The 144,179-nt window shown below is 36.7% G+C and overlaps 1 protein-coding gene across 2 annotated transcripts; it reads right to left on the bottom strand.

Annotated features, from left to right (window-relative positions):
* Window positions 1–39,339: 39,339 nt before the first annotated feature.
* LOC145678475 (GON-4-like protein) lies at window positions 39,340–142,654 on the bottom strand. Of its 2 annotated transcripts, none has more exons than XM_081748655.1 (16): window positions 142,450–142,654; window positions 133,170–133,336; window positions 126,311–126,458; window positions 118,068–118,198; window positions 111,846–111,987; window positions 102,916–103,050; window positions 97,235–97,400; window positions 94,536–94,607; window positions 84,528–84,700; window positions 76,964–77,239; window positions 73,354–73,490; window positions 69,177–69,203; window positions 68,608–68,772; window positions 65,120–65,315; window positions 50,293–50,448; window positions 39,340–40,806 (listed from the first exon to the last, which is right to left on the bottom strand). In XM_081748655.1, the coding sequence occupies exons 2-16, from the start codon at window positions 133,280–133,282 to the stop codon at window positions 39,700–39,702; spliced, it is 3,144 nt and encodes a 1,047-aa protein (XP_081604781.1). In that variant the 5' UTR covers window positions 133,283–133,336; window positions 142,450–142,654; the 3' UTR covers window positions 39,340–39,699. The 2 variants fall into 2 exon arrangements, with proteins under 2 accessions (XP_081604781.1, XP_081604782.1); XM_081748656.1 differs by having other exon boundaries at window positions 142,517–142,639.
* Between the last annotated feature and the right edge of the window lie 1,525 nt (window positions 142,655–144,179).

The raw sequence follows: 144,179 nt of genomic DNA, 5'->3' as shown, positions 1-144,179 counted from the left end.
AGTTCAGAGAGAGTGTGGGGCAATGAAAACTTTAGCCACGACCAACTGACCCACCACCCATCGTGACCCATGACCCACCGTGACCCACTCTGTCCCACCACCCACCATGAACCACTGTCACACACTGTGACTCAAGACCCACCGAAACCCATTGTCATCAACTCTGACCCATGAATCATGCCCTCTTCTCTACTGACTAAAGAGTTTAAACTTGTAATAAAACAAGGCTATGAAATTATCACTCATTGGATTTTGAATTTCTACGATCAATCACTCAAGCACAGCTCTATTACAATAGCGGTGGATCTGACCTTTCTAATATAAATAAAATAGAGTTTGCTTGAGTGTCTGTCTCTCTATCTGTGTGCGGCCCGTGGACCAGACGAGTGGACGAAAGTTTTCAAAATTTGGTCGCGGGTAGCTTGGTCAAGGCCACAGATCAAGACGAAGAGTTTTTTTTTCAACCGGGACCGGCCTGGGAACCAGACAAGTTGGCCGAGAGTTACCAAATTTTGGACACGGATACCTTGGTTCAGGTCCCAGACCAAGGTGAAGCGTTTTTGACTAAATTCGAACCAGGGGGGTCTCAGGAGGGCGTTAACCCAGACATGTAAAAGTAGTAGAAAATGACCGATATTAGTGTCGATTTCATAGTTTTCGCGGTCGCTGAGATCAATGGTGATACTTTCATTAGCGATGATTTTCTAATTCAGCCACCATTGTATGTGGGCCGGGAGTCACCGGGGTGGAGAATTGCGAGACATGTAAAAATAATAGAAAATGACCGATATTAGTCTCAAATCAATAGTTTTCACTGTCGCTGAGATGAATGGTGATACTCACACAGGCGTTGACTTCCAAATACTGCCCCCATCGGCTGCTGGCCAGAGGCATGTTTTTTTTTCAAAATTGGAACCAGAGGATCATAGGGGCTTTTATCGGAATATGTAAAAGTAGTAGAAAATGGCAGATTCTAGTGTCACATTCATAGTTTTCGCGGTATCGGCTGGAGGCCAGAGGCGATTTTTTCACAATTCGAACCAAGGGGGTCTAAGGGGGCGTTTACCGGGACATGTAAAAGTAGTAGAAAATGACCAATATTTGTGTCCAATCCATATTTATCGGGATTGCTCAGATGTATAGTGACAACCCCGATAGTGTTTACGTTCAAATTCAGCCCCCATCGGCCTTCCCAATGAAAACACATGTATATATATTATTTTGTTTTCCATGTAGTTAACATTAATGTCATAGTAGATTAAATGATAAAATTCGAATTAGTAATTCTGTTTTCCATTGCTCCATACATACACTGGAGCAAATCCCGGGGGGATGAAGCGGACATGTCCCCTCCAATCTTGGAACTGGGGAGATTGTCCTCCCCAATAATCCGATTTGAAATGTGTTTTTTGGGAGAGAAATTTGATTATTTGTGTCCGATCGCTAGAAAGGAAAGTGAGATGAAATTAATGTCCACTCAGAATAAGCCTCAAATCTGCCCGCCTCCCAATGTTGAAGACAATTCTGCTCCCCTGATCCTCTACAGCATTGTTTCTCGGATACAGAAATATTTTGAACATCGCTATATATGTATATATATATAATATGGGAACGATCTTACCCGTCCCCCCCCCCTAATGTTGAAGACAGATTTGCGCTGTTGCATACATACCTGTCGATTCTCGTTTCTTTTTGTCCATGAACTCAAAATCTTGGACAAGGCTTGCATAAATTTCTCGCCGTGCTTTTTGCTTTTCAATCCTGTCCTTGAAAGAGTCTGTTATCTTATCCCATATGCAAAGTCTACATTCCACAAGTTCAATAACGGTTAAAATATCGAATGGAAAAATTCCTGCCATCTCTAAAAATCTAAGGAAAACTAGAAAGGTAAGAATGCAATAATACACAACCTTTTGATCCAGTCACTGTAGCTAAAATGCAGAACTCTATCAGGGGGTCGATCCCGGTACAAAGGGGAGAGGGAAAACTTGGATACATAGCTTTGGTCTTTGTTTTCAATTGCCATTCTACACATTATTTTTTAAAATGGGAGATTTGGGATAGTTTTGGAAGTGAGAGAAAAAAATCTGTAACAAGTGAAGCATGAAGTCACATCCCTATTGTTGAGATCACAATCAAGAAAATGCCAAGTGAGTAACTTGGCCTTGGAGCTTGGGAAAGAGTGTTTGATTGTGTTGATTTCGTTTCAAAATAATAATTCTACTTTGACTTGTCAAAAAATATTGTATTCAATCACTGCTTATTGAGTGGAACCGGGAAAAATGATCTGCACACAATTGTAATGAAAACAAAAGGAAGTAATAATAATCAGGATTTTTTCCATATGCTTATGTTCACAGTCTATCAAAATTTGAAAATTACGATTAAATTAATTTCCAGAATGCATTGAAATTTAAATGCATTAATAGATTAAAAAATATACCATCAAAGAGTGTGTGTGTGTGTGAGAGAGAGAGAGAGAACAGAGAGAGAAAGAACAAAAATTAAAAATTAGTGGAAAATAATCAAGAACTTGGTTATCTAAATTTTCTATATTCTATTTGGTAATAGCTATTTAGAGGGAAACCAGTACTCTTCAAACATTCCACATTTTATACTTATTTAATAAAGGGAATTAGCTACTCCAAAACAGAGACTGTAAAAAAATAATAAGCTGTTCCGAAGTTGTTTATAGGACAAGATAATAATAATATTGTTATACAATTATAATAGAAAAAAATGGAAACAACAAAATTCCAAAGACAAGAAACGAAACAAAAATATACAGCGCCTTGTCACTCACTCTCTTCATCTAACCCACTGGCCGGCCGACATTTTCGGCCACATGTGCATCCAATCATAAGAAAACATTGCCACCGACAAAATCGGTGTCGGCGATACCGCCGACATTATCTGGGGCTTGGCCGACAGCATCTGCGTGTCGGAGGATCGGCCGATAATATCGGTGGCGTGTGTAAGCTACGATTTGAGTACATTGAAGTCGATTTCACCGCCGACATTATCGATGCTTCCACTGATATTATCGTTGCCGTGTGCAAACGCACTAAGACTTCTCTTTGATCTGTATGTAAACTTTTGTCAGTTGATGCAAAAAATAAGTGAGTTTGTTCTACGCTCTACATTTCGAAACTGATTTTATAAGATGAACAGACTCCCCACACTTGAAAACAACATAGACAGATTTTCTGAATCTTTCGTACGTTGTTAGCTGCAATATTCCTGTACAGGTAATTATTCGCGGAGATGTTTACATAGAATCAAGGAAATCTTTACGATCTATGAAGAGAAAGAAAACAGACTTTGTTCTTATTTGCTGTCAATCCGCATTCCATCGGTTTCTTTTTCTCCGCGGACAATCCTAAGTTCACGCACGTGACCTAGCGAGGGAAGAGAGAGAAAGAAATCTACCTGGTTAGATTCCTATCTGCTGTTCTGCACTGTTGCAAAATGCAGCCAATATCTTAAACAGCTTTTAAATGGAAGAAAATTAATTTTTAATTAGCGCGCTATAATATTACCTTAGAAAGAAAAAGTAAAAGTGAACATGCAATATTAATACTAAAAAACATTTGGCCGAATTTTGAACTCTATAAAATAAATAGTTTTTATAAAATTTTGGAAAGAAATATGCTATGTTATTATATATATTAGGGATGGCCAAAAATTTTCGGATCCGGATCTCGGATCCGAATCTCAGATCCGGATCTCGGATCCGAATCTCAGATCCGGATCTCGGATCCGGATCTCGGATCTGGATCCGAAATTCGAATCTCAGATCTTGATTCGTATCCAAACCTACATCTGAAATTGTGATCTTATAAAATTGAATATCTAAAATTCGTTAAAACTTTTTTCGGATTCACTGATATAGTACGTTGCTGTGCTTTTAAATGTTTCCGTAACACGTTTGTGCTACCTTTGTTCTTTATTTTATTTTAACCTTGCAATATTTACATGTTGCACTTTCTGTCGAAGTCGCTTTAGTAAAATGTTTCCAAGTTTGATTTCTTCCCATTTCAGAGTATAGTGAACTGTCTGAAAACTGATGTAAATGGTAACAAATTCTTCTGTTTAGCTCCTCTTCGAAACTTAATGTTAGCTTCACATTGATAATATTTATTTTATTCTTAGAAAACAAACTTTCTCCTTTTCTCATATACAAATGAAATATCTTTTAGATAAGGCCCTTTTAATCGCAGGAATACTAGACAAAACAAACTCTTTATTAATAGTAGTTTCTGACTCACTAGAGTCCAACCAGAACAAATGTAATAATGAATATATTTCACTTCGAAGGTATATACAACAAAAAATATAGACTGGTTGGCGTGAGAATTTCAGGAGAGCGATATGGTTGTGTTCGTTGTATGACTTTATTACCTAACTTATGGCTTGCCCTTCTGAGGTCGGTCGTTTGTTGAAGGAGTAAATATAAAAGAGATTTCTATTATTTTTTCTTCACCCTCCATGTTTCTTTAAACATACATTGCAGGAGGTAACCAAAACATATCCATGCGTCGTATCATTGAAGCGTTTTGTGTTTTGTATATTAAAGTGTTCAAAAATATTTAACATATTCGCATTTGTTCATGTGATCTCAGGTTCAATTCTCGGTGGGAACATACATGAGAAAATTGAAAGCTGAAACAATATGAAAATAGTATTTAAAAGTCAGGAAATTGATATTAAAACTTTAGCTATATATTGGGACTGTAAGGCTGTAGTTAAATTAACCCACACGTTTCGTGAAGATATATTACGTCGTTATTGTTTTTTCACTATAAGCTACCAGATACATCCTCAGAGGCTACTTTACACTGTAGTAATCAACAGATGAAAACATTGGAAAAGGAATGGAAGGAAGGTCTCCAGAGCCTTAGATCAAGGTACTAACCTAGCATTTGCCCAGTATAACTGAGAAACAACCCTGGAAAATCCTCAGTCAGGATGGCTGGTCTCCGAATTCGAATCCGGTATTATCCAATTGCGAAGCAAGCATCATAACAAGTAGCCTGAGCTCGCTCCGTATTATTATTATTATTATTTAATTAATGTAATGTTTTAAAATTAGTGCAAATTAAACCGTACTTTATTTATTGCTGATGTTATGAAGTCTACATGAGACATCAGTCCGCTATCAAGAAAGAATACTAGAACTGGAATTCAGGAAGCGGGGGTAAAGAGATTAATGAGGATGAGGAAACGATGTACGATGCAAAAACTGAGTAATTATGACTTCGTCACAGATATATTCACTTACATACGTCAATTAATATTTCTCTGATACAGTGCACTCTTACTTTCTATAGTGGCAGGAAAATGGCCCGCTTTTGTAAACGAACACACTAAGCACGTGGGTATAGGCGCAATGTCCGTGCAAAGAAATATAGGTAAAACTAGAAAAAAATAGGGAAAGCGAGGGGCAATGATAAACCGCCCTTCAACTTAAAAAAAACTAAAAATAACTAAACTTAGAGCTACGAAAGACGCGAGACGAATTTTATTGAAAAGATTGTTTTTCCTTAGTGATTAGTTCTTCTAACTATGAACATGAATTAAAGAGAAAACAAGTAGCTAGCTCCGAGTTTCGCAAACTAGTTGAAAAGAACATATTGGATAAAATTTAATAATAAAGAAGGCATTTATGATAATTAAAACAAACTAAATTCTTGGCACGACAGTCCTTTGGTTCCTACCAGCGGCATTACGTTCAAAGTGGGGATGTGTAGTCAACGCATCAACACCCGAAGTCCTTATGCCGGCTTTCTAGACTGGAGTCCACTACCTCTTACTTAAGATAACTCCCCCACGATGCTGGGTCAACATCGAAATTGTTGAGTGCCTCTCCGGAAATTGAACCCATGACCACGGGCACCGAAGGCAGGCTTTCAGTCTTCTATAGACGAAAAGCTATAGTTACCCACATTATCTAATACAGAAATAAGTTCTGATTCTCTAATAGCTGCTGATGGTGATATTCAAGGTTCACCGAAGCATGAACCCAAACCCAAACTGAGATATTGATGTCACTGGAACGCCTGAAAAGTCATTGTGGGTAAGTGAATTGCCCCGGATGTCCGGAATTGTCAGGATGAAGGGCGATGGTGATGTGAAATGCGGGGCTGTCAGAGGTACTACTTATGATAATTGGATTTATAATCTATGTTGCCATAAACCCTCTTCAAGAACATAACTGTTAATCTTAGCTTTGAAAATGTTACATAAGGAGTTTTATTGCTATTATTAGGTTGCATTAGGAATTATCGGATTTATTTTAACGCTTAATTTTTACATCTCTTCTAATTTACGAATATTTAAATCGCAATTATACCCTTAAGGTCAATTAGTGATATTTTAAATCATGAAATGAAATTAAATCTTTAAGATTAACGTCCCGCGGTTATGCCGGTTAGGCTAAAGGAGACGGTGATAATGAGAAATGAGTGAAATGGTGGAATGAAGGAAGTGGGAGGAAACGGGAGAACCCCGAGAATAACCACGAGCACGATGTTTGTCCACCACAAAGTCCTCACGGCGCGTGCTGTGATCGAACCAGGGACCCCAATCACCGGAGGTGAACGCTCTACCACGGAGCCATCGCACCCTTCATTTTAAATCATTTCGAACCAACTTTATATACGGTTAGTCTTACTATATTTGAATAATTGAGACCAGAAGCAGTCTACACGCTAAGTCCAAAAGAATCTTGGCCGACCTCCTGATAAACCACGTCTTTCAGAAGGGTGAATTGTGGCAATCCGATACCCACATGAGGAAATCTTCGGTTCAGTGTGAAAGCTTCCATAAGAACCAGCACTCTAATCAGTGAAATATGCTTTGCTAATTTTTATTCAATGTGAAAGTACCTAACTTTATTGCTAAAAAAATGACATTTATTTCAAACAAGTCGCCATTTCAGTTTTTGTATTTAAACACAACACTCATGAAAAGTCATGTTAAAGCGCGACTTGCCCCTGAAAAAGAATATATATCTGTTTTTAGTTTCTCGTGTTCCCCAAAGTACACCCGGACTTAGTGCAAGTGCCTTCCGCACGCACTACCTAGGTACAAACGGCTACGATCTTGGTACTAGCACTTGTTTCGGTTTCCAGATCTCAAATATTTATCTTTCAGCCTGATTCTATGTATGAATCCGAAATTTCAAATCTAGATAAGGGGCACCAAAATTCATAGTTTATTCTCGGTGCTCATATTGTGATTTATTAAATAATTATTAAATCTAATTGTAAGTTATACATTTGATATTTTGAGCAGACTGAGCAAGATAAATATACGTAAAAACTAGTCAATACTTATCTTAACTGTTTATGTTTTCTTAACTGTCAATGAAATAGGTGTATTGAGGAATTTTAAATATTCGTGTTTTGTACTCCGGTTTCAAATATAAAAATGTATGTATTTCATCTCGGTCCTGCAACCGGGTGGACCTAGATTCGACATTCGAACTCTCCTCCGGATCAAATCAAATTATTTTTTAGTTAGGCAAGCATTTAATCTTTAGTGTAGATTGAATGAGACAAATAGACTTGCCAGTATTCTTCTTAATTTTCTGTTTTCTTCTTCACTGTAGAACTTCGTGAAATTTCTTTCGGCGAATTTTTGATATTCAAGTTTATCACAATTTGGGTGGGATGTGGGTTTGGATAAGAATCAAGATCTGAGATCCGAATTTCGAACCCAGATCCGAATTTCGAACCCAGATCTGAATTTCGAATCCAGATCCGGATCCAGATCCGAGATCCGGATCCAGATCCGAGATTCGAGATCCGGACCCAGATCCGAGATCCGGATCCAGATCCGGATCCGGCCATCCCTAATATATATAACGTTACCCTCGCGTTCCCCCTCAGTTTTACCCCTACTATATATGAGAATTAACATTTCCCTGTATACTTATTATGGACATAACAGAATGGATACTCAGAACAGTTTTGGTTTTCAAACACTAATGCCAAGAAGCAAGCATATCTCCATGAAACAAGCATATCGTTTTGTTTCTTTCTTTCTTTCTTGACTCTTCGATCTAGTCGATCGCCTGAAAGCAAAACATCGCACAGCAAACAAGCTGCTTCGATACGTGCCAACGACAGAACGAAAGTCTTGATTTTAGTACTGAAACTACACTCAAACAAAAAAAAAAAGCAAAATGCCCGCACGCTTCTGTGCCTTGTAACATTGTGTTTAAAAAAAACAGACACAAGGTCAGCTGTCAGACACCTGATAAGACTTTTATACAAATCGTCGTTGTTTGAAGCCTCTTTATTCCTCATAAAAACAATATATCCAGATTCGCGAAAGCCCACAGAGATTGTATTAGAAAGTTAAAAAAATATCTTTATCATTCAGATCATTTATTATATTATTATTATTATTATTATTATTATTAGTAGTAGTAGTAGTAGTAGTAGTAGTAGTAGAATTACCACATAATATTTTTCGTTAGTCCTTACAGCAATTAATACTTAGCAGCAGAAGTAAAAGTGCTTGGGAATGCAGGGGACGCCGTCCCCAACCTCCAAAAAATGTGTACGGCGTCCCCCCAGTTCCTAAGAAATTACAATGGGCAAAGATAGGCATGGGGGACGGCGTGATGTCATGCCGCTACCTACCGTTCCCCTACCTTTTCAGATTCACTTTATCTTTGCTTAGCAGGAAATCGATACAAGAGTTAGTAGGACAGCCACTCTTTATTGATAAAAATCGTAATTTGGCGTTATTAAAAACAATATTTCTGTGTCTAGAGGTAGAAGAGAGGGGACCATGGAAGTTACTATTGCCACGTACAAAAATGAAACCTGTATTCAACACTGACTACGTATAATTCAAGGAATTTTTTTAAAAAAGCAAAATGCTTACACCTTTTCAAAAGTAAAATTAAAATAATTACTAAGAAATACATTCATTGAAAAACTCAGGGGTGGCAAGTCCATCGTTTTAAATCCGCTGCAGAGCGTTCGAGTCCAAATTCAAGTAAAGTTAACGCATGGAAGACCCAGGTTCGATTCCCGGTGGGAGTTCATGTGATTCGGATTCGACGTTAATTAGTAGGTCCACGTTTTATATAGCTTCGCTGCTGAAAGGGACGTTAAGCTCAAAATCAACTCAAGAAAAGTTAAAACAATGAGGATGTTTTCTACTGTTTTGTCGTATGCAATTCTATGTTAAATAAAACTACATACACTATTTGATAATGGAAGCATCGTCAGAAATACAGTATCCAATAAATAAAACTTTTCACGGAGGGTTTATCTGAAGATACATACAAATATTGAAAATAGTTTAAAAAGGTGCATAATGCGGAAATACTATTTTATCGCGTATGAACTTAAGGCTTCTAGAACAGCAAGTTATGACCAGATATTAACACCGCAGAACCAGAATATGATCAAGGGATGGACTAAACCAGCGTTTCCCAACCGGCGTGCCGCGGCACAGTGGTGTGCCGCGAGGAAATCGGAACAAAATTATTAATTCTATAGCAATCAAATTGCAAGACATACAGAAAAAGGTATATTTGTATTTCAAATTACTACTATGAATCTAAAATATAAAGTTTCATACTGTGTTACTTTTCTGTAGAACATCTTTATGTACATTTCTAATTTTGAAAAAAAAGTATTTGTTATCATTGTTATGACCATTATTGCTTCTTTATTGTTGCAGACTATTTCGTAACTTGAAATTTTAAAATATTATTCAATCCTTCCGGCAAAGTAAACATGCATACGAATTACCTATATTTGTGTTTTAAAAGTAAAAGAGATTCGTTTGTTCGTTCGTTATTTAGTGATCCTCCTTCTTAATGAAAGGTTAGATACAGTTTCCGAAAAAAAAGTGTATTTTTAACAACTTGAGCCCTATATCTGATTGTAATTATTTTCTATTTTTAAATTAAAATGAAAAATAAGCATAATGATTTACCACGGGGAAAAAACAGTGGTCTAGCTTTCTTCTCTGTGAGAAGGATGTCAGTAATCAGAAAAAAATACTACAGTATTTTATATTTTCAAATAATAATAATAATAATAATAATAATAATATGTGTGCCGCGAGAATTCAAGTTACCCTGAAGTGTGCCGCAAGTTGAAAAAGGTTGGGAAACGCTGGACTAAACCATAGTTTCCAACTTTACCCAGTGTAAATAAAGTAGGATTGAAACCCACTCTATCCAGTGTACACCTGAGCGTCATGGGGGGGGGCTGTATCCCTATCCCCTATAAAATTCCTCTTGGATCCGCGCCTGTTGAAACCAATTCATATTTCATAACTTCATACACGGCACGATCAAGCACTGAATCTATTGAAATCTTACTACATAAAATAATTATCGAGTGTCTACACTTTTTCTATTAAAGCTCATAGTATATTCTATCATAATATAAATTGTCACTCATGTCAGGGATGCGCACGAGACAAGATTTGTGGCTGTCTCGTCTCGAAAATGTGCTGTAAAAGTGATGTCTCGACTCGAAAAATGTATATTTCTCTATTGGAAGTGCCATGTCTCGACTCGAATTTCGTCAGGAAAATCCTGTCTCGATTCGTCTCGTGCGCATCCCTAAATGTAACTCATGACAAAAATGTTTTGTTTTAAAACAAAATTAAACGGTTGAAGTGGACTCTGCCGAGTAGAAGACATCCAATTTATTAAACCGCGTCGCAACTCACTTGGCAGCACACTTAGGTTACACTCTTCACCTTTTTTCCATGCTATCTAAAGTATCGGCTCATCTTAAATTCGCATTGCCGATTCGGGTTTTCAAACAAGAATTATTATGTTGCAACTTAATTAGGATGTGAAATCCTGACTTAATTAGCATTTAAGAACTTCGAAGTCTGCATTAAAATCATGACAGAAATATAGTTTAATCTCAGTTCTGAATTTTATGTCTACCTTGCATCTAAATACTTGTGCTGTCATTTCTTTCAATGTTGGTAGGAGCCGAAGTTCCAATTGATCCCAATTTTTCGCTTTAATTCCCTCTATTTGTTGATAAAATTTTAGAGAAATATTATTATTAACAAGCAACACTTCTGCAGTGTAACACTCCGATCTTGATAAAATTTGGAAGGTAGATACTATACATGAAATAAACGAATACGTGTTTCTTATTTTCTGCGGAGAAAACGGTTTTAAGGGGCAAGAGACCCCACCCACAATTTTGAAAGTTGACGCCCCAAAGGCAAAAACCAAGGAAACCGAAGTAAACTAAATTTTACACACATATTGCAGATATAAAATGAGGGAACATGTGTTTCGTATTTTCCTGGAAAAAACGGTTAGGTGGGGACCGGATCCCTCCAAAACTTTCATCACGAAATATCGAAAGTGATAGTAGCAATATGACAAATGTGTGTAAAGGACGCAAAGAATTGCAACGAAACTTTGTGTATGAACAACATACCAAAAAATAAAGGCACACGGTTTTTTTTATTTTGTGCTGAGAAACGATTTCAGGGGGCAAAAGCTATCACCCAAAATTTTGAAAGTTAAGGCCCGGAAGGCCAGAGGAAGTGAACCGAACTGAATGAAATTGTGCACAGATATTGTCGACATAAAATGAGGGAATACGTTTTTCTCATTTTCCTAAAAAAAAAAAAAAACGTTTAGGTGGGACACACACACCTCCAGAATTTTGATCATGAAATATCAAAACTGCTAATAACAAAAGTGTTTGAAGAACATGACGAATTGGAACGACACATTGTGTAGGGACAATACGCAAAAAATAAACGAATACGGTTTTTCTTTTATTTTCTGCGGGAAAACGGTTTTAGGGGGCAAAAGCCCCCATCCCAAATTTTGAAATTTGAGGCCCAAAATGCAAGAAGAAGTGCACCGAATTAAATGAAATTGTGCGCAGACATTGTAGACGAAAAACGAGATAATTGGGTTTCGTATTTTCCTGGGAAAAGCGGTTGAGTGAGGCACGGACCTTCTAAACCATTGATTACGGAATATCAAAAGTGCAAATAAGCAAACGCAAAAGTTCCTAAAGAATATGGAGAATTGGAACGAAACTTCGTAAAGGGACTATTTGCAAAACAGTATATGAAACGTGTTTTAATTTTTGCGGAAAAACAGTGTTGGGGCCTAGGTCCCATCCAAAAAAAAAAAAAAAGGAAATATTACCGTAATAGCTCAGAAAGAAGTGCACCCAAGCAAATCAAATTGTGTGTAGACATTATATGTAAAATAAGGGCTCTCGTGTTTCTCAAGTGTTCCTATCCGTTTTGCTTCAAATTTGGCATACCAATAGCAAACTGGAAATAAATCGACACGTGTTTTTCTTTATGCTGAAAAAACATTGCAAGGGTTAAAGGTGCCTCCTGAAATACTATAAAATACGCTATACTGTTTGTGTTTGCTGTTACTTGATCTGCCAAATTTGAAGAAATCGGATGGAGACACGACACTTGTGAAACACGAGAGGCCATATTTTACATATCCAATATCTACATACAATTGCTTTCGCTTCGGTCCACTTCTCCCACAATTCAACGCCTCGGTTCACTCACAGTTTTTTTTTCTTTCAGGAAAATACGAAACACGTATTCCTCACCTTACCTCTACAATATTAGTGGACATTTCATTCACTTCGGTCCACTTCTTCTTGTCTTTTGGGGTCAAATTCCAAAATTGTAGACGGGGGCTTTTGCCAACCAAAACCGTTTTAAACCAAAACTAAAATGTATTCGTTTATTTTTTGCGTATTGCCCATACACGCAGAGCTCCTCCGTGGCAAAGCGGTTAGCGTACGCGCCTTTGGCGTGGGAGACCCGGGTTCGATTCCCGGCGGAAGCTCATGTGGTTCGTATTCCACGTTAATCAGTAGATCAACGTCTCATATAGCCTCGCTGCTGAAAGGGACGCTAAACTAAAATCAACTCAACTCAACCCATACACGCAGTTTGATGCAATTCTTCATGTCCGTTACACACATCTGATATACTGTTACTAGATATTTTGATATTTCGTGATGAAGGGTTTGGAGGGGTCCATACTCCACCTGGCCGTTTTTTCCAGGAAAATAAGGAAACTTATTCCCTAATTTTGTGTCTACAATATCTGTCCAAATTTCATTCACTTCAGTTCACTTGTTCTTACCTTTCGCTCGTCAACTTTCAAAATTTTGGTTTTGGGTTCTTTTGTCCCTAAAACCGTCTTTCCGCAAAAAAGAAAAACATATTCTTTATTTTTTTTTGTCCACACAGAAAGTTTTGTTGCAATTCTTCATGTCTTTTACACACATCTAACATATTGTTACTAGCATTTTTCATTTTTTGTGATCAAAGCTTTGGAGGGGTCGGTGCCCCACCCAACGATTTCTAAAGGAAAATACGAAACCCGTATTCACTCACTTTATGTCTACAATATCTGTGCACAAATTCACTCCCTTCGGTTCACTTCTTTTTGCCTTTCGGGAGTCAACATTCAAAATTTTGTTTGGGAGGTTTTGCCCCCAAAAAACCGTTTTCCCGCAGAACATAAAAAAAACCGTATTCATTTACTTTCTGCGTATTGTCCATACAGAAAGTTATGTTGCAATTCTTTATTTCCTTTACACACATCTGACATACTGTTATTATTACTTTTGATTTTTCGGGATCAAAGTTTTGGAGGGGTCTGTGCACCACCCTACTGTTTTTCCCAGGATAGTACGAAACTCGTACCCTCATTTTACGTCTGCAATATCTGTGCACAATTTCATTCACTTCGGCTCACTTCTTCTTGCCTTTCGGACGTCAACTTTCAAAATTTCGGGTGGAGGCTTTTGCCCTTGAAACCGTTTTTCCGCAGAACAAAAAAAGTATTCATTTTTCTGCGTATTGGTAATACACAAAGTTATGTTGGAATTCTTCAAGTTGTTTGCACACATCTGACATACTGTTGGTAGCACTTTTAATATTTCGTGATCACAGGTTTGGAGGGGTCCATGCAGCACCCAACCCTGTTTTCCAGGAAAATAGAAAACCGTATTCCCTTATTTTACGTCTACAATATCTGTGTAGAAATTCATTCACTTCGGTTCACTTCTTTTTGCCTTTCGGGCGTCAATTTTCAAAATTTTGTGTGGGAGCTTTTGCCCTTAATACCATTTTTCAACAAAACATAAAAGAACCCGTATTGCTTTATTTCTGGCGTATTATCCATACAAAAAGTTTCATTGCAATTCTTCATGTCCCTTATACACTTTCTACATACTGTTATTAGAATTTTAATTTTTTGTGATCAAAGGTTTGGAAGGGTCCGTGCCCCACACGACTATTTTCTCCAGGAAAATATGAAACCCGTATCCTTATTTTATGTCTACAATATATGTTCACATTTGCACTCACTTCGATTCACTTCTGTTTGCCTTTCGAGTTCAACTTTCAAAATTTAGGGTGGGAGCTTTTGCCCCCTAAAACCGTTTTCCCGCAGAACTTAGAAAAACCCGTATTCGTTTACTTTTTGCGTATTGTCCATACACAAAGTTATGTTGCAATTTTTCATGTCCTTGACACACATCTGACATACTAGCACTTTTGATATTTTGTGATCAAACGTTAGGGAGGGTCCGTGCCGCACCCACTCCTTTTTTCCAGGAAAATAGCAAACCCATATTCCCTCATTTTATGTCTACAATGTCCGTGCACAATTTGATTCACTTCGGTTCACTTCTTTTTGCCTTCCCGGGGTCAACTTTCATAATTTTGTGTGAGAGCTTTTGCCCCTAAAACCGTTTTTCCGCAGAAAAACCCTTCTCCATTTTTTTTTTGCGTATTGCCCGTACATAAAGTTTCATTGGAATTCTTCATGTCCTTTACACAAATCTGATATACTGTTACTAGCACTTTTGATATTTCCTGAGCAAATGTTTGTAGTGGTCCGTGCCCCACCTAACAGTTTTTTCAGGAAATACGGAACTAGAATTCCCACATTTTATTTTCACAATATGTGTGCAAGATTTCATTCACTTCGGTTCACTTCTTCTTGCTTTTTCGGCGTCAAATTTCAAACTTTTGGGGTGGGTTCATTTGCCCCCCTAAAACCGTTTTCCTGCAGAACATTAAGAAAACGTATTCTTTCATTTTTTGCGTATTGTTCATACACAAAGTTTCGTTGCAATTCTTCATGTCCTATACACACATTTGACATATTGTTTCAAGACCTTTTATTTTTTGTGGTCAAATGTTTGGAGGGGTCCGTGCCCCATGCGGCCGTTTTTTCCAGGGAAATACGACATTCGTATCCTCATTTTACGTATTCAATATCTGTGAAAATTTTTATTCACTTCGGTTTACTTCTGCTTTTCAGGGGCCGCCGTGGCTCAGTGGTAGAGCATTCACCTCTGGTGCTTGGGGTCCCGGGTTCGATCCCAGCCCCCGCCAAGTGAACTTTGTGATGGACAAACACCGTGTGCGTGGGTTTTCTAGGGGTTCTCCGTTTCCTGCCACTTTCTTCATTCCACCATTTCATTCATTACTCATCATCAACGTCTGTCTCCTTTAGCCTAACTGGCATAACCGTGAGACGTAAAACTCAAAGATTTCATTTTTCTTCTGTCTTTCGGACGTCAACTTCCAAAATTTTGTGTGGGAATTTTTCCCTCTAAAACCGTTTTTCCGCGGAAAATAAAAAAAAAACAATATTCATTTATTTTTTGTCCACACATAAAGTTTCGTTGCAATTCTTCATGTCCTTTACACACATCTCAGATACGGTTACTAGCACTTTTGATATTTCCTGATCAAAGGTTTGGAGGGGTTAGTGCCCTACCGAACCGTTACTTCCAGAAAAATACTAAAACCGTATTCCCCCATTTTATATCTACAATATCTGTGCACAATTTCATTCACTTCGGTTCACTTCCTTTTGCCTTTCGGGCATCAACTTTCAAAATTTTGGGTTTGAGCTTTTTTCCCGTAAAACTGTTTTTTTCACAGAAAATTTAAATAAATGTTTTCCTCTATTTTTTGCGTATTGTCCGTAGACGCAGTTTGATTAAATTCTTCATGTCCTTTACACACATCTGACATGCTGTTACCAGCACATTTGATTTTCCGTGCCACGTTCCATGCCCCACCTAACCGTTTTTTCGAGGAAAATACGAAACTCGTATCCTCATGTTACGTTTGCAATATCTGCGCTTAATTTCGTTCACTTCGGTTCACTTCTTGCCTTTCGGACATCAAGTTTCAAAATTTTGGGTGGGAGCTTTTGCCCCTAAATCCGTTTTTCCGCAGAAAATTTAAAAAGGCCGTATTCCTTTAGTTTTTGCGTATTTTCAATACAAAATGTTCCGTTGCAATTATTCATGTCTTTTACACACTTCTGACATACTGTTACTAGCAGTTTTGATATTTCGTGATAAAAGGTTTGGAGGGGTCCGTGCCCCACCCAACCGTTTTTTCCAGGAAAATACGAAACTCGTATTCCCTCCTTTTACGTCTACAATATCTGTGCACAATTTTATTGAATTTGGTTCAGTTGTTCTTGCCTTTCGGGTGTCAACTTTCACAATATAGAGTGGGGCTTTTGTATTAAAACTTACGTAACTTTATGTAACTTTTTCTTTCTTATGAGATTCTTTTTTTGGGAGGTGAGCAGAAAAATGTTTTCCTCTGATATGTGTCTTTTGCCATTCATCTTTTTTGAACTGCTTAAGTAAGATCATTTTGTAACTTTTGATGTCATCCATCTCCGTCATGATATTATTGTCATTTTTAACAATTTGTTTTATTCCCTTATTTGCAGTCTGCCACACTGATATATTTATTACAAAATTGAGGTTTGGTCCAGCGCCTTTCGAATTCACAACCAACCCAACCGCCGAGCTTTTTTGGGTTGCCTGCTATTGCAGGAAAACGAGAATTGCAGGTTGTAATGCACTTTTGGAGTCGTGTATACATAACAACCACGTTTCAACTCTTTTTAAGATTTTCTATTGAAATAATGGAATTAAAATAAAATATTCAAAATTAGGACTACTAGGACATCGTTTTAAATTTTGAATTTCGTGGCAAATTATTTATAAAGTACGTCGAGGTGCTGTATGGACACATTGCTAGTGTTGGTAACTAATTTATGCCTAAGGACCTACTGCTAATTTTGGTGAATGGTTACACTGATGGCTAGTAGTTACATTTTCCTATCAGCGAGTGCATGGTGGAAAGACTACAAGGTGGTTGCATGCGCATGTCGCTTAGAGCGCTGTCGTGGCTGTGACGTCATCTGGTTTGCAAGAGACAACGGGAAAATGCGCGTGACAAGTGGAAATTCTTTACTTTGTTCTTTTAAATGAAATCGAGAATGCCTAACTGTGCAGTGTACGGCTGTAGTAATTATTACAGAAAAACTAAGGGAATTAATACAAAATACTTTAGATTTCCTCAAAAAGAGGGGGAATGTATCCAGAAATGGATTTTAGCTTGCAGGCGACAGGACAAAATAAACCTAAAATACGGTAAGTTTTACATAAAAGTAATAAATAAATGCAATGCTAAATGAAATTATAAAAAAGCGATTTCATTTTGTAGTTTCTTTTTAGTATTAATAGTATGTAATAATAGTATATAGGGTTATAGTAGCTTGTGTTGATTCTGCATACAAAAATCCAATAGTGCGATTTAAAAAGACGAACTTTGAGGCAAGACCTGGATTCGAAATCATGAGGGAGGGGAACCGACAGAGGTGATCATTTCTATCATTTCCTTCTACATAAGATATTGAGACAAAATTTTCCCCACAGAGGCAGGCATGTAACTCGAGAAGGGAGGCACAATGATCTAGGAGGCTTCCTCGAGTTACGCAAATGGAGAGCATTGAACGCATTAAAGTAGTTCAGGTCCCATTTCATTCTGAAGGTCCGCATTCCCTGTAGCCTCGGTGCTAAAATGGGACGTTGCACTTCAAATTAACTAACGAATGGAAGGTTCGTAATAACGATTAACGGTTACAAAGATATATAACAATGTATTAGATCAAGAGAATAAAGTATCCACCTACCATGTCAGGGCCATTGTCGGGACATTTTACACTCAGATTTTGAAATTTTTGTTCATTTTAATCATAACTTTGGATAATTACATATACATATTTAGGGGCCCCCTACAGAATTACAAAATTAAGAATAACTGCAGTAAATTTAAAAATATGGTAGATTCTCAACCAATCAAGGAAGCACGGTGGCTCAGTGGCAGAAGGCTCACCTCTGGTGCAAGGGATACTGGTCCGCTTCTCGGTCAAGTGAGTTTGTGGTGGACAACATCGTGTCCGTGAGTTTCTCGGGATCCTCCCGCATTCTCATTCCACCAAATTCCACATAATCATTCACTTGCATTTATCTTTTGTCTTCTTTAGTCCACGGGACAGAAAAGAGAAAACTTATCAAGAAAATTAAGAAAAATACGTAGTTTTATGGTTTATATGTTTTCTAGTCTAGCTGTAACACCCCTACATCATCTTCACCTACGCCTAGTACCGGTACTTTGTTTCTTGCTTGAAATAGTCAAGTTGCAATTTCTTTGTTTGAGGTGCTTTGTATATACATATTTATTTCTATACATTTTTAGAACACAATAGTATATGTAACGTTTTATTTCGTACAAATGTTTAATAATACAGTTTGTTATGGCGTAAATTTTGACACTAATACTCAGAGAACTGTCAGTTTCACCAAACCTCTTGTTTAAATACAAATTCTATAAATAAGCGATCAGTGACTTCAAATAAGATGAGTTTTTTTTATAATTCGAAAAATAAAAACGATGTTTAAAATATTAAATACGTGCGTCTCTGCTCAATAAAGTTTTTAACCTCCCCTGAGATTCTGACGAAATATACGTTCGTGCATTTCTGTTTACGAAAACCATGAATTCTCCCTAGAGATATTCTCAAAATTTATATGGGGTTATCAGTAAAGAATTCTCTTTCAAGCAAAATAATAATAATAGTAAATCAAAACCGATCAATGTGTTGCGAAAATATACTTGAGCATACATCTATATATATAAAAGAGAACGCACAAAATCCTTTGTCCGCTCATCACGCTAATACGGCTGAACCGATTTCTTTCATTTTTGGGGGGTTGTTAGGATTTGGACCCTAGATGGTTTTTATCATATCACTTTAATTTTCAATTACCAGTGTCTTGAGATAATTGACCAATCAGGTGTCAATACGTACAAAAAATCCTTTGTCCGCTCATCACGCTAATACGGCTGAACCGATTTCTTTCATTTTTGGGGGGTTGTTAGGATGTGGACCCTAGATGGTTTTTATCATATCACTTTAATTTTCAATTACCAGTGTCTTGAGATAATTGACCATTCAGGTGTCCATACGTACAAATCCTTTGTTATTAGTTCATCATAGGTATAAAAATAAACGTATTTATATGCAACCCGCATGACCCTGTGACTCGGCGGGTTAACATAACTGACAGGCGCTATAAATCACTTGAAAGCGAAAAAGTAAAAATTATCTAAGTAACAAAGTTTATTGCGTTCCGGGATGACCGCAGCGAAGCGGGGCGGGTTGGGGTGACCGCAGCGAAGCGGGGCGGGTTAACATAAATGACAGGCGATATAATGTTAACATTAGTGCAATCTTCTATGGTTTTTATCATATCACTTGAAAGCGAAAAAGTAAAAATTATCTAAGTAACAAAGTTTATTGCGTTCCGGGGTGACCGCAGCGAAGCGGGGTGAACGCTGCTAGTAAATATATAATAATGAAATGCATTAACGACACACTGTGTTATAGATTATTCAGGCCTATACATACTCGAGTGTATTACTTCAGATGTTTAAAAAAGAAAGAAAAAGCAGAAAATATAGTGAGTAATATTGGCTTGTTCAAGCTTCAAAGTTGTTTAATATGAACTGATATTGCTGTTTCTTTTGCTATTGTAAATATCTTCCTTTGAATTCACTTAGCTTAAGCATTGATTACATCACATTTATATAATCATTGTTTGTACTAAAATTTTTACTTCGTTGAAGATCACTATAAGTAGAAGAGAAGTTTACGTGTAAGATACCAGCGAGCAAGCGCTTGTTAAAAGTTCATCTGACTCTCGCTGGCCACGTCTGCGACCAAGATGACGTCATGCGCCAGAGCGACAAGAATGTAGCACTGCATTGCATCCACCTTGTAGTCTTTCCACCATGAGCGAGAGCAGATGTCGCTGCAAGCGCGACGAACTTGATACGTTAATTTTCCATCGTAGTTACCAATCTTGCCGTTAGTCTGTGTGATCTGTGTTCTATTTGCCAGTAACAAATCCCAGGTCCAGACCATAGTTGTTGGTAGGTGTGCAATTTGGTTTTCCGTTGTCCGTAATAACTGCTCGGAGAAGGCGGATGCTGGAAGACGGAGATGAAAGACAAAGTTGGGTGTCATGACAAAAGCTGCTGGTGAATATTAATGTGTAGTCAGGAGGACACGCTAGCTCAGTGGTAGAGCGTTCACCTCCGGTGCTTGGGGTCCCTGGTTCGATCCCAGCTCGCGCCGTGTGGACTTTATGGTGGACAAACACCGTGCTCGTGGGTTTTCTTGGGGTCCTCCCGTTTCCTCCCACTTTCTTCATTCCACCATTTCACTCATTTCTCATTATCACCGTCTCCTTTAGCCTAACCGGCTAAAGATTTCATTTCGTTTTTATTGATGTGTAGTCATGTACTTGCAGACGTCTATGAGCTGCTACATATTTTTCGTAGAACTTTAAGGTTGCTACTGCAATGCCAATGAAGTTTCCGTGACTTTCAATCCCATGCAAATTGCTCAGGCCTCACCCAGATAAATTGATGTATTGGAGGGAAGTTTATAAGTCTCTGCCTAATTACACACAGGGATATATATTCCCACTCCAACTAATTCCGCTAAGTCCGTGCTTAGTATGCTATTTGGAAATATCCGTGTAGATAAGAATAGTATTAGAGTGGTGGGATTGGTTGTGATGTTCTCAAAGATAGTGCAGTATCTGAGTCTGGGAGGAGCGAAAACGTTTGAAGGGGATTACTAGTTGTTCAAGTTGGGAGGTGTATAAGGGTTATATACTGCGCAGTATAACGTGGTAGTTCTGGTATCGATATAGTTGGTTTAACCAGGTTTGAAATATAACACATGCTCGATATAACTAAGGTATTTGTTTATTATAAGAGCGTCGGTGTGGAGATTACAATTGTATAGGAGTTGTAGTTTCGGTAACAATAGTGAGAAGGCGCAGAACATTCGTTGGAGAGATTTTTTCGCCATAACATGTTTCCAGGGGTAAAGGAATAATTCTGGCATCTTCTAATAGTGCTGAAGAGGGTGCAATCTTTGGTTGTCGATATGTAATTTGCTGTGTTGTTGCTTGGAGACATGTGAAATTTGGTGACGCCTTTAGGTAGATGTGAGCAAAATTCCATCACATTGGAGTTTGGCGTCCACTTCATATATTGAATAGACTTGTTGAAAGGACGGTATGTCCATTCCCCAAACCTTGTAGCTGATACAGGACATCAACTTGAAGTACGGTTGGGCTTTGAGTGCTATTGTTTTGAGATGATGTTTGCAATTAAGCTTGGAATCCCAATGAAATCCAAGGTAATGTAGGGTGTATCTGGGTGGTATTCATCGAGATGAACGAAGAATGAATATGTTTTCGGATGAAGAGTATGCAAGTTCTCGCCCAATTAACTGACAGACCATCATCAGAGGTGCAGGCATGTAGTTCTAGGGAGAGCGTCATTGCCCTTCTACTAAGTTAAGCTCGTAATGGACCACTTACTGACAATGCCACCATACAGAGAGCGTATCTTTTGTGGGTTCAGAGGTGGTCTTGAGGTGTGAAGACAACTAATGTCTGGTGCATTTGGGATTATCATAGGGGACCCACTTTTAATCTCCAGTAAGCAAGTGATTAAAGATGGGTGTGTTCATGTGTTGAGTGAGCAAGGGCAAACAGGCTGTCACTCGTTTCTTGTTGGCTGCCGACAATGCATGAAATACTCACTTGCTTAACTTCTATGACTTCGATATCCCGTGCAGGTGCAGTCTGACTGTTTCAGCGGAAACATGGAACTTTCTGCAAGTTCATCGCAGGTTAGACCACTGTTCTCGATGTCTGCTTTGAGAGCCTCATCATCCAACATATGTGGTCGTTCACTGCGACGATCATCTGAAAGGCTCACATCTCCTGGACGGCATTTCTGGAACCAATGTCTGGTGAGGTGCGTTCGTTCACGGTATTCTCCCCAAATGCCTGGAATATAGGGCGACTTGATGCGACAGCTGACATACCTATTTTAAATTCATACAACAAACATAGCAAACAAGCTACTTCAATACCTCCATTTCTCTTCAACACTGGACGAACCTTGACAGTACTGTGTGTGCGCAACGTGCCTGTATTACTGAAGGTCGATGATCAGACTAACTCCCGATCGCTTGCTGGGCTCGTGCGTCGTTTCCTCTCTGTTAGCGCATGATCAATAGAACGTGAAACAACGACAATATCTTTTCAGTTATCTTTACATAGAGGATGTTCCGATTGTTGCAGAATACTAGCATTCGTCCAGTAATTGCAGGAGAAAGTGACAGAAGACCCAGGCAAGGGAATGCGAGGTCTATCTCGGGAAATACGTATTGTACCTTCCACCATGCAGCTGGCTGAGAATCAAGACTTTCGCTTTCACTCCCATAGTTCATGACAGAAAAAATTCAAGCACATTGCCTGATCAAGGCAAAGAAGGTCTTTAACACAATGAAACATTCCGTAGAACCAGGAACAATTTGGTATTCTCTAATGAAAAGAACTCTTGTCAGAACCAGATATAAAACCAATGGAACAACAGATGGCTTGCCTACAATCTATCAGTTCGTTCCTTGTGTTATGCATACTAATGTGATTCATAACACTTTTCCAATGTGATGATATTTGCACGTGTCTCCAGTGAGGATGATGTGATGCCACCACACGTTTTTGAACAGAGACCATAAGCCTTCGGTGGAGAGGATTGCTGCTGGAAGATAACACGTGGCAGCAAGATTCAGTTCAATACCATACCACTGGCAAGACTCAGAAGTAACTATCACATTTTTTTTATGGCGTGTCGCACCCTAATTCCCCTTATTGGAATCCCATTTATTATGTATTATGTGCGGGGCATGTTTGACCAAGCAACCAACCGCACTGCCTATAACACCAAGACCCAACTGATTGACAGGAAGAATGATGGTCGTTATATATGACACATTGGTGTTGTAGGGATCCCATGTCAGAAGATTCTGGACAAAAGGGCGAGTCAGGACGCTGGTGAAAACACCCGAGTCGGAAATACCCCCGTGAAAAACGTCAAGGATCAGATGGGACCAACCGAGCCAAAAGGACTCGGCATCGAAAAGAACTCACGTGTAAAGTACTTCAAATCGATAGCTTGAAATCAAGTATAAATAATGTATGAGGAAAAGATTATACTTTTCCTGGCTTTCCAGAACATTTTCTAAATTTTCTCAGATATGTAATTAACCAGACCTCCCAATGCTGATGTAAAAACTGGAGCAACAAAACGTGACAACGATTACAGGTAATATATATATATACACTAAAATTAAAGAATACTTTCTAATTAAATTCCTGCACATAGCAAGGATTTAAATGTCTTCCCTTAAAATTTAATCTGTAGTTTCACTTACATAATGAAAATTTCATCACATGTGAAAAGACCACAGTGAGACACTAATTGAGAAAAGATGGATGAATACACATTAAACTGGCTACAGTATATTAATCATCATCATCATAGGTATTCTGCCTTTATTGGCAGGTCACTTGCTGCAACTGAGAAGCTTCCATGCTCCACGGTCCTCCGCTAACTTTGTCTTTGCGTATGATCTTTGTTTTTATAACATCCATTAATTGTAGTCTCCTTCGCCCCTCCCTCTCTTTCCCGCCACCATACCCTCTAGGACGTCCCTCATGATACAATCTTTTCTTAGGCAATGTCCCAACAGTTTCTCTTTCTCTTCCTCTTCCTAATAATATCTAAAAGTATTCTTTTCCCACCCACCATTTCTATCACTCCCTCATTCTTTTCCGCTCGACCCAACTAATTCTTTCCATTCTTCTCCACACCCACATTTCGAAGGCTTCCAGTCGATTTTCATCACCTTTACGTAATGTTCACGTTTCCGTCCCATACAGTACAACACTCCACACGAAGCATTTTATGAGTCTTTTTCTCAACTCTTTATTCAAGGTCCCACAAAACAGACTTTTCTTCCTCCTAAAGGCTTCTTTCGCCACTCCTATCCTTGCTTTTATACAAATATTAATAACATTTTAAAAAATATTCCCTAGTAGCAAGAAAACTTTCAGCCAGCTAGCGCGTGCTTGACTTTTGGCTTTCTACGCTTGCACTTGAAACGCATGATTTCATACAATCTGCCTTTTGTTGTACTTTCAAGCGATGACTTAGACCAGGGATGCAAATAACCACTCGCCCGGGGCGAATGGTTCATCGGTGCGGGCGAGTATTTAATATCATACCGAAGGTAAGTAAATGGTTTCTATTGTGAGATGTGGCTAGTAGCTTTTTTATTGAGCGAATAAAATTTTGTTGCTTATTTGCATCCCTGATTTAGACCCTTCGCAGGGGGTCATAGCACCATTGGTCGTTCATTGGCTATTGACTTGTAAAACGCTTGCGTCCAGCTTGAACACTGAATGCAAGGTTGCCTCCATGTAACTTTGTTGTTGGAATCCAGCTTGCGGCATGCTTGCACGTTTTCCCATCAAACTGGATGCAAGGTTGGCCGACTTGGAATTTAAGCTAACAGCAAGCGGTTTGCAAGTTGTCTCTGCTACTATAGTCCGCATCACCCGAACTGGCGTGTGGCATCAGCCAATAAGCTCGCAGTGCGTTGCTACCAAACCTTCAGGGAGGAATCTAATCATTCATAATTGTCCACAAATACGAATAAAAGCAATTATGAATGATTAGATTCCTCCCTGAAGGTTTACCAACAGCGGATGGCAAGCTTATTGGCTGATGCCACACGCCAATTCGGGTAACGCGGACTATAGGGACAGTATTAGGTAATCCATTTGATTTATTTCCTTGTCAATATTGCGCACATCTTTCATTATTTTAGTCTTCTTAGCTTCAAGCTCCTTTATAATGATTATTATTTTACTGAACTTTTTGTTTTTCTCTTCCCCCTGTCCATGGGCGGCCGAAGAAAATTTTCTAAGGAGGGCTGAAATCCCTGGTTGCTACATTACGTTTGGTACTTTTTTTTTTTTTTTGGATTAAGAAAATCTTAAGTAATTAAATACATTGTCGTGAGTCAGGGGGGTTCGGGATCCCTGCGCCCATGCCCTCGTGGCTGATTTGCTGCTTCTGCAAAATGAGTACGAGTATTTCGTGTATAAGGAATCATGGATTTAATTACGAAAAGTTTTTCACGGCCACCAGAAGCTAATCGTACACAAGTCTGAGTGTTACTGCAGTTAGTTATTTTAAATTATCTGCTAGACATTCCGCATCGATTGAAAATCCTTTCAAGATTTGAATTTTCACGAGAGAAAATCAAGACCATTTTAACATCCGTTGAATTATTGCACTTCGAACAAGGACCCAAATTATCTAGCCAAAAGACATGCAAACGCTAAGTAGTTTCAGAATACTGACTCATAATTGTTTTATAATTTGAATTCAAATAAAATTATTTGAACTGTCTCAACTTTATCTGTTATATTGCCATATGATCAAATGTTTTCAACTAGTTGAGCTAATGCGTAACATCAAATCCTGCAGAAACATTAAAATTCAAACGAAAAAGCCGGTCAATTAATAATTTAAAAGTGATTTCTTCAGAAGTTTCAAAAAAAAAAAAAAATTCTGTAGACATTTTCGGTAATTTCGTCGATCCGTTATTGGTTAACATTTCTCGAAGTTAGTACGTGCAGCACAACCATACGTACTTCACAGGAAGAGGATTTTCTTTATTTTCCACAATTCGTATAGCTACATCAACCGAAGGACTAAAAGCTTCTGTTTCACAAAATTTTGCATCACATTTTTCAGCCGATAGTGTTGTAAAGAAATGAACTGAGTGGTGCTTCAGTCAAAACTTAATTGAAGAAAATAGTTTATTTCTGAACTAAATCGTTTTAAAAACAGTAAATTTAGGAATAAGCATTTTATCTTCTTCCAACATAGCTTACAATCTGATAGGTGGAAGAGCTGAGAACTTTAATCCTTCCTGACACATTGAATATACAACAGAAGATAAGGATAAATATCAACGACTCGCTGAGCAACACTACTATTTTCCAGCCAACACAGAACAAAACGTCAATGAAATTATTTCTGAGCCTCTATAGTAAGTATACTCGGCACGACGTACGGAATATCCTTAAATAATATACAGAGCTCTTAGAAATTCAGATACTCCAGTCTGTTACCTCAATTCCGGTCCTAAATGGTCCATGCAAAGTAAGCAACTCTCAGCTTTCTATATCAAGTATTACAGAGTCATTTGGTGACGTCTTGATACAACTTGAAGAAATGCAGAAATTTATACTTTACATTGGAGCCCTCTATTGAAATTTGAATGTTCCTTATTAAGTTGAAGGCTGAAGAATGAAGTTGTCTCTTTGAAGCAGATTTAAAATCAGAAACTGTAGAATGCAATAAAAATGCAATGTCAAACAACGTATGCACACTTGTCCTTTCATAGTACTACAGAATGATTTATATTCATCTTCATTTGAGACACATTATTAAGAGATTTATCTAAACCCGCAACACTTTAGTCATACTAATTCAACAACTGAATTAGTTCACTTCTGAAGTATTGTGACAGCTCATAACTAAAGTGTATGCCATTTTGTTTTCCCGGCAACTGCATTCTCTGGAAACATAAGTTTGAATACTTCGACATCCTTAGCAGCAGTGCGTATTCATGAATGTGTCATTACACTTTTAATATATCATTGTAATTCTGCTTTTTAATGCTATTTTGGGGTACCTCGTGACTAAGCTGTTAGTGTACGCGCCTTTGGCGTGGAACACCCGGGTTAGATTCTCGGCGGAAGCTCATGTTGTAACTTTTAACTATTTTATATTTTGTATTGTATTGTATGTGATTGTGTCTACTGTTGTTCTCACATGTTCGCTTTCTCGGGACCAAGGTGCGTTTGAGTATATCACCAGTTTAACCAGCTGCAAGTCTATGTAGCCTTCACAGAAGAATAGCTCGCAACCAGAGATGCACCTACTCGCTCCATAGTCATGGGAGAAAGATTCGGAACTCAGAAGACCTGCTCCACAAGTGTACTATCCAAATGAAGTTTTGCGCAACGGAATATATATATATATAAACTCGAAAATTTTGAAATTAAAAAAAATCAGGATTCGTGACATCCAACGATGGGTTCCCCGTAAAATTTCCTTTATGTCATTTCCCTTCAGATTTATTTGCACGACGGATAGGAAGACGAACTATTAGGCACTGATTGATCAAGCTGTACTATACCCAAAACAAATAAAATCTTTTATATTCTACTGTACATTTTCTCAAGTACGAAAATACTATCTAAATCTTTACTTGTTCCTAGAAAGCTGTAGGGTATTCTTACAAAATCATTACTGTGTGTTTCAAATGATAAGCGGCATGGCCTTGAGTTGGCTTCACGCGGCGTCCAATTGGCTTTGAGCGGTGTTGACAATTCACGACAAGCAGTCCCGCACGCTGACTTCTTGCGCTACTGCGAATCTTGACATTATCAGAGGCGCTTATTAGAAATATTGTATTAGCACATCAACTGCTCACTTTACGAAGTAGAGAAAAGAATTATGAACACATACGTGAAAACTACATCTTTTTATGTCAACTGGTTCTTATGACGCTTTTAAAGGTTTCCATGTAAAACAATTAGTAAAACGAGCGATGAGCCCCGCGTCTAATTTCCAGTGGATTTTTCTTCAATTTGGAAATAGAACTCAACTTTTATTACAGAATAATCATGGGTGTAACCAGCAGGTTGTTCTAGGGGAACATTACTTTCAGGGGGAGGAAAGCTTTTCACACATTTAAAAGAGAACAAATGATCTCTTTCAGAATATGAAAGCATTTTAACTCACCATACATACTATACACATTTTATATTTTCACGATGCTACCTTATCAAAAGACGGATCTTGACAGTACTGAAGTTGAAAACCGGATTGTAGATGAATCAATAAGCTATTCATAAGAAAACAAATGCTGTTTATAGCAGTCTGTTTATCTGACTTTGTATCTATATGGGTTAAAATAGTAAAGGAAAAAAAAAACTCGAAAACATATCAACTCAGATATTACGAGGGTAAGTCAACTGAAAACCATAAAAGTAGAAATAAAAATCCGCATATGGCGCCAGTGAGCTGTAAGTTGGCATGCCTGTTTACGATAGTATGCCGGATGTCTCCTAGGTGGCAGCAGCCGGCAGATGCACAAACACCGGCGCAACAACAGTTCCAAAATGGCAGCCCCACTAGCCACATGCACCAGCGAGGAGCAGCGTTCTGTGATTCGGTTTTTGCGAAGTGAAGGTGTGAAACCGATTGACATTTTTAGGCAAATGAAGGTTCAGTATGGAGATGCGTGTTTGTCACAGCCACAAATCTATGAATGGTGCCGAAAATTTGCAAATGGTGTTACGTCTGTGGCCGATGCTCCACGCCGCGGCCAGGCTCGGCGCGTAGTGACTCCAGAGACCATTGCAGCCGTTGAAGCCATCGTTTTGGAAAACCGCCGTGTGACAATAAACGAAATTGCAGCATGTTTACACATGAGTCATGGATCGGCACATCATATTGTGAATGATGTTCTCCAGTTTCATAAGGTGTCTGCAAGATGGGTGCCCCGACAACTGACGCCTGAACTGAAACAGCGACGTGTTGATGCGTGCGAAGACCTTTTGTGGCGTGCTGAACGTGACGGTAATGCCTTCCTGTCACGAATCGTCACTGGTGACGAAACATGGGTACATTGCTCGCCAGACCTCGCACCGAGCGATTTCCATCTGTTTGGTCTGCTCAAAGCAATGGGCGGCAGGAAGTTCCACTCCGATGAAGAGGTACGCAACGCGGTGCACGAGTGGTTGCGCCGTCGCCCAAAATACTTTTTTTCTGCAGGTATTCAGGCTCTTCCGAAGCGCTGGCGGACTTGCATTGAACGAGGAGGGGACTATGTTGAAAAGTGACTTACTTTTGTACCCTGTGTGACCAATAAATAATATTTTAAAAAAAATAATTATGGTTTTCATTTGATTATGCAATAATCTAGTAGTGAGTTCATACGGTGTGCTCCCAGTTAGGGAAATCTATATATATAAAAGAGAACGTACAAATCCTTTGTGAACTCATCACGCTAATACGGCTGAACCGATTTCTTTCATTTTTGGGGGGTTGTTAGGATTTGGACCCTAGATGGTTTTTATCATATCACTTTAATTTTTAATTACCAGTGTCTTGAGATAATGGACCATTCAAGTCTCCATAGTTCATCATAGGTAAAAATAAACGTATGTATATGCAACCCGCATGACCACGTGACTCGGCGGGTTAACATAAATGACAGGCGCTTGCAATTTGAAAGCGAAAAAGTAAAAATTATCTAAGTAACAAAGTTTATTGCGTTCCGGGGTGACCGCAGCGAAGCGGGGTGAACGCTGCTAGTGAGAATATAAAGCATATGATTAATTTTAGTTGTTTTAATTAGGTACAGAAACCGCATTGATGATGATTTTTTTTAATTTTCATATTTTATTATAAACGTCCCTCATTTGCATTAACTATTAAATAAGTTTATTACACATATACCAGACGAACCTCATTTTGGAGTTGGAAATAGTTTGGCAAGACGGGGTCCCCTTTTCCCCCGTGGCTACACGCCTTTGGAATCTGATTCATTCATTTATATATAACATCGTAAGAACAAAGTATGGGAAGTTCGTAATATTGTTTTGAAATTTACTTCGGGATAAATTCTTCCTTATTCGACAGAAAAAACGTAGTATGTTTTGTTTATTTTATCCCTTCACGTTTTACTACCTTACATATATGCGACCACTTATTTAATCTTTCCTTCTCCAGTAGATTCAAAAGCACCAGGCGTCTGAATGGTGTCGTAAATTATCGTAACCCAAAACAAACTCGATCATATGGACTTATTTAGGAATCAGACAGATTGTTTTTGTGTGACTTAGACCAAGCGCAAGTGTGTTATTTGTTATGAAAACTGAGAAGGAAACAAAGGGGCTAGTTGTGTAGAAACGTAACTTCTCTTCTAGCACAAACAGAATTCATCAGTGTCTGAGTTACTTTCTTTCGTGGTAGTTCGTTTGTTCTCCAAAATTATAGTTGACAATGTCTTTAAGCAAACCGAGTACAAGTGCGGAGTTTTCTTTTAAAAGAGGGGCTACGAAATCAGGCTCGAAGAATTATTTTTTGTTTACATTTTTAGCCCATGATAATAAATTTAGAAGACTCAGATTCAGACAATGACGAAATATTAACTGACATAGACGATAGTGAAAGTAGTGTTGAAGACGAGTGTTTAGCATATCCACTGGAAAAGTTAATAGGTAAGTAATTTATTGTGTATTCCATCATCTATAGATGTGCAGTTCGGCAAATTGTTTGAACTTCCCCTGCTGGATTTTACAGCAGTATCTCTTCCTCCCCCTATCCCTCTTTTGACCGCATTTGCGGGGTTGCAATGTCGCAGCACCTACTGTGTTTCGTGTCTCTTACTCTCACTCCCAATACTATCACTAATGTGAAACAGATGTCAGGCCTCCACATTTCGCTATAATCGAGCATAATATATATGTATAAAAAACTATATATGTTGAACAGCAATCTTCTAATCACTGACTGAAAGGACAGCGTTTGGAACTGTTTCAACTAAATACTCCACGTGGACTTGACGAGCGGTTGTCAAATGCTAGAAATGAGGGTTCTGGTTGGCCATTTAGTTATCGGGGGTGTTTTCCACAAGTTCTCGCGGACGATGACTTATTTATGGCACTAGCCCCCACACACAGAAGGCGGCATTCTTTATCTACAAACTGCACATGTATAGATGGAATAGAGAATAACTGCTATATATACTTCTAGGATGCACAGTCAAAATTCTTGAGTTTGCTGGAATAGTATATTTACATTGCGAATAATGTTGTCAATGTATGTGTCATAATCTCAACTGGAAGAAGAGCGAGAAGGGAATGGGGAGTCCGTGATCCGGCAACATCACGCACCATTGGCTATTGCCCGTGATGCTTTACATCTGAAACACACAGTACATACGATAGGGAGCAACGATGCGTTTTCTGTATGCTCCTATGGCTAATCGACTGTTTAGTACAGATCGCTACTTGTGACTAAGCATTCTCATTTAGCTTCTACATGCACATATGACATTCTTAATATCTTTTCACAGACTTCACATTACTTTCACATTATATATTTTTCTCGAATCATTTATTGCATTTACATGCACGTGCCTTCTTCGTTTTATATTACTCTTCATAAACAAACTCTAGACTCAATGGCTGTGTATTACAGCTCGCATTTATAGGCAACATTTTTCAATAAAATCTTAATCTAGCACAAAAAAAGGTATACATAAAATTATGAAACCTTAATCTAAGCTAACCTACAACGCATTCACACCTCTCACACACACACAACAAAGTGAAAATTCTTCTTTCGTAAAGACGCTTAGTCAGCGCAAAAGGCCAATGTTTATTTTTGTCAAGCGATTTTTTTCTCTTACGGTATCTCTATGTCTATATGCATACACGCACGATACAAAAAACCAGTTGCCCCTATCGGAATCATAAAGGAAAACAATTTCGCAGCTTTCAGCCAAAGTACAGCTTTGGAATCGACTTTCATATGAATACTTTAGAAAAAAAAATCTAGGTATATTATATAGATTCGACATCAGAGAACGTCACTCCCATCATTTCCCATATTTGTTTACATAAGAGTCGAAATACTAAGTAGCCAAACAATTAAATCATAAAAAATAGGAAAACAATTACGACTGCATATCTTAGATTTGGCTGATTTTACTTTTGTTATTGTTATAGGATGGTCTTTCTTGAACAAAATTACGCTAAAAGGAATCGATCCTTACGTTATATCCATAATTTATTCTATTTCCCCCCTTTTCTGAATAAAATCAAGCCGTCACATATTGTCTACGCAATTAGAAATGAAATGAAATCTTTGAGTTTTACGTCCCACGGTTATGCCGGTTAGGCTAAAGGAGACGGTGATTATGTGAGATGAGTGAAATGGTGGAATGAAGACAGTGGGAGGAAACGGGAGAACCCCGAGAAAACCCACGAGCACGGTGTTTGTCCACCACAAAGTTCACTTGGCGGAGGCTGGGATCGAACCTGGGACCCCAAGCACCAGAGGTGAACGCTCTACCATTGATCTACGCAATTAGGTAGATCTTTTGGGAACACAAGGGATTACTAATGCATGTTTACACTGCTATATTTCATGAAACATACCATTGTGACACTGTGTCTACTCGATGAATTTAAAGGTTAAAAAAAATATTTCCACAACAGGTTTCGAGTTTCCTGACACACTGCTTCACTTTCAAATTCAAAAATCAGAACACTACTTACACTTATCCAGATGGAAGAAATTTACATCAGTTATCCAGATGGAAGAAAATTACACTCCTTGAAATTTAACGTACTATTCGGAATCCGCATATGACATTTTGCATACTGGTCTGAACTGTCATCTTCATATTTGCAGATTTAGCTTTCAATCACTCCAAGAAAGACTTCACAAGACGCAGCATAAATTATATTTTACGATTTGAACGGTTTATGTACTGATAAACGTGACCGTTCTCCAAAAATTTAGTTCAATTTCTTAACACACTAATTTCTATCAGCATTCGCCATGCTGGCAAATCAAAAGAGAAGCTGCCTCATCAAAATTTTCACTGTTCGTTCCGTTCCGTCCAGATTGCAAACTTGTATATCGCAAATTTACGGTTGAATCACTTCCAAACTAATTTCGCATAACTCTGTTTCGTAACAATGTTTTTACCATTTTATTTTCTTGAAGAATCGACGGGCAGTATATAGTTACTGCTCTTCTGGAACTGACGCCATTCAAGACAATAACAATGTGACGTAATAATATGAAGATCGGCTAAAGAGCAAATAACAAGATACTTCAAAGGAAAGCGACCAATTATAGATAATTTCGTAAATCTGTGCTACTGACGTCATACTAGACAAGATTGAAGATGATGAACTTAAAATCGAGTAATTTGGACGAATTTCTATCAAGATTTAAAGATAAAGAAATTTAAAGAATTTTTATGAATGATATTTTAAAGTAAAATTTGAAGAAAATTTCTGGGAGAGCTTTTAAAATGATCTGAGATAGGAAAGGCGTTCTACTGATGAAAATGAAAAGAAATATGTTAAAATTTTTAAGAAATATAAGAAATCAAGGCAGAAGTAAAAATATGTATATTAAATGCAACATAACTCCTAACCTATTCTAAACACTTCCTTAACCTAATCCTACCTCTAATATTATGTAAGCGAAATAAATCTCAATATTATACCACTATAACTTCTACATCTTATCTGACATTGTTATATTATATTATACAGGGTGTACGAAAATTCCCTAACATGATAACTCCATGTTGGGAGGTATCAATGTGGTTCAGATTCGACGTTAAGCTGTAGATCCACGTCTCAATTATAGCCTCTCTGCTGAAAGAATGTTTAATTTGAAATAAAATAAAAATCCTATATTTCCTTAAGAACCCATGTAAACTTCTTCGCTTTGTCCATGAATTCAAACCACGAGTATTGTACGATCTACATCTGAGTACGCACCGCCACAAGAAACCTTTACACTTCTTTTCACAATAACCTAGACTGCCTTCCACAGTCGAAGTCCAAAAAATTGAACCTAGAGCCTTACGCACTTCGGGTCCGTGTACAGAAAAATTTACTTTTCCCTCCATTCTGCCACAGATTAACACACGTAGTCGTACAAGAGAAACAGACCATCTACACACCAGTAAGTAGGCCAGAAATTTTTACTTGGGGGGGGGGTTAAAATAAAAGGGGGGTGCTCTCAGAATAGTGATCTACATTTTTAAACAAACTCAAAGAAAACAGTATATTTTGTTACGCAACTATTGCAATACTACTACTACTACTAACAATACTAATACAAATAATAATATCAGCTCCTAGCAGTAGTAGGTTCAAAAAGGAAGTTCCCACATTTGAGCATTTATTATTAAACTAAGTAATACAGTGAAACCTCTCAAAACGGACATCGGTGGAACACGATTATTTGTCCGTAAATGAGTGTCCCTAAAAGAAAGAGTTCTCTCTCATAACACCACACCACACACATTTATGGCATGGAAGAATAAGAAAGTTTGTCCTCTTATGAAGGTGTCCACTATTGAGAGATGCCCGTTAAGACAGGTTTCACTGTATTAGGAATTAACCACCACTATTTTACCCAGTAATTACATATGAATTGATTAAATACGAATTATTGTAATCATTTTGCAAAATTCTGCCAATATTTTAATTTATTCACTCCCAGCAATTTTTAGTGGGTGATTTTTTTAAATATTAATTGGGAAAAATTCCCTCGTCCTATGCTGAAATCACATTCGTTTAGTAATTAATACAGTACATAATTGCAATTTCATTATTTTAATGTTCTAACCTTGTTGTTAACGTTAATTGTTGATATTATTTGATCTCTTAATCTTCGCTCCTGCCCCTTCCTGGCCACGTTGTTGGCTCTGAATATCTTTCATAAGAAAATTATTCATTGATTTAATTGTTTTCCAGAAATCCAGTTTTTCAATTTACAAATATTTTGAATCTTTCTGTTTTGTCTTTTTTAATGCAGTGTAATTTTAAAAATCCGCTCAATGAATTTACATGAATAAAAATGTACTTTACAAAAAATGGGTTAAATTCCAAAGTTGGGCGTCCTTTTCCAGCAAAATTTTTAAAGTTTACAGGAAAGATATGGATAATTTGATCGTTTGTGTGTTTGATAATATATAAGAGTCTCGAAAAATCTGTTTATTTGTTATATATAAGCGGATATAAACATGGGACTATACGGCGAGCGGAGGGAACTACTTGGCGCAAGGTAACTGAACAGTTGCATTGTGGGAAAGAAACGAGCATTTATGTTATCAACATGGCGAATGTACAAGGGCAATGAACTAACAGTTTTAACATTTGTGAAGCAATACGTTGATAACGGGCAAAATCTTTTAAAAGTTTGTGAAGAGCACGGATTAATGAACCTAATAAATTGCAGGAAGTGTGGAAAGAAGATAACAGCGAAAAAACGTGGCAAAAGCGGACGCCCAACTTCGGAATAAATGCCCAAAAAATTAAGCAAGCGACAAATGCGTTCCTGCGTAACACTAGACTCAGTCTAAAATATATATAATTCTTACTTCGATCGATCTCTTCATTTCTAAAAACGTTTTGACTACACCCTTCTAATTTCCGTCCATTGATATACCATTTCCAGAGTAGCATTTACCAACTGAATCTGGTATAGGCTTATTGTATACTGTACAGTAAGCCTGTATACTGTACTGTACATAGGCTTACTGTATAGTCACATTTTTCCTTATTGAGGAGGAGGTAGGTGAATGACCGCTCAAGACGTTGCCAATTTCAGTCATCTGCATCTGTCCATCAATCTCTCTTCTCGGAAACGACCGCGGAGCCCAGGAGGGTAGGTATGAGCGGGTCTGTTTTGTCAATTGTTTTGATCGAAGCACCGCCCGAAACCATGAGGTTATGTGGTTCTCGAAACCGCACATGAGAACGAGGTGGCTTCGTATTTTGAAGTGAAATAAATAAATAAGAATATTGCCTTCTTTCCTAAACGTTAAACGTTTTTTAACTTGATGTAATAAATAACCTATGATACCGATTGATACAATAGGATTTGGGGCAGTATTCCTTTTCCATCCAGGGGTGTATGTAAAGAAATTGGGGGAAGGGGGTAGATTACTCCCTGCTACACATTGTTTCCAAGCTTCTGCTATTATCATTGCCTCTTTCAATAGCGAGGCTATATGAGACTTGAATCTACATTGTAACGTAAAATCCGAGCCACACGAGCTCCCACAGGAAATAGTGCGTCAAAGGCGCTTACGCTATCTCCATAGACATGATGAAAATCCTCCATAATTTTCTTTTATCGAACACAAAATCATTTAATTCCTTCTTCAAAATGTGCAAGGGTTCTGCCGTTAATATAGGAGCTGTGCCCAAAATGGACACAAGGGAACAGGGCTCCTATTGAAACGATGAATTTTAAAAGCAGCATGGCCACTTCGCTCGAAAATACAAAAAAAGCACAGATTACACCTGAACTAATACCACAACGATACATTTACTGTTTTATTTAAGGTAGTACTGTACATAAAGTTCAAGCTTTTTTTTTTTTTTTTTTTGTTTGTTTGTTTACATGTCGAATTTCACGCCTCCAACTAAACGAGTACCCATATTAAGTATTTTTTGAATAAAAAATCGAAAATTTTAATGCTGGAAATTGTCTCCTTTAGGAGTCGAACTTTTTCGACTAACTGTAATTAGAAGTTTATGAAATGAAATCTTCGAGTTTTACGTCCCACAGTTATGCCGGTTAGGCTAAAGGAGACTGTGATGATGAGTAATGAATGAAATGGTGGAATGAAGAAAGTGGGAGGAAACAAGAGAACCCTGAGGAAACCCACGCACACGGTTTGTCCACCACAAAGTTCACTTGACGGGGGCAGGGATCGAACCCGGGACCCCAAGCACCAGAGGTGAACGTTCTACCACTGAGCCACCGCGGCCCCTTAGAAGTTTATAAGCTGCATCACTCATACCGTGAGAATAATTTTAAAATTAGAATAAACAATATTCTTTTAACTTAACAAGATACATCATCATTACAAATGTATAACAATTAATAAATATTGCATTATAAGTACCAAGTAGAAAATACACTTTGATATAAGTAGATGTATTCCATATTTAAAGATGAATAGTCCGGCTATGCACTAAGTATTGAACTAAAGCATACATTGATCTGCAATTTTATCAGCAATTTTCGTAAATTTATAAGCACTTTCGAAACACCAAAAACCATATTCCAAAATCCATCCATTTGTCTATTAAGCTACCTTCACTTCATGCCAGAAACGAAACTCCGCAATAAAAACGAAACTAGTGGGAATGAAAAAGAATATGCGAGTGTCGAAAATTAATTTACCATTGCATCGTTGATCCAACTGCTTTTTGTGGATAATTTATTAATATGATGTTAAAATGAACAAGAGAAAAACAAAAGATAATGTACACAACTGCGGAACTTGTGTGTTACACATCACTAGTGAAAAATGCAAGTAAGTTTTAAGTTGTCAATTAGAAAACAAGAACCAAACTACATCTGAAATAGTCTTGTTTATGAATACGTAAAAAATAATAATATATTAAAAAAATAAAAAAAAACATAATAATAATAAATGAGCTTAGTTTCACAGCGTGAAACTACGGTAGACTTCCAAGCTATGTGAATTCAATACTCAGACTTGAAAGTATTACATCTATAACTTCTTGTTGCAATAGAAATATAAGATTAAAAACAGAGATTCTACTCCTCAGACGTTGAATTCATAACAAAAAGCTATTACTCGTTCTCTTTTTCAGTTTTTGCTCTAGGATTGGGGGGGGGGGTACATTAAAACCGGAAGTGGTAATTAATGTCTATCAGTTCTGGTTGTAATAATAAAAAAATGAAGTCTGAGATGAAACATATTCTTGGTAGTTAATGTATATAAGAAATCTGCCTGTTCCTAACTACTTCAATTTTATCCATTGTGTGAACCACTTCCGGTTTCTACAGATAGATAAAAATAGAGACAAAATCATTCTTCGCGAGTTGAATCTGTCAAAAAGTTTTTTTTTTTTCTCTCTTTCTGTTTTTGCTCTATGGAAATAAGCATTGAAACCAAAGTACTAGTAAGTTCCAACCAGTTCCGGTTTTGGCAGTGTGTTGCGGATTGTGATTGTGTGTTCTCTTGGGACGCTGAAAAGATTGCTGACATTCGTTTGTCGCTATCTATTACCGGTTTAGTTTTATGGCGATAAACTTTAAAACCGGAAGCGGCTGATTTCTACCACTTCCGATTTGAATATCGTAGAGGGTTAAATGAACATATGGGACCTATTGTTCGGACGCGGATTCGATTACAAAAAACCTTCTCGATGTATTTACAGTTTTTGCTCCGCGAAAATCAATATTGGAACCGGGAATACTAGTGAATTTCAATCTCTCACGGTTTCAGTAGTATTGCAGGTGATTACGATATGGTTTCTTAAGATACTGAACCGATTAAAAAAATGCTTTTAGCTATTTATTACCCTTTTTGTTCTATGGTGATAAACCCAAAATCGGAAATGGCTGATTTCTAACACTTCTAGTTTGAAAGAGGATTAGCGTACAATGTGAAATCTATTCTTAGGACTCTGAATCAATCTACGACTACTTCAGTTTATCGATATCTTTTACCGTTTTTTGCTCTATGGAAATCAATATTGAAACCACAATTAGTAGTAAACTCCAACCACTTCTTGTTTTGGCAGAATGTTGCGGATGATGACGCATTTCCTTGAGACACTGAATCGATTGCATGAAACCGCTTGTTGCTATCTATTACCGTTTTCGTTCTATGGCAGAAATGTTCTTACGGAAATGGTTACTTTCAACCACTTTCGATTTGAATAACAGGTTACTGGAGAAGATGCGACTTGCTTTCGGGACGCTGAGCCGATTGCAAAAAATTACTCCTTGATATCTCTTATCGTTTTTGCTGATAGCTGTCGATAGACAGACGGACGGACAAAACAGTTCTGCAAGACGTACGACACCTATGCAAAGCATAGTTTGGAAGTATAATAAATTTAACTGGAGATTTGGATATTCCTATTTCATAAATATAATAAAATAACTATTTTTCCTCGCGACTGAAAATGCATATCACAACTTCTAAAATACTATGCAAATACTAATTTCTTGAGCAATGTGTTAACACAAAAAGCGAAATTTAATATATATATATATATATATATATATATTTTGATCTTCATATTTAAACCAGTTACAAAGGGGTCAAATTATGTATTATTAGTTTAATACATTTTTGTAAAAACTTACAACAGTACATATTACAAAACTGTAAAATTTATTTTAAAAAAATACAAATGCAGCAGTCTCCGGCTAGATATGACAAAATTATATATTCCATCTCTTCGTACCCAAAAATGCACAAAATAACAAAACGTTACCACAAACCTGTTTCTTAACTATATATCATGATGACAGTAAATCATTATAATGTTTCTCACATTCAAAATATGTTCAGTGGTGGCTGATAGATGTTATTTCATAACGTTCAGTGATATCATGATCTTACCATATAAAATACTATTAAATATTTACAATACTGTTATCAGGTACTCTGCTCAAGGCATTTAAAATACATATATATCTATGTACACACAAAGTAAAAATGCTATTTCACAACTACTTAGGTATGATACTGACTGGTTCACTGAAAGGTCCTCTTCGACATGATTCATCAACACAACATAATGCAAAGTGGTATCTAGAGCCTAATACATATTGAGATATTGTACAACCCATGGGCAAACTTTCAGCTTCCACGTCTCCCACTTTATTCCATATTTTAGCACCACAAAAAACATCATCTTCAAGACTGTAAACTTCGTACGTTCTCACGTCCTTACATGAAACATTTTCCTCAACAGTCCACACAAGTTCAATCCCGAGATCATTCTGAGATACTTTCAGCACTGGTTTCGGTAGTTTATCGTTTATAAAGGGTTGATTTTCAACTTCTAAAACGACCTGATTTTCCACTACTTTTTGCTGATGGGGAATGACGCGAGGTGATTCACCATTAGAACTAATTAATATTGGAAGGCTAGGAGGGATATTTTCTAAGTCTCGAATCCTTTCAGGTGTGGTATGTATAGCTGTCTTAGCTGTAGTAAGATCACTGTCACTAATCATATTATTGTGTTTTTGTGGTGTTAGTGTGTTTTGTTGGTTTGATTTCGAATGATCCAATGAAATTACATTTTCTGAAAGATCTGACACCGGCATTATCATGAATGTACCAGGAACAGGATTTTCTTGGAATGGAAGCTGAATATAAGGTCTTAAAGTTCTTAAAGTATCTGCATGAGCCAGAAACGACTCTAATGTCATTGGAGGTAACGCAATAATTGGCCGGATCATGTCCTGTAAAGAAACGTTCTTCAATGCTCTAGGATTTTCATCTCTGTCTTTCCCACTCTTGTCCGATTCTTGCGATAGGTGTGTACGTAATGCACTACATGTATCTATTTCGTCATTCTGTTGGCCACTTACTCTTAACCTAGGTTTTTTTCTCCGGATTTTGCCTGATTTTCTGAACAGCTTCCGTGGAGGGGAAGACCTTTTTGGTTTAAGAAACTCCAACACCTCTGGCGGACAGTTTTCGTTAAGTTCTATAGGATTACTAGTGTCACTGTTTTGTTCGTCTCCGATGTTCTCCAAACGGGTAACTTGTTTCTTTAATGATTTCCTCCTCCTCTTTCGCCTCGATGAAGCACTGCTGCTAGATTCCTATAAAGAGAAAAAACCTTTAAGATACAAAATTTCTGGTTAACTTTAACTTGGTAATCAGCTTTCAAACCGCATCTGTATCATATAAACTTTGTAAATGCAAATATTGTAAACATTTGCATAAAACGCGGAAGAAAAACAATTCGGAATCATAAGCGGTAGCTATATTATTTTTTTTCTTGCAACGTATGAATAAAGAACTACAAGGATATTTTTCTTGTAATAGTTTCGTTGTCATGGTTGCCCCTAAAACAACAGAAGCTGAGGCATCATACTGATACGGATACCACTTTCAAACTTCTGGTACAACTACACAGGTGATAGCAGCATTTCCGAATTTGTCGGATAAAAACCCATCAACCCTTTGTATAGTCCGCATTCAGAAGGTACATTATGGTAATTGAATATGGTCTTACTCGGGCATACCATTAACTCTCAATGACATGCAGAAAAAGCAATCTGTAACGTGATTAAGAAGACACTTCTTTGGTATTGCAAATGTCCCGACGCATTCCTTACGATGTAACCACGAATAAATATTTGAAATGTGTGAAGTCAAGTCCAGTTTTTTTTTTTTTTTTTTTCACACTACTCTATTGTCAAATAGACTTTATTGCGATCCCTATCAAAAAGACGTCTGATCGAAGCAAACATAACAAAAGCTGTCGATATTTTTGAGTATCTAACATCCTCGTTCTTGCTACTGGAAAAATAGGTTTATAGAAAATATTTGAGTCTCTTTCCCCTTAGGATACGTATTCAAATGGAAGTGTGATGGTAAAAATCAGTGAGGTACTCTACTTTGGGCATACATTTTAAATCACCTTTTAATCAAATTATATGATTAAAAAACCCAGCTTGAGGTGGGTGCATCACGCATGTTTAAAAAAAAGCCATTTCAAACGGGGCAGCCGTTTTCTCAACCCCCACTATGAATTCGACACTAATCTCAGACATTTTATTTTCATTCTCCTCCTCCTCATCCCCTCTACCGACGGTATTAAACTTGAACAGCATTGGGAGCTGCCCTATACATTTCAGTGCCTTCCAAAAACTATGGCCTGCACACTAATATTGGTCGTTTTAGCTTAATTTTGCATGCCATCTCTTTGAACTCCCACCCCTTGGGGTGTCTTACTAAGTTTTTTTTTTTTTTTCTCAGATTGTAAGTTATATCCCTAGCAAGTTTGGCTGAAATTGTTCAAAGCATTCTAGAGATACGCTGGAATATATATTTGCATAAATCCAAATATATATGTGTACGAAAATTCGCAATCCAGCTGATATGAACGTTCGTGTCTAAACTTGGGCTTAAATGTAATCGGAATTGTAACCTAACAACCTGAAGATACTCGAAAATTACACACTTGACACTAATATTGATCATTTAAGACATTTTTTCGCCCCTTCTCACTCATCCTCCCTCCCAATGTCGTTGGGGGCTGAACTTGAACTTTAACGATATCGTAAGCGTGACTCTTTATCTCAATGACGTCTACAACTATGGATTCGACACTAATATCGATCATTTTCGATTACTTTTAGTCACCTCCTGTGTCAATGAAGGCTTTCCATTTTAGCGCTCCTAAGGGAGATAGGAGATCCTATCCCCCACTGGGGGCTAACTTAGACTTAAAGGACAATGAAATTATATATAACATGAAATGAGGAATGTACCAGGAGATATATTAGACAGGTGAAAAAACCTAGTACAGCTTTATACAAAAAGGCTACGAAGTGGTTGAGCTCTCTTGAGGTGAAACAGTTGCATGATCATACTGCTGCATGAGAAAGGGCACAAGTTATAGTTACATACTTTCCCTTCATGAGATATTTGGAAGGTGTTTATGAAAATATAACGCTCCCATTAGATAAAATTAACCTCATCCTACCAAGAGAACAAATGTTTAGAAATAGTCACAGCACAGTACATGATATTCAAGTCATGAGGGAATTGATAGAAAGGTTAATCGAGTATGAATTACTCATGAGTACTACGTTTATTGAGTGTGGAAAAGCTTTCGATTTGGTGAAGATCTCGGTTGTTATACACACTCTTAAGTTGTATCGTAAAACCTTATTTTAAAGTTATAGATATATCTAGAAAAAGTCAGAGCACATATTTATATGCTTTGACTATACAAAGACTATAAGAATAGAGGGGGAAAGGTCGTCATGGTGAACTATTTCTTCCAGGTTGTATTAGAAACTGATGACATCATTCTCTTCGCTAAAGACAGGTTTGCAAGATGTGGTGGAAGAATTTAATTTGAAGAGCAAGAAAATTGGCCTGATAATAAATACGGAAAGCAGAACAACTTCATAAATAAGTGAAGCATTGAAGGTGAAAATACAGAATTAGTAGCGAATACTTAAGTCTACCTGAGACAGAAACATTAAAGCAAAAATGGGTCTTGGGCAGTGGCCCGTACATATTGCAAGAAAAATTATCAACAATGTACGAAAGTAATTCCTGGTTGCATACCAAAGGAAAGAAACAAGATAGGAAAACCAGTGGTGTGATGATTATCAAGACGTAATGCAAAATAATCTTGAAAAGAATTGAAAGGATCGATAAGTGTGGAAGAAAAAGAAAGAAAGAAAGAGAAAGAGAGAGAGAGAGAGAGAGAGAGAGAGTGAGTTGGAGACATCTTCATCAACAGTAGATTAATAATTTGTCTATGATGATTTTATATATATAGGGTGTTAATAAACTAGACTGACAAACTGAAACAGGTGATCCCTCACATCAAAATAAGGAAAAGAGTTCATATGGACCCGTAGTCAAAAGTGCATAGTTTCAGAGCTAAGACTGTAAAAACCCGTGGGAAAATTAACTTTGAGGGCGAATATTTGCAAAACCCATTGAGCTGACGTTGCATGTTTTTGACTTAGACTTGTAATCTGCTCTATACAAAAATGCATGATTCTGAATTGTTCAGTGGCGGCACAACGAATTCCCCCACAGGAAGTGGGGGTCCCGGATATTCTGTTAGGATGGATGGGTCCGATTCATGACAAATGGAACAACGTCTCGCCAAGTAACAAAAAGTCGTTGACAGACCACCAATATTTTGAACAAAATCAAGATGGCGAAGGATTTTTGGTGTGTTGTGCGTGGTTGCAGAATTACACTAGGGACTAAATGTAGTGGATAAAAAGTAATTAAATAAAATCATTACATGCATGACCCACAATCATGACATGTGTGTTGAAGAAGACATTAATAATACGTAACGATTTTGGAAGAATTGATCCAATGAGGATTTGCGAGAAAATCTGAGTATCCCCGGAAAAAAAAAAAAAACAACGAAAATAAGAACAATAGATACAATGTTCTTAATCACAAACTCACTTGGTCGTAGATCTGAAGTGGAATCCGTTGCCATATAGGTGCACACTACCTCTGAGTTACCATGTATCCCTTTTCCCCCCTCCCACGTAGCGAACAACAGATTGTTGACAACGTATGGGAGCTGATGAGACACAAAAGAAAGAGTTGGAAACTTATCCTCTCAGATTTGTTTGAAACAAATTAATGACAGTGTTACCTCTTAGGTTAAAGAAATATGCGGATGATTAAAGAAATATGAAAAGAGTTGAGGCTGCGCGGTGCATGATATTCATCTGTTGTGCCCTATGTGAGTGCACCAATAAACAACGAGTTTTCCATTTACCTGCAATTTGTTTTCGCAGTCCCTGTGATAATCTCATATATTCACACATTAAAGAGGGAAGATGCAGGGAGAGGAATTAATTTCAGCGTAGATTGTGCTAATGTTCCCAAACATATCCATGTGCTTTTGATCAATTCAATGACACTTTCACCATTGTGACTGCCTGGCAATATCATGTGTTCTATTTTCCTATTACTACCTACAATGTGACCCACATGGCCAAGAAATTTTCCACGCTGGTCATTGCAATGAGCAGGTGTCTTTCCAGAAGTGCATATGGGTTTCCTCGCGGTTCTCCCATTGTCTAGCATATTTTCATTCCTTCAACTCTTTTCATATTTCTTTAATCATCCGCCTCCTTGAGACTAAGAGGTAACACTATCTTTAATTTGTTTCAAACAAATCTGAGAGGATAAGTTTCCAACTCTTGTGTCTCATCAGCTCCCATACGTTGTCAACAATCTGTTGTTCGCTACGTGGGAGGGGGGAAAAGGGATACATGGTAACTCAGTGGTAGTGTGCACCTATGTGGCAACGGGTTTCACTTTAGATCTACGACCAAGTGAGTTTGTGATTAAGAACATTGTATCTATTGTTCTTATTTTCGTTTTTTTTCCCGAGGATACTCAGATTTTCTCGCAAATCCTCATTGGATCAAGTCTTCTCCTTTAACACATAGGTCATGATTGTGGGTCATTCATGTAATGATTTTATTTAATTTCTTTTTATCCACTACATTTAGTCCCTAGTGTAGTTATGCAACCACGCACAGCACACCAAAAATCCTTCGCCATCTTGATCTTGTTCAAAATATTGATAGTCTGTCAACGACTTTTTGTTGCTTGGTGAGACGTTGTTCCATCTGTCTTGAATCGGACCATCTGTTCTAACGGAATATCCGGGACCCCCTGCTTCCTGTGGGTAATCCCTTGCGCCGTCAGTGAACAATTCAGAATCATGATATTTGAATAGAGCAGATTACAAGTCTAAGATAAAAACATGCCGCCTTAGCTCAATGGGTAATTCGCCTTCAAAGTTCATTTCCCCATGGGTCTGGACAGTCCCAGCTCTGAAACTACACACATTTGACCACTGGTCTATATGAACTTTTTTCCTTATTTTGATGTGAGAAATCACCTGTTTCAGTTTATCGGTCTAGTTCATTAACACCCTGTATATAAGATAGATACACTATATTCTGTTTTGATATAAAATTTGCATACCGTATGAAACGCATAGCCTCCCCCCTAAAAATATTCCTGAATCCACTAGTGCTGTGAAATATTGTGAAGCATCCAGTTTGGAATGAAGGAATAATAAATGAAGAGAAAAATGTGTATAATATAGAGGGAAAATAATTGACCTATTCCTTCCATTGTTACCGACCAACCCGTCCCATTATTAACTTATTTTTCTCCACTGAACTCACTCAACTTTCAGCCAGGTAACGCTATTACGTAACCCTGCCTGCCAATATGGCGCCCAGCTGGGTACTTCACAGTTACCTATACGTTCTTTAATTTTTCTTTTCTGTTTCTTCCCTTTCGTATCTTATGAAGCGTTTAGCAAAAATGCTCAAATCTATTTTTCAGTGCGTATAACTATTTTCACTATTTTATGGAAATTCATTATACATAAAATATATATACACACTAACCAGCCAAAAAATTATCGCCACACGCTATTTTGAACGAGCCCGTTGGGCTGACTTAAGAGGCACAAACACAGTAGAACCGCTCGCCTGACGGCGACAGGAATCTTGCTTGATCAATTAGTGTGAGGTTGTGAGTAGAATGGGGAAGGCCGGTGATATATCTCAGAGTTTGATAGGAGGGTCATTTCATGTGAAATGAACCAAGCCCTAAACCTTATGGTGCCAGATTTCGATGAAACTTCGTGTACATGTAAGCCTCTACGAGAGATGATCATGCACCAAATTGTAGTCCTGTACCCCTTGTAGTTTCAGAGCACAGGGTGGAAAAATATGGACAAATTTGATGTTTTTTGTGGAATCTTGTTATCTTCAATTGGTCATATCTCCCGTAAATATTGAGCTAGAGAGAAAAATAATATACCATTTTGAAGAGGAAAGAATAGGCTACAACATATGTCATATCAGGAACATTTATTTGAAAATCAAATATCATTTTGAACCAGTGATAGCTCAGAAACTGCCCCCTTTGATTTCCTTGACATTGGGTACCGGCATAGGTTCGGCATAAGTGTGCCAAATGTCAACTTGGACCAAGAATGGGCCTGGAGTTTACAATGATTTTCGTGTGACCATGTCGGAAGACACACCTGGGGTGCCAATCTCTTCAGCTTCTTTTTCTGAATTGGTGACGCACCAAGTACCTGAAAGCTCTGGTTCAATACGTCAATTGTTATGTCAGGTGATGTGAAAAGCTGATCAGGATTTGCACTAAGAGACTGCCTATCAGACTATTCTTGGTCAGCACTTGCCTGTATGTCAGCTGCTCTGGAACAGCGCCTACTTAGATCCTTCCTGCATTTGTTGCATACCTTGCTCAAGATCTGTGCTTTAAGTTGTGGAGCCAGTTCTGCCATCCACGCTTGCACCGGGAGAAGTCCAACCCTCACTTTACTGCTATGACTGCCAAATGGACTGGCACAGTAGAGGCGTGGCAATGCTGACATAGTGGAATCACCTAAGCAGCAATGCAGCTTTTGAATGCACAAAGTTACAGGTAATGCTGCACCTGGATCACGGGACTATCCACTACTAACACTCGGAAATGTGCTGTATAATCACTGTGATCTCACTAGCTATGCCTGAACACTATATAGACACTTCTAGCTAGACTTGTTGTCCAATCTACAGCTAAGAGCTTACTGGCATGCAGTATGGCCTAGAACTTTCTACAATGTTCCAGATGATTCGAGAACCTTCCAGAATGCTCACATATTTCGGTTAATGCAATGTACTACGATTGATGATGGAATGTTCCAAAGATCCCCACAGGCTTACTGAATTACAGATTGCACCAGAAAAACATTATCGTTAGGTCAGTTACACCTTACTTCACAAGTACTGACAAATTGGCAAGTTGCCACATTGGTACACCAGGTCTCTCTCCCGACATGGTCACATGAACATCATTGTAGACTCCAGTCCCATTCTTGGCCCAAGTTGACATATGGCACACTTATACCGGGCATATGGGGCTATCTTGGTATCCAATTTTGAGGAAATCAAATGGGCAGTTTCTGAGATATCACTGATCCAAAATTTTCCCGATTTCCCGAAAATATTTTATTTTTAAATAAATATTCCCCACATATCTTGTAGCATATTCTTTCCACTTCAAAATGGTATTTTTTTTTCTCTTCCTCAATATTTATGGGAGATATGACCAATTGAAGCTAACAAGGTTCTACAAAACCATCAAATTTGTCCATTTTTTTACCAACCTGTACTCTGAAACTAGAGGGGGTACAGGGCTAAAATTTGGTGTGTGATCATCTCTTAGAGTGGCCTACATGTATACTAAGTTTCATCAAATTTTGAGACGACGAGGTTTTTTCCCTGAAAATTTTGTTGATTTCACACGGAATTGCTGTCAGACGGCTGGGAACGAACATCTTGGAAACAATGCGACTTGTGGAGTATTCGAGAGCTGCTGTGGCTAGTGTCTTCCAGAGGTGGAAAAAGAACATTGAACCATTACCACAGCACTAAATACGAGGTATCCACACCTGATTAAAGATATCGGACGTCGTAGACTGTCGAGGCTGGTACAATAAAATAGGACGCAAACTGTGGCACAATTTACAGCAGACTTTAACATTCATTAACAATGGACAAAGCACGAGTGAGTACACATTTCACCACACATTGTTAGATATGGGCTTCCGCAGCCGACGTCGTAATGTACCAATGTTAAACGCAGCTTCATCCATAACAACTGGAATGACACGTGTACATCGTCATAAACCGTAGAACAATGGCACAACGATGTATCATGAAACTGAATTCATGGCATGCCAGGCCCGGGTTAGAATCCGTCGTCTTCCAAGGGAACAACTGCTCGATTCGTGCATAGTAGGATGACGCAGGCTGGTGGTGGCTCCATTATGATTTAAGGATAATGAGTAGTGTGTGTGGAAGGTTCAATGACGGCTCCTATGTCGGCTGATCATTACTGATCACCAACACCCCTTTCATGTCAGCCTTTTTTTTTTTTTATTTCAACTGCGAATGGCATCCTTTAGCAAGACAACGCTCCCCGTCATACGGCCAATGTCGCGCTACAGTGATGAATTTAAACTACTGGAATGGTTCCTGATCTTAACCCAAATGAACAATATCTTTGATATGTCATTGAACGTTAGATCCGAGCTCATCGCTGAATTTACACAAATGAAGTTACTTGTATGTGCAGATGTAGTGCATCATGCATTCAGCCATCTACTAAGGTCCCTTTGCTTATATCAAACTGCATTGCTCCTGTTCTGGGAACTAGCGGTGGACATACCAGATATTAGGTAGGGGGACACAATGTTCTGGCTGGGCAGTGCGAAGCCAATGGCAAAAATTCTTTGGGTTAGCCAAAACAGGAGACTAATCTGTGACAGAATTTAATGTAGGTTGGTAATTCTAACTGAATCGAATTCGCATAGGGCAGGAGCTACCAGCAGAGTTTTAGATATAATTTCACTTTTACTTGGTAACACATTTTTCTTTTTCTTTTTTTATTTTAAATTTACATTTTCAGCATGATTTACAAAATATTATGAAGTTAACATAATACAATTTTTAAGTTTTGATTACAATTGAATATTTAAAACTATAATCAGTAACTAGGAAGAACGAGACCCTTCAGAAATTCCATGCTATGTATAAAAATGAAATTAGATCTTTCAGTTTAACGTCCCACGATTTATGTCCTTTACGATACGAGAGATGATGATTAAGGCAAGTGAATGATGATGGAAGAATTAATAGAATCGGAATGTACAAGGAAATGCGAGTACCCAAAGAAAATTCACAGACACGGTGTTGTCCACCACAAACTTACTCGGCCGGGGGGAAAACCAGGGATCCCACCCACTACAAGCAAGCGCTCTACCACTCAGTCACTGTGCACCCCAGCATGCTAGGTATAAATGGCTAAGAGAATGCACCAATATCTATGAAATCAAGGTTAATTTCAGTGATTCAATAAACAAAAGGAAGAACACTTAGACTACCTTTTGTTAGAAGTTAGTGCAACTATTATTTACTAAAATAGTTAACCAGTAAAGAGTTTGAAAGTGCAATGTTTTAAATATGAGAAGACTAATTTGTATGAATCAGAGCAATTTACGCTTTTTAAAATCTAGTTTTTAATGATCGATGGTAAATACAGAATTAATCATCAATGAGACACTGAGAACCAAACTGGACAAACATGAACTCTTCTTGTGTTTTCGGAATCAGTAAGCTTTGAAAAATAAGGTAAATATCCTTCCAAACCAAATAAAAGATTTACCTCTTATTTGCACTAAGACCTCTTGTTTCATGCAATTTACTTGTTAGTCATCACATACTGTCAAAAAGCTAAAATTTTGTGAGCAAGGCCGTTCTATACTCAATGTCCAAATAATTAAAAAATAAATAAATAATCATCTTACATATTTATGCCACAAAGTTATCCTAGCTAAAGCATCTAAATAATAATAAAAAAAAAAAAAAAACTTACAATAAAAACGATAATAGGATAGATGTTTCGTGATTTAAGCCCTCTGCACTCTGCTCTTGAAAACAATGGAACTCATAATACTTATTTAGACTATGAAATGAACGTACCTGATGTTCTTCCGATGATCCAACACTGCGGTTTATCCCTATAAACTCTCTCCACCTCGCTGGAAGCAATTCACTCGGTTGCTGATTGGGTGGTTTCGCGTCTAGTGGTATTACGTAATGAGTTGTTGGAGGAGCACGCTCATTATCGATATAATACTGTTTAAATAAGATAAAAACAATTATGAAACAATGGTTTAAATCACATATTTAGATATTCACGAAACAATAAAACATGATAACCTGCCTAGTTTTTGGAATTAAAAATTCACCTAAATTTAGTATTTTGCTTGTTGGAACATATTTTCACAAAACATTCTTTGCCCTTGTTGTTTAAGAAAGTCAATAAAACCAAAATGCATATGTTGAGACGGTAACTTACAAAGAAATTTCTTAATCGAAAAACAAAAATACTTAAAAACCTAACAGGAAGCGATATTGTACAGAAGGCTGTTTCGCTTATGTTCGACCAAACGGGATTCCTTCCCCCTGCGCGCAAAATGAACTTGCCGACCTTAGTTAGGGAGTCTGTCTGTGTAATGTGTGAGCTGTAAAACACTGCTTGTGTTTTCTTGCTGGGTCGGAAACCCCGCCCAACGTATCCGCTTTCTGGAGGAGTATGTATCAAAATGAAAATGTTCTCTCTCTAGGCCGAAAATGCACCCAACAACAGTCTTTGCGGAGGATTATGTTGTAGCCCTTTACGATACAAAGTTTAGTGAAGCAGTGGAAGAGCAAGAGTTGTGACATTAGCTTCACTTTAATAAATAAATAAATAAAGTGATCAGCATGTATAAGAATACGGTTTCTCAGCGTTCGGTTCTCTAACAAAGGGGACGAGAACATGGTAGTGCATACATGCCACCACCAGCATGCAGGTAAAACTTTGAAGAATGCCCATGACAAATAATCCCCCGACCTAAATACATATGGTAAATCATCTCAATGTGTGTTTGAAAACTGTCAACCGCACCTTGCGCGAATGACTGAGTCTTGTAAAGGTGTTCAAGGCTAGCGGTCATCACTTTACTAATATCCATCGACGGAAACGCAAGTGTAACGCTCGAAAGCTACACAAGTGGCATCTAGCTAATCTAAGGTGGTGATATGTTACTACATTGGAAAAGGCGTGGATGTACTTCTCCAATTGGGTCTAACCGAGAGCCATCATATAGAGAGAAAAGCTCCAAGCCCTTCACAAAGTGAATCCGAGCGTGCAAACAGGATCTTCCGAAAGGGCTTATACAGAGGTTGTTCAGCCTATGTTTGGCCGATTTCATTCCTTCCCCCTCCCGGGCAGAATGGACTCACCCGACCTGGCTCGTGGCGTCCTGTAGTGTTGTGCAGTGTCTTCCTGGGAACGGAGTTGTTTTTCCGCGCGGACGACAATAACGCACAAAACATGACCATTGTTGTGAGTGTTGTGTTAAATTTGTTTCCAAGTGTGTGGGTTTCCGCTCTGTGACCAAAATGTCGCCCAAACTAAGCCGGTTTTGGGAAGGCTATGTTGCGGCTGTTTATGACGCCTACTTTAGTGTTTCTGTCATTAGAAAACAGTGCAAGAAGAATGGTTGTAATATCGGTTTAAGTGGAATAAAAAATGTTATTAAAAAGTACAAGGGCAACGAAGCTCCACCATTTGGATCACCAATGAAGTTGCCTAGGAAGCGGGAATGCACAAAGGCCACCTCCACCATGCAGAGGAAACTTCGCAAAATGGCAATGCAAGAAAATCCACCAACACAAAGGTGTACGGTTAATCGTCTTGACATGTTTTGGGGACTGTGAACCGGACGTTATACCATCAATTCAAGCTGGAAAGTCATGAAAGCTCGCGGCCATCTTCTCACGGATGGCCACCAAAAGGAACGAAAGTGTAACGCCCGGAAGCTGTACGAACGGCATCTGGCAACGCTCGACGAAGCATGGATTTACCTTTCCGACTGCGGCAAACCAAGAGCCATCATGTACCGAGAGAAAGGTGCCAAGAACTTCAGAAGGTGGGCCCGTGTCTATAAGGAATCCTTCCCAAAAGGGTTCATGGTCGTTACTGGCTACTGTTACAGTGGTAAACTGAAGATTCGTAGGGTGGCGAAGAACTGCAAAATAAATTCGCAGTATTTTCAGGAGCAGATCATGCGGCCGATCTACGAGCATGAGATTCCAACAATGTATGGAAATGACGCCAATCTGGTGCACATTCACATGGACAAGGCCTCATCATATACCTCACGATCGTCCCTCGCATTCTACATGGAGATGGAGGAGGCAAGTAGTATACAGGTGATACCTTTCGATGAGGTACCTGTTAAATCTCCAGATGCAAGTTCTATGGACTATTGTGGATTTGGATTGCTGAAGCGGGCTTTGGGAAAACGGCGTGTGACAACTGTGGAAGGACTTTGGAAAGCTGTGCAAAGGGAATGGGACAAGATTCCCCTCCCAGTTCTTCAGAGAAGCCTATTACAGTAGAAATTACGCTGTCGGGCTATTGTTAGGAACCAAGGGAAACACATCGAGCACTTACGGACCTGGTGCCATGGATTCTTCTAAATTTTTAGGTTAAGTCGAAATTGGCCAAATGTAGACTAAACAACCTCTGTAATGGTTGCCGGCCACTGTTACCGAGGCAAACTGAAGATCTGCACGGTGAAGAACTGTAAAAGTCAACTTATAGTACTACTAGGAAAATATTCTGAGCCGATCTACGAGCAGGAGGTACTAGAAATGTACGGAAATGAAATCAACATGGTCCGAATCCATCAATACAAAACTTCACATACCTCATGACTGTCTCTCAAAATGAGATGGAGATGGTTACTGGAATATAGGCCATACCTTCCAACGAAATACCTGTGAAGCCCCCAGACGCAAGTCCAATGAACTTTTCCGGCTCTGCACTGCTTAAAAAGGCTTTAGGCAAAAGGTGTGTCACAACTGTGAGTGGATTATGGAAAGCTGTAAAAGACGGACGGAACAAGATTTCCTCTATTGTTCTTCAATGGAGCCTTCTGCAACTGACACCAAGTTACCGGGCACTCGTTCAAAACCAGAGAAGGCAATCGAGCATTGTCGCAATGGATTTCCATACCAATATAATAAGTATAATTTGATCACATATACACAGAACAATCTCCGTAAATTGCTCTTATCCAATGTTGGCAAATGCAATAACTAATTGGTGATGGTTCTCAATGAAGCTTTGACACTCATTCTTCGAAATTTACGTTCCCCAATAAATCTGATGGTTATGAAGATTTATGCTCTTTGTGGAAAATACTTGCAAGTGATCACAAGTAACAAACGTATCTACATTCCGAAATGTATAGTAGATTGTCTACATCTATCTTCTTCGGTCGAAGGGAGAAATTTATAGTAGTCTTTCTGCAGTAATTAACATAATGAATTTCCGACTGAGTGTTCCCACTGGGAGACAGAACCCAGGACCGTTCCCACCAAAGCCGATCGATGAGAAAAGTTTCACTATATTTATTAAATGAAGAGTAATAAACAATAATTGGAATTACTGCACTAGTAAACATATTACCATATCCTAATTTTTTATTAAAAATTTACTTATTTTCTTACTGTCCATTTTTCAACCATTTGGGAGTAACAGCTGCAAATAAAGATTCTACTACATTTACAAATTACCTTTCGTGCTTTTCATCTTGTATCACCTTCTCTGTTACTACTACTCGTAAACCACAATTAAGCGTCATTCACTTTTATACCTAATGACAAAATACATGTCTTAATTTAGGAGTTTTAACTCGTAACATGGTATAAACGAATTGTGGAATCAGTTACAATTTACAAATACGATTTGCATAAATGTGTTACGTACAGTAGTTTTGTAGTGTACTGTTTTTAAAATCTGAATTATTTAGATAATTTATTATGAAAATCACATACAACACCAGAAGATGGTTCGGGCGTTTGAATTAGGAATGTCATTATCATCTTGGAAATAACGAATGACACAGGAACAATAAAGCTGCTGTTGTGACCAATAGTGTCTCTGAGGTTGTAGGTGGATGAGTATCGTCAAACTGTGCCAAAACTAACCTTTACTGGGAAGCGTAGGGTATGGTCTTTTTCCGAGCTTGTTTTTCCTACGTACAGCGAAAGTATCAGGAAAATGGATTCAAGCTCAGGTTAACTATTGAAAAACCTGCAGCCCGTTAAAAAAAATTCAGGAGCCCATGGCGACAAAGTCATCGCGAAAAAGCAATCAGGAAGAGGGCTTCACGAAAAGTGACACTTGCAATTTTGCAGAAGATTCACCAATTGGCCAGCCAGGAAAATCCGCCGACCCAACGTACCATAAGCCACTGATTAAATTTAGTATCTTCAATTGTAAACATAGTCAGAAGAGCTCCGGCTGAAATGTGTCCGTAAGGCTCGCGTATAACACCTGCTCCCGCGTCACATTGCAGAACGAAACCCTAACTACAGAAAACTGTACGGAAAACATTTGGTTGTGTTCAAGTAGTCAGTAGTCACAGTGGATGAAGCATACATCCATCTCACTACTGCTGGTCACATTCGACCGCTGACATATGATAATGATGTCAACAACAACTGCGGATTTATTCGCCACTGACGGGCAAATTTCACGCGTGGGTTTACAGTTGTTATGAGATTTAGTTATATCGGGAAGTTGCTAATTCACAGGGTTGATAAACACGTGCAAGTGAATGCAACATACTTCCAGGAATATCTTATGACACCTATTTTTCGGATCGACTTCTCACAATTGTAGAGTGCGGATAGCAACCAGATGAACATCCATATGAATAAGGCTAGGAAGTGATACTGCCAGAACATCTCTGTGTTTATCAGCAAGTGGAACGGGAATTACGAATTTGTGTCATACCGATAGACTTATGAGGTTTGGCTTGAAAACAAGTCTCCAACATGGGCATATATGTACCCTCGCTGGTCTCCAGAAAGCTTGCAGAGACAAGTGGAAACAAATTCCCTTGCCCATGCTTTGCCGGAGTTTGCTCTACTGGAAATTTCGACGTCGGGAGATAGTTCATAATCTTGGAGATCCAATAGAGTAACATCGGTGGTGGGGTCGAGACAAGGCGAGTGCCCTTTAAGATTGGTCCAATATAAATCGAACAATCTTCTGTATTTGGTTCTCTCAGCTCTTATAACTTAACACACTTTTAAGAATGTGAAAGTAGCTACATAAAGTGAACAAGCAGCAAACAGTAACTAGAAACAAACAGAAAAATTACTCATTACTGTAGCACATGTGAATTACAACTATCATGTTTCAAGAACTTCACTTTGGGAAGAACGAAAAAGGGTATAAGCCGACTCTGATATTGTACAATCTTAAAATTCATTGATCATCTTATGAGTTTTACACGCATTACAATTTAGCACAAAAAGAGGTAGGATAGGAGGCTTGGTTTTAGCACAATGTACCATTCTTAAAAATTCACCGGTCATGAAGAATAGCAAAAAATGACTAGGCATAGTTTGCAACAAACTTTTGTGAGAATGGCGTAAAATTCACTTTAAAATCTCACATCATAGCACTATTTTAAAGGTAAAAACAGTTTTCTCCTTCTATAATATAGGATATGGAAGTGAATCGGGCGATTTAATAAAATGTTATTACAAGTAAATTAATTCCTTTTGGTTTTAACGAATATGAACAGAATATAGAAGTGTTGCAATGTAACTCACCGAAAAAGAGAAATTTACTATTCAAAAATATCATTTTTCATATGAGCACCATTCCACTGTACACACTCAGTAAGTCTCCTGTTAACGTCACTTATCTAAATACTCTTGACAGTGGTTTGTTAATACACACACTCATGAATCTTTGCAGCATTTCTAGAGGAATTCTTTCAACTTCTTCCTGAATGCGATGCTTCAGTTATTGAATTGTGTGGTTTGAAGACTTGGGATTTCAGATAGTCCCAGAGAACAGCATGATTGCATAATGTATTCGAAATACTCACTGAGCTATTATTTAAATCGTCGCCGTTCTTGAAAACGATTTTCACAACAAAAGTACGTTGTTATTCAGCTCTTTACTGCATTGTGACTAAATGCTTTTCAGTAAGACAGCAGTAGTGGTTCCACCATTACTAAACTACATCCTAAAAAAAACTCTTGTAAAATCGCCCGATTCACTAGCGCACTTTGTATAAATAAGTTACCAGATATTGAATAGAAGACAACAACATATACACAATGGACTATGGAGACTAATATGGCGTCCAACCTGATGTCCTCATTTACCGCTCTTTCTTTTTCTTTCCCTAAGGCAAAAGTGAAAGTAGTTGACTTGTAAAGTGCTATAATGTTTTTCGCAATTTCTGATTATTGTAAGTAATTTTTGAGCACCGAGGCTACATGAGACGGGACCTACTGTTTAATGTAGGCTTCCAACCACTACTTAAGTTTGTATCCGAGGCAAATACCTCCAACGGGAAACAAACCGGAACTAAATATACAAAGCACGCGCATTCGCCACTCGGCTACGGATGGATACATTAAAATTAACCTAACATACGATATATTGTTTCCTTATTCTACATTGTATATTTGTATATATACAAACATACAATGTGTCGTTGTAAGTCTGGACCAGAATGTGTGTGTATTACATATATTAAAAAGCAGAATGTGCTATGAATTAGCAAGTCTATAGAATCAGAATTGGGGCTGAAGAGAAACATAAGGATGTGGTGAGCACTGTTGGGATCCACAAAGATTACGGGCAGATCGCTGCCCAACAAGACAGGGACAGTTCTGTATGAACTGTCAGCTCACCAGAAACTGAGTTCGTAGTAAGGTATGGCGCGAAAAAGAAAGATTCACTGATAATAAGAATGCAACAGAACTTACAAAACAAGAAAAGAAGACTGCAATGAAGCAGATATCGTCGCTGCGCCTCGAAGAACCGCTATGTGACATGTTTGTCGAAAATGAGTTATGTCGTGCAAATAAACCAGAAAGCTGTCAGGCAGTGTCCCTTATAATGTCATAAGTTAATATTCAATTGTTTTGCCACAACAATGAAAAATTATAGATTGAAATTAAAGGCTTCTGGTTCTCATCACGCACGCACTGATTAATGTATACAAATCCTCTACGTGCTTATAAAGGTGCAAAAGGTGCTACGTAAACACAAAAATAGTAATATAATACTGTTGAAGCAAGCTACAACAATGTCCAGTGCATAATATATGCAGAACCAATTTTATTACATTTTTTAAGTGTTTCCGTGTATTTGGCAAAATTTTAAGAGTTTGGGATGTTTTTTGCTTCTCCTGAAAAGTTGTAATTTTAACACATAGCGGCTCTTCGAGGCGTAGCAACGATATACTTGAATGTACGGATATAACATTTCTAAAAAACAAGAAAATGAAATTTGTCCTTTCTATAATAAAGGATAAAATTAAGAAGATAAATTTCTTAGAAAATGATAACTAAATTTAAGGAATATGTACTTCTTAACTCGGCATTTTGCCCCTAACATTTGTACATCCAAATTTATGGCGGTCATCTTGGGTTGTCTTATTATCTTATAATGTAGAGAATATTGTAGCCCTATACATCAACTAAGACTGCCTCAGTGAACGACTAATTCGACGACAAAACGAATGATTCAATCAGTTTCACGTATCTGTAGCAGAACAATGACAAAAATTACGGGAAAGAATTCCCTGGTGATTTTCCCCAATTTTCCATTTTTTAATTTTAATTTTTATTTTTTTTTATTATTTTATTATTTTAAATTTTCCCTATGTAATTAGCCAGAAAGACTTTCCCACGTTCAGGAAAAATTAAGACCAGAAAACATAACAATGATGACACGTAAGTAATATATCTTTTCTCCCTAATCAACTACAAAAATGAATAATATAAAAACAAATATGACGTATTTTATTACGAAATTACAGAATATTTAGCTGCACAAAGCACGGAATTAAACATCTAAAAAGAAACTTGATCTGTAGCGCTAGTCAAGTCACAAGAAAACATCACCTGAGATACTCACGAAAAAGGGTGTATGTAGGTATAATAAAATTTTTTTAAAAAACTGGGTGTTCTATATTAACCACACATCTACAGAAAAAAAAAATAGTATTAGGTAATTCATTTCACTTCTTCAAACGCTTCATTTCCTCATCAATATTGGGCATATCTTCCACTATCTGGGTATTTTAGCCTACTTAGTTTCAAGCTCGCTCAGAATGTCTCTCTTTTTCTGTGTTCAGATTCTCTTTGCTTCTTTTTCTCTTCTCGTTGTTGGATTTTTGATTCTGCAAAATGAGTACACACATTTGCTGCATAATGAATCACCGATTTGCTTATTGATTGTTTCTCACGGCCACCAGAAGACGCTACTGCATCGTAAACAAGTCTACGTGCTACTAGTTTTTTTTTTTTTTTTTTTTTTTAAATAATCTGCTATGTACTCCGCATTGATTGAAAATCTTCTTTCTAGATTTAGATTTTTACGAAAGAAAATAAATATTTTAACAACGTCTGTAAATCATTGCATTCTGAAGTATCCAAATTATTTAACCAACACTTATCATAACATTTGAAAAATGGTCAAACCCTTGAATCAGTTTTCATCATTCAATGTAACACGTGATAATGAACCGACACCAAGAAGGAACCTATCTGCTTCCCTATTTCCAAAACCCAAGAATTTTGGCGAAAAACAAGGTAATGGAACAGCAACATATGAACATGACGGGGGCCTCATTTACGATTTTATTACTACAATAAATGTATGAGGATGTTAACATCAAACAGAAATTGCACATCATGAATTGAAGTCGCAAATTCTAACCGTCTCTTTCTATTTTCTTTCATTTGACAGCAAATTGCTAAATAAGTCCAGTCGTTGTTAGGTATTTTTAGAGGAGTACTAGCAGGGGTTTTTCTATGGCGGCACACTCTCTCTCTAACCCAGAACCGGTTTTGTGCCAACTCTAAGAAACTGCATTCTAGTTGAAAATTATTTTTACACGTCTTGTCTGAAATAATGTTGTTTTATAATACTTTGAACATTTCATATTGGCACTGAAAAAGCATACTACAAAAGAGATTAAAAAGAAAAAAAGAAAAAGAAAAAAAAAGGAACTTTAATTGAACTCACGTACCATAAATATTGCTAGCAAATTTTTGTGTCAGTTTGATTGTCAAAATAATATTAAAATGAGAATGATGATATTACCAATAAAACATATGAGACGCATCATCATAAATATATCATTATAAATGAATGATCATTAATGGAAAATGATTAAATATGTACCAATAAATGTGTAACAACAAATACTGCATTATAAGCACAAAGTGGAAGGTACACCTTGGCATCTATAGACGTATCCCATATTTAAAGATCAAGAGTCCGATGAAATTAGTCCGGATATCTGCTGAGTATTAACTCAACTTTATCACCAATTTTCGTAAACTCATAAACGCTTCCCAAATAAACCTCTTTGTGAATTAAAATATATTACAATGAAAACAAGGAATCTCAAATACTCGTAACTGTATTCAAAATTCTTTCACTTGCTCGACCGTTAACTCCGATAGAATCGAAATTAGTGGGAGAACGAAAACAGAAAAAGGTTGTGATTGTGTGCGCATCGAACATGAATTACCATTCTATTGTTGATCTAACTGCAATTCATGGATGATTCACCAATATAACATTCCACTGCGCAAGCGAAAGTAAACGGTTATGTGAACAACTACAGAGCACAAGTTGTGAATAACTACAGAGCATAATTTGTTATACAGCATTAGTGGAAACCACAAATAAATTTCTATGTTTGGAGTTGGCAATTAAAAACAAACACTCAACCACATTTGAAATCCTCTTAGCCTTTTCATTTTAAATGTTTATAAAATTTTATTTAGCAAACTGGAATTCCCTGAGTCTTAGCAGAGGTCCCTGACTTTTCCTCATCTTATCAAATTCCTTGACTTTCACCTGTTTTCTAGGTCTGTCGCCACCTTGCTGCAGTATAGCCTGAAAATAATACTAAATGAGTTTTCGGAATATTCTTAAGACCCGGAAGTAGGTGGTTTCTGTCTTTCGTCTTTGGACGGTAAGACAACATTCTATTAATGAATGTGGAGGAAACTGAAATTACCCTACTGACATCGATCATAGCTCCTGATTTTAATACGCTACATCCCAATAGACAGCGCAGTGAAGAAATTCACACATGAAGTCACGGCAACAGAGAATGTTTCTTACCGAGCACCGGACGACCACACACTGCATTATCAAACATCTGGAGGTGTACTGGTGTTTTGGTAACGAGTTCTACGAAAAGTATTCGACGCCTATCGAAAGGACATACGTCAATGTCCAAAGCGTCACTACGATCTTGCGAAGGAAGAAATGTCGGTATAAGTTGCGGTTTCAATACTGACAGAGGGTAACCCTGACCGAAGGATAGGATTTTGTAACTAGGGCTTACAGCAGATAGCACGTAGCCTCTGTTTGCACATACCTTTATGTGACAGGTAGGGCTAACCGTCAGTGTCCACTGTTGGGTAGACCCGAATAGTAGTTGGACAGCTACAATATACAGTCAAAGTAACAGTGTGTTTTGACATAAAGAACTATGAAAATCATTAGTTCCATCTCCACTGGTAACTGACGTCAGACGGTATCATAAATCATTTATTTCAGTAAAGGACCTTAATGTATTAAATATTAAGCACTCTATAGCAGTGGCATAGCCAGAGTGGTTGACCTGACTGAAGCTCCAACCTTTGTATACTGATATCGAATATAGATTCTGCTAACATACAGTATATTCCATTTGTGGTCCCCGATGTAAAGTCTTTTTCTACAATCTAATATAAATAAAATAGAGTTTGTGTGTGTGTCTGTGTGCGGCTTGGGAACCAGACGAGTCGACCGAGTTACCAAATTTTGGTCACGGGTACCTTGGTCCAAGCGCCAGACCAAGACGAAGAGTCAGTTTTTTTTAAAAAAAAATCGAACCAGGAGGGTCTCAGGGGGAGCGTTTACCGGGACATATAAAAGTAGCAAAAAAAATGACCGATATTAGTGTCAAATCCATAGTTTTCGCGGTCGCTGAGATGAATGGTGATACTCCCCCACGCGTTGACTTCCAAATACAGCCCCCATCGGCTGGGGACCAGAGGCGTCTTTTTTTTTTTTTTTTTTTTTTTTTTAATTCGAACCAGGGAGTTTCAGGAAGCGTTTACCGCGATATGTAAAAGTATTAGAAAATGGCCGATATTTTTTTCCTTTCGTTGTTCAGTTTGTTTACATAGATATTTTATCTGACCCATGAGAAGAATGGGCATTTCAGCTAGTATATATACATAGAGTTCTAGCCGCATTAAAAACATACTTCCAAGAAGCTCTGTCTTTAACCCTACATAAGTTTCAGCAAAGCTATATTCAGTATTCCAAATCTTTTTGCGCTCTTGAAGTGTTTCTTTTTTATTTTCGAAAAATAAAAAATGATACAAAATCTTTGTTTTACGTCCCACGGTTATGCCGTGTACGCTAAAGGAGACGGTGATGATGAGAAATTAATGAAATGGTGAAGTGAAGAAAGTGGGAAGAAATGGGAGAATCCCGAGAAAACCAAACCACACGGTTTAGTTATTTTTGAGTGAACGATGTTATTTGCGTAAATTTTGAAATATGAATCATTTTTGTACTGAGAACTAGAAGTAAGTTGAATGAATCTTCGACAATGTTGCAACTGCATTGTGATGAACTATCAGTGGTTTACTCTTAGCGTGGAGGAGGTAGAAGCAAAAATACTTAAGCAGCAAAAAGAACGAGTGGAAGGAACAGTTAAGCAAAGTACAGGAGTAATCTGTTATTCTGACCATAGGAGGGGAAAAGGATGGCTCGGCTAAGAATTGTCTAAGGCCGGAAGATATCTAAATCCGTCACTAATAAAGATCAGTTGGTTTTCAACGAACCAATCCTAAACCTAATTATTCAATTATTTCGATTTACTGCTCTGCCTATGGTTAATTCCAGACAAGAATTAAGACTGTTTCTTCTCGAAAAGGCGTTGTAAAAGTAGTCTCGTCTAGGACAGTGAATGTCCTTTTATTGGAAAACCTGTGTGGCCTCGCATTTCATCATGAACATTATGTCTCGTGGGCAACTCTAGAGCCCACCAATATCTTCTTCGCGTCGGCGCTTATATATATAATACCATTAGTCCAGACTTACAACAGCTATGTAATGGTAAATACAAGTTTCTAATGGTGGAAAATATTACATCCGCTTTATGCATAAACTACATTCAAACATAACAAATACCAAGTCTACTTACCTTCCTCATTATAAAAATTTATTATAAAATGCCAGAGCCTCGTCTGTGGAAACAGGGTGCACCACGTGAAGGTGAGGATGGCAAATGGGATAGGAGAGGCTTTAAGAGACACATCACTATCCCTTGCACCCCTTGCTATATATAGATCTCCGACGATATACAGATACTTATCAATTAAGTATAAGACAGAAATTAAAGTAGCACCTCCCACAGCCTGTGTCGACAATTACAGTTCACCGTGAGTTACATAACATGAACGTACGAGGTTATATTGCAGGGGCGAAATCGCTGGTAAGGGATACTAACGCTTTAGCACGACGTCAATGATGCCACGAACATGAAACATAGACCACTGATAACTTGAAACCTGTGATATGGTCGAATGAATTACCACTTACCTTATTTCAAACCACGGGCTGTGTTTGTGTGTGATGGACGCCCAAGAAGCGTATGAACTGCAATTTCTCCGCCCAACCATGAAACATGGCGGTAGCTCTGTGATGCTGTGAGCCGTAATATCTTGGTTTTCAGTGGGACCTACTCTGACGTTTACCGGTCGTGTCACATCTATGATTATATCCCTATTTTTGGGTACCATGTGTATGCTATGATTCAGATGTTACTTCCGAGGAATAATGTCACATTAGACGATGAAAATGCACACACATTCACACAACTAGGGCTGCTGTGATGTAAATTGAGGAACAACAGCATGAGGTTGAAAAATTCCCCTGGCCCGCCCAATCTCCAGATCTGAACATCATCCATTTTAAAATCACGAATCTGCGCACATTACTGCCTCCATCCTCGCTCGTGGAACTGAGTGACGTACTGCAAGCGGAATGATGTAATATTCCACCGGTTACTATTCACGACCTGTATGACTTAATTCCACGTCGCACCAGAGCTGCCCTGAGAGCGAAAAGTGGTCCAACGCCATATTATCTGGTAAAGTTCACTTTCTTCAGGTTTCCACTAAATTGATGAGTATCTGTATATTACACATACACAGTATTATCACAGAAAAACTAACTACTATTTTCATATATCGAACTTCTGTTAGTTTTAGACTTCCAAACTACGCTATGTGAAAGTGTCGAAAGTATTATAGAACAGCTTTGTCCGTGCATCCGTCTACCAACAGGTATCAGAACAAAAACGTAAGAAATATAGAGATGCTGCTTTTTGCAATCCACTCAGCGGCAACGATAGGTTCAATCTCCTTCGTTCAAGACAGAGCTTAGTTACAAGTGCTGCCTACACACGAAGCGGAACCACTTCTGGCATACAGTAAGAGCTTCATTGGCGACTTAATGGATCGAATAGGATCAGTTTATTCCTTCCATTAATGTTTCGTAAACAACAACTGCAGAGTGGTTGCTCTCGTCGAAGAAATACATATTAGAACTGATAGTAAGTTGATTATGAGCACTCATCTTGTTATACAGTATCTATCTATTACTTAAACATGATCAAATGTATGATTTGATCAATTGCAGGCAGCTGACTGTTACGGAAAAATAAGAAGAATCATTATTAAGGTTTTGAACTACGGAATTCATTCATTTCAACATTTCCCCAGCAAATTCGAGTTTAGTTGATTTTGAGTTAACGTCCCTTTTCAGCAGCGAGGCTATATGAGACGTGGACCTACTGATTAACGTGGAATCCGAACCACATGAGCTCCCGCCGGGAATCGAACCCGGGTCTCCCGCGTCAAAGGCGCGTACGCTAACCGCTTAGCCACGGAGGAGCTCCCAGCAAATTCGAAGCACACACAATAACGATTTGTCAATTTCCAATACTTTCAAGCCAAAGAGCGTTGAAACAACTAATAAAAATTGTGCTTTTTGTACACAGTATATAAATTGACGTTCTCTTTCTGTTGTGTGTACAGAGAAATGTGGAAATCACAAATTTCATCTGAACTCTTAATTATCTGTAGAAGACCGCAAGCTACTTCCACAAAGAGCGTTCACGAGTTCCTCACCTATTTTTTTCATATTTTTCAATATATTGCATAATTCAAAGTGAACAATGTTATAATTTCTTTGCAAAATTTTCAGGGGATTTATACGCAGAAAAAATATATTCTCTGAATTTTACAGTATTTTGAAAAACATGAGAAACAGACAGGAACTCTTTAATTTTTTAAAAGTACACTTGAAATAATTCACGAAATAAGCAATCGTTCAGTAACATTGTTTTACGTTTTCACAATATTGCATTTGTAAGGATGATTAGCAACAAAAGTTTACCTTCATCACAGATTCGAGTTTGTGCAGTATTTCAAATTCAGACATCTAGAACCCGCAAAAATTTCCCACTATCTTCAAAATTAAACTTTATTAAAGTAAAACCTATATGAAGTATTTGTACTAACGGTCTGTCTCAATGAGTGTTAAAGACTGGACTCACTATATACAAAATTTAACACATGTTGTCACTTCCTTTATTTTAAACAACGAAATTTATAACATACTTACCTTAATAGGATTTGGTACAACATATTTTTTGGATTTCATGTTACGAATGTGCCATAAGATGTGCTTCATTGTTTTGCATGGCATCATCAGCGACTGAATAAACTTAACTGCACCTGCATATCGAGATTTTCCTATTTTCAACTCACGATTACTTCTTACAAGTGGCACAAACTGTTCTAGACCCAAAGCTATTAATCTATATGGATAAGAAAAAACAAATATTAATTGAGTTTTCTGCTCATTAACAATAAGCAGACACCTGTTATCACTATTCTACAATTACAATTACACTACAATCTCATACAACGATGAGTCAAGTTCCTAGAGTTTGTGGATACAAAATTCATTCCTCCTTCAATTATATGTTTACAATAAAAATTCTGAGAATTACAGCCCACTGGAACTTATGGTTCTTCTTCAATATTCTGCTCTACGTATTGTAGTTCTATTATAACTACAGAACAACAGACATGGCAGAAAAGAGCACTCTGTTATGTTAGTTCTTCACAATTAAGCTGTCGGTTCAGCAAGAAGTGTTTCAGAGAGTGAAATGCAAGAAAATCAGGTCGTTCAAAATCGGCTACATGCCGGATATGGCAGAACCTGTATTAGGACATTTAAATCCTGAATTTTCTGGCAGACAAGAGGTAATTTGTAACTTAGGGTATTATAAACTTGCATGAAGATCGTCTTGTGGTTTATCGTTAATGGGTAACGATAACAAGAATATTGTACATAAGTGAGCTATCTAATTTAAACTCGAATTGGATGGAAAAAGGTTATCCAAATAGCATGCGTCAGCTTTCATAACTTTAACAACAAAAATATGCACGTCTAACAGTGAAATTATCCTGTTCTGCTAAAGCTTTCAGGTAAATTGTCAAAACAGGTTTTAGTTTTGTCTGGGACAAACCCTTTAATAAAGCACCCCGCTGAACAACGATACATGTAACAAATTGAGTTATTTAGAATTATCAATGGAATTATGCTTTACGGAACATGTCGGATATACATTGAAAGCTCGGTTTAAAATAGTGCAATGGCGGCTCTTTGAAATGTTTAAAAATTCGTAACTTCTACAATTAGTAACCGATGGAAACCAAAGTTTTTCAAATACTTGGTATATTACAATATCTGTATTTAGTATGAAAATCATTACGATCCATCAACATATTACCACGTGGAGGACGTTTGAAATTTGCAAAGAAGTATACCTGTTTCTTGGCGAACTTTTTCGCGGCCTGCCATGCTGCTCAAGACTACAAATTAGCCACTCATCAGATCAGATACTGTTCAACCATTCACAATGTGCTTGCACCTAGTTATATTTTTTCCTATTGTATTCCTGAAATATACCTAGGTACTACAAGTTTTTCTTGTTTTTTCTCGAAATCACTAAATGTAACATATATCGTTGTTCGGCGGGATGCTTCAATTTTCCAAATGTGACAGTTTAAAATACTAACTCCCGCCCGCTCCAGTATCCAAGATGCCCTCGTACTTCACAATTAACTGTTGGAGACAGGAAAATTTAAAATTTATTGTTGTCAGTATTTTCATTGTCTTCCTGTAATACAAACCACGCTCAGCTACCGATACGTAATAATTTTACAATGCAGCAGTAATCGAAGACATAGTTGGTAGCTGATATTGAATATAATGGCCAAGACTACATATATGTCATATTTTTATTTATGTTCTACAGTAAAGATTTTTAAGTTTTGTTTGTTGTGGTTTTATGTGAGATAGGAACAACACGTAACTCATGTACATTATGCTCTGATGAGTCGTGGAGAACTCCTCATAAGTTACTACTGCTGGTTTTAAATATACCCATAGAATGAAATTCCATATAGCTTTGCTTCTCTCTCATCAATAAGAGTTTAATGTAGGAACTGCCCTCGTACATTCAGAAGTGTCGTAATGTGACTGTATCTAGGTGCAATATTCACGCTTATTTAATTTTAGATGTAAGCAATTGGTCTTGCAAAAGCAACTTAATAACAAATTAGTTGTTCCTAACAAATTAACTAAAGTTTAAGTTACGAGTATTGATTGTTGATAATCATCCTGACTTATTAATCAACGTGTAAATCAGAGTCTTACTAATAATTTTCCCTTCATACACCAAAACCGCCTAAATTTGACTGCTAGTACGTCGCCATTTTTATTCATAATTTATTATTATGGTACAAAAAATGATTATCAACCATTCGCTATACAAGCTTGCTCTTGTAATATAATAAGAAAAATACATAGTTGCATAAATATTCTGTACACCTTTAGAACACAATAGCTTTATGAAAATCCTATAAATTCACATCAAATCTCTCAAAATTAACGCGAATCATCCTTGCACTTACAACAATAAAACAACATGCTGACTTATTAACACCAATAATATAGTAAACGGAAAAGAAACCGTCACAAGATCGAAATGATGTTACAATGCTGTCGGTGATAAGCGGTTTGGAAATTGCAATCCCACCACACATGTTCAGGTTATGTAAATAACGTTCAATTGTGACTGATGCGATAGGCTGTTCCTGGTGCTGATTGAGCCCCATATTTACTTTTCCGTATTCGTTTTGTTCCTTGGTGGCAATCCTTTTCAATGTTTAGCGGGCCCTGCCACTGAGGTTTCTCTTCTGTCCCATATTAGTCTTTGTCGATGTTTTGTCATGAATTTTGTAGAGTCGTCACCTTGAACATTGTTCCTCGTGACGCCTAAAACCTTGGATATGCTTGCGTTAACTAACCATATACTTACAATTTGGACACAACTGACATTCAGAGAGATCTCCCATTTTGTATCACCATCGTCTACCCACTTCAACATACACTGCTATTCTATCCCGCTTTACGTACCATAGACTATCACCAAACACATCAATAACACGTGCTGCAGAAGCATCATCAGTGACTACCTCACAGTTACACATCTTGTTGCAAGCTAGAAGTATTTCAACTATTCTGATTAACCACCTGTATAAACACAGCACGTTAACATCTCTCATTTGAAGTTAACAATTGCAACCATAGATTTACCAATTTTCTGTAGATCTAAGGTAAATGTTCACCAACGGTTACGGATGAAAAACGGAAGTCAGTAGCATTAGTTACTACCATCGAATTAGGTGACTGATAACCTGTTAGCTACCACACACAACATACGTAAAGACAAAATAATTTCCGAAGTAATCCTATGTATAGTGTGTTACGTCTTACCGGCTAGCATAAGTCACAACGGTTGCCATTCATGCAGCCGCTATCAAAGTGAATTAGTCAGTATTAGGCGCATGGTTATAACTATTAAAAAACGAACTGTATGATACTTTACTTTTCTATTTAACCCTATAATCGTCTTTTATAACTATAAATTCATTAAAGAAATTTACTACTTGCCGAAAATTAAAAGAAGAAAAACTCGTATGCCTTAATGATTATTAATTAAAAGAAATAAATGCTATTAGCATATTTTTACTTACTGATCTTCCGGTGGAACGAAGTACACCTTTCTAAGACCGTCTGTCCGAAAAGGAATATGTGGCAACAAGAGAGGATACAAGAAAACTTCACTGTTACTTATAACATCCATCAAGTGCTTGGGAAATTTAGGAATGTATAGCACCTTCTTTTCCTTGAGGTAATTCCTTTACAAAAGTAAAAAAATAAAATAAAATAAAAAATTACATATTTTTAGAGAGCGATATATTATAAAATACTACTGTCTGCCTTTTTCTTCTAATTTTCTGCTATCATCTTTTTGAAATTTTAAGCAATGAATTCGTAATCTTTAAAAACAAGGGGAAGAAATACCTTCATAAAACTTATACAGTTTTCCAAGTGGAATTCGTAATCGATGTCTTATACACAAGTGTCTACAGAAATAACTGAAAACTCAAAATGTTAAGTAAATATAAACAGTAAGACAAATCATATTTCGTAAGCATAAAACTGAAGCAGCTGAAAAGCCCACATATTTCAAATCATTGAGAAAAAATTTACTTAAGGTAAAGATATGAAACTACTGAGGAGGGAAAAATTAAAGACTTACGCTTTCGTTGTTTCTTTCAGCCAAAATCTGAAACGAAGGAAAAAAATATCAAACTATTATTTTTTATTTTATTTATTTTTCATTATTGTTGTAGTTAAGTTCTGTACTTATGAGATTGGGTTTAATTTTATAATATATATATATATATATATCAGATTAGATTGTAACATGGAAATAAGAGTAGTTTAAAATAGTATACGTAACAATAACAGCAAATACAGTTGAGATTAAGGACAACAGAACATATTAAAGGGAAGGGGGAATAGTAAAATGAAGTCGGTAAAAATGACGGAAACACATTTTTCTTCTTGCTACTTGCCGTCTATAGACATTAGCTTCTAAATTTGAAGAAAAATTACTTTCTAATTCTTGCCTAGGAATAAAAAAAATAAGAATAGTATAAAAAAGAAAGAAAAAATTGTGACAAGTATTAGGTAGGCTACAAGGTAGTAAACCATTTTCATACCGAGATTATTCTTCTTCTATGGCACTACAGCTGTAAGTCAACAACCACTCTAAACCAAGCTAATGTTAAAAAATGCGCAGTAAATGTTCAGAAAGCATTTATTATGTACCTTTGCCCGCTTCTCAATCACCCTTCTTACAATATGTGTTCTAAATAAAAGCCTGTTTTAGATGACTGTATAAAATATTTCTCTTTTGCCAGGTATGATGCATTCACTGAATTAAATCAATTTCCATTTGCTACTTCTATTCCTTTTTGAGACACAGCCATTTTCGTGTTTACACCAGATATTTACGTATTGATAAGTTCCTAAGATAAATTAAAATGAACTAAAATACGTACACAATGAACCAGATCGGGCTCTTAATACAATAATGTAACTTTACCAGCAATTTTCATTAACTTCCGAAATAAATCTCTGCGAATTATAATACATTACAATGAAAACATGAAAGCTCAAATATGACTAAGCGCATTCCAAATATCTTTCATTTGTATAATAAGCTACCTTCACTTAATGCACGACAGGAAACTCCGATAAACCAGAAAATAGTGGAAACGAAAAAGGAAAAAAGTTGGAATTAGCGAGCGTCGAAAATTAATTTACCATTGCATACTTGATCAAACTGCATTTGTGAGTATTCACCAAGATGCCACTCTCCAATAGAAAAGCAGAAGATAATGCATGCAGCTGCAGAACATAAGTGTATTACATATCGCTAGCGGAAAGCACAGATAATTTTCCAAGTTTTAAGTTACCAAATAAAAACCAAGCACTCAACAACATGTGAAATCGTCTTAAAATTTTCACTTTTAAATATTTTTAAAATCCCATTCTTAGCAAACCGAAATTCTCTGACTTACTAGAAGTCCCTGATTTTTTTAAGGATTTCTCAAATTACCTGACAACTCCCGGTTTGTCGCTACCCTGATTCCAACTTTCTTCATATACCATAATACCAGTCATCCCCTTCTCCATGTGACTTCTTTGTCAGCTAAGGAAATTTTCTTTACTCCTCTTTCTTGTCCCATTCTTACAATATGCCATACCCACTGTAAATGGCTAAGTTTTGTGTATGTTACTATGTCTGCATCTTTGTAGCTATTGTATAGTTGCTTATTTTTTCTGCTTCATATATTTACATTAGTATCTACCTTCTTTTCAAAGCTTCCCAGTATTTTTCTTTCTGCATTGCACGGGATGCGTTTGACAGTGGCAGTTGAAGCTAGTAGATGTGCAAAAAGTGTTGAAATTTTTATTATCAGACGTAAGGTATTGTATTGTAAAGATGAGTGAATCTCTTGTTAAACTGCATTACAATTTTTTAGAATTTTATTTTGATAAAGGCGCAAATACTGCGCAGGCCCGTGAAGAAATTTGTATTGTTTAGTGGCAAGATAAGCTATCAAAAACAACAGCCGAAAGATGGTTCAGTCTCCTTCGTTCAGGAAATTTCGATGTACAAGATACTCCTCGCAATGGGTGACCAATCATAACAAAAGTGTATGACATTCTGGTAAAAGTCATGTAAAACTGGCATGTAAGTAGTCATGACATTGTCAATGAAATAAACATCCATCAGCAAACAGTGTTAAATCATTTAGAAAAAGCTAGCTTAAAAAAGGAGCTCGTCGTCTGGGTACATGGCATGATTTAAAAGCATTTACTCGATAGAGTTTCTATCTGCAAATCTCTATTGAAACCTAACCAACTCGAACCATTTTTCTGAAGCTGTTGATCACAAGTAATAAAAAGTGGATAACCTACGACAATAATGTGAGAAAAAGATAGTTGTCATGGCAGCGAGAGTCTCCACAGTCTGCAGCAAAGTCCACACCAACATCTGGAGAGATTATGCTGTGCTGTACTTTTGATGGATTGGCAGGGCATCGTGCATCAAGAACTGCTGCTGCCGGGCAAAACTAGACGATAAGACTCGGACCTGTATCGTAAGAATTAGTGCAAGTGTACCTAGCAATTATTTAAAAGTTAACAGAAGCTGAAGATACAAAGCTGGTAACTCCAGATCGCATGTATCTTTAACGACCCCTCAGAAATAGAAGTTTGCTGGGGTTGTTAATGCATCCACCATATAGCCCAGACATGGCACCGTCAGACTGTAACTTGTTTTGGTTTCTGCAGAACTCCCTGTACGGTGTTAAGTTAGATTCTGAAGAAAAATGTGAAAACTTTGTCACTTTTTTTTTTCACAAATCACAGAAGTTCTATCGTGACATTGTCGGAAAATGGCAGAAGGTTATCGAACAAAATAGTGCATATGCGATTTTCGTAATGTTATTTTGAAATCACGATAAATGTCTTCTGAATTTTGACCCCCACAGTAGAGTCCAAAGCGAGTTAATCAAAGATACAAGCTTTGTAGTTAAATGTTTTAACTGTTAGGGATTTATTACTTCAATTGCTACATTCAGCAATTAGAAACATTTTTCTAGAAAGGGGCTATACAAATGTATACAAACTTCAACTTTGCCATTCTGTATTTGTTCATTGCATTTAGTTCCAATTAAAATTAGAGGGATCATTTCCTATCTGTAGTAAATATTTTTTTAGATGAACCTGTGTCAAGAATTCAATGCCGCCATTACTACTGATGCTCTATTTAAGTCGTGCTGCATTCGGCCATCGCGCAGCATAGTAGATGGCACTCTATGTTCAGTAGTAACCACTCCTCTTTATGGACTCTTCACAGGTCATCAATGATGGGGAACTCCGCTGTGCCAAGTCTCATTTTAGGACACCAAAGGCTTAACAATGTATCCGGCGAGGCATTCAAAGATTTTACTGAAATGTCACTGAAGAAACTGGAACAGGTACCACTTGCTTCCATCATTTGTTGAAGAAACAGAACTGTTGAATGAGAGGTGTGGTTAGATGCTTTGTTTTGATGCAACCACATCCGATTTGTCTCAAATACAGACTAGCATAATCATGGTGATAAAGACGATAATCTGATAATACTTGAAATTCTTCTTGTTATTTCTAGCAAAGCACTGTATCTTTAACTTCATATTATAACAGAAACCAACAACAAGCATGAATCCCTTGCAAAAACTTTCTCTGTACTTTCACGGTACAATTTTTTGGAAATCCTTAACACCACGTCCTCTGTAGAAAACTGCAAGTGTTCTGTTAGTCATGAAATACACAAATGTCTCGTTCAGTATGACAAGTACCTGTAGCTTGCAATATAGTGCTTATAGAGCCGTCGACAAGTGGTGCGATATTCTGCAATGTGTCTTAGCAAAAGTTTTTGAATACGTTCCTTTCGACGCTTCTCCAACCCCAGATAACGATAAATTATGGTGTGAATTGCCTCGGAGGAATGTTCCAACACGATTCCAGCATCTCTCTGTGTACTTCAGTTCTTCCATGTGACAAAAGCATGCACTTTCCGGATAGTAGCTGATGTACGGCTCGTAGCGTCGATCCTCGGTGTCATTCTTCAAAAAACTTTCACCACAACCGTTATGGATGAACTGAGGTCCAATGACTAGTAATGTCATTTACTGCGCTCTAGATGGCGCTACCATTGATCACAAATAGACTTTATACTTAACACGACGTATCTTGTTTAAGAGACACACGGAGTATATTTCCAAAACGAGTTTAAATTGCTACTTAATTAAAATTCTATGGAAAATATTGAAATTAACCGTCAAACAATGCTCAGAACAAAACTTACTGCTTACCTTTTTACTTCGTTTCCTATAGGATCATCAGAGGTCATTTGCCTTTCCCAGTCTTCTACTAGCTGTACTGCTGAATCTAAGTTATAAGGTTTAAAGCACGAACTACTGCTATTTTCGCTCAAGTACTTCAAGCTCATCTGAAAACATTAGAAAAGCAATTACTATTGTCTCCTTCTGAATTCTGTCCCGAAAGATACTAAACTTACTATAGGGGAGCCAGCAAGAGAAGGTCCCTGACAGCTAGCAGTGACGTTGCCACTACTCACGTGTCAAGACTTTTTCAGTGCATCTACAGTGGTAATTTAATTAATGGTGTAAGACAGAATGACCATTGTTGGTAACACTAGTACGGATGGATGAAATCTTGGATGGATGAAACTCTAGCTAAGTACATGATTGATTTAGGGATGCGTAACTGTAGGCTAGCTCTTATGTCCAAACGTTCTCCGCACACGTTCCACTATTGACAAGTCATTTATCTGCTCTCTCTCTTTTCATTACATATGCATCTATTTCCACGAAACTTCAGCAATTTTCAAAAATCTTTATTTCACAAGGTGCTTGATGTTCAAACTGTCGTCTGAAGTTGCGTTCTTGCGGATTCTCGATCAACTCATTATATAGCTGTGGAAATCAACTTACATGTCAATGTAAACAATCACACAATATTGTTATTTTGCTCCAATCCAACACTAAAGAAGAAAAAATGACAAGCGAAAGAACAGCAATCTGCATAACCAGTATGAACAATTATTTGTGCTGAAGATGTTATCTACAATGAGAATTACATATTCTACATAGTGGTATCGGTGTTATAAGTTTCGTAAATAACGGCTACAAAGTTGTAGGAGTTCAAAATCATGAAGTGTTTTCCTGGACACGGTGTATTTTCTAGGAACGCAATGAGAACTATTACAAATAGATCTGACGTGGTACTAATCAATGAAAACTGACTAGTTTGCGCACTTATATATAGGCCTTTTCGTCTCGCATGGAAAACATAAGTGAAATATAAATTAAAATTGGCAGACCTCTCTTTCGATTCATTACAGAGCAACGTATTTCACTGATATGGTTTATGCTAATTTACCAGGAACGATTCCAACTATAAAATGGGTTTTGAAAAATCTGAGAATAGATTTAGACAGTCCATCTGAAGGTATAACATCTTCAAATTTAGTTAAGCCATCTTCTCATCTATGTCCTACGTGATGCAGTGTTGCCAACATAGTGTGTACTTTTTTATTTTAAAATTGCACTACGTCAAGTATAAGATGATTGGAGAACAATGAACAAATATACATGTCTAAAATGCAGGAATGTTGCACACTTTAAAGAATTATTTGAAGAGACTGATTGCAACACAGCCTTGATCGAAAACCTCATATCACAATAATAGGAATATACAAACCAAAGAATATCAGTGAATTAAACAAAATACTCATCAAATAGGTCAGGATAAGGTTGTAACGTAAAAATCACTAATATGAATTCCATTTATCAGTTTTCGTAAGAAAACCTCATCCTATTAGTCTACTTTAAACTTTCGTAACTGCTTACTTGTCACCTGTGGAGGAAGGACTAGATTTGGTGGTAAAAAGGTAAAACAAGATCAGTTGAAATTGTAATAGAAATGATATGAGAGCACATTCTGTGATTATATACTGACTCTACAGAGTGATGAAATAAGTCTGGGTAAGATAATGTTATCATAAGAGTGAAATCGTTCCAATTTTCCTAAAGGAGATGTGAAAAATGTATCGTGAAATAATATTAATGAACCGCTGTGTCAATATTTTTGAAAGAATTTTACAGCAACAAATCTACGACAAAATGTGGCATAAAGTTTGTGCAAAAACAGCACAATTTCAGAAGAGAAAGATCAACAACAGATCTCATATTCACGGTAAGACTACTAAGTGAAGAGAGCTGAGGATAAGATAGAACGACTAGTCATAGCATTCACAGATCTAAAGAAAGTATATGGCAATGCACCTAACAGATCCATGTATAAGTAAAGTAGCACATTGGGAGTGGAAACATGATGGATCAAACAACTGTATATAGACTTCCAGTACAGAGTGAGATGATTTAAATAATAATAATAATAATAATAATAATAATAATAATAATAATAATAATAATAATAATAATAATAATAATAATAATAATAATAAAAATCGAAGTGTGCGAAAACTAATCATAGTTTGAAAAATCTATGCTCCATTGGTATGGATATACAGAAAGATTGAAAGAACGCTCACTTCACCTTTTTTTCTGCACATGAAATGACAAGGAAGCAGTCAGAAGGAAGACCGACATACAGACAGCACGATAAAGTTCGAAAAGATGAAAAAAATAAGAGAAACGTACAGGATGAAGAATGTAAAATGAAAAAGTCACTGAGGAGGCCTTGTATATACCTAGATCCGGCAAAATTCTGGAATCGGGAAGAAATCTATAATATTAATCGATAGCCGTGACTAGCAAATAAATCGTATATCGACTGCAACTGAAATGTCGTTTCTTATACACGACAATATATGAAAATAACCTCCGTAGAACGCAAATTACTTTTCCAAAAAGTTTCAAGAATAAAACAGCTAAGCGTAAGCATGAGGAAAAAAAAAACTTAAATAGACAACGTTACAGTCTGTTGTCACTAAGAGAATTAACACTATCTACGTAAGCCCTACTGAAATAAGATTCACTCTTGCTGTTCTTGTAATTTTCAACACAGTAATAATGCTTCCCTCAGATTATCTTCCTTTCTCTTAAATATTCTGTCTGTCAACTGTCTGGCCAGCCTTGGTAAGAGATACTATTCGAGAAAAATACCTTCTTGAATAATGATGTTCACCTCTACAAATAAAAATTGAATTCTTAAAACCCAATAATCTTGAATCTGTTACCTTCAATGTACGGGTTATCCCCTGCCTACTGCTCCGGCGACGCCACTTGTGGAATTCACTTAGCTCAAAATGTCAACCTCTTAAAGTAATGGAAAAAAATGAAATCTTAAAGTTTTACGTCCCACGGTTATGCCGGTTAGGCTAAAGGAGACGGTGATGATGAGAGATGAGTGAAATGGTGGAATGAAGAAAGTGGGAGGAAACGGGAGAACCCCGAGAAAACCCACGAGCACGGTGTTTGTCCACCACAAAGTCCACACGGCGCGAGCTGGGATCGAACCAGGGACCCCAAGCGCCGGAGGTGAACGCTCTACCACTGAGCCACCGCGCCCCCTTAAAGTAATGGAATACGGGTGTCAACGTCGTTGGCAAATCTCAACTGTTTGAAATTAAATAGGTGGCAACGGACTTTATGGATAATCTGTATACAGTATATTGGATAGGTAGTCACAAAGAAAGAGGTCGTCAAATTTTACCTAGTCTAGAGCTTCTGACGTTTATGTTTATTCATTTTATGTCCGGTTCGGTGAGCAGAGGAAAATTGATGTAGAGAGGGAACTAAGTATACAGAAAAAACAGCGATCCTACTGCAACTTGTGTGCATTATGGATTCAACATTTGTAATCGTCAGTTTTGGAGAAAATTAGAATAAAAAATAAACAACTAATCACAGTGATGAGAAAAAATAAAGGGCATACCAAGTACTTTTTACACTCTGCAGCTTTGTGATCTAAGTCTGGATGACCACTCATTAACAAAAAATGCTGGGTTAAGAGTTGCACATGCTGCCTCATCTGTTTGTTGAAAATTTCTAGTTGATCCTCCGTCAAACTAAGCCCATAAGTAGACTGTCTCTGAGACTCCATTAGACTTATTGCTCTTTCAATATCTTCATGAGCTCTTTTCTTTTCAGAAAGAGTGAGTTCATGCTGGACTTCAGACAACGCCATTGCAGCTGCATCATTCACTTCATCCTACGAACAAGAAAAGGAAAATAAGAAAACGTACTGAAGAGGAAATTTAATATCACTGTTAGTACAACGCCTAAAGAAAGGTGTAATGTTAATCGATAGCCAGATTAGCAAATAAATCGTATATCGACTGCAATTGAAATGTCGTTTCCTTTATCATGCCACAATATATTAATTTTTTAAAAAAATATTTAGAGTAAATTAATTGCACCTTTTACTACTTCCCGACATATCCATTATCATTTTGTAGTTGTTTTATTAGCTTCACTACAGGTATGTGAAGCACAACTTACTTACTCTGTAAATAATCAGTATATTAAATTTAAGTTTTCTTAATATTATTTTCACCTCGATCTGGTTTTCCTACAATCTTCTTGTGAAACAGTGAGAAACTTAATTTGGGGTAAGAAGTGTTTAAGAGAAACAACACATGTTCCATCCCCAAAGAAAATTTCACTATCCTATTGTTTCGTTCGTTTGAAGAGTTGTAGCATTCTACAAGTGATCTCTAGGTATAGAGAATTAGTTGTACGTGCAAAAGTTGATGTATAAAGAGCTTAGTGATTTACTATGTAATGTTTAGAAGAAGTAGGTTGCATAGAGAAATCTGTGCAACGACGGTGGAATAAATCGAGACTAATAATTAACGTGTATAAGGATAGTACATCAGCCCTCAATCACGTAGGTGAGCGAATAGTTGACACATCTTGGTCAAAAATCTATCCTTAGATATGGCATGGAAGGATCATTCTTTGGATAAAGACGATAATTTGAATGGGGAAGATGATTTAGGTGGCACTGAAAGTCTTTTTTTTTCTTTCTTTCTTTCTTTCTTAATCTTTCTAAAGGGCCAGTGCACTGCTCAAAAGCTATTTAATATTATAATATTTTCTTAAATATTTAGTATTTTTGAGCAAATTTCCGTCGACTGGCGAAACAGTACTTATATTTAAAATATTCTACACTAAGTGCAGACAATCCAGTTACGACAGCCGGCCTGAACAAGATTCGAATCTACTCTATCGCTTCTCACGATGGACTTATAACTGACGTATCTTATCTTACTATAGTTGCATAAAAATTATACTTATAACACTTATTCCTTCACCTTCACAATTCATTTCACAGTAGACCTGAAAATATCACCATTAAACTGATCTCTGAAACGATACAATTTCATAGATTCTTGCTAAGTTTAGAGTACAATAAAATCACGAATTTATACAACAAATTACTATAATACGATTAGAATCGTAACAAAGCATAATCAACTTCCAACATGAGAATAATGCACCTAATGTGGATACATAGGAGGAAGACAGTGAGAGAGAGAGAAAAAAAAGGAAACTGTACAGTTTGTGATGTTCAAAACCAGAGAAATAAACGACGTTATCTAGATGAAACAATGAAATTTTCAACATCCACAGCTATACCTAAGATTAAGAAGAAAGAAGAAGAGGGAAAAAGATTGAAATTAAATGAATGGAATAGGCGGAACAACAAAGGAAACAAATGAATGCATGTCAAGGTTCCCATTTATTTTTTATAAAATATGAAAAATGAAATGAAATCTTTGAGTTTTACGTCCCACGGTTATGCCGGTTAGGCTAAAGGAGACGGTGATGATGAGTAATGAATGAAATGGTGGAATGAAGAAAGTGGGAGGAAACGGGGGAACCCCGAGAAAACCCACGCACACGGTGTTTGTCCACCACAAAGTTCACTTGGCGGGGACTGGGATCGAACCCGGGACCCCAAGCACCAGAGGTGAACGCTCTACCACTGAGCCACCGCGGCCCTGCTTTATAAAATATCTCCTACCAAAGTTGGCTAAATGAGATATAGGTTCTTAGAAGTAAAAATTAATATTTAAAATTCCTTGACTTTTCCATGTTTTTTCAGCCTTTTCATGGAATTCCCTGACTTTTCCAGGACTTTTTATGAGTAAGCTGAATTCCCTATCTTTTGTAGGTTTTACAGATCGGTAGGAATCCTGACTGTAAAAATCTTACATCTGAACTGTTAATTCAGCACAAGCTCAAATACTACTACGGGTTAGACTACCCGAACCTGTGGTCTACAAGTGAGTGTTGCAGTGCTGAGTGCCAGACAAATGAAAACGAAAAAGAAAATTGGCATGTACTCTGTAAGTTGGGGATCTGAGTTACTGACACACGTGCTTACTTTTTTTCATGTAATCTTCAGTGATGATAAATGCGACTAAACAACGTACCCTGAAACTAAACTAATAAACGGCAACAAACATTACATTGTTCTGTTCCATTTCTTTATTCTCAAGATCACATCCGAACAGAATACGAAAAGCATTAGGCCACTTACTGCCTCTTATATTACATCAGTGGCACATATTCGTACTCATAAAATTCAACTTCTTCTTTCACACAAAATACTAAAGTGACAAAATGTATTTTACTATATTAAATGTCAATTATTATTATTATTATTATTTTCACCCATTCAATGAAGTTTTGCATCGCCTCTATTGAACAAATACACTTTTCTACATAGATTTTCACTTCCATAACCTCCATTAGCCTCAGATTCATCTTCTATACCAAATTCTTCTTCCTGATGATGCGCACTACGTACTTTGATAGCAAAGACAAAGCGTTCATGAAATCTTCATTTGATTATGGTTGTTTGTTACCCAGAAGTGTTTGGCTGGTCCAATTGGAAGAACTTCAGAAATAAGGTTTTCACCTTATGTTGATACAGTGGTGTTCCTCCCTACAGTTTCAAATGGGCTACATTAACGTTTCGCATTCCCATACACATTTTCTTAATCCTTCTATTGCGTCCGGTAAGTTTCAAGATCCGATGATCTTTCATTAGTCAAAAAATTAGGACACTTCGACTAATGCATCGGTCACGATATTTTATCCAAAGAGTATTAGCTGGTACAGCAACTGTGGAGACCCTCTAACTTGTTGAGAATACACAATACAAAGATTTCCTGAACGCGGTAGTTTAGATATGAATGTTTGCAATATATTCAGATACATATGTCTAGCAATTGCACTTCTTTTTTAAAAAATAAATAAATAAATAAAATTTTAAAAAATCTCGATAATATGGAACCAGACAACTCATCCACAGATGATCATTTTCAAATTTTAATGCGCACAGAAGTCACGCAGATGCTCGGTGTCGCAAATGCAGCCGCTTTACCTATCCATTTTATTCGATACACGAAATGTTCATTCACCTTATATTAGATTGCTGGCAAGCAAGAAATATTTGTTCCAAAAGTCGAAGAACATTAATTAATTCGGATACCATAAAAGGATTTCCTTTAAAATTCTGAGCATAATCTGCTGCTCTTAGATGTGGTTCATCAGCTTGTAATACCCTAGTTTGTGATAATTCTTTTATTTTTGGTGTGTCGTGATAAAGAATAATTTACGGAACATTTAGATATTACCTCACATTTTTTCTTATTCTTCTGCAAAACGCAACGCTACGATTTTCATGTAAGTTTACCTTTATATTGTCAAGCATGGCAAATCAATGGAATACACCATGCCACTCATAACGCAACGATCCATCATGATTTAAGAATACCATATACTGATAGTATTAATACTCATAGAACAGAAACTGAGCAATATTAAGCATTGTTCATGTGCTTTCTATATCACGAACAACACTAATGTCAATATTCGCAAAATTAATAAGCAAAATTCATGTAGTTTATTGGAAGTTGCTATTTTCGATGTTAAATTTGAGCATTAATAACTTCGTATTTGCAACAAAACGAATACAAATGGATGTAATCTTACGGTTAGATACGTTGTCATATGTTACATAATAGGAAATGCTTTTATTCACTTTAATACATAACTTGGGATTATGCCATAAGCTATTTTTAATGTAAAATGTTTGCTGAATGACCGAAGCAATCTTTACACGTATTAATCACATCTGATTTGCAAGCCATTCTTGTGAAAGAAATATTTAGTAATAATCTAAAGGCATTGTTATACTTGTGCACGTGACGATTTCTTTCCTGCAAAGTATTCGTAAATTGGTTCCTAAAAGAGAACATTGGATGCACAATGCTTACTAACTACTGAATCAAGAAATAAATAAATAAATAAATAATAATAAAAACTTATTCAGTAACTAGAAGAAATACATGTAAAACTCCTGAAAATTACAGGCCTTAATAATGCTAATAATGAATATTACAGTCTTGAATAGCGGTACGTGACGTTTGGGCGCGGACGTTTGGGCCCCGCCGTTTGGGCACTGGATGTTTGGGCGCGAAGCCATTTGGGCGCCAGACGTTTGGGCGCGAGTTAAATTAAAAAGTCATTATGTTAGGCGCTGAGTACTAAGTTCCAATCAAGATATCACAAGGTGTCTACTGTAGTGGAAGTCCTTGAATTATACTGGATTTTGTTTTACATACTAGAAATACTGTAATTTCAAAATTCTAAAAACTGAATTAACAATTAAATTTTGTAAATTTAAGTGTCAGCCAAAGTTAAGTATGCTTTTTATTTGATAACTTTTCAAACCAAAGGTAAGTAGACCAAACTAGATATGATTGACTGCATTACATACATAAGAGCCTATTCCATTAAAAAAATTAAACAGGCCTTCTACTGTAGTTATGCAATAAGTGTGAATGTCAAAAACTTTTCTAGTGGCTAAATGACCAATATATTTACTTTAACAATATTTTTCACATTTATGGGGGCTGCGGTGGCTCAGTGGTAGAGCGTTTACCTCTGGTGCTTGGGGTCCCGGGTTCGATCCCAGTCCCCGCCAAGTGAACTTTGTGGTGGACAAACACCATGTGCGTGGGTTTTCTCGGGGTTCCCCGTTTCCTCCCACTTTCTTCATTCCACCGTTTCATTCATTACTCATCATCACCGTCTCCTTTAGCCTAACCGGCATAACCGTGGGACGTAAAACTCAAAGATTTCATTTCAGATTTTATTTTTCACTTTGAAATCGTTCTTTTTTTCCTTTCGCCACCTTCTTTAATGTAGGTTAAATGCTTACAATGGGACGAAAAAAAGTGTGTTAAGTTTTGATTTTTATATTGGAATGTTAATATAAAAAAGTGATACCAGAAATACGGCATACTGCAGTTCCTAAACTCAATGTCTTAGACACCCTGTATTAACATCTTTCCCTCAACTCGATTAGGATTTAGGATTTTTAGATTTCTGGGCTCTCGACATCTAAGGCCATTTAGCCCGTCACGTTTGAGGGAGCACACTATCTGGGGAAAGGGAAGGAAGGAAGCGGCCTGGACCTATAAATTAGATACCACCTCGGCATTATTAACAGTCGTCTGATTCCTTCATTTTCTAGCTTTCTTATATAATACAAAAATTAGATCATTAGAGCAGAAGTACAAGAATAGTGAACAAGCGAAAAATCAGTCCATGACGAGGTTAGGCAACAAATACCACAAACACATTAAACTATTTAATTTAGAAAATATACAGATAAATGAGGTGAGATAAACACAGAAGTGTAGGAAATGTATATATATCTTGGTTCGCGCTTAGTTTTCAGTGCCTAGCTTACTTTATATGTCGTAAATTGTGATTTTTAATATGTACCTCGCGCCCAAACGTCTGGCGCCTAAACGGCTTTGCGCCCAAACGTCCGCGCCCAAATGGTGGCGCCCAAACGTCCTGTCCCGTTGAATAGCGAGGCTATATTTAGATCTAATTTATCAACTTGTGACACACTGTTTCGTGTTTTATTTTCGGTGTGCCGCGGTAAAGAACATTTTTCAAGTGTAGGTGAAAAATTAGCACCAAATTACACTAAGGCAATAAGTTAAACTTAACTAAGGGCATAGTTAATATAAGCAGCTTGAAGAACTATATTATAAACAAAATTATCAAGCGTTCACCTTGATCTTTTGTATCTTGTTACGAAATTGTTCAAGGCTGCGAAATTGTACAAAAGGGCTGGAATTTTTAAAGAATTAAGAAGAAAATAGATCAGAACCTACGAATTCACTTGTACAATCTTGGTGGTCTCGCTACACCAATACTGTTAAGTCTGATAAAATCTCAGACAATTGCACGCTGCAGGTCCAGCCCGACACTTTCACGTTAAGAAATGAGAATGTTAATTGAGACCCTACCTATGTCCTCTCACAAAACCAGATAACCGATACGAGCTTTATTAAACCTTGCTGACGTTTAAAATACAAAATAGACAGATTATTATTCTGTTTCAAAACGATGCTATATGTAAGAACTCTGAATCGGCCAATAAAGTTGGAAAACTTCGTTACAAAGTAACCGCTGTATCACGGAACTTGACAATATCATCTTAATAATTATCTTGCTCTTTAAAAAATCACCGCTTCTTATTGAAAATATTTTATATCTAGAATGTTGCAATAAACACCTACTGTTATTGTAACAGAAGCTGTTTATTACTCTGAAAGTGTATACGTGTTCTTCAAATGTTTTGATAAAACCGAAAAAGGAAGATTATTATATTCGATATCTCTCTCGTGTTCCTTGTTATTTCTTCTAGTTATGCCAATGTTAAGCTTTATATAAATTTCTCCGATTCCAAAAAAAATGCACATAAACTACATGGTTTTACAGCTGCAAGAATTCCTCCAAGGAACAGACAGAAGTTCTTTTCTTTAAATCTTAGATACATAGAGTATAACAAGCTTCTTGTGGTTATTATAAAACTTCTAAGGTAAAAATATATCGTAAATGATTATTTAAAATTATCTGTTCTCAGGAAGCATGGAGGTTAGTGTTAAATTATGATTAAAGCTCCTTACGTTCTTCAGGTAACTGTAATTTAACAATTAAAAGATTGCATTTTAATAAACACCTTCAACCGTAGAGACACGAGCTATCAGTCAATGCATATAAACTCAATAATAAATTTGACTAATCGCGCAGAATTATAACGACTTTTCAATCGATAAACACTTTTTAAAACGCGCTTAATAGTTCATACAATTCAATATTGTACTAACAGAATATTCTGATACCTGAACAAAAAACAAAACAAAAACCTGAAAACCATTGGTTGTAAGCGAGAGAAACTGTAAAACCAAACATACTTATACATTAATTCTGAACAAAACAGTTACACCAGAAAAATATATGAAACTAAACAGAATATCCCGAATTAGTAAATGCTAGTGCAATCCGTTAGCAGGTTGTAAAACACGAAACCTCGACTAGAATTGAACCTAAATAACATTTCCAATTTCAATTCTATCAAGTTACGAAACTCCGAAATATTATAAAACGAAAATTACTACCTCTCCCAAAAGTTTATTGTTCTTTCCTCCGCTTCCAGGTTCCTTCCTTTTGGACGCTAACTCATCTTCACTAGGCAGGAAGCCACAGAATTCAAATAGTTCATCCATTAGCATATTCAACTCCTTTTTGGAAATTTTAACAGCTCGATCCGCTCGTAACTCCTCCTTGTCCACTGGAATAAACCCAAGTTTGTATTTTAGAAACAGAAAGTAAAAAAGAAAATATTACATTATTATACAAAATCCATAGAAGTACCATTGAATTCACTACATTATGCGATAGCCAAATTGACGTTTTTGGTGTGAAACAATAGTTCTGTTGCCAGGCCTTTAATAAGACACGAGCTCTCAGTGGCGAATACCAACCAAGTTCTCGTCACACTAAGAATGGGTAGGGTATTACAATACATAAAAACAAAACACCAGTAATCATAGTGGAAGTTTATAGCACTGTCTGTCTGTCCACTTGATTCGAATACATTACATACAAGTAAATCAATGTAAAGTAGCCTCACGTTGGTTGGTGTTTTATGATTTTTAACCATGCTTCGGTCCCTCCGAGAATCAAGGACCATTTGTTTCAACTCACTAAGCCACATGAAACTTGTCTTACAAACTGCGTAATGAATGTATGTGAAAAATAAATACCATGGTGTGTCATTAGTGTAAGCATTCACTTCTGGTACTAAGGTTTTTGTTTCACCACACCATGGGAGCTTGCTGAATTTTGTTTCATCTAATCACGTTATTCCACTAATTTATCCACGATCATTCACACTTGCAAATTTAATGATTCTCTTTACTTCATAAGACATAACCATGGGACGCTACACTGAAGATTTCATTTCATTAATTATCAACCAATTTAACTAAAAGTACTAACCAAATTGCATGTACATTATCAGAATCATTTAATATTTCGCAGCTCCTGTTTTCCAGCCACGATCTCGGGATCGTAGGAGTACACACTTTCCTAACCATGAAAATATAAGTAACGAAAAACGTACATATCATTTTTGACGTCATTTGATGAAGAGTTCAAAGAGGAAATGAAGTGACTTACGAGTCGGAAAAGCGATGAGGATCAGCGGAAAAGCGATGTGGTTATTGACCTGCGCCAATACAGGAATGCTGCGCACACACAGCAATCACAGATTGTCCAGGTCACAGAGAAGAGTAAGTATCGAAGCAGCTCGTTCGCGATTGCTTGTTGTATGACTTTACGGTAGCCCTGTCAGCAGCTACATCAAATCGTCGAATATGTCAGGCATTTGCTAACGAATGAAGTAAACAAACGAACCGTCGCACTGATTCCAGAAGTTCAAGTCGGGAGATCTACGCTTTTCTGATGAACCTCGCAATGGGCGACCATAGGTGTTAGATGATGAGGTTCTGAAGAAAGTCATATACAAGGACAACAGTTAAATGTCTGGTGAAGTTGGCGAACGCTTCCAGGTTTCCGAGGGAAGAATCAAACTTCACCTGACCGCACAGGAAAGGTGTACACATTGAAAAAGTTGTACCCCACACACTGTCGACAGTCCACAAGAAACAACCAGTGACTTGTTTGTCTTTGCTGTCTCGGCACAGCAATACATCCATATCTGGATGATTGCTCATGAGTGACGAAAAGTGGGTCCAATATGACACTCCCAAACATACAGTGAAACCTGTTTGGCCACCATCGGTTCCATCGAAAAGTGGCCAACTTAAGACAGGTGGTCAACTTACAGAAAATAAGTGTGATTTGTGCATTTTTAGAATAGGATTTCTAGTATTACTTGATTGTAAAATTTTAATAAGCAGTGGCACGACAGCTACTTATAAATAATGTATATAGAGTAATCATAAAAATATACAGTACTAGAAAATATTACTATAGTATGTTTAATATATGTGCATACCTTTCTCTTCCTGAAAACTAGTTTGGTACATTGGATTATTCGGATTGAAAACACAATAACACAAACAACCATGAAATAGAAGCGTTTGTACGCAGTTTATTGAAATTGATATTATAGCACACTGAGTTATTCAGATTGAAAACAAGAAAAGTTGAATTATAAATTGAGAAATTCATATGCAATTTATATGACATCTTTTCAGTTGTTACTGAATGGTGGTTCATTCTAGACGTATTTGTTTTATTCTTTTTACCAGATATGCACATTCTAATATTGTAGTTAACTACCTCTTGTTAATGAGCTAGAAGTGTTTCCCTCGGAGCAAAAGATGTTTTAAGAAAATCTTCAGGGAATTGATATCTCAAACACTCCGCTATCTTTTGACAAGCCGACAGGTGCCAATAGTTGACAACTGAGATGGTTAGTTTTAACCTTGAGAATTTTCCGGAATTACTAAAGCCCCCCACTGATGAGAGTTGATATAGCTAATGGTTTTACCAAAACAGACAGGGTAAACACATGCGTACAACCATTTCCTGAATTCCTGTACGTGTTTTTTCTTATTTACACCTTCTTTCACCACCCCTCTGGCCATTGACCTCCAAGAACAAATCGTGTGAATCTATGCTTCTTTGTGTCCAGTCACAAATACAGAACATCTGCCTCTTATATGTGAATTCGAAAGAGTTAAGAAAAACAACAAAATTGTATTTTGCGTGGCCAAGATACGCAGGTAAATTTATCATTATCATCATAGGGTAAACATTGCTTCAGTGTAGCCAACTTCCAAGATAGACAGGTGGCCAACTTATAAAATAATAAGTAACGAATGTCTTATGGGAAAATGCAGGTTCAAGACGAACTAGGCCAAGATAAGCAGGTGGCCAAGTTGACAGGTTTCACTGTACAAAACATTAGTTATCACCACGTAAAGCCTGCGCATCACTCCTCAAGACTACCTCTGCACCCACGTAAGAGAACACTCCTTATCTGGTAGACTAATCGTCAAGTGATGCATTACAAAATCCTACCATTAGGCCACGCCATCACTGCGGACCCAGACTCACAGCAGCTGGAACATGCATTGCAGCAGGAGTCAGGTTAGTTAATTTCAAGTGTGTGCTGTACCTCCAGAACAACGCGAGACCACACCTGGCAAGAACGACCAGGAACACTATTCAGCGACTTGACTGGGAGACTGCCATTCATCATACCAGACCTAGCACCATCAGATTACCAGAACAACTACCTCCGTAGGAAATCCTCAAACAATGAGGCAGATTTGCGGCACGCACTCACGGACTTTTTTGTCTGCAATCCCCAGTTTTATCGTCAGGGCATTACGCAGCTGAAAGAACATTGGCAAAGGCTGTTGGATACGTACGGAGATTATTTCGATACCTACCTCCAAATACCATGCGCTGTATGTCTGTCTGTTTTTCACGATCACGACCAAAATTAACTTTATTAGTTGCCTTCTATATCATTTTAAAGTTTTTGTTTGAGTTTAGTAGCTTTGGCAATATCGTGGTTATATAAAACCGAATCTAGTTTTCAGTGGGTTCTGAATATCAGAACGGGTATACGGACAAAACCACAACCGAAAATTATTACCAGGTTAAAACTTTCCCCGGTCGAAATCTCGCCATAACAATTTATTCGGTGTGGGATTTCAATACTAAAAACTTTCAAAAAATAGGAAGAGAATAATTCTCGAAATATTTTAATGCCACGCAGTGGAGTTGATGAGAAAGTACCAAAGAAAATATGCTATATATTGCATTAAAATCAAATATATATTTTTTTAATAAAAATCATCATGAATAAGTTTTTGAATTCAGGTTGGGACAAGGTTATGTCACACTTTCTGAACTTCGAGAGAGCGTGATTTGAAAAAAAATATACTTGTTGAGCAGCTTTTTCAAATTACGCTATTTAAATAAGGAAATTCTCAATTTAGTGAAACCTTTTTCCCGCTTATCTTTGACCCATTTTAACAGCAAGGAATGGGAATGATAGGAACGCTCTATATCCAATATTATATATATATATATATATATATATACACTACATGACCTAAACTATTACTTAGGGATTATTGTACTTGAAAATTGTACAGTTATTACACTATGTGTATTTGCAACTTACAATGTGAATTTTCCGTTCTTCACCTCCTCATTCTTAACAGATTTAAATCACAAACAATAACTTTATTTCCTAAGGCTGGAGGAAAGTACATACATTTAAAAAGAAAATCGGAAACAACTTCAAAATATGTTTAGGGGCCGCGGTGGTTCAGTGATAGAGCGTTCACCTCTGGTGCATGGGGTCTGGGTTCGATCCAGCTCGGGCCAAGTGAACTTTGTGCTAGACAAACACCGTGTGCGTGGGTTTTCTTTGGGTTCTCTCGTTTCCTCCTACTTCCTTAATTCCACCATTTCATTTATTTCTCATCATCACCGTCTCTTTTAGCCTAGCCGCATAATCATGGGACGTAAAACTTAAAGATTTCATTTCATTTTCAAAAATAGGTTTCTTTTTACCTTGAATTTCAGTCTGATCCACTGTATTATGGTACAAACTAGGAGTGCCTACCCCTCTTAGTACATGACGAACCCCCTAAATTCACTTTACATGTTATACCTGACCAGCAGCACCAGCTTTCAAACTTATTTAATATCTCTGACTTCCCAACACCCTTCTCCAAAACCTGGGTGTGGTCTTGATTTGAAAATGAAAGGAAATTTTTTTGAGTTTTACGTCCCACGGTTATGCCAGCTAGGCTAAAGGAGACGGTGAAGATGAGAAACGAATGAAACAGTGGAATGAAGAAAGTGGGAAGAAACGGGAGAACCCCGATGAATCCCATGCACACGGTGTTTGTCCACCACAAAGTTCACTTGGCGGGGGCAGGGTTTGAACCTGGGACTCCGTGCACCAGGGGTGAACGCCCCACCACTAAGCCACCGCGGCCCTTGGTCTTGATTTGAAAGTATTGTTCTGGTATTAATTATACCTGTTTATACTTTTATAAGTTGCTATTTAATTTCGACTGATTTTCTTTTGCATCCACTTCTAAAATCCCAATGGCCCTCTTTGAATCATAAAACTCCCTTTGGACACTTCTGCTACTTATAAATTATTTGAAGAACATGAACTGCGATTTCTGTCGAACGTAAGTTATGGTATATGCAAGGAAGTAACTACCAAGCTATCTTTCGATTTCCTATGTAAAATTAATAAAATTAATGCAAAATTTGTTTCTTATTTTCCAAACGTACATTGGAAATGATCTTCTGCCATGATTTTAACCTAAGTATAGGCAATTTTTAATATATGTACATACATACAATATTCAACTTTGTATATTGAAGAAATCATATGGCGAAGTTTCATCCCGTGAAGTTCTGGCCCGGCGAGATTTTGAGCGGTGTGGTTCCGGTTGCATGGCCTTGTACCCGAACCCCACAGGATACAGTGATACGTTAAAATTCTACATCTTGTATTATTCGAATTTTGGACTGATCAAAGATTGTACACACATGAGCCTTTTACAACTTATTCTATTAATCAATTTTCGTAATAAAAAAAGTACACATTACACAAAAAATAACGGGCTATAAAATACGAATGAATAAAGAAACATGACTGTTCTTAGTAAGTATCATTAGAACATGTATTTCCGACAATTCTAAGTTACTGTATTAAATCAAAAGCTTCTCTTTGTATACCATTCTTGGCCGTAATAGACTCCCATACTACAATTCTGGCAATATCGTTGTAAACGGGTTAGTCGATGTTAAGACAGTAAATAAGGTCAATGTCAACTCGGCTGCCGCGCACAACAGAAAGATGAAACCAATATCCAATAAAACATCTCTTTTATAGACTCGATGTTAGTATTAACTTTAAGTAAACGTAAATATAACCTTTGATTTGTGGCGTGTACTATCCCCTTAAATAGCATGAATGGGTACAGAAAGCTTTAAAAGGCAATATTTAAAATTGTTTGGAATGTTTGATATAAGAAAATAATAATACTTGAACAAAAATACCTTAGGATGACAGAGAACGAAGAATAAATTGGTTGCAATATTAGGTAATATTACATTTTTTTTATTACTTTTTATCTTGATTCAATACTCTGCTAATACGCAGTTCAAAGTTACGGGTATTTACCGAAAAGGTTATAATGGAAAAGTGTTAAATTTATGTGAAGATTTAATTAATAAATGTTACTTAACTTCGTTTATTTTTCTAAATTAAAACGTGTTACTTGTTTAAGGAAAAAAAACTCAATTTAACTAAGAATTTACTGAAAGATCGTGTTGCAGTTAAAATCTAAAATAGTGCCTTTGAATAAGAAAGTGCTTCTGATCTCTAAAATAAAGTCAGTTTAATTAATAGGAAGAAATAAATAAGTGATTAAATTTAACATTTCCTAAAAAGTGCGAAAAAAATTTTAACGCCAAATAAATTTAAAATTGAAGTTATTTTGAGTTTTGTTAAAAGTGTACATAATGTCTGCGGGATTAGGAAGGTGAAAATAACTACTCAGTGTAGCTGTAACTTAATGAAATTGCAATCCTGGAAATTTAATTAGAAATTCCGTGCTTTTCTAAATTAATGAAAACTCATTAATTAATTAGGTTTAATATCAACCAGTAAATAATTGATAAATCCAACTATAACCACTAATACTAAAACTCCAATTACCGAACAGAAAGACAGAGTAGTAAGTCGTATTATCGAAGGCCAACCTGGACCAGAGGAATCCAAGAGAAAGTGTTTCATTTGCTCTTTACTTCAAAGAGAAAAATTATCAATATTTATTTCAGTTTTGGAAAAGGATGTAGTTAGGTGTAGATTGGTTGAATTTACGGTATGCACCCTTTGCTCAGTAAGAATTTAACTGCTATTGCAATTTATTTTAGCACCATCCCAGGGTGTCTATAGGTTTTGTAAATCCAAATTTCTTGACCTTTTCTTGACGATTTTACAATTTTCTTGACCAAGTACTACAGTATTTTAGGGTATTTTTTTAATCCCCTAGCAATGGCCGGTTAAGATGAAAGCTAAAAGTATTTTACACTTTTGACATAGCAAATTGTAATTAGTAAAGACTGCACATCTAATTTACCTAATTTTATCATCTTAGTGTTAACTCTTAGAATACATTTTAACTTTCATCCAGAATTAACTTGCACATTTGTACTTGCTTAAAACATTTATCTTCACTCATCTCATAAACAGCTCTTTAAATAATGAAAAATAAGTGAAAAGGGCAAGAATGTAAGCTTACTAAGCAAAAATGTAAGCAGCAACAAATACTTTTGAACAAAACATTTATGTTAGACTAAGCATACTTACGTACTCATTTTCTTTTTTAGATTTGTAATTTCTCCGTTCAAATGGGGCGCAGTGGCTCAGTGGTAGACCATTCATCTCCGGTGCTTGGGGTCCCTGGTTCGATCCCAGCTCGCGCCGTGTGGACTTTGTGGTGGACAAACACCGTGCTCGTGGGTTTTCTCGGGGTTCTCCCGTTACCTCCCACTTTCTTCATTCCACCATTTCATTCATTGCTCATAATCACAGTCTCCTTTAGGCTAACCGGCATAACCGTGGGACGTAAAACTCAAAGATTTCATTTTATTTTTTCTCTACACAAAGAATCAACTTTTTCATGTGTTTGCTGCATAAATCCCTTCTTCTTCATCTCCAACAAATGTAATTCTTGTGCAGCCTTTCTCTTACTATTAGCCACTTCGTTCTTTTTGTTCTTCTTAACCTTTATAGCTTCCTGTCTTCTAGATGACGATTTCTTACCGCCAAAATAATTGCTTTAGTTATCTCAAACGTTAGAAATCATTCCTGCAGCTGTAACTGCTTGTTGAGCAACGAGTAACTCTTCTATCAAGTTTTCTACCGAACACTCTTTATTAACTGAGAAACCTATTTCCAAAGCAGCATTGCCGTGAAACAAGGTCAGATGCTGGTGAAAGAACTCAGTTGTCGAAACACTATTCACATCTATGTCACGGAGAACGTTAGAAACAAACACATCCAGTTTGTCTGTCTTCCAATCAAATGATTTAACTGCTTCCTTTAAACACGGGGAATCTCAAAGTTGAAGGTAGTTCCGTTTCACACAATCGGCCATCGATAAAGATAAATGCTTCTTAGACACAAACTATTCAAGAGCAAGGGTTACACGAGACACTCGTAATGAGCTATTCGCCATTAATCTGGTGAAAGAATAAGACCCCTTTAGCAATTCTACAGGCCAATAGCAACTTTCCAACCAGTTTCTTGAACAGAGTGATCAAAAAAACTCTGCACTGGTTCCTAAATGATAGTATCTCCAGAACTCTTAAACCTTTGCAAACAGCAGAAACACCAAAACCAACATCCACATCCTGAGCCATCTTGATACTGGACGAATTTGTCAAGTCAATGGTAATGAGCTTTCAGGTGTTGTTTATTCCAATCATGACATTTTTTAGAATGAATCTGGTTGCGATACTGTATAATTCCCTGTACATGATTGGTACAAGAAAATCATTAGACTGAAATGTGGCAAGAAAAGGCTCAAATTTCAAGTGCAACTGACTGAAGAAACTCAATCTTTGCAACGAGAAGCTGAACTCGCAGAAATTCTTGTACTTTTTAAAGAGATATAAAACACAAATTCTTGACCTACCGTACCATTTCTTGACTTTTCTTGACATTCTTGACCTAGTGTTCGATTTTTTTACTTTCTTGATCTGTAGATACCCTGTATCCTATCCTAGACTATAAATCTGATAAAAATCAAATAATAAATTTCTTAAGCATACTAATTCTGTTTGGTAAGGCGTATTGGGTTTTGTAAAAAATAATAATAACCTTGTACTGCCTTCCATATTCGAGTGTATTATAAAGGGCTTAACCCAGTTTGCAATATTGGCCCAAGTTAATGTTAAGCATTAATCTTAAACTATGTATGTATAATTTGTTTGTATTCACTTTTCAAGCAATTAAAGACAATCTTTTAAATTAACTTTTAATTTCCAAGAACCAACAAATTTTCCGTAAATTTATTCTGGTTGGTATGAATGACAGTTACGTCTGTGGTGTTTCTTCTCTTTTTCAGAGTGAAGTGTTTTCAGTTGTGTCCGACTGCTAAATCCGAAAAATCTAAAATATCACTGCCCAGAGTCACCTAAAGAAATTTGTAGGTGCGAAAAAAATATACAGATGTAAAGTACATGGTATCCAAGTTTGTATTAATTGTGTATCCATGCGTACGCTTATAGCGCTGTAGCATAAGGCAACTTAAGGTGATGCTAAAGCAATATATTAGTAAAGGGGATAAGCTGTTTATACAAGCACTATCTTACATGTAAAAAAAACATCCATAAAGATTTTCAATGAATCTACAATGTAAGAAGAAACAAGAAGATAGGAAACAAGGGTAAGAGTATTAAGAATATAAGAAACTTTATCTTTAAAAACTGGCAATAACTGGCAATATTACTTTTCTAGGAGACTCTTTGCAAGAACAAAAAACAGGAATTATTCGTCAGAATTTTGTTTTCGCAATGAGTTTCTTATTGCCTTCAATCATTGACTATCACGATTTACAAGACGCGTGTAAATTTTACCTTCAAAGGTTACCTTGAACCTCTGTATTTCTAAAAAGAAAAGAAAATGGACTGTAATTTATGGAATTTACATTAACAATAATAATAAAGCATCCAAATTCTTAAATGAGTTTATTTCTAATGTCGAAACGATGCACACAGCAGAAATACACGTAAAACAAAATACAATAAAAAAAAGCATTAAATATACGAAAGGAAATTTCAAGGATGTGGAATGAACGTATGGAAACAAAATTTTGTTGGTGAGCGAATAAACTTAAAAAGTTACCAACTCTTAAATCATGTGCATATTATTTCTCACAGCGCTAGTCCTAAAAATCTCGGAAAAGCTTTAGCAGAAACTAAAAGAACTAATAAATAAACGGTTGGTTTTGCTCTTGAATGTTCTATTTCAGCAGTTTCACTAAAACAAGAAATGTACGCTTATAGTATCCCCCTTCCCTCCAAGAAAAAAATCTTACCTGCTTCCTCGTCTTCTAAAACATTGTACTCAGGGTCTGCTTCATCATCATACGTGTCGTTTAATGTGCTTTCTGTAAAAGAAAAAACAGTGAAACTATCAGTGGTTAGATACTATCCTAACACACGATGTTGGAAACATGAGGAACATTAATGACACATGTGAAAAATTTAAACTGTGCACTTGATTTTAATCAAAAAGTGTAAGTTTATTTATTTCTTTAGTTTCAAAAAACAGAGAATATGATTTCATTATTAATAATATTGTTAAGGGGCATTAACTGCTAATTAGAAAACGATCAAATCTTTTTTTTTTTTTTTTTTTTTTCTTTCTTGGAAAATACTAAAGTTTCACAACTACTCAAGAATATCGAGATAGTGAAAAATATGCTGTAACATCGAAATAACATTTAAGAATGCTATTATATGTACTTTGAGAACAGAACGCTTTAGTTTCAGAAAATAAGTTGAAATCATGTAACTCAGTTATAACATGAAATGCTTACAAGAAAATAAGTACAGATGTTAGTACCGTCAAATGGGGTGAATAGAAACATGGGGGTGAATAGAAACAAAACTCCCAGATTAGTTTTGGATTTATCTGGACGATAAATTAACCAAGAAAACTGAAATTTCTTAACATAGTCTTATACGGCTAAAATGTTCAGGGCAGAGACAAAATGTTTTACTGAGTTGGGAACACTGAGGTAGACGGCAGTAGCATTAATGTGTTACTGAAATCTTACACGGTATTTTAGTGCTCCTCAAACTTTCTTGGTAAGTATGACATTTTCTTATTTGTTGCAATTGAACATATGCCTATTTTGTAGTTTGTTGTTTCATTTACTGACGTTCATAGTAAAAGTTTTCCTTTTGTAAATAATTTTTAATCAAAATTTAACTTTACTGGGTTATTGTTATGATTTTTAATTAGTGGGGTGAATAGAAACACTTCTTGAGGAGTGGAAAATTCTTGAGGAGCGGAAAAATAACCTGATAGAAATGTATCAACCATCTCTAAGAACAAATTTCCAAGTCTTCTGAAAGAAAAAAAAAAAAAATTGTGATAAACTGAAGGAGGAAAATATCAGGGCTGGATTTGAAAAGTGTGGAATTTTTCCCCTTTGTCGAGACCAAATACTGAGGATGCTGCCAAAAAGAGACAATGAACGAGAAGAAACAGAACAGCAAAAGTCATCTCAGACTGTAAACCGTTCCCTTATGGATATTCTCAAGAGCATGAGAGAAGATGAAAAAATTAAATAAGGGAAGAAGAGAGTACGAATAGATGTTTCTGGTAAGGGTTTTGGTTTGTTTTCTGAAAATGATACATTTTCATCAAATCACAACGAAACTCAATTTACCCTTGTATTGTCGGAAGAGGAGAAAGACAACACTCCAGAAGACAACATTCCAGACGATCACGAACTAGATGATGGTTTTCTAAAGCTGGTGATTTTGCTGTGGTAAAGGTTTATGAGAAGCTAAAACTCGATGAGACTATTCACTACCCAAGTGCGAAAATGTGAACATGATGGATATGTGGGAGTGTTTTATAAGAGAGCACATAAACAGTGAAATTTTCAGAAACTTCTGAAGAATCGTTCTTACTACATGAGGATATTGTTACGAAACTGTTGGGTTTTATTAGGAGTTCGTCAGCATGCTTTAAGTATATGATAAGTTTCGGGCCCCTTCGTGGCTAATAGGTTAGCGTGGGAGAGCCGGGTTCGATTCCCGGCGGGAGCTCATATGGTTCTGATTCCACGTTAATCAGTAGGTCCACGTCTCATATAGCCTCGCTGCTGAACGGGACGTTAACCTCAAAATCAACTCAACTCATGATAAGTTTCCCTGGTGATTTCAGTGGTTTAAATCTTATTCAAATATCATCAAAACTGTATGGTCGTTTGTACCTATATTGTGCATTGTATTGTTTTATAAGTTTGTAACTAATGTAATACCGGTCTTATTGAACTTATATCTTGCAGGTATCAAATACATGGTTAGTTTCAACAAATACGCTGTTTCTTTTTACCTTTCCAATAGTATAAAAGAAACAACAATAAAAATAAAGCCATTGTTTCTATTCACCCCATGGGTAGGGGTGGATAGAAACATTAAGAAAAATCAAGGTGAAGAAAAGTGGAGTTGATAAATTAATATGACGTTTACTGAACTTCATTAGCATATTAAGACCTTTTTTTTTTTTTTTTTTTTTTTTTTTTTTTTTTTTTTTTTTTAATAATCTGATACGCGAAATCTTTAACATCACCAGACTTATATACTCATATAGCCAAAAATGTGTTTCTATTCACCCCATTTGACGGTACCCGATTTCCAATTATCTGCTGTACCCAGTCTTCTACTAAGTCAGTTGATAATGTCAAAAGACAGGAAGAACCATTACTTCATAATATAAATATGAATAAGCCAAAGAGCACTATCATTATTAGTATTTTTTACTTTTAAAAAGTTACTATGTGAACAAAAACGATGATCTGATTAGTATTTTTCTTTTCTATACGACATGGTTCCATTTCTGGTCCAGCTGCGTTTCTTCATTTTATGATGGGGACAAAATAGCCTCGCTGCTGACATCTTCATTACATTTCAATCAATCAATCAATTATTTCTTGATTCTATTAATTTCAGAAAATTAAATAGAATTTAAAAAGTAACAAAAATCAACAGGAATTACCTAATGGTTGTGTAAATTCCTTCAAGAAATTCTTCCAATCTTCATCGTCGCAGTCCGAGTCGTACATGTCCGTGGTAATATCTGGTGGAATGAAAGAACTCTCAATTGTTTCTAACGGGGTATCACTCAAGGAAAACTTCGACCTTGTTCTTTGGCCAATATTTTCCTAAAATAAACCAAAATATTAATTCATTAACCTAATACACTGCAAAGAATCCAGATCATATTATAAAAATCTAATTTCAAGGATTTTTAAACTTTGTTATTACTATACATTTTTCGAATCCGGTCTTATTACCGGATTCCACCGTAGTATTGACAAACTAATTAGAAAGTGACCACTGTGAAGCTGAACAGGAAATACCGAAAATAAATCACAACGAAAAAGAAATAATAATAATAAAAAAAAACATATATTACAGAGAAACAACATAAGTCTGTATGTCGAGACGTTGGTTTATACGTAGTCTACGCTCTGAACCTTGCAGTGCGGATCCTATTTCCGTTCACTGACAATAGAAATCCAGGAGAATTAATGAATGTCACTCACCTTTCACCCAAGTAGCCTATTTCACAACTTAATTCAGATCTTCTGATTTTAAGGTAAGACTTTCGAAAGCTGTGTTTTACTTTAGTAGAGACATTTTTTTTAATACTTTAAAGGATATATGAATGTGATCCATTAGGGCAATTCATTATGAATATGATCCATTAATTGTTTTGTCCCCTCCAAGATTTGAGCGTTGCTGTGCTTTGTATACGTATTCCGAAGAATTATTTTGTCCAAACTATCGATCGCTGCGCCTCGGCTCGGCTATTGGAGAAACGAATACATAGTCTAGTTTATACTAATGGCCGCTAGATGTCAGTTGTCTTCTGTTTTGCTTGGTAACCATCATGTTTAAAATGGCTACTCCGCAGCAGAAATCATTTTGTGTTCTCGAGTTTGCGAAGTGCAATTCCGTGATTACAGTGCAAAGACGTTTCAGGTTGAGGTACCAAATTGATCCTCCGAATGGGTGGAACATTCGCAGATGGTATCGACAGTTTGTAGATACAGGATGCGTATTAAAGGAAAGAGTCCTGGCCGCCCTCGTGTTCCTGAAGAAATGTTGCACGAATTCAAACTGCTTTCCAACGTAGTCCTTCAAAATCAACTCCTCGTGTCTGCCAGGAGTTACAAGTGCCAACAACAACAATTTGGCGTGTTTTGAGACGTCGGTTGGTTATGAAGCCGTACAAGTTACAGCTGTTACAAGCTCTGCGTCCTGATGACAGACGCAAACGTGTGGCATTTTGTAACGAGATTCTGGATGCTATTGACAATGATAACATTTTTGCACAACGGATCGTGTTCAATGATGAAGCGTTTTTACGTGTTAGTGGTCAGGTAAACAAACAAAATGTTCGAATTTGGGGCCTACAGAACCCACATGCAGTCACTGAACATGTACGAGATTCGTCCAAAGTCAATGTGTTTTGTGCGACATCCCGATCATCTGTTTACGGCCCATTCTTCTTTAATGGAAACACGGTTAACAGTCAGCAGTATCTCGCTATGTTACAAAACTGGTTGTTTCCGAGGCTGCACGAAAATAACTTCATTTTTCAACAAGACGGGGCACCCCCTCACTGGAGTCGCCAAGTGCGTGAATATCTGAAAGAAACTCTACCGAACCGTTGAATTGGCCGTCAAGGAGCAGGCGACTTAGCATGTCTCAGCTGGCCTCCACGGTCACCTGATTTGAAACCCTCTGACTTCTTCCTGTAGGATTTCGTTGAAGACAACAACCACCACTCCCACAGAACCTGGAAGAGTTGAAGAGCCGGAAATGAAATGAAATCTTTTGAGTTTTACGTCCCACGGTTATGCCGGTTAGGCTAAAGGAGACGGTGATTATGAGAAATGAATGAAATGGTGGAATGAAGAAAGTGGGAGGAAACGGGAGAACCCCGAGAAAACCCACGCACACGGTGTTTGTCCACCACAAAGTTCACTTGGCGGGGGCTGGGATCGAACCCGGGACCCCAAGCACCAGAGGTGAACGCTCTACCACTGAGCCACCGCGGCCCCCAGTTGAAGAGCCGGATCCGTACTGCCATAACATCAGTGACGCAGGACATACCTGCCCGAGTATGGGAGGAATTTGAGTATCGATGTGATGTTCTTGTTGCTGATGAAGGGTATATTGAACATCTGTAATTTGACTTTGAATTGTAATTTGAACTTGAGAGGTTCGTAAATATGTGTATAAAATTTCATATTCGTATGTCTTAAAGTTTAATAAATATATACATTCGAAATATGTATATTCTTTTTGAAACAGGGTGTATACTCGATTTCACGTTTTTGACCAAGCTTTTCCTTATAAAACTTAACAAGTGAGTTTCTTTTCATAGTGTGAAGCTACGGTAGACTTCCAAACTATACGAATTCAATACTCAAACTTGAAGAAGTACACCTATAATTACTGGTTGCAATAGAGCGATGCAATAGAATGATCAAAGACAGAACATGTACGTAGACACTGAATCTAAATCTAAAAGCTATTACTCGCTATCCTTTACTGTGTTTGTTTTGTTGAGTGTTTGTTCTATATTGAGAAAGACTGAAACCGGAAACTGTTAATTTGAACCGCTTCCGGTATGAATTGAAGGTTAAAGCAGAAAACAGAACCTACTCTTGGAAAGCTGAATCGAATGCAAACACCTGAATCTCGATCTCTGACAGCTTTGTTCTTCGGAAATCTGTATTGAAAACAGTGCATTTCAATCACTTCCGGTTACGGATAGTCATGGTATGTTGCCTTGAGACGCTGAATCATTTGCAAAAAAATCGCTTTACGCTGTGTGTTACCATTTTCGTCCTATGGTGACAAACGTCTATTCTCGGGACGATGAATCGATTGCTCTCTCTTATTGTTTTTTTGTTTTCTGGAAGTGAGCATTGAAACCGAAATAGTAGTAAATTTTAACCATTTACGGTTTTGGTAGAACGTTGCAGCTTGTGATTATGTTCTCTTGAGACCATGAATCGATTGCAGAAAACAGTTTGTCACTCTTTATTACCATCTTTGTTCGGTGGCGATTAGTGTTGAAGTCGGGAATCATTAACTTGAACCTCTTCCGGTTTGATTCGAGGAAAATATTATTTCACGAAAAAGTTTCTCCTATTTCACATGCGAAACTCCTTAGAACATAAAGGGGTAATGACTCAAAACAAAAGTTTTGAATCACTCTCAGAAAGAGCGATAGACTGGGAACGCGAGGGCATTTTTAAGCGGTGGTTACGATCGCTAAAACTAACTCCAGAAAAGCTTTGTGTGCCGTAAATGCAATGTGGCGATAGTCACAAAACTGAGTTTTATTGTATTGATTCAGCAGGGTTTGTCACCAGTCATGCTGGTGTCTAGTAGCGTCTTTGAATCCCTTCTGCATGATTCATTTTATATAGGCTATACAGGGTGGCTCAGGAGGAATGTCACATAATTTGTGAGATGATTCTGCATGTGAAAATAAACCGAAAAAGTGCATGTGTCCAATTTTCGATCGTTACGGAACTGGAGCGTGTTGAATACTACACATATCCATGAATGATTATGAACACAAGTGTGAATATTACTTACCAAAATGGTTGTGAAGGACAGAATAATAGTGGGACAGATGACTGATCCATCCTACAAGAGGTGTTGAAAACGTCCCCCTGTCAACGCGTTGGAGAGCGTGTTGTGTTGCACATCGATTATCATCTCGGCAGGCTTGAATGCAGGCAACAGTGTCGGTGATGCGAGCGGCAAGTTCTTCGCATTATCCACCTTCGTAGCGTACACATCCCCCTTTAACCAGCCCCATAAACATAAGTCTCATGGGGTTAGGTCGGGTGATCTGGGGACAAATTACTGGGTCCGCCACGGTCAATCCACCGTTGAGGAAATGTGTTATTCAGATACCGGGATACTTGTCTGATACAGTGAATCGGTGCAATACTCAAGCACGACACGCAGAAGGCCTCAAGACTGCTCACTGATCCAACCCACGATTGCACACTGGGTACGCTTGCAGCTGTTGCCTCGGTGCGACGTCACAGTGCTGCCATCTGTTGGAGAACCCCACACCTCTTATAGAATGGATCTGTCATCTGTCCTACTATTATTCTGTCCACCACAACGCCTACATGGTATTTCGGTATGTAATATTAACATTATGTGACATTTCTTCTGAATCACCCTGTATGTTCGCTATTTCCCAAAACAATATATTTATTTATCTATAAAAGAGAAAAGAACTTAATAAAACCATTTATTTAAAAGACTGCATATAAACCTGATAATAAAAATACGAATTATAGAAAGAAATGCGTTTTTAACTTAGCTCCTCCTCGTCACATTTCGTAACGCAAGGCTGAACACCTCTTCCCCTCTTGACGAGTTACGTAATAAGTGGACGACCTCTTATTGTCATTTAGAACGTTGTTCTGATCATTTGGCAGACAATTATAGTAGGCACAATGTTGCCACCACACTATTATCCTACTATGCACACTACGTTGAATGACCAGGACTATGTTTTGAGTAAGAAAAGAAAAAAACGAATTACAAAAAAAACAGCGCGTATTAGTAGGAAGATTAGTGCACTAATCTTAAGACAGACTCTTATAATTACTTTTTAACCCATTGTGTGCCCCTGAAAGATGCAGGTCTATCACACTCGAAATATATATATATATATTATATATGGGTTATTCCATGTGAAATCAACGAAGCCCACAACCCGAACATCTTGGATTTTTACCAAAGTTTAGTATTTCGTAGGGATTGTCGAGATATGGAATTGTGCAAAGTTGTAGCTTCCTGTGTGACGAAGTTTCTGAATTATGAGGGCTCAAAAATACGAAAAAATCGTCCACTTTGGTACATACACGAAATTTTCGGACAACACTGCTCTTGATCTAATTGGCGTAGAGAGCTGATTATTGTTTTGTTTGAAAGAGCATAAAATAAGCTTTCCAACGATACATCGCATGCCTAGTTTGGGAAGAATATCTATTTAAGGTCACCCAGTCACGTTGGAAAAAATTGTGAAGATCGTATTGTGAAAAAGGACTTACGACTCTGTGTGTCCCTGAGGATGCATGTCCGATTATAAAACTCCAAATATTGAAAGAAAATTAATAGGTGAGTAATTCGATGTATTTTTTTTTTTTTTAAATAATATTACAGCAACTAAAAGAAATGTGTACTCATCTAAGTTTGATGTGAAATTAATGCTTAATATAGGTCTAAGATTGTAACAGTATCTTTACAAAGTCCATGTTAAAGACAAACAAACTTCCTATATACAAATTAGCACAAAATTACAAAAGTAGTCTTAAAACTGTGTATAACTTTTTCACAGCAACAAACAATTTCAAAAGAGAATTCTAGTGCATGGAGTGTACAAACTAATGCAAGATGAAATTCTGGGACGCGAGATGGATAGCCAGTGAGTTGCTCGATCTGCTAAGAAAGGTGTCAGGAAAAACCGAAAACAGTACAGTTAATAACACATTATATATTAGACGCAGTAATAAAAGAGTACACTTACAAAAGATACAATCTACTTTTCTGTGTAATTCCCCTTTTATTAGGATCAATTTATTCTAATAATAAACTTATCTATGTATAAGAAAGGCAGGAACTTACCTGTCGTGGTTCTGGCAGTTTGAAAACGCCATCTTCTGACCATGCCGTCTGTGTGGCACAATCTGTACTTTTAGTAACAGGAGCTGGAGATCCCACTTCGCTAGCCACAGATGACAAGTCTTTATCATCGTCACTCTACAGAAAATGTATTTTAATATTTAATTATATCGTCTGAGAAGATACATTATTAAGCTTAGCGTAAAGAATAATCACATACTGAAAGGAAAGTGTTGTCAATGTTAAGTATTTTCTACCAATATTTTTATGAATTTCGCTTAACATTTCTGGTCACCTGCTGATTTTATTTTATTTTCAGTTTAGCGTTCTTTTCAGTAGCGAGGTTGTGTGACATGGATCAGAGCCACGAGAAAGCTCTGATTACCTGTTGAAAATAATATATTCATGCTTATCATGGTCATTTATTTATGTGATTTAAACATGAAGTGGGTAATATTAGTTGCAAATCATGCGCATGGATACATTTTGTAAATGTAAATGAGTTGGTAAACGTAACTGGTTGTTTTTGTACATTTATGATGAAAAGCCGTGTCATGTATTAAAGAACCTCAGCGCCACAAAACGTAACATCCGAGACATTCATGTGCTACATAACAGCGTTGTAAAAAACGCTTTTAAAACTTTTCTTTTCATTTAAAACATTTTTAATGTTTGAAACAAGTTACTTGTTTTAAACAAACAAAAAAAAAAAAAAAAAACGTTTAAAATGTTTATTTTGTTTAAAACAATAATCTAAATAGACATTATATATATATATATATATATTATATTTTTACAAATATTGCTTGCTATCTATCTAACAGCCAGACCACACTTCCTTAATTTCGATCCGCCCAAATGTTCAATTCCGGAGAATGAAATCGGGAATTTCCCGATCTCCGTTCACGGAATGTGTAGTTCAGTTTCTTTGTGTTACGTTCTATTGGTTTTCTGTATTCTTAACCTTTAAACGCCCACTGACGCAAAAGCTGCATCGGGCTCAATAGCTCAACCCCTAATTAAGGCAGGAAGATGATTTGGTATTAATTTATTCCTAAAGCATGCAGCTTTCCGTCAGTGTGCATTTTATGTATGTGGTGAGTACCACGGTGGAGGTGGGTGGGAGGAGCGTAAAGATCGTGTTTGTTTTTTAACAGTTATTTTTTGAGGGGGCATTATTCCCTTGGGGTACACTCATAAAAATTGGTATGTGAAAAATTAAATGAAATGTTTAAGTTTTACGTCCCACGGTTATGCCGGCCAGGCTAAAGGAGACGGTGGTGATGAGAAATGAATGAAATGATGGAATAAAGAAAGTGGGAAGAAACGGGAGAACCCCAAGGAAACCCACGCACGCGATGTTTGTCCATCACAAGGCTCACTTGGCGCGGGTTGGGATCGAAAACAGGAACCACATGCACCAGAGGTGAACACTACCACTCAGCCACTGCGCCCCCAAAAAATTGGTAGGCTATATGAAGCAATGAAGTAGACCACTACATGTATCCTATATTTGTACTTCTTGCTTATGTGGGGAAATTAGCGAGGGAGCAAAGTTGGCCAATTTTTGAAGTTTCAGTTTTTTGACGTAAATTACATTTATTTTTACAACAAACATCAATGGCTCAGCCCCTAAATTTGATTAAGCTAGAAAGATGAGTTTGTTCCAATGTATTCCTGACGGATGATGGTGCTTTCCGCTAGTATGTATTTTATTATGTCGGGTTACCACAGCCGAAGGGGAGGTAAAGCTCGTTTTCTTATTTTTTCACCAGGTTTTGGGTAACCTCCCCCTTTGTGATACTCCCATAAAAATTGACGCAATGAAGTAGTCTCCACATGATAATAATCTATATGTGTACTTGTTGCATATAGGGGAGGAGGAGGGGCAAAATTGGCTAACTTGAATATATTTTCAGAACGGTTCCATATAAGACAAGACACCTTTCACTGAATTGGTCTAGAAGCATAATTCTTGTTCCTATACATAATGTATAGAGCAAAAATTATTTGCATATGAATGTGATACTTTGGTGGGGAAGGGGAGAGAATGTCACATTCAACGATTTTCTTTTCTGCTCATAACATTTTTTTGAGAATATTTTCTACATAAAACGAATTCATTAGGCTTTATATTGCAGCAATGGCTACCATTTTTTTTTACATTATTCTCACTCTCACAAGTATCTCGTCTACACATTAGCACCATTTTGTCAGCGTAAGGTGATTGCAAGGATTACCAGAGCCCTGCAAAATCAATTTGTTCATTTTTGTTTCTTCTTCTACGAATATGGCGGGAATTGCATGAATGTACCTCGTTGGAATCTGTGGTCTATACGTTTCCAACGGTGTACGAATCATGACTCTGTAATAATTAGGGAGGGGGTCACCAGAGCCCCCAACGTAAGAGTCCACGATTTTGTTAAAATCTCTGACGGGCGTCTAAAGGTTAATTGTGTTATTATCCCGTAGACATTAATCATTGTTAGTTGCTGCAGATAAAGATATATATATATCTTAAAAAGTATTTAGTTAAAATATTTCATTTGCTTCTTATAGGCTAGTCACTGCTCTTTTTCTTTGGGTTATATTTGTCAAAGTATTTCTTATTGCTTATGACGTGAGAACTGTTCATTATTATGGATATGATAGTGACGAAAAAATACTCAAGTTTTGAATTTGTGAAGTTGGATTCTAGATTAGTGCATAGTGTGTTTAACCTTCGTTATTCTTGGTATGTAAGAAATGTTCAAATACTTCACTTGAATTTCTGTTGGTTACACCCGGTTGGTTCTGTCATACACCCATTGTCGTTCAGTAATTGCTGCTATAATAAGAACAGAACTCTGCTTGTAATTTACTCCACGCACAAATCCTGCGGAAGATGGGTTGTGTTTGTTAGGAAATTAAATTAGCTTCTTTAATCTGATATTTTAATGGTTTTAAACATGTTCAACTACACTCGAAAAAAAAAAGTTTAAAACAAACTGAATAAAACATCAGCCCTCGTTTTAAACATATAAAACCTGCTACATAAGGTCAAAATTGAGTTCCCTTGTGGCTTAAGCGGTTAACGTAGGCGCCTTGGCCACGGTTCAATTCATGGCGGGAGCTCATATGGTTCGGATCCAACGTTAAGTTCAAGTCTCGGTACAGTCTTGCTGCTGAAAGTAAGGCTAAACTCAAAATCAAATCAAATGAGGTCAAAATCACTTCGATTGAACATGGACACAATGAAGAATAGGATCGCGTGTTGAACTTTACGAAAAAAAAAACATACATAATTACAAAACTCTGCAACTTAATTTTTTACCTAGTCACTACAAAGTTTTAATCATAATGACAAAATAGGTATAACTGTTTTTTCGAACACGGTGGTAAAATTCATATAGAATATATTCCTTAGTGTACATTAATTATATTTTTCAGTGTAAATATTTATGCACTAATATGTTATACAGTTATTTTACACAACTGCGTTGTAATTATTATTAATTATACCCAATATTTCCCTTCCTCACACTGGGAGCTTCGTCTGGGGGGAGGGGAGGTTGACATCGAAGAAAATATTAAGATTCTAATTACATACTTGCCACGCTGTTTTTTCTTATATTTGAAAAATACTTCTGATTTTAAAACTTCAGCTCCAAAAACTCTTATTATTATTTACACACGAAATGAAACTTATTTATGGCCATTATATGAAATATGTTAACTGTCACTTAAAACATAGCAATTCTTCACACTCAGTCATCATGTATTAATGTAGCTATTTCCCAAAGTCCTACAAAAAATACTAAAGAAAAATGCAACGTATTTTTCTCTACACAGAAGCTGGAAGCAAATTATCAACAAGGGAATACCATTAAATCCACGTATTTTCTTTAATATGATTCCCTTTCTTTAATAAGTATCCATCAATTTTCACTTTACGAACTGGCTACATTGATACATAGCGAATGAGTGTGAAGAATAGCTATCTTTTCAGCGAAAGTTAACATTGTTCATATAATGGCTGTAAATAAAAGATTCATTCAATATGTATATAGTAAGAAGAATTTTCGGAGTTCAAGTTTTTAAATCAGAAGTATTTTTCAAATACAAAGAAGACATTGGGGAAGTATGTAAATAGAAGCCTGATATTTTCCTTAGAAGTCCAGTCCCCAGATTAAGCTTCCAGTGCAAGGGAAGCAAATACTGGATCACAATTAATAACTAAAAGAACGTAGATATATAAAATAACTTTTATTTCTATATTATTTATGTACAAATTGGCATGTTTAAGAATATTTTTAATTCATTGATAGCATGTTTCTCATCAAGATCATTAGTAAACGTAATGTCAAAGAAGTTCAAAGCTGCCCTTGCTAGCAAAATATTTTTTACGAACTATAAAAGTGAATTAATTAAATGTTGTGATCACAAAGCTGTGGTTTTTCACTTCACTTCTTATTCCTTCAATAGTGGTCTAGTATCATATTTATGAATAGTGTAGAGAAACAACACGTTACAAGTACTTATCTCCTCAGATGTCCTGAAGAAAAATACAAGCGGGTTCTGAAATATCGGTACAGACTAATATACATCAAAATTTTGGAAAATAACATATATTTTTGCATTTATGTCAATGTTATTTTTTTAAAAAGCGAGATCAATTGATTTAGCTATACTGGACGATGGTTTCTTTCTTATTTTTTTTTTTCTTTTTCGTTTTACAAACAAAATATTTAAAAACATTTCTTGAGACACTGTTGGTATCACAATCACTTAATGAAAAAAAAAAAAAAATGATTACAGAAAAAGAAAACCTTGATCCTCTACCTGTTCCCTTCGGGGAGTACATTTCTCAAAATTCAACCTTACCCATACTTTAGGATATACACAGAATATTTGAATATTTGTACTAAATTTCAACTTCTTAGAGCGAAAAATCTCTTAACTTCACTTTTCACCTTCTTAGACGATGAATTTCAGCGTGAAAAATTTCAATTTCCTACATCTAATGGTATCAGAGATCTGATGAACACTGAAAACTGTTCCCAGCCCCGTAAAACACGCATTTCGAAATGATGTGCTATTCCCAGTCTCGGATTTAAAATGCACATTTACACAAAAATTAAAGTTCTTACGTGTAAGTTTCGGAAATCACGTGAATGAAAAAAAAATGAGGCCACTCATAGTTTACAATTCGCAAAAACCAGTTTCATCCAGTGTCAAGTTCAAGAACATTTGTACAAAATTTAAAGTTCCTCGCTAGACTCAGTGGTTTCGGAGGTCCGGTAATGAGTGAATCAACGGATTTGTTTGTTTATAAGAGTATATATATATATATATATATGTGTGTGTGTGTGTGTGTTTGATTCATTGAAAAATACACAGAATATGCTGTCCGTTTGGAAACAATTCATGCTAGAAGAGAGACGAACTTGTCAATTCTGACAGCAAAAAGATTTTCTTGAATATGGAAATTTGTGTTGCAGTACTTACGTCCAGTAAATCAACTCGAAATGTGTGAATCGTGCTTAATCAAGTTACTATCTCCTTTCATACTTTATTAAGTACCTTTAACGCAGCGTAGCTTTGTTTCTATACTAATATGTGAATGGTCATCCGATGATTTTATTATTAATTTTAACAGCCTTGATGTCAACACCCTCCACCATCCAAGCCCCGCTGGTCGGAGCGGGAATTGCTTTCTTGTTCTACCCTTTTCTAATACGAATCAAAGGTATATACTCAGTCTATGTTAAATGGGTACCTTGGTAAACTTGGCAGTAAATGTTGCAGGAGCATGGTGCTGACTCTATCACCACTTGTGTATGTTGAAGTCTAGTAAAAGTGAGAGATTTATTTCCATCCAGTACTTGGGCCTCATATATCCTGAAACGATGGGGATGTCATTTACCCTTTGCCTGTACTCTGCGTAGAACAGCGAAGGAATTTCCTATTTTCCTTGGGGATACCCTCGTGCCGCCTATGAGCCACATTCAATTGTGCATTAATCAATTCTACGACTAAAAATAGTAAGTGCTCCATTTTATCCGACTTCCTACTCGACATTTCGTTCTCGAGTTATGGTGTTCTCGTACGCGAAAGACTTTGGTGTTTTTTTTTTTTTTTTTTTTTTCTGAACACCATGTATCTATCAACATACCAAGTTTGGTGCCGATAGGATAAGTTCCGCTAAAGTGTGTTCGTTCGTTCTCGTTCTCGTTCTCGTTCTCTCTCTCTCTCCCCCCCCTCAAAGTCTGCCTCTTCATAACTTGAGAACCTAATCTACACAACATATTTTACACGCTTATATAGTAAGTCAAGTTCTACCACCATGTCAAGTGAGATCCCAATCGAATCAATTTCATTGATTTTTTTTTCTTTCGAAAATCTTACTTAAAATCTGGCCGCCCGTAATTTGGGAACTGAAAGCCTACACAACATAGCTAGTAAAAGTTTACCACAATGGAAAGTGATTCCGACAGGATGTGTTCGGTTGAACTCATACTATGCATAGTGTCACTGATTTTTCCAGGGATAATTAAATCAAGATCAACCTCAAGTGCAGGACAAAAAATCAAATAAATCAAACAACAAAACCGGTAGTAGACGTTTTTTAGAAATTTAACATTTTGGTTACTGCATCTACAAGATCATCATCTGGAATTTGTAGACATGTTTCGCATAGCCTGCAAATATGTATCAAAATACCAATGGGTAACTGACCACTACATCTCTGGAATTTCTTTGACCGAATGAAATGAAATCTGGTACGCAGTTACTTTATATTCTCTGGTAGATAGTTACTTAGTTTGCTAAGGAAGATGGGAAAAGAGAATTTCACAGTAGCGAGTTTCCAGTTGCCGGTTTTAAACTGGTGCTGCACGATAAGAAAGGATGGATATATTGATCGAGCCTATGGTAGTTCTTTGAGATATTTGTTAAGTCATCCTTTCTACATAACATAGTTTTCGAGATAGGTTGCTTTATAAATAAAAATTCCGACTTTCCGGCACCTTATAATTTTGAAAGGCATTTTAAAGGGAAACAACTTTTTTTTTTTAATCAGTCTGTAACTCTGTATTTGATATTTTGTATCTACCTTTCAGAACGTTGCCCACGAAAGAAAATAGTTCACTTTCACTGGCCCTCCCGAACGACCCATTTCTGCTGTTATGTCCCCATACATTCCTGGCTACATGGGGTCTGTATTTAATAACAGTTTAGCAAGATCTGCGAAACGGCGAAGGTAAAAGTGACAGCTTTCTAGGAAGGGTTCGTTTGTAAACTATCCCCAGCCTAATATAACCACTCAGCAATAGTGAAACAATGAAAGAAGGTTTAATCGTCAGCAAAACTTGTGTGGGTATCATCCGATGATGTTCAAAACAGGCCCCTGCAGCCGGAAATGGTACAAAGAAGATATCACCAGATCGTTCGAACCCCCAATACGGCGCGCGCCATTAGGAAAGCACTGACAAAGGATAATCTCCCAACGCTGAGAAGTTTGACCATGCAACACGGTATCCCAAAAGGAAGCTTCCAACATCATCTGAAAGAACCTAGCAATAGAAGCTCGTCACAAAGCATGCAGACCGCCTCACTCACAGTGCCATATCCAGGAGAGGTTTACAAACGCCAGAAAATTGTATTAAAGATACTTCCCAGGGCACAAGTGGAAATACATGTGTACCCTGGATGATGAGTGGCTCTACCTTGATGAGACCAACAGAATTCGATGCATTTTCTACCGTCAGCCCACAAAAGCCATTCTGATTTTGTGCAGCAGTGCAACGAAAGGTTTTACAGGGGATTTCTGGTTATGGGAAGATATTGTTCTCGGGAAATGCTGCCATTCCTCGGAGTGCCTTCCAACACTAAAGTCAATGCAGATGCAGCTTACTTGCAGAGTTGAGTTGATTTTGAGTTTAACGCCCCTTTCAGCAGCGAGGCTATGAGACGGGACCTACTGACTAACGTGGAATCTGAACCACATAAGCTCCCGCCGGGAATCGAACCCGCGTCTCCCACGCCAAAGGCGCGAGCTTTCTTGCAGAAGAACGTCATGGACCCTCTGTATAACACATACATCTCCTCCCACCTGTATGATGACAAAACCACAAATGTATGGATCCATATGAACAAAGACTCCAGCCATACGCTCGATCATCCCAGGCGTTTTACGCACGGATGACAGAAGAAACGGGAATTCGAGTGATCTGATTCTCGTCAATCTTTGTGAAATCTCGGACTGCTCACCTAATGGATTACTATGGTCCGAAACATGCACTGCTCGACACCGTTCCCGAACCATGCAGAGTCTTCGGAAAGTCACCAAAGCAGTATGTTGAGATATTCCTCATCCCATTCTACGCAGGATTTTGATACAGTGAAAATCAGACTGGTGGCGATCATACTAGGATTGTGGCTACAACATCGAACGCAATCGGTGGTGTGAAGAAAGAGCTCGAAGTCAACCGTGGATGACCTATACACATATGTATGAGCTCTGTGTATAAATAATTCATCCAATTTACCACTTCTCCCCAAAACTAATAACCAGTATATCCTTTTTTGGCTTAAAGACAGTAATAGTACTTATAATTACGCTGTACACAAACTGCGTTTTTTTGATTAGAAGAAATGTAAAGAAATGTACATTTGAGCACAGGCTTATGAGCACTGAATATGGAAATAAAATAAGATAATATGTCATCTAACTGTCTGACTGACTGTTGAATTCAGTAACACATATTAATATAATAAAGAGCACATAATATGTACCTTTCTATATACTACAAAACACAAGAAACGTGAACGCAATTTCAATAAATCTTATGATTAAAGAAAGAAAAAAATGAAAGTATAAATACAACTGGTTTAGGTAACGAATAAATTCTAACATTGTGTTCGCTTCGCAGAAATAACTTTTTTAGCATTACCTGATCATCTTCATTCGGTTTGTATTCTTCATCACTGGTGTCTTCAGAAAACTCACGTTCAATCAAGACTTGAGATTCTGTATTTGGTATTTTGGAAGGAGTTATTGGCCATGGTACTGTAACTTTCTTTTCCAATAATTCTCTGCAAGAAATTAAGATTTATAGTTGAGGTGTGTTCTTGAATTTTCGATTCGTCGTTAACTGCAATTCCAGTACTGATTGATCCTTAGAATTATTTAAATGTATTTTTACACAATTTCATTGACAGTCGCTTATTTTTCCGACAATCTTTTTCTCAGAACGAATTACAACAGATTTCACATCAAAACTGTTAACTTGTGTCTCAAAAGACATATATTTGAAAAATTATTATTTTCAGGAAAGATCTCGGTTGACTAATTAGAATTCACTGTCCCTCTTCACCACTGAGCTTAACTCGTGTTTTTAAATAGAGATCACATGAATAAATACCAGTATTCTGCTTGTCCTACGTAGGTTAGCATGTATTCTAGGCTTACATGGAAGACACTACTTGCATTTTTTTCAAATTAGCGAGATTCGAGAACTGAAGCTGATAATGACTTACTTTCTTCACGCGGGGCCTAATTATTATGCATACAATTCACTTCAATAAAATACTCAATTTGCATTATACTAAGGGCATGTCAATATATATATATATATATATATATATATATATATATATATATACGCGGATTTGGCAACACTGATGAAGCTGAGCATGAGCAAGAGCATGCCCTAGTATTCTGTGCTTGCAACAGAGATAGAATCGATCAAATAGAGTTGCGTACGTGCGAGCACCAGTAGGGTGAAATAGGTGACAAATACAAAATCCGTCAAATATAGAATGAGTTCTGTCTTACGATTTCTGAACTCCAAAAGGGAAAATGCAGCTGACTTCCATCGAGACTTGTGTGCCATTGTGTGACTTTCATCGAAAATTGTGACAGACAGTAATGAATGGAGGGAAGGTCAGGCAATAGTGCAGTTTTGGGAAGGGCGTTAAATGTTCATGATGATGAGCGTAGCAGAAGGTCTAGTGTGCACTGTCTGGTGGAACGCCTTAACGAGAAAGTGGGATCCAATCGCCGGTTCACAATAACTGAACTCGTCAGAGAGTTTCCCGAAGTGTCTGCGAGAACAGTACATCAATTGTGACTGACAAGCTGGTTATCACACACTGTGCGAAGCGGGTGTCAAAAATGCTTACTGACGCTTACAAAGAGCAAAGAATGACAGCTCCAACGTAATTTTTGGCCCGCTACGCACGGAGAGGATGGTGACCTCTTTTCTCACATAGGGCCTAGATATCTTACGCCACTGAAGAGTCCAAGCAACAGTCAACGCGATGGCGGCACTTTGGTTATCCTAAACTGAAAAAATGAAATATCGGTTCACAAAATTATGCAACCATGTGCTAGGCCCAAAAGGATGTGATTCTTGTGGAATTCTTGAAACCAGAAAGAACAATTACATTAGATGTGTATTGCCACACATTGAATAATCCGCGATATGTCATCCGAAGTCGGAGGAGAGGAATCCTACACTCTGGAATTATTCTGATTCATGACAACACCTGCTACCACACAGGTGTTCGTACTGTTGAGATAATTCAAAGATTTCGATGGGAACTATTCAATCATCCCCTTACAGCTTCCAACAATTTATTTTTCTTCACCTGAAAAAGTGGATTGCATTGAAGCGTTTCAATGACAGTGAAGTGCTCAAGACATCAGTTCTGGACTAGCTGCCCTCTGAGGCGGCAGATTTTTACACAGAGGACATACGGAAGCATATGGCACGCTACCAGAAATGTTTGGAAGTGCATGGTGACTACGTTGAAAAATAACCAAGGTAAGTACTTGTGTATACTTTTTTTTTTCTTTCTTTCATGTGCCTCGTATGTCAAATGGATGGGTAGACGTGGATCTTCATGTCACATGAAACTTCACACAAAACGAAAAAATTCGAACTCAAAAAGAATTCCGATTTCCTAATCTCCACTAAAAGATTAAGAACTGCCACACAGTTTTCAAGCGCTGATATAGTGTATAGCGCGGCTCACGTGTTTCGATGTACGAGAAAAAAGGAACGCTACATTAGTTTACAAAGCAATTTCTTTGAATTGTCAGATTCTGTAGAGAGACTAAATTTCTAAATCAGGAAAACATGCTACTCCCAATGGAACTGAAATTTTCAATCCTGATTGCATTCTTTAAAAAACCTAAAAATGGACAAAATTTTGAAGGGACAAAATAAAGGAAATGTCACATTTCTTAGTGTAACAAATGACAAATTAAAGCAATGATTCTGGTCTTTTTCTTCCAAGAACGTCATTATTTATCATCATTGAGTTGTGTTATTAACACTAGCAATCTTTTTTAGGTAAGTTAAAAGACATTGAGAGAACAGTATAGTTAAAATATTTAATTTGAACAAAAACTCCGAATAAGTCTGATCTGATCTACACAAATCTGTAGATATCCACTTCAGCACAGAGACTATACGAGACGTGGATCTGCAACTTAATGTGGGGTAAAGATTGGTTTTCCATAAGCCAACTGCACCGGGTTCTAGCCCTAGTCATGGAGACTCGTTAATAGTAAAAGTGCAGTCCTTCATAACATCAGTATTGCATTCCTGTTATAGAAAACACACTCTAAAATGTGAATCGAACACATCTAAATCTTTTCTTCTTAACTAACTTCTGTTTTGCTTTAAAGGAAATGAAATCTTCACTTCGAATTACTTAGTGGTATATGTAAACAATTGTCGTTCGATAATGTACAAGTGGCTTAAGATCTACTGTAACTGTAATACATGTAAAACGGAAGTGTTACAGACAGGGTTGGCTGGTTTAAACCAAGGTGGTTTAAACCATGGTTTAAACCAAGGTTTAAACCAGCTGGTTTTTTCAAAAAAACCAACTGGTTTAAACCAAAAAAACAAAAAATGTTCGTTAAAGTGTAAGTGTTTGTAAAATCTTGATGAACACACATTTGTGGGTTATCACGTTTCACTCCCGTATATTATTCGTATTATATTCAGACCTAAATTCTCCATTCATTACTCAAAAAGATTATACTACAAAAGCAACTTTTTTTATAAGTTTATAAATGTTTATTTTGTGATTTTTTGTAGTTATTATTGTTATGTAATTGCAATCAGAGAAAAATTCTAAATATTGTTTCGTTTCAATGTTTACTATTGATAAAATGCATCGAAAATGCCGTACTTTTTGTGTGGGGGGGGAGGGGGGAAGGGTCATACAGACCTCACGAGAGGCCTTTAGTGAAATAACTATCTTTGGTATCTATTTATGTATAAATGAGTCTGAGCCAAAGTGGACTCAAATAATTCGTATCTTTATTCACTTTTCTTATTGATATGCAGATTAAGTCGGTGTATTTCTTTAATTTGGACCAATAAAAGTCGTTGTTAACTAACTTGAACTAAATTAGTTCTTCTGTACTCCGTAGTACTTTGAAATTGTTCATATGTAATTCTGTGTAATGGTTTCACTTGTGCAACTGTTTATGTTTTTGTCCTTCTGAAATGACTCTTGACAGTTATATTAAGAAGCATGTAAAGATCAGTACAACGATTTTTATCATGATTCCTTCGTGAGTGAGTCGGCAGACGTATCGCATTTGTGGGCAATTAGTCCTGGTTCCGAGTTCAAATGGAGGACAATTTCTCTCGGATGTAACTCGAGAAGCGGTTTTTATTCCGCTTTAAGGCTATGTGACCACTTCCAGCATAACTCGGTTGTCGCATAATAACATCAAGGCGAAACAAACTTATTTCTGTCCATATATGATATGAATATATAGAGCAAATTATTTAAACCATAAAAACCTGGTTTAAACCGAAAAAACCGGTTTATTTGGTTTTTTTTAATAAAAACCATGGTTTTTGCCAACCCTGGTTACAGAAGAGAATTTTGAAAACTTTTATATTATTGTAATCTAATCTAATCTCTGAGTTTTACGTCCCACGGTTATGCCGGTTAGGCTAAAGGAGACGGTGATGATGAGTGATGAATGAAATGGTAAAATGAAGAAAGTGGGAGGAAACGGGAGACCCCCAAGAAAACCCATGCACACGGTGTTTGTCCACCACAAAGTTCACTTGGCGGGGGCTGGGATCGAACCCGGGACCCCAAGCACCAGAGGTGAACGCTCTACCACTGAGCCACCGCGGCCCCCAATATATTATTGTAATATGGTCTGTTGAACATTGTATTTTTTTAGTGTTACTATTAAAAACATTAACTGGTATCATAAAGGAAAACTACACTCTGTTTAAGAATTAAGTGTTGATTTACTTGCTGATAAACGGGACAATTCATTTACCTCCTAACTCCCAAAGTTCTAAATGTAAATACTGAACTAATATTTCGAGATAGTCTGGAACTAAATTACATTGACATTGTGTTTCCTCTAAACACAGGCGTTTGGTTTCGAGAAAAATATCTACGTACATATAAGCATATCCGTTTTCACTAAGTTCTGTAATTTATTTATGCAGTAGATCTCCCGTTATGTCAAGTTTCATTCATTAATAACCTGTAGTAGATATTGATATGTTTAGATATTTACTAGAAATGCTCGGCTTCGTACAAGAAGAATAATGTTTATGCATAATATTTTAAAATAAAGAACAGAGTAGAATGAATAATGAAGAGTAATGCCATCGGTGTCGCCTGTCAATTGTAGGGTCAGATGACATACATGCGCTTGACTAAACTTGGGATCAAATAAAATCGGGTTATTACCAATCACCTTAGCTTCTTTGAATACTACGGATTCGACACTACTCTCATTCATTCTGGACATTTTATTTTTCACCTGAACTTGGATTTAAACATCATCAGGAATATCACTATTCATCTCAGCGACACCGAAAACTATGGACTCGACAGTAATATCGGTCCTTTTCGATTATTTTTATACATCTCATTTCTCCCACAACCTTTGGGGTGTCTTACTTCCACAGTATTTTATCCAGACTGTAAGTCATATGTCTATGTCTACTTGTCTTTAAACATGAGTTTCCATACCGAGTTTCATCTTCCTACCATAGGGAGCTTTTAAAATATATTTTTGGCACAATTTTAAATCATTTCTTCTCCTTTGAACCCCCTTCCACCTTAGGATACGTATCAAAAATTCTAAAGAGCCTACAGTCTCTTCGATACAATTACTTAAAAGTACAACAAGCCAACGGTGTGGATTTGTATACCATACATTCATTCATTTTTATACAATAAGCCAAGCAACGTCCTTGGCGTTGCCCAGTCAATTCGTGGGCCAGCTGACACACACGTTCTTGACTAAACTCGGACCCAAATGCAATTGGGCTGTCACCAATTAAGTTAACGACTCCGAAAACTATAGACTAGACACTACCTCGGGTGTAGTGGACATTTTATCTTTTACTACTTCTCACACACCTTCTGTCGCTGGGGGCTGAACTTCGAGCTAGATGACATTTGGAGTGTCCCTATTTATCTCGACGACCCGAAATCTATGGATTAGACACCAATATCGGTCGTGTTCGATTATTTTCAAGTCACCACTTCTCATTCTCCCTAGGAGTGCTAGGGGTGTCTTACCCCAAAGATTTGTTTTCCCAGAATGTAAGTCATATGTATATGTCAACTTCTTTTTAAAAATGAGTTTTTACGCCGAGTTTTATCTTCCTAACATGAGGAGCTCATGGTACACACTATTTTTGGCATACATTTTAAACTACTACGCTCCCTTTAAGCCCCCTTACGATATGTATATAAAAAAAAAATCTCTTCCAGACTTTGATCTCTTCGATACAGATAATCAGAACAATGCTAAGCCAACATGTGGATTTCTATACCGGACAAACACACGAGCAAAAATTCACTTTTATATATAAGATTAAAATTCATATTAGGCATTTAAGAACACTATACTTAGCGAAACAGTAGTTTAGGTATTCACTCAACACATGGAAATAAGGATGAACTAAGTATTTCAAAATATCTTCCTTCCTGAAAGTTGTTACGAGTTCTTTCTGACAAAGAATTACTCTTCTTTATATTAGCATTTAACACAATATCTCCAATAATAATATCGTGTAGTAAGCAGGAAAAAGATATCAAATGTACACATTTACCAATAATAACGGCACTAAAATACAAAGGGATAAGTATAATTATCTTACCTAGTTTTCGCTCTGGTAAGCTTTGGTTCATAAACACATTCCTCTTCTTCACTGTCACTCTCATCAAGTTCTCCTATGTCTCTCATAGTATTTCTAACCATAGCTAACACATGCTCGTTTGTGATCACATGCTGTGTGAAAGACAATTAATAAATGAAACATGATCTATTTTCGTCTTCGACATTTCATAAAAATCATAACACAGAATTTTAATAAGTGGATTATTATCAACTTCCGTAGCACGAGGAACAGCTGATTTAAGAACAAGTACATAGTAATTCTTGTCACCTTATTCGCCCTCATTCATGATGACTTCTCAAATTTTCGTTCATGTTCTGTCGACATTAAGCGTTAACGCTTAAATGTTAAATATAAGGTAAGATTGGATAATAGGTGCACCATGGGCGATAAGCGTACGTCACTACTACTCAAACCACACCACAACATACTAGGTTTGATCGAGCCCCGTAAATCTCCTAATTATGGTGAAGTAATTAACGATATATTCTTATTCAAAGTTTCAACAACAACAACTAAAAGGAAAAGACTTTATGTCACAGTGTACACACAGCGTAAAGACGCCATTTCGGATCAAAATGAATTAGCAGTGATCCAGGTGCTGGTCGAAGTATAGCAAAATATTATTAAATAGAGACCGAACATTCATTTACAACATACCGAAAAGTCTAAAAAGATATCAGCAAGAGAACGTAATAAAGATCGTATTTAAAAAAAAAAAAAAAAAAAAAAAAAAAAAAAAAAAAAAAAAAAAACCTACATTAGCGGAAGTTGGCAACCACACTGCTTTTCACATTACTTTCAAGACAATACTTGCCTACAGAAGACACCATCCTTTTAATATAGAAACGGTGTGACGGAGGACGATGGGCAATGGGGAGGAGGAGCTAACCAAATACGGATAGTGTGCATCATGGAGACTATCTTAAAGATCATTTCTTCGATCTACTTACTAAGTATTAAAAGGGAAGGGAACTTTATAGTATGCTCTCTGGAAGGAGTGCGTGATCTGCTGATTTTCTTTTTGATAAAATATGGCCTTGGAATGGTCCAAGATGTTAAAAATCAAAGGGCATAAGATTCGGGGTAGCTACTCGATGAGTACTCGCCGACCAACCCAATGACCCGCTTGTCTAACCACTGTCTGATACATACAAATGGCAGTGCGTCATTCTGTTGGAAAATCCTTCGGAATTCACATGATGGAAATACATGTCCCAGAAATATCCTGATATTGCGCTTTATTTAAACAACCACAAATCAGTGATAGGCAAACTACAGTCCACTGTAAGATTCTATCTGGTTCGCAACACGATTCCTAATATGATACTTGTAACTTCAGTTCTGAGAATTACTGGAACCCAGTTCAAGACTGACTATTACAAGAGTTTTGTAAAAAGTATCACTAATAATACAAATCACTAACGTAATGACCTTTCACGTGCCTAAAGCGCTCCAACGTTATCTGTTAGCGATATGAAGACGTGGTCAGGGCGCTGTGACATCCTACCTCTAACAGATGTAACAGGAGCTTTCTGGGTGTAATAGTCATCACCTCTTTTATTTACGTGACTCCCCAGTTTCCCTCACGACACTGGGTGGACGCTGAAAACTGAAAATTGGGGCGCACCGGTCGAAAATTGAGCATGGAACCATCCGGACCTGAGTTCAACGCTTTAACCACTAGACTACGGATGCCATAAAATGTACTCTCATTTTTGGTAAATTTATTGGCCCGCCTAAAGTTTTCTTTTTCCTCTGGCCCCCTCCTAGAAAAAGTTTGCTCATCACTGCCATAGATGAAGCTAAGCCCCACAATTCGGAAGTACCTCACACAACACCATTACCTTTGCCGCGACCTCCTTACAAGAGTCTTTCAACGATGTGTTAATATCCGACCAATAACTATAATTATGTTTATACTGTTCTTCGTTCTTCGTATATATATATATAGGGAGTGGCCCAAAAGTAAGTATACAGTACCGTACTGATCAAGCTCATTGCATTTTATATAATTTCTTATGTTCTTCATCAGGTAGACTTAGTTTCTTTATTATTTGTTTTTAATGTGTTTTTACTTGTATCTTAAGCTCGGAACAGCCGAAGCAAATAAACGTATAAGCTAGAATGTTATACTTGATCAATGCAGGGGTGTATACCTACTTTTGGGCCACCCTGTATATATTAGTGAACTTTTTTCGAAAATCGTTTCAGCGAAATGATAAAGGTGTCTTTTAGCGGGCAAAGTGTGCCCGATTTTTTTTTTTTTTTTCAGAATTTTTAGTCAACGCTTTCATGTGCCGCATCGAGGTTTTATTGAAAATATATGCAACCCACACTACACGGTATCATATTTCACGTTTTTGGCTGTGTAAAACACATGTTTTTTTCTTTTTTTAATTCAGCCCTTAGGTGCAGCTTGAACTATTCGTAATTCACCTTCCCAAAGCCCACTTATCTGCAGTTCTTCGCTTAAATTAGCCAAATTTCAACGCTTAAAGCGAGAAGGTTGCGTTTTTTTTTTATTTCTATGTATAAAAATGGATTTATTTTGTTTAGCCTAAGAGTAGAGTTTATTTACTTATTTATTGCTGTAATGCAATTCATTATCAACATTCTCGATCATTTATCCTTTGGCCAAAATAACCCGGAACTCACCACGAGCTGACTGCACTTCGAGTTCCACCCACTTTTAATTCCGCCCTCCTGCCCTGGTCTTACTTGCTTTACTTTTCTAGATGACATAAGTCTTTTTCTCGATCCGAACGTTGGCTTTCCTTGCTAGAAAACAAGGCACAGAGTATGAATCCGTCACGACTTGCCGGCCTACAGACGGATTGAGAAGCTTGTGTCGGCAAACCCACCATTCACTCTACTGCTTGGGTATGCCATGGAAATGCAGTTATTTCTTCTCCGGGCAGTTTCACTAACTGCTAGTGCAGCAATTCAAGATGCAGGAGACATTTAAACGGAGCGCAAAGACCTTGTTATTGATAAAAATAAGATCAGGAGGGAAAAAAGAAAATTCAGCGCAGCTGATCAAGAAAATAACGACATAGCTGGAAAATCTGTTAGAGGAGTCTTTTTCGATGGAAGAAAAGACCAGACCCTAACGCAAGCAAAAAAAGGAAAACTTTGGTATCAACGGCAGATAGAAGAACACTTAACAATAGTGGAAGAACCAGGTTCATCATATTTGGGCCACGTCGTACCGAAGTCTAGTAGTGGAGAGGACATCGCCGTTTCTATGTACGAATTTCTGGATGAAAACGGAACTGATCTGTCAACGTTAGCAGCAACTGGCTATGACGGTACACCAATCAACACGGGAAGATTTAAAACGGCTCTACATTGTTTAAAAAACTAAATCGAGAACTTCAATGGACCGTTTGCCTTCTTCACGGAAATGAACTACCTCTTCGTTACTTAACAAGACATCTCGACGGGGGAGCACCGGGTCCAAAAACACTTTCGGAACTCATTCGAATAAAGCTCGACAAGTGCGAACACCTTTGGTAAAATACCAAGCAATAGATCTTGACTGGTTGGATGAATTCGCAAAAGTTGAAAAAATAAATTTTGACGCGGACAATTACTACAGGGTGGAATGAATGACCTTGTCCCCAACAAAACCTCCGCTAACCAAGATGCTCTCCGACGAGATTGAAGAAAATATTTAGTCAGTTGCAATGCTCGAAGAAGAAATAACTAAGCATACCTAAGCAGTAATGCGAATGATGGGTTTGGTGACGCAAGCTTTTCAATCCATGTGTGAGTGGTAAGTTGTGATGGATTCATACGCTGTGCCTTGTTTTCTAGCAAGGAGATGCCAACATTCGGATGGATATAATACAATGCCATCTAGAAAAGTAAAGCAAGTGAGGACGCAAACAAGTAAGGCCATGGCAGAAAATTAAACAGGGTAAGAGGGCGGAACTAAAAGTAGGTGGAATTCGAAGTGCAGTCACCTCCTCGTGCTGAGTTCTGGGCTATTTTGGCCAGAAAATAAATGATCGAAAATGATAATGAATTGCATTACAGCAATAAATAAATAAGTAAATAAACTCTACTCTTAGGCTAAACAAAATAAATCAATTTTTTCTACATAGAAATAAAAAAAAAAAAAAACCGCAACCTTCTTGCTTTAAGCGTTGAAATATGGCCAATTTAAACGAAGTATTGCACAAAAGTGGGCTTTGGAAAGGTTAATTACCTATAGTTTAAGCCGTCCCTAAGGTTTACTCTAAAAGAAATGAGAATACATGTTTTACCCAGCCAAAAACGAAATATGAAAACAGGGTTCTTACAAAATTACTTTTATCATTTTCCCTGATTTCCAGGTGCAAGACTGACCATTTTCCCTGACCCATGACATTTAATAAGATAACGGTGTACTGATGATGAATGCCTGTAAGAGCAAAATAAAGGTTTGGGCCAGTGGTTCTAAATCTGTGTGCTGCGAAAGATCAGCTACTTTCCGTCTGTAACACTATAAAGTAGACACAGAGCCATACAAAAGGCTAATAAAAGTAGACAGGCAAACCAGCGTAAGCTAATCAAAGATCTGCTATTTAAGCTAGTGAATAAACTTTATAAGACATCTTCAAATAAAATTACACATTAACGTTAAACTTAAAAATGGCCACCCTCCTCCCCAGAGAGCAGCTGTAACTTATGAATTCAATAAAATATCAACAAATTGCTTCAGTTAATTTCGAAGAAAATAAGACGCGCTCCTTAAAATTTAGTAAACGAAAAAACAATACTTTAATTGAACTTCTCAACACTTCTTTGAATTCAATAAAATAAGAAAATGAAACAGGTAAATGTATATGCAATTGTGAGAATGGAAATTGAGAAGTTTTGGCAACCACTGATTTACCCCGAATCCTATATATTATTTGGGGCTTTCAGATTACTTTTAACTTTAACTTTTAGATCTACAGACATTAACTTATTTGCCGTTATGATAAAGTGAAGACTTTCTTCTTTTACAAAACGCTTCAATAAATTTACAATAACAGTGATCAATTCTTCATATAAGAGAGAGGGGGCATAGGTTTACGCCTGAAACTTAGTTTAAAAATGGTTCTAGCTCCTACGGCAGATCTGAAAAATGTAAGTTTAGCAGGCATGAGAGGATCTTGAACACCTGATTCCACTTTGCTCACGGTGCAATTTTGGGAAAGTTTAGTGTCAGGACTTTCAATGAAACCTTTCAAATTTTCAAATATTTTTAAAGCTCTGTCTACACACTCAGCATTTTCTACCCATCGAACTTCACAAAATGTTTCGGGGAAACAGAATTTCCTCTGAATTTTCACTGTTCTTACAAAACGAGACAAACATTCCTCTTCGGGCTGGTGATTCACTGAATAAGTAATAAAGACTTCGTAAAAATTTGTTGAGGTTCCATTTAACTATTAAATGTCCCCTTAAAAGAGCATCGAGTAGCACATGTAAACCACAGGATAGAGAGGTATTGAAGTTAGAAACTTCCAATTGACATTGAGTTCATCCATGCTTATCTGGAGTATCTTGGTCAGATCAAAACCCTCTGAGGAAGCTTTTTTAAATTTCAACATCAAATCACTTGCAGTTGTCCTATATAAAAAACAAGAGGTCAAGTACCTTGCTGTGACTAAATTTCAACAACAAATCACTTGCAGTTGTCCTATATAAAAAACAAGAGGTCAAGTACCTTGCTATGACACTATCTTCAATTTGATCCCAAAATCGCACATGCAGGTCCATTTGACCTTTCGCAGCAATACTGTTAAACGACTCGTCAAACGCAACAACAAAATATTCACATTTTTTCAAGCTGTTTGTAAGTTTTTTTTTTTTTTTTTTTCCTTTCTTTCCTGCATAAATGGGGCAATATCATAACATATAGTGTAGCTACATTTAACAGGCCACATGTGAAAATTGTTACTGTCTGGAAAAATCATATGTTACTTAAAAATATTACAAATTACAACCTGAATTTCAGGATATATTAAATCTTCGATCCAAGCTAGAAGTTATGTACAAAAACGTTCCCAAGATGCTCACTAAAAGAGAATGGTAACAATAGTGTTTGTTACGGCACACTGGAGCATGTTTTGTCCTGTTTTCTTCATTGGACATCAGCATTTAAATTTGATCATATATATATATATATATATATATATATATATATATATATTTAAATTACAGTCTATTACGGTGTGAAAAAGCATACAGTAGTAGCAAATTACCCTCATTTATTTAACATTACTTCTATACTATTATGTTCCCAATAGAAAGAAATGCCACCATTTATAATGTGAAATGTAACAAATCAAACTATCTTCATAAATTACATTCTTAATATTAGAAATAATCTTGTGTACAAAGATACATGAAGTAGTAACTACTTTACTTAACAAGTTTACATACTATAAATATAACTCTTGAAACTTAACGAAAATCATTTATTTGTAGTCTCTCTTTCAACAAATAATGACTGAATTATTGGCTTATCTTGGCAAATAGGTAAGACGGAAAACAGTTTCATTTCCTGAGAAAAATGACCAATTTTCCTTGATTTCCAGGTTTTCCAGGTTAAGCGCCATTTTCCCTGACTTTTCCCTGTTTTCTAGATTTGCAAGAACCCTGATAAAACCTCGATGCGGCACATGAAAGCGTTGACTAAAAATTCTGAAAAAAATCTGGCACACTTTGCCCACAAAAAGATACCCTTTAACCGCTTCGCCCAACCGATTTTCGACAAAAGTTGAAATTCGGCCTACCCTAATATATATATATGTATACCTAATATATACCTTTTCACTAAACTGAATATTGTTCGAAAACATGGGATCCTCATTTCACCGGAAATGAAATGAAATATTGGATTTTTACGTTCCACGGTTATGCCGGGTAGGCTAAAGGAGACCGTGATGATGAGAAATGAATGACAAGGTGGAATGAAGAAAGTAGGAGGAAACCGGAGAACCACGAGGACGCACACAGTGTCTGTCCGTCATAAAGTTCATTTGGCGCGAACTGGATCGAACTAGGGACCCCATGCATCAGAGATGAACGCTCTACCACTGAGCCACCTCGACCCTTCATTGCACCGGTTCAAGACCCCTCTATAAACTACCCATCTGTCTGGTCATCCTTGGTTAAGAACTGCAGCTCCTAAAGTTTGTAGGGGTGTGCCAATTGTCCGTACGCAACACACAAAATATCGGTCGCTGACTTACTACCGATGCGGACTCCACTTGACAAAGGATGTCACGACTGCAGTTGCTGTTTCCTCATCGGTAGCGGCCTAGAGCATCCAGAATGTTCCCTATACTATATGAATCTTCTCTCTTCAAACTTCTGCAATATCCACAGAACTGTGGTAAACACTGTATCTTCTCTACCTCAAAACCGGGCGTTGAAAACCACAACGACCACCCTAGAACTTAGCTCCTCATTTTTCTACGTTTAAAGCCATGCTACATTACTTAGAATAGCACATTACATGATACCACATACTGTCGGTAACTCATCAACAAATGAAGGGAACTGAAAAATGACTGTTATGTTGGTACTTGTCAGTAAAAGTTCGTCTCAAACGATGTGCTACATGCCCTTCTTCCTATTTGAAACTTTCTAGCTAAATCCAGGGTGGTCGCTTTAAACGTCGTCCCCATTATGCACACCACTCTATTTGGTTTCCCCCCTCTACTACAACACATTTCACATCACTGCTCTCCATCACTTTTGCCTTATACTGTATATTTGGTCATCGTCAATTTCATTGAAAAATAGCCAAGTAAGTATAGAAAGAATATTACAGAAAGTAAGTATAGTTTAAAGCAGTAACTATTACAAATTGTAATATACGTATTTTTAACGAAATAACATTATATTTTGTTTCTTGTAAATAATGTATAGAAAAATTATTCTATTGAATATCATGAATATCTACAACAATTTATTTAACTGTAATTTCAACATTCACTTGCGATTTAACTGTTATTTCAACAGACTAATTATCTGCAAAGTGCAACGATACACTGTTGATATTTTATCCTTCTTGCCTACTACCAATGATGTAAGTTAAGATCTCCAGTTCCAAAAAACACGTGGGATGTCCATATTCCATAAATGGAAGGAACAACTCGGCAGTATCTATTTAACATTCTCAATATTACAAAATAAAAATGTGACTATCACATAAATGTGCAGGAACCTATTGTGCATACCTTTAGAATGTTCTTGACGTTAGTAACTGAGAGATTGTTCTTTTCTGCTTTGGCTTCCAGCACCCTTTCAATTTCTTCTTCCATATTGTGAAGCACTGATGGTATTTCATTTTTACTTTTATCCTTTGGGCTGCCTCTTTTGCGCTTTCTATAGAATAAAATGGAATCAAATTAGTTTTTCAAAAGTAGATAGTGTTCCTTTTATATTCTATAATTCCAGACTCTCAACTAAATCTGAATTTTTATGGTCTGTATATTATGATGGTTGCTACTTAGATTTTAAGATCATAAATGATTTGGGTAAAAACACATCCAGTGATAAAATTTTCTTTTGGTAACACTTTTCCATGAACTGTCCATTTAAAGAGTTCAAATCACGTAAGAGAAATTAATTAACAGAAAATCCTACTGAAGTCACCTAATTGCCTAAACTTTTTTTTTTTGCTTAAAAAAAAAAGAGGGCTTTTGAATGAAACTACATAATCGATTCACCATAATCCATTTATTCCTGTCTTTTAAGTTTTCTACTTTAATTTGTATATATAACCTATTATTATCAGGTAGTCTGAAAAGTATTGAGCCCTTTGCGCACGAAATGAGTAAGTATCCTAAATCACAAAGTATATGAGTTGCAGAAAGTCAGGGGGACTTAAAAGCTGACAATTGAAGCCAGTAAATATGAGGAAAAAAAGTGAAATCTGCGTCGTGAAGACGAATGAATTCTCCGCAAAACTGCACTACATTTTACAATATCATTACGAAACACGCAAATGCTGCGCAGGCCTATGAAGAAATTTTTGCTGTTTATTGGCAAAATAAATTATCAAAAGCAACCGTCGAAACGGGGTTCACTCACATCATAATGTATGACATTCTGATATAAGTTGAGTAAGACTGGCACGTAAGCAATCATAACACAGCCAATGACCTAAACATCCATCATCAGTGTCAAACCATTTGGAAAAACTCGATCTTTTGGTGCCACACGATCTGACTCAAAAATATTTACTCAATCGAATTTCTATCTCCGAATCTCTACTAAAACCTAACTCGAGAAATTTTTGAAGGTGTCGACCACGCGCGATGAAAAGTGGAGAAGATTCGATAACAATATGCGGAAAAGATCGTAGTCGAATCGAGTAGAAGCTCCAGTCTGTGGTAAAACCCACATTGACGCCCAGCAAGGTTATGCTGTGTCTGGTGGAATTGGAAGGAGATCGTCCATCACGAGCTGCTGCCGCCGGGCAGAACGATACACTCGGACTTGTATTGTCGACAAAATCCATCTAGCAATTCAAATACAACGACCGGAACTGGTTAAGAAAAAGGCATGGTATACCACGATAACAACATCACAGAGCATACATTTTTAACGTCAGAAATTGAGACAAATTAGCTGAGAGGTTCTAATACATCCACTATGTAGTCCAGATTTTGCACCGTCAGACTACCGTTTGTTTCGGTCTCTGCAGAACTTTCTGAATGATGTTAAGTTAGTCTTAAAAGATGCCTGTGAAAGCTATGTGTCTTTATTTTTTAACCAGAGACCACAGAATTTCTATATAGAGGGGATTATGGTGTTGCTGGAAAAATGGCAGGTCATCAAACAAAATGGTGCATGTGTGGTTTCATAATGTTGTTTTCAAATCACAATAAATGTATTCTCAATTTTGACCTCCAAGGGCCTTTTTTTTTAAAAAAAAAAAAAAAAAAAAAAAAAGATAACTTGGTATTAAAAATGAGATAATCAATTCTTCTTAGAAATAAGACGGAACATTAATAATCATAACTGATGATAAATCTTGGGCTGTAAGAAAAATGGTCACATGCTACACAGTGTTGCTAGTTCATTTTGTCAACTGAAAAGCTTCACAGATTCAAACATCCCTTTATAACCAAGTTATAATTTTACTGTAAGTTCTAATTTTCTTTGCATCCTTTCGCAATCATGTACAAGTGGTACAATTTACACTGATTGTACCCTACTCCATCTACGAAAAATGAAGCTTACTTGAAATAAGCTTATTTAACACTGAACATGAAGCAGTCTTCCAAGATGGCTCCGCCAATACACACACCCATCCAAGAATATTCAGAGGTGGTTTGAAAAACATCAGGATGATTTTCAACACCTTTCCTGGCCCACTCAAACAAATTTAAGTATTACTGAGAACATTGGTTAATTTAAGACCAACAGCTTCGGTGCAGATTTCTTCCTCCATTATTACTGATGCAATCGACTGTTGCAATATATCAAAAATGGTTTAGTATTCCGCTAGAAACGATTCTCGAATTATCTGCCTCAATAGCACACCAAGCCAAATGCCGGGATGTTACCTAACATAATGGTCCCAGGCCTCTTCATTTCTTCCTCTCCAATTTCCCGAGCAGTGTGACCGCTGAAGACATCAATCTCTCATATGTGACGGGCTAACATGACCATAAATGCCGAAAGCCCAGAAATCTAATCCTTTGTTAAGGTTTCCATTATTTTGACAATATATATGAAGAAATATATATTACAATGGAACTTCCCTTTCCGTAAACTTCTCAATGCGGATCTCCACAATACAGACAATGTTCCTTGTCCCGGCGGAATTTGATGTATTATTATGGAAGAAAACCTTCCCTTTTACGAACACGGACGATTTTATTTCACTTCCAACGTTTTACGAATCTCTAAACAAGAATAATTCTCAGTTCATACGTATTTAGCACAGAAAATACTTTCCGCAATTTGAAAATAAACCAACTGATCCAGCAGTTACAAGTGAATTTCGATCAGAACTTTGTGTCTGCAAGATTACACGGCAGATTATTACAGACTCTTCTCCTCTCCCCAAGTTATGACTGGCTAGTTCTCTGTATATTTTCAGCATTTAACGATAATCTTGCATGCTTTTATTGGATTATTTTTACTTTAAATTAAGGAAACTTCTAGAGAGGTATAATACACTTGAGAAGAAAGTTATCATGTAAACATTATAATTTACAAAAAACTTTGAGTTTTACGTCCAACGGTTATGCCGGTTAGGCTAAAGGAGACGGTGATGATGAGTAATGAATGAAATGGTGGAATGAAGAAAGTGGGAGAAAACGGGAGAACCCAGAGAAAACCCACGCACACGGTGTTTGTCCACCACAAAGTTCACTTGGCGGGGGCTGGGATCGAACCCGGGACCAAAGCACCAGAGGTGAACGCTCTACCATTGAGCCACCGCGGCCCCATTATAATTTACAATACATGCCTGTATAAACACATCTCCCAATGATATTATTCTTCCTTTGCAGAGGGAGATTTCTCACTCATTCCTCCCAGCAATTCGAACACTGAGTACAGTACTTTGTTATTGGCCTTCGTATATTTACATGTATAATTAATGTATTTACCGTACAATCTATACAGTTACCACACGAGCTCTGAGAAATATAAATCTGTGTAGCCCATCTGTAATGGACACCTCTCTTTACGGGTATAAAATTATGTCCCACCGGTGACCATTATTCAGAGGTTTCACTATATATATATATATATAGTAGGGCGGTTTGATAAGTATCTTGGTTCGCATTTTAACAGATGGCGTTAATGTTATCTGTATAGGCAGTCACTATATTTCCTTTCTATGAATAAATAACGTGTGGTCTTAAGTCATTCTGACAGTAATTCGTTGTTTGACAACTGCTTAATCAGACTTTTTAGCAACAGTGAAAATTAGATAAAACTGGAATTCGTGGTGTGATTTAATTCTTTCTCTGGAAGGTAAGAAAGCGAAAGAAATTCATGAGAGGATTATACCTGTGAAAGTGCGTGAGTTAGCAGAAGCCACAAGCATCTCAACTGAGCGGGTTCACATCATTTTGCGTAACGAATTGCATATGAAAAAACTCTGCATAAGATAGGTGCAGCGTTTCCTCACTCCAAAGCAGAGAAAATGCCATGTCGCTGAGAAAAATTAGTCGAGCTGCTATTTGAACTCCTTTTGCATCTTGACTATCCATCAGATTTGCTCCCTCGGATTACCATGTATTTCCGAAACTTAAAATTTTCCTGGGGGAATGAAAATTTGAAAAAATGAAATGAAATTTTTGAGTTTTACGTCCGACGGTTATGCCGGTTAGGCTAAAGGAGACGGGGATGAATGAAATGGTGAAATGAAAAAAGTGGGAGGAAACGGGAGAACCCCGAGAAAACCCATGCACACGGTGTTTGTCCACCACAAAGTTCACTTGGCGGCAGCAGGGTTTGAACCCGGGACCCCAAGCACCAGAAGTGAACTATCTACCACTGGGCCACCGCGGCCCCGGAGGAAAATTTGAGTAAAATGAAGGAGGTAAGAGTATTTTGAAAGACTCGCAGGAACTCACATCAGCGAAATTTGAGAAACTTTAGGGCAAGTGCGTTCAACTTTGAGAGTATCATATCGAGAAATAAAGTACTTTATAAAACTAAAATTGTTTTCTTTAATATTAAACCAACTTACTTATCAAACATCCTCGTGTATATATACTCTCTCGGCTCTCATTCGATTTTAATCACTTTCATTTAAATTAATCAACCCTGCTTCCAGGGCCTTAATTTCCTTCCTAATGGTGTTAATGGAGAGTGTCTACTAAATGTTTGTTTTTAAATTCCAGGTTTTCTCCACGTCTATATTTTTTTAAACAGAGAAAAGCTGTTATTGTTAATAACCTACTAGAAGGCCAATTGGGAAAAAAATGCAGTAAATAGCAAAAGTACGTGATTTCTCTCCTTTAAGTGTGATTCATATCCCTTGTTAGTAATAATTTTTTTACTAAAAATTATTATGTTAATATGTATTATCACATGTTACTGCATGTTCTTCTTGGATGGGGAATGGCCAATTACTGTATTTTTCAAAACTCATATAATGAATCATTACTAATTCATTACAAGTAGAATACAAATACAAAGTTATACATACACCTAGGTATAATTTTCTACAAAGAAGGTATGAGTAGCAAAACAGAAATTGGTACCTTTAAGATACAGAATAAAAATATTCGGTTTATATATATAAATATATATACCAGATTAGGCCTGGTTCAAAGGTAATATTTAGAAATTCTTGAACTAAAAGAAGCAATCCTAGCTACCCAAGTTACTTTCGTACACAATTTCACGAAAGTGAATTCCCACGTTCTGTGGTATATCCAGTCTCCTATGAAAACATTTACGATTATTTTGACCCAGTCATTTCTTGGATTCAATCCATTCTTTGAACGTTATTATGACATAAAATAAATTGTGTGAAAAATAAGTTTTGCAAGAGACGTAACTTCCAATAATTCACTGCAAACTTGAGTCGTACCTGACTGCAAACGAAGCTAGAATGAAACAGAGAAGGACTCCATATAAACGTTAAAAGGAGGTTCCAGATGACATAAGAAATAACATGCAGTTTAAGTGAATAGGCTCTCAACGCGATGTTCATGTATTCAAACTGTGGAAGGTTACTTCTTTTTTCCTTGCTCGCTACTACCTTAACCCAGAAAGTAAGAACATTCCTCTGAATACCTCCTTTTCAACTTTTTTTCTTTCAACTTCTATTAGGAAGAATATGATTTTATAAAATTACTAATTTAATATGCTATAGCTGAAAACAAGATACAAGTGTTTTCGCTATTCTATTAGTATCCTCTGATTAGTAACAAAATCAAGTTTGACCGTTGTTGATCAGCTCAGTAGCGTAATTAGAGACAATCTGGGTGGTTAATAATTGCTGTTGAAGTACCACGAACATTCTCTCTCTCTCTCTCCGACAGCGTTTTAAACGGTATCGCATAGCAATTTGTTACACAAAATCAAAGAAATGCAATGCAAAGGAAAAATTTTAACAAACTGCGAGGCATCTATGATTATACTTTTATCACTGGACAAAAAGCAGTAGGTGTTCCTTCATGACAGAACAGTTCTCTTGTCATCTCACATATAGTTAATTCAGTGACAGATATTCCTTCACTAAAATGGTGAAAGAAAAGTAGGGTTTGATTTAGGACAAAAGAAAACATTCGAGAGCATCTGACTACAATATGAGCTACAACGTAAACGTGAATGAACGTAAGTTATTGTATTTTTGTCATAATGTTCAACTTATGGACTGTGTAATTCCAATTCCCCATACCTTAACGACATTACATATTGAACAATTAACAAAAAAAGGTTTTTATGGACATTACGAAAAAAAAAAAAAAAAAGCTAATACGTTAGACAATCTATGGAATAAACTTTGTATTTTTTTTAAAAAAAATACCATTAATTTTTTCTACTTAGTTTTTCATGATCATACTCGTTACTCATATACAAAATAGTTAATTTTTCATTATTTGCATTTTCCGTGTTTTGCATCGTGATCTAAATCAATCAACCCTGATGCAAAAATATTGCGATCAAACTAGACAATTTGATCCAGCACATAAATGAAATACATGTGAGATGTCCAGCGACTTTAGTCTATCGCATTAAAAGTACTGGGTACAACACAATTAGGTAGCAAAAATCTAGTTTAGCACTATTCAAACAGTACTTTTTCCGTGATTAACATCTTAATTTCGAACTTTTTGGAAACTTCCGTGACTTTTAAGTGTGGTAGACACTCTGTATTATACATATTTACAAATTTTCATTTTATTTATTTATCTTAAATACACAAAATCTTACTATTGTCTATTAGCAAAAAAATTTGTGATGATCAAATACAATTATAGACCTCGAACAACGCAGTTCTACACAGTACGGAACCAATTAACGACGTTATGCAAGGTACTCCTGTACAACATTCTTGTTAGACGGAAAAAAACAAATTATATGAATATTATTTAAAATACAAAACGTAATCACCTCATATCACCACTATCAGTTTCTGATGTTACTATTTCCAAACATGACGATGAACTGTCAGAAGGTATATCGTCCTCCATTTCCACATTCACTGTTATCGACTCACAATGCATCTTCGAAAATGAAGATTATACTCGAAAAATACACAAATAGGTACGGACTCAAAGCTGAAAGAAATTGAAGAACAAAAAAATTTACATTTAGTCATATCGTACTCACATTATCAAAGCAAAACACAATAACACTTGTTTCAAGATTCACAATAACAATAATTAAATAAACAATAACAATAATTTTATTAATAGATACATTAAAAAAAAAAAGTAGGATGCATATTCATTAAAGTTTACTAGAAGTGAAAAATACTAGAACTGAATACTAGAAAATACCAAAATTATCTAGAAGTGAACTTTTGACAAAAAATTACTGCCTTCGTCAGTAGCTTTTTTTTTTTTTTTTTTTCTTTAACTAACTAACGCTGTTAGTGGATCCACGATCAGTTATTTTTCCAAAAAGTTATGTGTCGAAGAAGGCAATGCCCTTTCGCTGAAACGTTTACTTTCAGATAATACATTTTTATTTTGTACGTATAACAGAGCTGAGTATTAATTCGGCCATTATTTAATGCTAATAAAGTTTTCCCTGTCCTACTTTTTCACACAGAGTCGATAACAATTTTACCTAAATTTTGATGTTATTTTACGATAAAAAATAATATGGTTGATTGTTCTTTCCGCCGCCTCATACCAACACATCAGGCTATCTCGGCTATTTTATATAAGGCAGTACGTGTAAGTTCTGTATATGTAGTCTTATCTGAATAACTGAATTATTTATTGTCTTTTGGAATCTAGATATCCGAAGATTCTCAATCTGTTATTTGCAATATACTCTCGTAGAACCGACCTTGTTCCAACCTATCTGCCACTGTCAGTGCCTTATCACTTTGTCTATTGTGATTTCACATTTGTATAAAAATTACTGAATGGAAATTTGAAACTTATTGGCATGCTTTGTGTTGCCGTCTGAAAAGATGCTACTGTAGTGTAAATAATTTGTATGTAACGGTTTTAGAAATGAATGTTCGAAAAATGTACACACAAATTATGATGGTGGCTGAATGACGGAAAACATGGAAATAGTTTTGAATGAATATCATCTAATTTTAGTCCTCTGTTTATTGTACCCAGTAACAATATATATATATATATAACAAGAACAAGCTAAATCAGGGTGTCTACTAAAATTCCAAAATGAAATTTCGTGACCTTTTCTTCACTAAATCATAAACTTTCCTAACATTTTCAAGAGCAAATTTGGGTACGAATTAGGCCGAATTTTCATCCGTGCGATAGAAACGTACTTTGCTTGCGATTTGGTAGCGTCTAAAGCCGACCATAGACATTTTTGGTGGCGAATTTTGACGTTTTATAGAACGAAATTTTCCAATCTGTACTTACATTTGTACAGTTTAAAAAAATCATGACCCAAAACTAAACTTCGTGACTTTTTCGTGACCGATAGACACCTGTAAATGCAGAATATCCTCAAAGCATTTTTCTTTAGATTCAGTTCAATTTCTAGTTTCAATTCGTAAGTTTTTTTTTTTTTTTTCTAGTCCAATCAGCTGCAACCTTATGTGAATTCAAGACTCCGGAGCACAGGTTAGACCACATATCACAAAGTAATTTTAATGTTGCCGGAAATCATTTTTATAGTATTATTGACACAAAATACGAAATATAGATATAATTAAGTCTTTTAAACATCAATAAAGATAAGCAATAGAATAGAGGACTAATAAATATATATATCATGGCACATGTACGAAAGTGAAAACTAACATCACATTTTTCTCACCTCATGATTGCAACTACACAAATAATTTAAGCTAAAAGCCAAAATATTAATATGCCAAACCTGGTTTTCATTAATTTTACAACTTAACTTTCCAATTTCGAGGCCTAAACACAATTGTAATCAAAAATTTTGGAAGAGAGAATTTTTTGCCACCTGCCATGGGCGGGGATTTCAGTCAGCAATGGCTGACGTTCCTTCCACAACGGATAAAGAGATTTTTAGTTTATAGAATATCCACTAGAGGCGCTCGTATTATCAGGAAAGAGTAATCGTCCTCATTCTATAGCCAGTTCTTGTATATTAGATACTTTACAATTTAACTTTTACAATTTATCCGTTTATGTGTCGATTACGTTACACTACGTAAACTAATTCACTAAATTCGAGTGCTTTGGCATACAAAAATTTTATTCTGTATTTTTCCTCTTTTTAATTGTAAGAATTGTAGAAAATAAAAAGAATTGTAGTAGAAAATAAAAATAACGTACTTTATATTATATTCTTGTGGATAACTGGATGGTTTTCTGGTCAAACTTACTGACACAAAAGTTTCTGTCGGTTGTCATTTAAGAGTCAAATATGATTGTGTACTAAAACCCATGAAAAATATTATTACATATTTATCAAACTTAGTCAATTGGTTGATCTTAATTTTTTTTATTTATTTATTATTATTATTTTTTTTATTATTATTATTAACTACGCAGTAGCGTCGAAAAACCCAAGAAATAAGAGACGTCGAAACGATGAAGTCTATCAGTTGATTGATGCCCAATAACTTTAAAAACGCTTCATACTTTCTTGCATGGGTCAATCCGTTTGAAATCACCCAATTACAAATAAAATTGTTGATTAACAATTTCTCAATCCGATTTGATAATACAAATGAAACACTATCGGAGAATAACAATACTTTTATCCTTTTAATGTACCTTCCATTATATTCAAATTACAACATCCAATTACCATTCGCTAAAAAAATGCAACAAATTCACATAAACAGCAGCTAAACAATACTAACTTCCCTTCTTTATCTTACAACTAAATTACATAAAATTTTCTGGATGTAAGGAGGGAACTGGGAGAAGATTGGTGGAAAATGCTATAATGTTCATTTAATATATTTTCATAAACTGTGGAGAAACAGCACCGAGAAACAATACTTACACTTTTGCTAAGCAACGACAGAAACATTTCTAGGCTACCCCCAAACATGTAGCTTTATTTCAAGCCCAAACTTGAAGGTACGTCTTCACCTTATATCGTCGAACCCAAAGAGTGAAAAATGCATTTTGTTATAGGTAATATACCCTCTGGATACAACACAAACAAAAATCACTTTGAAGCAAGCATATAGAAGATAATTGATAATGTGTGCGTGTGATACAGTGTTTGTACCAAACTAAGTTGTAATATGTGCCAAACTTATGTACTACGTGAGTTGTTAATAAAACCGCTTTGTATCCTCACTGGCTCGTGACTTGAGTTATTATATTTGGCAGGCACGTTTTGAGGGAATTACAAAAATCTTCAGTCAGGGCGGTTGACTCTTGAATCCTAAGTATAATAGGGGATTTTATTCCTATTCTATATTAATGGAAATAATAATAATAATAATAAAAATCTTTGTTAGTCTACAGAACTGTCTACATCCTCTTTTCTAGAAATCGAAATATAAGCAAGTGAGAAGTAATAAAAACCACTGGACTGGCTTTTTTATAATCCTGGTTAGTACAGTAACTTCAAATATTCACTTCACTTTGCACACTGTGGTTAATGGCAACCTTATGGGCTAATCCGCGTTTAATAGGTTAGACTTCCATTAACGTTTTTGTAAGTAGATACGCATCTCACAGGTAAAACACAAAATATTTCGATTATTTACACACTTGTCTGTTAAAACATTGTTATAAATTTGTACCGCAAACTTTACAAACATGTGGATACGTACATTAAATCTGCACCGAAGAGAGTACAGAAGCCGTGAGTTCATGCATGGTCCCATAAACTGGTACTGTACCAGAATAAATTTCACAGAATGCAAATTTGAAGGGATATTATGAATATGTACATAGTTGGCAGGGAGGCGCCAAGAAAACAAACGTATAGTGCATTAGAATAATATTTGCACGAAGAAATGTGAAGTGCCCGCAGCCTATATACACGTTGGAAAACTGAATAATCGGAATCTTATGATCGTAACATTGATATCCCACTTTTCGTATATTAGAAAGAAAAAATGACAGGAAAATATAAGGTGATGCCTGAATAACTTTCTCAAAATATTACTTTACCTTACTGATTAATTTGAGTTAATTGTCGAAGAGTTAAGTCCAGAAATACCGAAAATACAACGTAAAATTTACAGGGGGAAAAATGAATTGGTTGTTCTTAGTGAAATTCACGCTAACCAGGGTTGGCAAAAACCATAGTTTTTATTAAAAAAAAAAAAAAAAAAAAAAAAAAGGTTTTTTGGTTTAAATAATTTGCTCTATGTATTTATATTACATATGGACAGAAATAAGTTTATTTTGCCTTGGTGTTACTATGCGACAACAGGGTTATGCTGGAAGGGTTCACATAAGCTTAAAGCGGAATCCAAACCGCCTCCCGGCTTACATTCGAGAGAAATTGTCCTCCATTTGAACTTGAAACCGGGACTAACTGACCACAAATGAGCTGAGTCTGACGACTCACTCACGAAGGACTCCTGATAAAAATACGCTGTACTGATCTTTACATACTTGTTAATATAATTGTCAAGTCATTTCAGGACAAAAGATAAACAGTTGCATTTGTGAAACCATTATACAGATTTACATATATATTGGGGAACTCCTGCCTTAGCCATTGGGAAAATCCTGCTAGCACTTTAAAATGCAAAGCAAATTCCGTTATTGCTTTCCATGTAAAATTTTAAGGTTAACGTATCATAATCAGTTGGCTAAAACTGAGGTATTAAATTACAAATTTAGTATGTAAATATCATTCAATAAAATTAAAACAAAGTCCAATCCACGCTAATGTTGAAAGCTACGTAGGCAGTCGATAAATTTTGCTAATGTCTATCAATATATTTAACCAACATTTGCTTCTTTATAAAACAACAGGCATTCAGGCAAGTAGAAATATGCAATTTGGTTTCGTTTCGTATGTTTAGACATAACATCCTTACGTAATACCGAGGTTATTAAGGAGAAGACTTACGCTTAAAGTGATATCCGAACTGCTACTTTGTTTACACTTGCAGGGCTCATAGTGGTCTGGTCTCTTGTAAATAGTTGAAAAGTGAACAAAAGCACACGAAAAAGTGACCAAAATCTCATCATGACCCTTTTTTCCTTTGTCAATTTCTCCATCATTCCTCTCTTTGTTTCACCTTTTCTTCTTTACTTCTTTTGAGCTTCCTCCTTTCTTAGGTTTTCTAAGTATGCTTTGTAGTTACGGTAAGCAAAGCAGATGTAAGAAGTTTCTGAGTAGTGGAACCAGTTCTGGCCTATTTCCGAATTTCTTCATCCCAGATATTATTTTTAACTTAGCACTGAGAGTTCTCAAAGCCATGAAATATTCAAATTCATCACCTACTCGTAATAACATACAAGAAGCATAACACAAGACGAACATGACGAACCACACACACACACAACGCTGAGCGGAGCGTTAACTATTACGAGAGAAAAATAAAAGACTATTATGATAGAAGAAAGAACAGACACAGAAGGGTTCTCAACCCCACCTTGAGAGCTTAAGCATCCACTGTGCTTTAGAAAGAATAAAAGCTGAAGTGAGAATAAGTTGATTGTTTCACATGTGGCAGCAAGTACTGAAGCTTTCAGAATATTTTTTCTCAGAAAACTGCCAATGCAAAACATAAATCACACGAAAAAGTAACTTTACCTCCCAAAAAGTAACTTTTAGTGACAAATTTGAAAAAAAGTAACTTTTAGTGACCAACTTGAAAAAAAAAAAAAAACTCGCTATGAGCCCTGCACTTGAAAGAAGGGTTGTGCTGCGACCGAGAATTGAACATGGGACACTTTGATTAAAAGGTGACAAGGAGATAAAATTAATGCGGTTGATACGAGGAAACATCACCATGAAGTTCACACGATTAAAAAAAAAAAAAAAAGCTAATTTAAACCAGCCAACCCTGGTTTTAAGAAAGCAACTGAGATATTAAATTACAAATTTGGTATGTAGATATCATTCAATAAAATTAAAACAAAGTCAAATCCAAGCTGATGTTGGAAGCTGCGTAGGCAGTTGATAAATTTTACCAATTTCTATCAATATATTTATAAAACAACAGGCATTCAGGTCAGTAGAAATATATAATTTGATTTAGTTTCCTATGTTTAAGCTTAACATCCTTATGAAATACCAAGGTTATCACGGAGAAGACGTTCGCTTAAAGGGACATCTCGAATCGCTACTTGGTTTACACTTGAAAGATGGGTTGTGGTTTGACCGAGAATTGAACACGGGACCCCTTGATTAAAAGGTGAAAAGTACATAAACGTAATGCAGATGGTTTCATATGTGGAGACTCACCATGAAGTTTACACGATTTAAATCATTTTTCGTTTAGTTTAAACCTTTTTTTTAAACAGCTGGTTTAAACTAGCCAACCCTGGTTTTAAGAAAGCAACTAACCTAGTGGTTTTAACGACATTCTCGTTTACGCGCACACTCACCGTAGCTGACTCGCCTGTTCATTTCGGAAGCATCCCTTGCTAGTGCTCGGGCTAGGGTTGCCAGATTTGTAAAATCAAAAAGAACACTTTGACTTAAAAAAAATCACTAAAAGAATTTCTGTAATCGAAACTAGATTATATCAAACAGCACATTTTAAAGGAAAAAAAAAAATATTATAGAAATTAATACATTATTAAAGTAAACTAATAGAAAAAGTACAACTACAAAATGATGACTGACTAGTAGGCAGCAATACTAATGATACTTTAAGCCATGGTATTTAACCTTTAAACACAGGTGCTGGGGTAAAATCCACCCCAAGCCAATTTATTTTTGTGCTATAAAGAGAAATATGATTGTATTGCCCTTTGCTACCTTTCTGGCTGCAACTCGTGATTGTATTCACCCAACAATCAGTGAATTTTCGTTAAGCGTTCGTGGTGTATGCATCATAAAGCTTTGGCTGGGGTGAAATCCACCCTGCGCGTGCGTTTGTGTAACATAAATGTTTGCCAAGTTTTCAACCTGTTTTCTTAAACCGTGTGTTTAATGTATATATTTAGTTACATAGGCCAATATTATTCCGGTAATCTTTTAAAACAAAAATCATTAAGAAGAGGACGCAAAATGGACAGTGTTGCGCAAAAGGAAGAGAGAATAAGGAATCTCTCTGGTACTGTTGAGTGATGAACTTATTCCTGTCGATTCTAGTGACGCAGAAAATGATTTACATGAAAGTGGACATGATACAAATACTGAAAAAGATTACTAACTTGTATGCGTACGATCCGCAAAAACTAACAGCAAAAAATGGAAAGAAGAATTATTCAATCCAATTGGCCTTTTCTAAGAATATGACCAACACTTATGTTCTCAAGCCCGGAAGAGTTGTTGTGATATGAACAATACACAACGACAACAAAATTGATTCCGACACAGGCGAGGGAAAGAAACCTGTTATGTTAACTGATTATAATTAAGATATAGGCGGCATTGATATTGTTGAGAAGCGGTGCGGAACGTATACTGTGTCAAGAAAGTGTAAGGGTTGGCCATTTTCAGTGTTTTTTGGCATGCTAAACATTGCAGGCGTAAATGCTCTCGTCATTTCCAAAAACAACATTGGACTGCAAAACCAAACAGCCAGATGTGTCTGAAGGAACTGGGTTTGCAGCGTTGCAGGGCACATATTGCATGCATCCACGCTATCTCTACATTCCCTGCCCCTTCATCTGAAACCAGCAGTAGAGTGCATCACTAGTCTTGAAGATAAACCCAAAAGAGAGAAAGAATAGAGAGCTTGTGAACGATGTGAAATATGACCGCGTCAAAAGGACAGTAAAACTCAATAATCAATCTGCAGCGGCAATAAGTTGATCTGCAGGAAGTACAACCTTGTATATTGTGAAGAGTGTCCCCCGATTAAAACTTTGCTCTCCCACTTGATGACTTAGGGAAATGACAGTAAATGTGTAATACTGTTAGAAAGAATTCTAATTTATATTTTTATGTTATATGATATTCTACTTTCGTCCTACATTATATTAAAAGAACAGTTTTTATATTTAGTGGAAGAAGCTCAAGTACATGTTGTTTTGAATGTTTGTAAGTAATGAATGTTTAATGCTATTTTTCTGGAAAAAAGTTTGAAATGAACATATGAAAAATCTTACAAGATTGTTAAATATATTCATCTTCCTAACACAGATAAACACTAGAAACACTCACTAAACTTTAAATACATATATTAAAATATTATATAGAACACAGTATAATTATTTTTCTTTTAAGAATGGCGATGAAATTAAAAATCTACCGGAAAAAATGATTACGTATCGTAAAAAAGGCCAATTTACATACTTTCAGTCTTACATCCTAAATACATGCAATAAATGTAATGTATAAACACATACAATAAATGCAATGTAAAACAATACAACAGGTGGGGTGTAAAACATTTCGTGTGCGTGTTTAAGTCCTAAAATTTAGTGCGCGTGTATGAGGTTAATAAAGTCATGGTATAACAACTTATTAATCCTATCTCCATTCTGGCAATATTTTATGCATCTTGAAAACCAGTTTCATTGATTAATCTGCCCAATCGTCCTTGTCTCATCAATTATTTGACCTGTTTCATTAATTAGACTCCAAACTCGAAAAGGAGGTCAAAAGCGCGTCCGGCTTAGGTAGCCTACAAACCCAGACATCAATTTTTAAGTCCAAAAGCCGGACAGCTGGGAACCTTAACTGCCTCTTCTACAGTGTTTTTTTTTTACTGGCCATCTAGCACAGGTTGTTTTTTTAAACACCTTTTGGCATAAGTATTTCCAGGGGCAGTATTTACACGAAAGAACACTTTCGGATAAATCCCCCTGGTCCAAAATTTATGTAGGAAGAAAGTGAAACAAACCAAACCGAACTTAACCTCACCTAATTTATTCTAAATCAAAATATTCATAAGTAATTACGCTGAAAAGGACTCAACGGAATAAATGCCACATTTTCTAAACCAGATAGTGAATTTCCTGATAAATGACAAAATTTTAACGGTTTTAAGTCGGAAAATACTGTACCTATTCTTGGACATGGAAGCCAATAATTTTACCACACATACATACACACACACACACAAAATCAGCTATACATAATCTCCACTACATACAGGTACATTCCACGATAAGCAGCAAAACAAACTGCCGAATAATTCTCTGCTTCCTAAACTTACCGCCAATGACGAAATGATTACCGCCAGTATGTTGCTACTTTATATTGTCGACAACTTAGACATTTACCTACAAGCCTTCTTTCTTATAGATTCTACTAAAACACAGTCTACAAAACCTCTAGACCGCCCAGCTTAGATTTGTTACTTCATTATTTGTCAAACATAAATAATTGACCATGAATTACTCCTGCAACCTGTCAAGCAGCCATATTGAATTTTATAAAATTGAAGGCGCGAAAGCAGCGTTGCCACCTAATTCCCTGGACATTATGTTAATTGTTGCCCAGAATATGCTAATTAGCAGAAAATTACGCTACTAAATAATAATAACTAGTTAATTTCATTTAATAAGCTAAATTTGTTTACTGTACTCAAGCAAAATATGTTACTTTCTGAATAGGATAACCAGGATCTGACGAGCGAAAATAGTATAAGATAGTTTACTTCATTGAAGCCCCCCCCTCAAGTCCATGACGCACCCCCCTCAATTGTCTATCCGTAATCTTCTTCCATGAAAAAAAAATCTTTTCGCTTAATTTTTATACCCCCTCAAAAATATTTATATAAATTTTTACCCCCCCCCCCCAAATATTTCAATGACGCAGTTTGCGTCATAGCCCCCTTTATGGGCATCCCTGGTTTACTGTGTCGGCAATACGCATGTCCTTATTACATTTAAAATCAACCGTAAGTTAATCATTCGTTTTTCCTTAAAAAATAAATAAAAATGTACTGAACAAACGTATTGAAATAATTCAACACAGTAGCGTAGCTAGAATTTTTTCAGAGGGGGACCAATGAAGGGACCAAGAAAATTTTGAGGGGGCCATCTCTAATGAATGAAAAATTTTATTTACATAAATATACACCCACGCACACACACACATATATATATATGTGTGTGTGTGTGTTTGTATGTGTGTTCGAGGTGAATGTTTTCATCTTTGTTGTTCATGGTTTTACTCTTTTGCAGCGAAAATGTAAGAATTTTCTACCTCAAGCAACTAGGATATATTAATACATCTGATTTCTAATATAAGTAAGTAGTTCTTTAATCACGGCGTTTAAAATATTTGTGGCTGATTGATTTAAGTGGAAGCGAAGAAACACACTTTTACAGGTAAAGAAAATAACTTATAGGTTCATGCCTCTATTTAAAAGAAGATCTTTCTATTCTTGTGGGCAGCAGCAAACTTATCACAACTTCTTCAAGATCTAACGATTTTGCAATTTTCTTCAATATAAACTAATCATAAATCTTTCAACCTATCATCAGTCATTGAATTGTGTATATGCCTTTAATCTTTTCAAACATGAGAATGATCTTTCACATGTAGCACTAGAAACTGGTATAGTCACAGAGATGATATCTAGCTTGTAGGTTTCTAGGAATGCGTTTTTGTAGACGCAAAGATCAACGAAATTAAACAAGGAATCAACTTTGGTTTTCTCTCGCCTTCGTACATCTTAATTGTGTATGGAAGGATTTTGAGTTCACATATGAATATTTATAGATCACTTCCATAATACTGTACCATACGCTCCATAATGTTGTAATTTAGAAAGTTTTCACTTTTTGGATGTAGAGTGGTGATTGATCGAATGGTTTTGCTACATGATCCAAGGCGTTTTCAAGTCTCAGTGATTGCCTTATCAATAGTAGGCAGAAAAATGTCTCTTAGTAAATCATCTTTAGAATATTCATTTTCTGCCTTCAATGAAGAAAGAGA

The sequence above is a fragment of the Thermobia domestica genome, chromosome 2 (genome assembly GCF_964235325.1).
Source record: "Thermobia domestica chromosome 2, izTheDome1.hap1.1, whole genome shotgun sequence".
NCBI classification, from domain to species: domain Eukaryota; kingdom Metazoa; phylum Arthropoda; class Insecta; order Zygentoma; family Lepismatidae; genus Thermobia; species Thermobia domestica.
This window is presented reverse-complemented; position numbering and strand designations above follow the sequence as displayed.

Bases quoted from the DNA above. Each gene is read 5' to 3' on its own strand.
- LOC145678475 (XM_081748655.1), bottom strand. From the start codon at position 133,282: ATGCATTGTGAGTCGATAACAGTGAATGTGGAAATGGAGGACGATATA. The intron at 118,199-126,310 runs GTATGCACAATA...TCTTTCACACAG, and splicing joins ACGTCAAGAACATTCTAAAG to CATGTGATCACAAACGAGCA. The intron at 40,807-50,292 runs GTACGTTCATTT...TTCTCTTTATAG, and splicing joins GATCATCGGAAGAACATCAG to GAATCTAGCAGCAGTGCTTC.